At 38.4% G+C, this 106,357-nt stretch overlaps 2 protein-coding genes and 3 non-coding genes across 5 annotated transcripts in view; 2 read left to right on the top strand and 3 right to left on the bottom strand.

Annotated features, from left to right (window-relative positions):
* Positions 1 to 6,277: 6,277 nt before the first annotated feature.
* LOC141433567 (uncharacterized) lies at positions 6,278 to 100,052 on the bottom strand. The gene is made up of 44 exons (XM_074095667.1): positions 99,808 to 100,052; positions 95,245 to 95,354; positions 93,245 to 93,375; positions 66,751 to 66,920; positions 59,878 to 59,963; positions 59,473 to 59,595; positions 58,686 to 58,795; positions 58,285 to 58,382; positions 57,593 to 57,844; positions 55,880 to 56,001; positions 55,259 to 55,381; positions 51,173 to 51,336; positions 50,083 to 50,211; positions 48,614 to 48,770; positions 45,540 to 45,717; positions 45,154 to 45,258; positions 44,025 to 44,179; positions 41,929 to 42,037; positions 41,168 to 41,255; positions 40,173 to 40,292; positions 39,383 to 39,510; positions 38,678 to 38,802; positions 37,878 to 38,022; positions 36,892 to 37,100; positions 35,545 to 35,690; positions 34,369 to 34,478; positions 32,893 to 33,026; positions 30,333 to 30,518; positions 28,990 to 29,138; positions 28,104 to 28,240; positions 27,402 to 27,528; positions 25,818 to 25,966; positions 25,294 to 25,438; positions 24,281 to 24,508; positions 23,299 to 23,564; positions 22,115 to 22,251; positions 21,305 to 21,388; positions 18,766 to 18,956; positions 17,196 to 17,411; positions 15,885 to 16,010; positions 14,355 to 14,443; positions 13,596 to 13,766; positions 12,479 to 12,565; positions 6,278 to 8,044 (listed from the first exon to the last, which is right to left on the bottom strand). Exons 2-44 carry the CDS (start codon positions 95,350 to 95,352, stop codon positions 7,914 to 7,916), a joined length of 6,144 nt encoding a protein of 2,047 aa, XP_073951768.1. The 5' UTR covers positions 95,353 to 95,354; positions 99,808 to 100,052; the 3' UTR covers positions 6,278 to 7,913.
* LOC141433868 (U1 spliceosomal RNA) lies at positions 46,811 to 46,972 on the bottom strand. The gene has a single exon (XR_012451974.1). It is a non-coding gene; the product is annotated as a U1 spliceosomal RNA (small nuclear RNA).
* On the bottom strand, positions 66,251 to 66,413 carry LOC141433869 (U1 spliceosomal RNA). The gene has a single exon (XR_012451975.1). It is a non-coding gene; the product is annotated as a U1 spliceosomal RNA (small nuclear RNA).
* Positions 100,053 to 101,871: 1,819 nt separating the features above from the next.
* Positions 101,872 to 106,357, top strand: part of Pdss2 (Decaprenyl diphosphate synthase subunit 2) — a 30,026-nt gene continuing 25,540 nt past the window's right edge. Inside the window, exons 1-2 of the mRNA XM_074095648.1 lie at positions 101,872 to 102,489; positions 104,733 to 104,864. Of these exons, the coding sequence (XP_073951749.1) occupies positions 102,179 to 102,489; positions 104,733 to 104,864 (443 nt within the window). The 5' untranslated portion in view covers positions 101,872 to 102,178. The remainder of the gene's footprint in view (positions 102,490 to 104,732; positions 104,865 to 106,357) is intronic.
* LOC141433872 (U1 spliceosomal RNA) lies at positions 106,033 to 106,194 on the top strand. Its single transcript, XR_012451978.1, has one exon. It is a non-coding gene; the product is annotated as a U1 spliceosomal RNA (small nuclear RNA).

The following is a 106,357-nucleotide window of genomic DNA, read 5'->3' as shown; positions in this document are numbered from 1 at the left end:
CCGGTGTGAGTGGAGTGGAGAGCCTTTGGGAGGGGGGGGGGGGGGCTTATTGTCCAGCAGTGTACGTCTTTCGGCTGACATGATGATGATGATGGAATGGGTTATTTTATATTGGTTTGTTGGTAAGTACATCTCCTTAATTTTTTCCATTATTTTTTTATTTTCATTTGATCATGCATGACATTAATTTCATTGAAATTCCACCACAAACTTAACAAGGCTTAGCCCGCCAAGGCTTCGTCAACAAACAAATTGTATATCCGCAACATGCTTCGTTATTAGCTTAACCTAACCTAACCTAAACGCAAAGTTATCCCCCGGACCGATGCAATCCAGACCCCAAACGTACCGCAAATACTTGGCGCATTGCCCCGCTGAATCGCTAAAGATATATGCTGCACCAGATAAGAACCGACCGCGGTTGCCTCCCTGTCCCTCCAAACGCCCCCCAGATCCTTAATAAAACGCTTTGCCTCAACACACAAGGCCCAGCAGTCTCGACTGCTATAGGTACAAAAGTCGTAATTGTTCTTGAGCTTTTAATACTTGCCATAACCTAAGCCTCGCTGCACTCTCCGCTGCAGCACCCGCGACCGCGCGCTGCACCGCCAAGATGCAGGCTGCAAAGGTGCTCACACAAGTCGCGTCCCATAAGAAGCCACGTCCCTCACCCAGGGAAACCAGACTCAGTCCATCTGCAGGTCTACTACGAAACTCGAACTCGAAGTTCGTGTCATGCGGTCCCTCTGACACTTATACTATTAAATACGAGAGCGAAAAGGACAGCACGACACGAACTTCGAGTTTCGTAGTAGCCATGCTGCCCTTTTTCCAACAGTGCGGTACAAACCCTGTGGCTCTAATATAACGAAAAATTAACAGAGACCAAAGCACGAAGCACCCTTAATTCCTTAATTTGCTATTTAACTTTTATTATTTATTTATTATTATTATAATCGGATCAGTGTGAAGGAAACAACTTTTTGCAATAAAAATTACAAAAAGAGTTTATTAAAAATTGAAACTAGTGAATAGGTAATACAAAGAAAATTGAAAACAGAACTAGCGTATAGGCTCACCCGATCCGAACTCTTTTTTACTCATTCGCTCGTCTCATTCACCCACATTAGTCGTCAGTCATTCGGTCGCTGATTTCATTAAATCATTCTTACAAAAATCCTCCCTCATTCCCACACACATATTTATATATTACAGCAGCAGTGAACTCGCTGCGCGCTCGCCTCGCTTTCAACTCGCCCGCAAATCGCTAGTGTGTTAAGGCCCTAACTGGCTACCGCTTAATGGTGGCCAGTTATTAATGATTTACCTTACTCTAATTAAACGCATTTTATGATGATTCTGATTGACGTTTTTTACGCGCCAACAAGCACCGCACTGGGCCCGCGTGGGAACTACTGCCCAAGCTTTCTCCTTCTGAGAGGAGGCCTGTGCTCAGCATTGGGACGTATATATGATGATGTTAAAAATAAGGTTGTGTTAAATACTTGTGATGTTTAAATATCATTTAATAATATTGTAAATCTGTTTTAAAAAAAAATATTATATACCTCGTTGAGTTTCTTGCCGGATTCTTCTCAGCAGAGGTTTTTCCGAACCGGTGGTAGATTTTTTTTTTGACATTCATAAGTGCTTGTTATAGCCTAAATTGAATAAAGATATTTTGACTTTGACTTTGACTTTGACTTTGATGACGCGCCGACAAAGTACCGACGTCCGACACGTCTTCCATACTGATAGGTACCGAGCGCACAGAAAGCATTCAAGAGCGGCACCGACAATAGGTAGGTACCTTTCTTTCTAAACTTTAAGGGATGTTTTAACTCATAAAAAATCGATTTAAAACCTTGTGTCTCTGTCAAATTAAAAATTTAGACCCTGCTTATTAATATAGAGTAAAAAAAAAGTAAATAATGTTTTTTTTTTCGACAACGCGATTATCTCGGAAACTAGAACCGACAACAAGGTAAGTTTTCCCAGATAACGCCACATATCACCTTATCAGAATCTCGGAAACGGCTCCCACAATTTAGATGAAATTTGGTAGGTATTGTAGGGGGTTATCGGGGATAAAAATCGATCTAGCTGGTCTTATCTCTGGGAGACCGCTTGTTATCGAGTTTTAGCCCAAGCGAAGCTCGCTCGCCCAGGTACTGAATACTTACTTAAGTATCTCAGCCAATCTCAGGTAAAGTAATCTAAAAATATAATTCGTTTAATTTAAAATGTGATGAAAAACATTGTATGTCGCACGGGTGGTACTAGAATTACGAACATCGACTCATTAAAGCCTCAGTCTTCGCGTTCGGGCTTCTACTAGACTGTTCGTAATTCTTTTATACGCCCTTAAGACACAATGTACTATTCTGTGGCCGCTTCGAATAGGTTTTTTTTTAATTCTCATAATGCGCCACACCATTGAAGCTCGTGTAATTCGTCAAATTCAGTGACATCGACGCCATACAAAACATCTTTCTTGTGGAAATTTATAGAATTTGTGATCCCTGTTTTTGCCATTGTTCTTGCAGTTAACTACGCAGCAGGTTTCGTGAAGCATATTTATTTATTTCTGCTGAATAATGCCCGAATACGTAAATTTCACTAGTAAATAGTGACAGTTGGTCCGCCGAAAAGTTCCTTGTTTGGCCACCGCTGCGATCGATTCGTGGTTCCTCCACCTCCTACTTTGCCCCCAGCAGCGATGATAGCTAGCGCCATCTAGTTTTAGATACTGGAACGAATTAACACGCGTCGACAAAATTTATAAAAGCGTAGTAAGTACTGACGTAGAATTTACGAGTATATTCGAAGAAACTGAACCGTTTACCATGCTGGAACCCTTTCGCTACAAATGTCGTGTTGAGCTTGTGTTTAGCGTTGACATTCCATACATCTATCAAAGAAATCATCGTCAAATAGGTTCTATCGCAGGGGTTCCGCAGATTAAACTAACAATAAAGCTAAAATAGATTTACTTATGTATATGAGTAGGTACCTATTAAAAGTAAGAGTTTTTTATGGGTCCTCGGATCACGGTAAGGAAGCATTATGTCTGACCTTTGAATAAGTTGGGAATGGCTGGCCTTGTGTCTTGACGTATAGCATTTTAAGCACGGATTATGGGTTCTAATCCCGCTTACAGATCGCATTTTTTAATTTATGTGCAAAGTAACATTTGAAACTTATCACGAGCTTTATGATGAAGGACAAACATCGTGAGGAAACCTGTGTATGTTTACAAATGCTACAATCGTGCATGTAAAATTCCATATTCGCACTGGGTCCGTGAAGAACTATAGCCCAAGCCCTCTAATTTAGAGAGAAGGCATGTGCCCAGCTGGGGAATGTGAACAGGCCTGAGATGGTGGGTGAGCCCATTTTTCTAGAATAGGAAAACATTAGCTAAAGAAAACTAGCTTTTTGAAGAATAAAGTAACGCAATCTATTGACGAATAGAAGAAACGCCCAGGAAGATGACTAGAAAGAAAACACGATGATGTGCTGAAATATTTAATTCTCCAATATTACAATTCGATATATAATTCCACTAAGAACAGACATTTAATTATTGTCAATGATATAATTATACGATATAGTAACGTCCATAATTTCAACAGCTACCATTTGAACGCCGCTCGACGGCTCGAGTCATCAGGCCAGAAGGGCCTACTATGAAATTCGAAAATCGAAGTTCGTACCATACTGCCAGATGTGCGGCCACAAGCAGTCGCTTGACGCTCGTTTGCAGCGTCAAATCTGGTCACGTGACATATAGCGATAATGCCGAAAATGTTGAGCTTTATCGCTGGAAAAAAACCTCTTCAATTTCGGAAAAAAACTGTTTTTTTTTTCATTCACTCTAATTTCTTTTATTTTTACCACTGCCACGACTGCCACTAAAGAAGGTTAAGAAATTAGCTTCCAAGACCAATATCATTCCTGCAAGCAGCCATTTTGACGCAGCTGTTCGACGCGGCGACTTGACGCTGCTTTTTTGAGTCGCGGGAAATTCAAAATAGGGCCACGTGACCCGATTTATCGCTGGAAACGAGCGTAGAGCGACTTGCATGTGGCCGCACCTTCACTCATATTAAATAATATAATCATAAGCGGGACGGCAAGTTCGAATTTTGCACTACGTAGTATAGGGCCTTAATTGTTTAATTAACAAAGGGATGCTACGATGGCGACTAGAAATAATAGATACTAGATATCCAAAGAAATTGCAGTAATATTCAAACGTACAGATGTACTGCCTAATGGTATTTAAGGTTGTCGCCCACGTAACCGCTCAGCGCCGCCTCAACTCGAGCCGCCCTGTATTCTTTGTAAGAATTTCCATACTGTAATGCACACATATCGACATCGGAACAGCATCGCCTCGCCTCGGCACAAGCTAGTAATCCGCAAGCGGCGCGAAGGCGATTTGCAGTCATCGAGCTTACGTCGGGACGCCCCGCCGCTTGCCTCTCGCAGTTTCGATTCCATCGCGATGCCGCCAAGCTTTTTAAGCGCGATGTCACCTAGCCGCAGCCGCGCGGATATCTCGGAGGTGCTGAGCAGTTTTCATTACGTGCTTGCGTATGGTTGACGCCTGGTGAGGCGGCGCCAATTCGGTGCCGAGCGGTTAAGTGTGCGACAACCTTTATCGTGCTTGCATCATAACTTTAAGGAATACGGCACTTGACTATTTTTTATTTATTTATATACACATAAATATGTCTGTATCGAAAGAAAAAACCTGCGCGTGACTTACCTAGACGCGTTTTCCAGCGACTGGGCAGACATAAGTACCGACAGGATTACTTGGAAATCCAGCGGCGAGGGCTTTGCCATGCAGTGGGAAATTACAGGCTAATCATGAAAAAATCAAATAATAATGTATAGGATATAGTAATGCTATCTTTTTCGCACTAAATCCACTCCGAGGAAGGATGCAATGAGGGCTAATTGACAGGCGACCATCACTAGATGGCGTTAGTATCGTTGAGTCCGTTTGGCGTTACGGTCTTGCTTGCAATTGGCTGTTTTTAACGCCATCTAGCGATATTTCGCCGGCCAATTAGTCCACGCGAAATAAGAATTACAATATTTCCAAAGGTAAAAATCCCAATTGTTGTGAAAAATCTCGATAGACTTGCGTAGAATATCTGTGCACTCACTCACCGAAGTGGGGTTCTCCTTGCACTACCCGTAATTTATTACATGTTTAAGTTCCTATTACACCGTGTGGTATTTTCTCCAAATATTTAGGTGCACATAATATATTTCAGACAAGATCAGACTTGATTCAAGTTTGCAACATGGAAGCCGCGACCAAAGGATTGGCTAAATCTAGTTTTTTTTTAACATTTATTATTTTTTATTTGATGATATTCGTCGTAGGAAGCCGATTAAGGTTAAGATCCACGTTATTCATTTCAGAATTTTATATTTGGAATCCTTTCAAAAACACAACCCTCCTTAGTCTTGCTTAATAAGTACCCAACTTCTGCGATTAATGATTTCCCTTCACAATGCCCAATAATATGTAATAGATATATTCAATCAACTTATATTATTTAGTATCAAGCGAGATTTAAGAATATCTTGTTAGAAGAAGGCATTTTTGTCGAAGTCAAGATCACGGAGCTGTAGGTATTTATGTGGACGACCCCAGTCGATCTATCTAACGCGACATAAACCAATAAAACGACTGGACAAAGTCGAGTAGGCCTAATGCCCGGTTCACATTATTCCAGTAAAATCGTGCCAGTAGCGATACATTGCGGGGTCACAATCCAGACGAGTTACACAAGATCGATCGAGCACCCCAGTGTCATGCTACTGGAACGAATTTACTGGAATAATGTGAACCCGGCATAAACCAGCTGAGCATATTGCCACGAGTGGCAATCTGAGTAAGTTCGATACAGGCGGCCAACAGAATGCAGATATTTTGGACTGAAATATGCCGATGGCGTTCATAACCCACATTTTACAGCTCTTATTAAATCCTCTTCAATATAGGTCCATTGGTCGATCAATATTTTGGTATAGTACCTAATTATTTGAAACACATCCAAGTTTTTTTTTTAATTGACACAGATTTAGCTAAAGACAGTCCTACATAAAATATACTTATAAGTAAATCGATAACTGCTTTTGATTTGCTACGGCGCCAAAGTTAACGTTCAGATGATCAATTTAAGAGTTTCAGTGCGTGACCATTTTTTGTTTCGAAAGCAACAATAAGGTCTGGGTGAAGAAAGAAAAAAAATTCAAATAATACGTTTAATCGAAATAAATGAAATAAACGATAACGAAAATACGGTAATTAAAGTACCTATTCAAATCACTTCTTGTAGATTACGTTTTATGACACTGGATTAAAAACAATATACATGATCTATAAAAGATTTGAAGCTTATTATCTAAACGGCTAGCATGATATTCTGTTTGTCGCTAAGTACGTCTGTCTCGCTCTAGACTGACTTATTGGAAAGGGCAGTTCCTAGCGACAAAGCCAGTGCACTTTTTTTTCTGCGGTCCTGAATTGTAACTTAAGGTATTTTACTGTATGAATAACCGTCACATCAGTTTTCAAGCCTACTGTCTAAGGGAAAATAATTTAAAATATTTTCTAGAAATTAAAAAAAATAGTAAGGCAAGGCGAGTTCATTGAAATAGTTGTCCATAAATCAAAAACTATAAACAGTAGTTCTATGATTACTTGAAGCAACAATAGATACAGTCTAGTTTTTGATTTATATGTACGAAAAACTCAATCATGGAACGGAATTTACAAAAATGAATTCAAATCCAAGTAACATTTCAATTAAACATTGTCTTACCATTTAGGAACTCTATCAAATAACCAAGTTAAACCTCTGTAATATAATTCTTATAAAAATGTACATCACAGGCAAAGTTACAATTTAATTATAAATACTCAAGCTGCGCCAGTTGTGCGCAAACAAATAATTGTAAAACAAATCACAAAACCAACAACTATGTTAATAATTTCATTGACGAAAACTCTTCTAAATTATAAACGTTGGCACCTCATGCCCAGATTTATCAACGAAAATACACCGTCGTACATGTATAACAATAGAAACGATAATAATATTAAAAACAGTCAGATATAAACAACAAAAAAACATCACGCTTTATGACACTCTGACAGAGATCACAGAGCAAACTATTTAGTTGTCACTAATAGTTAATTTCATTTAAACAATCAAAATACAAACGGAATGTCCTTAAAACAAAGCTTAAATAATGCTAAAATACAATATTCGATTCTTTAAATAATATATTATACAGTGCTGTGATTAAATTTGGCCTCAAATTACTAATGCCTGACAGTAGAAGGCAATTACGTTTCGATGGCATCGTCACTACTGGAAGCGTGTGACTTTCGCTAAGTGAGCAAAGAGCTCTAATATGAATTTCAAAATTTTAATATTTCTACTCTACTACTTCAGTATGGGCATTCAGCAAAAATTGATAATATAGGTATACCGCTTATAGACATGATCAACTCTCATTATTTCTGGATTAGGCTCGCTCCAAGAGTAAGGTTAGCGGTGAACCTATAGAATGCATCAGTGGATCAAGCACGCCAGGTTTTGTCGCAGACATGAAACACCCCTTTACGTTAAGACTCTGATCGCGTGTACGCGCGACGAGCGACGCAGCGGGTAAATTCTCTATTCATTGCGCGGTCGAAACGTTCACTGCACAGCGGTTAGTTAACAACACGCGCAACGTACAAAACCTAGCCGAGCTGTTACTGCCAGCGCAGCGTGTTTATGTCCGCGAAGAACGCTAGTATTTCCTGAACTAACTTCTAAACAACAGTCCTATTCTACTGGTTAGTCTGTCCTAATGTTCTAGTTACGCAGGGGTGTTCAGTAAGAGCCGATGACGCCGCCGGGTCCGGGCAGGGCAGACTTGCCGGATAAGTATACGTCGACAGCCCTGGCGGCCTGTCGGCCTTCGGAGATGGCCCAAACCACCAGCGACTGGCCGCGGCGACAATCTGAGGACGAATGATAGTTATAAAATAAAAATAAAATAAATATCACGGGACAATTCACACCAATTGACCTAGTCCCAAAGTAAGCTTAGCAAAGCTTGTGTTATGGGTACTAAGCAACGGATAAATATAATTATATTGATATAGATACATACTTAAATACATATTAAACACCCAAGACCCGAGAACAAACATTCGTATTTTTTCATACAAATATCTGCCCCGACACGGGAATCGAACCCGGGACCTCAAGCTTCGTAGTCAGGTTCTCTAACCAGTAGGCCATTTGGTCGTCAAAGTTATAACGCTGTTTCAACCACAAATTGCGTATGACTAAAGTTCCTTTTAGTTTATTTTGTACTAATTTTTTCTGTCACTTTTTGCGGGAAACAAGGTACAGCATAATTTAAAGGCGGTTTCAGACTAACCATGAACTTGGCAGCGTATCTAATAAGATACATAATTTAAGATCATCTTTTTTTTTAAAGTTATTTTTGTTAGCTCTTCAAGAATCCAACAAGGCTTGAATTGAGTGAGAATATTTGTCTCCACTTGCCAAGTTCAGGGCTAGCGTTTTTTTTGTGCGTGTGAGGTCGTTTAAGTACACGACATTACAACCAATGAAACAACTAAAGAACCCAACCAACTGTGAAATATCTGACAGAAGGCTAATAATAAATAAATAAATAAAAAATGTGGTCGTTTTTGGCATACCCGCTTACCCGGTAGTGTAGGTCATAAGCAATAAATGCTACTATGAAATACGATATCTAGAATAAATAAAATGTATTGTATTATATTTTAATTATATAATTTTTATATTTCAAAACGTCCGTGTTCCATTTGCGGGCTGAGTGCAAGTTTTTTTTAAAATGTATGAATGCAGTTTCTCTTGTTAGGTACTAAAATCGATGACATGGTTCCTATGAACAGATTTTCGTATGTCTTATAGTTTCAGACTCCCCCATACTAACCGATATCAAAAGGAGCCAACCTGTATACCCGTCCCAAAATAAAACCGTTATCTAAACGCGAAACACGCACACTACTCAGGCACTTACTTAACACGGTTTTACGGGATGACCGTAAAAGTAAAAATTTGGAATTGAAATAAAAAATACAAAAAGATTCCAAAAAACCAATCTTAACTTACTTAACATTTTAAGCGCGCTGCGAGTTCCCATTTTTGCCGCGCGTTACCATCTGTTGCTGCGCGTAACCATCTTTTGCCGTGCGATACCATGTTTTGCCTTGAGTTACCATGTTACGTAGTTTTCCTTTTTTTGAACCACACGTCAAATGCATTTATTTGCAAGGTGTTTTCATTATTATACATATGTACAAAGATCTAGCTCATAATTATTCATACAGCATATTAAAGTACTTACATTTAAGCGATACGGTATGGTTGTAAGTAGTTTTTTATACTTTAAAAAAAACGTGTATATTGCAAAATATCGTCAGTTCTTTTTATTCTAATTTTTATATATTTACATAAACCCAAACAACATTACGTAAGCTATTTGCTTTAACACGTTATATACTTCTTAGGGTTCCTTAACTTCTAAGGAAAAAAAAACCCCTAAATAAATTGGATTCTTTCTTTGCCTGTCAAGACCATTCCTGATAGGTACCTGCCTTCTTAACTCTGTCCTTAGTTTTTCTGTGTTTACTTATTTTATGTCCTAATTTCTTATCCTTTTCTCCCATTACGGCCTTTTTGACAATTTATATTGATATTTTATGTTAGTAGTATATGTATTGTATGTATGTATTTATATAATTATATACATTTGTATTTATTTTATTATTATTGATTTTTTGTTCGTTCTTGTTTTCTGTTTCTGTTTCCGCCAGCTATTTTTATTTGACATAACCATAAGTTCTTGTACCCAAATGGTTGTCTGGAAGAGATCGTTTTTAAGCGATAAGACCGCCTATTGTCTACCCTGAATCTAAGTGTTTTTATTATAAGTTTTTTGTACTGATTTATGGTGTGCAATAAAGAATATTTGTATTGTACCTACGAGAGATATCAAGTTAAAATTATTATTAAATACTCAAATCTTTAATCCCTTGGAGCTGTGAAACCTTACCTAATTCCCGCTGACATACAATTATGAAAACTGGCAAGAAGGTCTGACAACACAACAGGAACAGTTCGGACATCAATGAAAAAAAATGAAATGAAAATGAAAATAATTTATTGCATAAAAAACTTATAAACAAGAGCTACGGCTCTGATCCTGAGCTAGGAGTCCATGTGTTACAGGATCCAGGTAGGAAATAAGACCGGTTAATATATACTACTACTACGCATTACTTCCTGCTACTGCTTATATACTATAACTAACTAGGATCCATACTAAGCTTTTTTTTTTCTTTTTTTTATTCGACTGGATGGCAAACGAGCAAGTGGGTAAGAGATCACCACCACCCATAAACATCTGCAACACCAGGGGTATTGCAGATGCGTTGCCAACCTAGAGGCCTAAGATGGGATACCTCAAGTGCCAGTAATTTCACCGGCTGTCTTACTCTCCACGCCGAAATACGGTTATTATTTATAAGTAGGATCGGGATAAAATCTCGAAATCTCAACCGCTGGGTTTAGTAGAGCCACGAAATTTAGCATTGTATGTTTAAATGCAACTTCAATGACAAGGACAATGTAATTTTTTAGAATATCCATTAGAATTTAGCAAAATTCCGGAATTTCAATTCAACAGCCGGATTTAATGTAATGTAAGCAATAGGCGGGCTAATAGGAGGGGGGGGGGGGCTTATCGTACGAATCTGCAAAAAAGTCTATTTTTTCATTAAAATAATATTAAATATCAATTAACTTAGTTTATGCTCACTTTTACACTTGTACAGTGAGCAGCAGTAGCTAAGTAGTTGTGGTGCTCATAATGATTTCAACACTCTTATTTATTACCTTGGCATTAGAGTCGTGTTCAGATCATTTTGAGCACCGTGACTCTTCATCATCAGCTCATCCACTCCTGCCGCTGACTGTACAGAGCCCTTCTTGGAAAAATCCGACTCTGTCGTTTCAATTTTTCCAACAAGAAAGTGCGAGTCATCGACAGGTGCTAATGATATTTTTAGTCTCAAAGGTGTTAACCTTAACACGCACCGATGTCTCTGACAAGAAACAATGGATACCGTCACTACTCTGAAAAAATCTCGTGTCTCAAATCAATACGTCAACGACATTGAACCATGAAATAATGATCAAAAAAGTAAAAGTTCACTCAGAAAAATTGGCTAGATTTCTAAAAATACTAGATGAAAACCCGGCTTCGCTCGGGTAAAATGTAGACTCATAATAATATGTTTTGCCAGTAAAGACTGTCGTACTTATCGAAAAATCTGACGTATATTCCCAGCCTTAATTATTATCACAAAAACTTTAACGGCTAACCTACGTATCGGTATTGCACCAGTAGATATTTCTCCTAAATCTTATTTGTCCAAATAACTATGATGTCTCTGTCTCATAATCAAAGAAATTAGACCTAAAGGGCCCCATATACGGTACGATTCGTCTGTACGATCGATCTGATGAAAATCGACGAATCGTACCGTGTGTGGGGCCCTTAAAAGGTTAACAGTGGGCGGACGACGGATGCAATTTACGTCAAAATCATGTCGAACCATACACGTAATATGGATATGACTACAATTGGTTACAAAAAAGAAAATAATTGAAAAATAGTTGGATAATTTTATTGTTGTAGTAAATAATCGTATTTTTTTCTATATTACATATTTTCAGTGCATTCCTTTTATAGTTCACTTTCCACTTATGTAGAGGAAAATTACACCTCTTTACATCTACAGATGTAAGTGGTACGTATTTGTAAAGTGATACTTCATTATTAGTAGGAAGATTATCACCATCACTCAAATTTCTGTACATATTTTATACAAAATTATTAATAGAAGTTTAATAAAAGTCTTATCCATCTTATGCTTTCGTCACCATTTTTGATTGCCTTGGCCACTCCGAAATATCAAATGGCCACTGCACTGAGCTGGAGAGAGCTATGCTTGGGGTTTCTCTACGGGATCGAATCAGAAATGAGGAGATACGTAGAAGAACAAGGGTCACCCACATAGCCAAGCGAATTAGCTCGTTGAAGTGGCAATGGGCGGGCCATATAGCACGGAGAGCGGATGGCCGTTGGGGCCGAAAAGTTCTCGAGTGGAGGCCGCGGATCGGCAAGCGCAGCGTAGGACGTCCACCAAAAAGATGGACGGATGACCTGGTTAAAGCTGCGGGTTCACGGTGGATGCAGGCCGCTGCCAACCGAAGCAACTAGAGGTCTGTGGGGGAGGCCTATGTCCAACAGTGGACGTCCTACGGCTGAGATGATGATGATGATGATGACTGCACAGAGCTGCCCTAGGGTTGTAATATTAATCACTTACCTCCCGCGGCGAACACGTTGCTAACAGGCGTCTGATAGATATGCTTCTTGTTTGTTTCCACGTTGCTCCGCGCGTCCAGTGGCAAGTCTGAAGAAAGGCGTTTATAACAAATCACATTACACATTGAAAACTAATTAACCAGACTTCCATCCAACCCATTCCGTCATGCGTTCCCACCATATACCTACACGAAGTCTGGCTGTTGACTGACATACATGGTGTTAACAAATCCTGTACAATGATTTAACCCACGTTAAGGCTACTGATTACTAATACGATAAAAATTTAAAAACACACTTCAGTCTACTCGTGACCATGGCAACTGTAACGTTGCCGAAACGTCGAGGTAAATATTACTTGTGTAATAATAGCGTGATAAGTCCCGTTTGTGGTATTTTGACTAAAATTAAAAATATTTTAATTCGAAAAAAAAAATTGTTTTGAAGTTCAGTCACAAGAAGACTATCTCCATACAAAAAAATATATTTTTATTTTCATTCAGTCATCAAGTTTTTTCGACTGTACACTTTTCTGCCTGCTTTCCAGCAAAAGGAGCGGAAACAGAGTTATCAGAAGAGCTGACCAGAATAACATAGTTTACAATGAACTAAAACAATTTCCTTGCTCACCCGCGACCTTATGATAGTTAAGCTTATGCAAAATATGCGTGTTCATGCCGTTCCTCCACCTCCACACTGTAAGAACACACACAAATCACACAAACCCATCTATCACCTAACAGACACACATCTAACATCTGGTAACATGGTGTACGGTTGTGTTACTCTGAAGATGAGCTCTGGTTGAGTTCGAAACGCGTCAGTGTGGTGTGGTGGCGGTGATAGATGGGTTTGTGTGATTTGTGTGTGTTCTTACAGTGTGGAGGTGGAGGAACTGCATGAACACGCATATTTTGCATAAGCTTAACTATCATAAGGTCGCGGGTGAGCAAGGAAATTCTTTTAGTTCATTGATATGGACCTCCGCAAAGTAACACCTGATTCAATAAACTTCTTATTCAGTGGAAGCACATCGACACATTTCGCCATTGCGAGCTAAACGGAACCTGTACGGAGTCCGCTGCGCTTGCAGTGGCTTGTAGCCATTCCCATCTTACCAAGTTGGTTGGCGACATATCTCTCCGGTCCCAGGAAGCCCATAGCCAGGAGCACCAGCTCAGCCTTGTACACTTTCTCGGTGCCGGGGACCTCCTTCATCTCCCAGCGGCCGCCCGCCGCCCGCGTCCATTCTACCTCGACGGCTAGCACGCCCGACACGTTGCCTTCGCCTGCGGAAATTGTCATTCAGTAAACAACATGATGATGATGATTTTGGATTATTAAAGGATTAAAAAAGGCACTGGTTTTGGGGTGAAACTAAAGTATAATCAAAAGTCACATAACAAAAAATCCATAGACACTGGGCAAATTTTAATTTCATTATCGATTAACTCGATTATAGATGATTTCCCCATGTAGTGATGGCCAGCTTTGTTCAAGCATTTTTGTAAAATATACTCGTAAATAAATTTAATAAATAATTTTGGAGACATGGTAAAATTTTCATGAAGCATATTTAATGCGTACCATTGCACTATGAAATAGTTATAATAATGAATAACAGAATTGGGTTATTTTTAATAAACTGACTTTAACTAATCTTAGCTAAGAACCACCTAGATTAAACTTGTTTTCGATTTAATATTAACTGTATCAAAGTCGGTCCATCCGTTTGGGAGCTATGAAGCCACGGACAGACACATGGCGGTCAAACTGATAACAGCCCTCTTTTGCGTCTTGGCTTAACAAAAACACGCAAACTCACTGACTTTCGCATTTATAACATTATTAGGTTAGGATGTAAAAATAATATTTACCATCGTCTAAGAATTCCTTCGTAAGCGTGGAGAACTTTCTAGGGTCGTTCCCGAACTTGACTTTTACTTCCTCATGGCCGTAGTCCACTCTAAATAAAAAAAAAAACTTTAGTTCATGGGTCAAATGTCAACCGGCAAGCTCGAGAGACGCGTGTCGACTGTTTCTTCGCCATAAGGAAGCCATGCGAGGAATCTGTTTGTAATAAATCAATAGAAACGCTTCATTTGCTCCTCGCTCCGCCGAGCTGTTTCCAATAGAGATGTGCGGAGCGAGGATATTGGTTTATTACAAACACATGTGTGTGGGTACTAGCGAGCCGGTTGTCTTATATAGGTTTGACTGACTATTCTGTTTGTTCATCATCATCATCATTAGAGAGCGGATTTTAAGTAGTGATTACAAGTTTAATATGGATAAGACTAGTACAAGTATTTATTGTTCATATCAACTGTACAAAAAGGTGCGTAATAAATATGATCTATTATGTTTGAGCAGTATAAAACTCCTTTAATTAGAAAAAAATATTTTTCTTTACATATAGTTTGTGTCAAGAATAACGTTTGTTGAATTTAATTATATATAAGATTGCATAAGTAAATAATAAGATAACTGTAAGACCAATAAACAACACGATATCTTATAAATAAACTTATCTATCTATCTAACTAGACATATCCATATTAAACTTGAAATCGCAACTTCAAATCCGCTTTCTAATCATCATATCAGCCGTAGGACGTCCATTGTGGACATAGGCCTCCAGTTGCTTCAGTTGATTATATTTGTTATTACTGTTATTTTTTTAATTTTCACACACACACACACACAACACACAAACATCGCGCCTGTATTCCCAAATGGGGTAGGCAGAGCACACGAAACGTTACCGCTTCGGAGCCACTTTTAGCAATTTTAATTTGAATTTTCTTTTTTTCTTTTAGTAATTTCCAATTTTGACATTAACTGTAAGCACAGCTGTAAGTAAATTTACTGTATCTTATTTCACAAAAAAGGTTGAAGCTGTATAAATAAAAGGGTGAGTGCTGTGCATCGAAAAGTTAAATTCCAAATGTAATTTCGCACAAAAATTCAGAAAGCTCAAAGGTGCGAGCCAGGGTTCGGACCCACGATCCTTGGTTTCAGAGACCATAGGTCTAGTATTACTAATCCCTATATGAAAATTAAATACGGGTATTACCTGAAAAAAAAAAAAAATTAAAGAAGCCGTGGTGGCCTAGTGGTATGACCTATCGCCTCTCAAACAGAGGGTCGTGGGTTCAAACCCCGGCTCGCACCTCTGAGTTTTTTGAAAATTCATGTGCGGAATTACATTTGAAATTTACCACGAGATTTGCGGTGAAGGAAAACATAGTGAGGAAACCTGCACAAACCTGCGAAGCAATTCAATGGTGCGTGTGAAGTTCCCAATCCGCACTGGGCCCGCGTGGGAACTATAGCCCAAGCCCTCTTGTTCTGAGAGGAGGCCTGTGCCCAGCAGTGGGACGTATATAGGCTGGGATGATGATTACCTGAACACCCTAGGCCACTGCGGCCACGGGTTGTCTTGTCCGCGCGTCGGTTTAGGCTCTGGAAGGATCTCGAACGTAGTGATCGACTTGGCGCCTTGCCGGAGCGATGTCGCTATGCAGTCGCATCTGAAAACAACATAAAACTTTATTCTATGAACATTTATTAGGTAGTTTTAACAAATCCTACTCATATCGAAAATACAAACTGAAACATAGATGCACAGAAAAACCAGAAAAAGAGACCAGCGCTGGGAATCGAACCCAGGTCCTCAGCATTCCGTGTTGCGTGCTATACCGCTACACCACCACTGGACAAGAGTACAGACACTAATTTCTCCTATACACCACATATTTCAGCTTGTTTGTATCTTATTCAGTCACTTAAGCAGCGACACTAAAAAAAAAAAAACAATACAAAAAATAATAATTTGGAGTTGAAATAAAAAATACAAAAATATTCCAAAAACCAATCTTAAATCCTACTCATTTTAAAAGAGATCTTCCTCACAATCATTATTAACTTTTTCTAAAATAACAGACAGTATTACAAATGGTTCTTGCTCTTATTTACTTTATTTTACTTTTTAATTTTTTATTTGAGGTGCTTTATAGGAAATGGGGGCGTGCGTCGGGAAAAATCCATTAGGAACGACTGAAAAGGTTGAGCCCAGACTGCCGGAATATGGCCGACTAAAGAAACCCGGCTGTACGTCTTATATCTCTGGAGATTATTACAGGGAGGAAGAGGCTGTAAGGGTTTATTATCTACCTAAAGTCTTGCTTCAGCCATTTGTTAGAAAGCACAGAGAGGAGCATGAATTCTTCCGTTAGGCTCCGCAGGGTCCTTGGGTCCGTTTTTTGTTGATCCCCATTCATTTCATCCTTGGCCTTGACCCTTTGTATTACAATTCTAAGCTTAGGGATTTGACGATCGGGAATTTTGTCAAAGTCGAAGTGATTTATTTGTAAACTATAACTGATTGCAGAGGAGGAAAAGTTTGGCATGCAACATTATGTTTTGCCGATAGGCGTAGAAATCAAAGATGAAATTAAAATTTAAACTAGGATTAAAATAAAATAATATCTACACAAAAAGGAATAATAAAAATATAAAAAAAAAGATTTCAAGTATGTCAACGCTAATAAAAATTAATTATTAAAAAATACTGAAATTGAATAATAGCATTTAGAAATTAAAAATTTAGAGAGCTTTTTCTTAAATGTTTCCTGCAGTGGCGTTTGTGACGTATAATTTACTTAAATCAAATATTCAGGGTATTATTCTCCATCCATCAGTAACCAGTAACTCACCCCGTATCACCACCGCCTATAACCAACACATTCTTATCCTTGGCGCTAAGCTCGGGGTTGTCCTTGACAGGGTGGTGGGGGGCGGTGGGGCCCATCTGCTTCTTCTGCCAGGACTCCAGGAACTCCATCGCGAAGTGGATGCCGCTCAGCTGTCGGCCTTTGAGGGGCAAGTCGCGAGGCCAGGTCGCGCCCATGCAGAGGACCAGGGCGTTATACCTGCAGATGGAATAATAGTATCACGACTGAATCGACACTTATCGACCTAGCTCCAAAGAAAAGCTTCCTGCCGTGCTGTTTGAGCAGCCGTCTCTTTCTCAAGCGATACTTTGAAGGACGGCACGCTAAAACTGCGCGGCTAACCGCATAGTCCTTACGCAGCCTTATATACACTATACTCCAGTCCAGAATTAGGCGAACCAACTTGACCAATTAATAACACACAAATGATGTCCCAGTTACACCAGTGCTGTAATATCGATATAAAAAAAAACTAAATATCGCTGTTAAATTTTTTTTTTAGTACAAAATAATAACAAAAGAAATATTTTATTTGATATATTTGTAAAAAAAATGCTGAGCTTCGGTAAGGATGCCATCCTGCATTTTGTTTTATTGACATTTGATATATCGTCACTACTTTTAAAAAAACTCGTAGCTCAAAATAGATAATTTTTCTGAGTGAACTTTATAGACATTACATCAAGGTTCAATTTTTGCTATGTCTCGTAACATTTTCAGCTGTCAATCTAGTTTGCCTAGTTCTGGACTGGAGTATACATAAGATGTAAATTAGAGATAAAAGAGAGGACAAACGTTCATACAAAATATCTGCCCCAACTGGAGATGGACGGACGAGAGGAGCATTCAGTCACACCTATTGCTATGAAATCGCTTTTGTTCCTGTGTCAGAAACCACCTGATTTACAGACGACCCCTTCAGCCTGGAGCAGCTGGACCCTCCGCTGCACCACCACTTTACTACTCACTCGCTGGCCAGCTCGTTGGCGCTGATGTCCTTCCCCACATCCACGTTGCACTTGAAGGCGACCCCTTCAGCCTGGAGCAGCTGGACCCTCCGCTGCACCACCACTTTACTACTCACTCGCTGGCCAGCTCGTTGGCGCTGATGTCCTTCCCCACATCCACGTTGCACTTGAAGGCGACCCCTTCAGCCTGGAGCAGCTGGACCCTCCGCTGCACCACCTCTTTACTACTCACTCGCTGGCCAGCTCGTTGGCGCTGATGTCCTTCCCCACATCCACATTGCACTTGAAGGCGACCCCTTCAGCCTGGAGCCAGGCTGGGACCCCTCCGCTGCCACCACCACTTTACTACTCACTCGCTGGCCAGCTCGTTGGCGCTGATGTCCTTCCCCACATCCACGTTGCACTTGAAGGCGACCCCTTCAGCCTGGAGCAGCTGGACCCTCCGCTGCACCACCACTTTACTACTCACTCGCTGGCCAGCTCGTTGGCGCTGATGTCCTTCCCCACATCCACGTTGCACTGAAGGCGACCCCTTCAGCCTGGAGCAGCTGGACCCTCCGCTGCACCACCACTTTACTACTCACTCGCTGGCCAGCTCGTTGGCGCTGATGTCCTTCCCCACATCCACGTTGCACTTGAAGGCGACCCCTTCAGCCTGCAGCAGCTGGACCCTCCGCTGCACCACCTCTTTACTCAGCTTCATGGTGGGGATGCCGTACTGCAGCAGGCCGCCGGCGCGGTCGTTGCGCTCGAATACTGTCACCGAGTAACCCGCCTGACAACAACAATAACATTTATAATAAATAAATAAATTATGATAATAAATATCATGGGACACTTGACACCAGTTGACCTAGTCCCAAACTAAGCAAAGCTTGTACTATAGATACTAGGCAACGTATATACAGTGGTGGTCATGTAATTAAGAACGATTTGAAGTTCCAGATTATTTTTAACTAAATCATGTCATGTGTAGTCGTGGTTCCTTCTTAGAAGTAACTAGTTACGTTATGAAACAGCCACATGAATAGAGCAAACGGGATTAAGAATAAATAATAAAATTGCTGACATTTTTTTAACAAATTTTGTTTTTATTCTCTTTAGTAACAAATTAAAATAGTAATGAAGCTGGACAAATAATTAAGAACGATTTATTGAACTGCTCGAAAGTTTTTTTATTTGAAACTTAGATTAACTAAATCACACTAACGTCAAGTTTGTACAAAAAAAAAGGAATTTAATACATATTTACTAAAATTAATAGTTAGTAGCATGTCCACAGCTTTTTATTACTGCCTTACACCGGCGAGGCATTGAATCTTATCAATTTGACATTTCGCAAGAGAGATAGAGTTCCATTCTTCTAAGAATACGTCATACAGTTCTCTTAAATTGCCACACTGTCGATTTGAAACCTTCGCACCAAAGATGCTCTATTGCTCTAAGATCGGGGCTGTTGGCTGGCCAATCTAAGACAGAAACTGATTGCGATGTGAGGAATTCCTAACGGTACGTGCAGTATGCTTTGGATCATTGTCATAGCTGGAATGTCCAAATAACCGGAAGCACGACTTCAGCATATGGTAACATTGTTTCTTCCAGTATGTTTTTTGTATTGAAATTGATCCATGTTTCCTTCTATCAGCCTAACAGGTCCAACACCATGTCCAGAAAAACATCCCCAAATTTTAACATTTCCCCCGCCATGCTTTAAAGTCACTTTTGTGTACTTTGGTCGAATGCTTTATTTGAAGGCCATCTTACATATCGTTGCCATCAGAACATACCCTATTTATTTTGTCTCGTCAGAAAAAAAGAACGTTTTTCCACTGTCTGACTGTCCAGTTTTCATATCTCTTGCAAATGCAAGCCGGGCTTGCCTATGACACCGTTTCAACATAGGCACCTTCCTTGCTATCCTTCCGTGCAACTTTTCTTCTACCAAACGCCTTCGAATAATGCGTGCCGAGATTGCTGAAGGGTTGTTTTCGCCAAAAATTTTTTTTCTAAACTCATTAGACGGTATTAGACCCTTTAAAAGGATTTTGTTTTGCCAAAGGAACGATATTTCGATCATCTCGACGAGATGACTTTCTTTGTCTAGGTACACGCGGAATATTTGAAGTAGTTTGATACGTGGCAAAAATGCTTTATGGCGTGAAACCATAGTTTTGAACATTGCAGATGATCGGCTATGTGTTTATACGACCAATTCTTGTCGCAATGTTTTAGTATTACTTCTCTTGTAGATTTATCACAACTTTTATTTTTCCCCATTGTTTTTATATGAAGCAATCGCCTTTAAGACTTTTACGGCACTAAATGGCGCCAAAATTATTCGAATAATAACCTAAAACCACAAAGCGGCCGTCCGTTCTCTATATAAATTTGAATAAAAAATAAACTATTCAGCGTTCTTAATTATATGACCAGCCAGTAAGTAGTAATACTAGGTTTAGATGTAATGTATAAAGTTTATATATTTATTTTTTAGCCAATTATATGTATAAATGAATTTACCGCTAGTACGGAAAAGTTTTACGATACCGAGAGAAGTACAAAAATATACATGCAGTTAGTAACACTTGTCAGTTTGAAAAAATCTTCTCTATAAAAAATCGTTCTTAATTATATGACCACAACTGTACATACTTAAATGCATATTTAACATCCAAGACCAGAGAACAAACATTCGTATTATTCATACAAATATCTGCGCCGGCCGGGAATCGAACCCGGAACCCCAAGCTTCGTAGTCAAGTTGTGTGTGTGTGTGTGTGCGTGCGTGCGTGCGTGTGTGCGTGCGCATGTGTGTGTGTGTGTGTGTGTGTGTGTGTGCGCAGTGCGTGCGTGCGTGTATGTGTGCGTGCGTGCGTGTATGTGTGCGTGCGTGCGTGAGTGCGCATGTGTGTATGTGTGTATGTGTGTGTGTGTGTGTGTGTGTGTGTGTGTGTGTGTGTGTGTGTGTGTGTGTGTGTGTGTGTGTGTGTGTGTGTGTGTGTGTGTGTGTGTGTGTGTGTGTGTGTGTGTGTGAGACACGTCGGCAGCATTCGGAAGTAGTCGTGTGTTCCGAATGTTCACGATGTGAACAGATTATTCACTACGTCTATACAAGAGCTGTACCTTGTTGAGTTGATGAGCACAGGCTAGGCCGGCCGGGCCCGCACCAACCACCGCAACCGTTTTACCGTTGCGATATTCAGGGATCTAAAAAAAAAAAGTGTTAGAATCTTATGTTTGACGAATTCATAATTGACACTTACAACAAAAAATACAATCGAATTGATAACCTCCTCCTTTTTTTGAAGTCGGTTAAAAATGAGGGTTTTTCGACAGGCAAAATATCGCTAGATGGCGTATTCAATTCAATTCAATTCTTGAAAGTATAGCTCCATCGATACTATCGATGATTCCGCCAATGTCGAGGCTGGAAAAGACACTATCAGTTTAGTCGCTGTTCTGTAGATTCAGTGTGCGGTAGATGGCGTAACTATCGTGAGGTCCGTTTGACATTGACATTTCTGTCACGCTTGTGATTAGATAAATATCTAAACGACCCAATCGCAGGGGGTGACAGAAACTCTTGTCAGTTTGACACCACTTTGTATTATTATTTATTTATTTATTAATGAATATAAGAAAAAATACATATGGGCGAAATATCGGGTCGGTATTATCCGTGCCGGTAAATAGTGTAGGCAAGACTGAAACGTCAAACAGACCTTACGATACTAACGCCTTCTGTCGAAAAATCCTCATTGTATGTAGCACAGTCGTGCGTCGCCTAATCGCATGTCGCACAACGACACTAACGGTCAATGCGACATGCTGCTGCTGGTTAGACTCTAACCAGACGCCTGTCGCATTCCAGTAGTAAACCCGTTAAAAACTAGTAAAAGAATAAATAATTCAGTAGTGTCGCGCACAGCTTACCTCCGGAACAATCCAGCCGTTTTCGAACGCGTTGTCTATGATGGCGCACTCTATGTTCTTTATGGTGACGGGGGGCTCCGAGATGCCGAGCACGCATGCGCCCTCGCACGGCGCCGGGCACACGCGCCCCGTGAACTCTGCAATAGACGGTAACTTAGTGGGGGGCGCTTCATTTACTTATTCTCGCTCAGCACATCTCTAGTGGAAAGAGCTGAGCGGAACGAGGATAGGTAAATGAAGCTTTCCTATTGGTTCCTGAGAAACATATTCTTCGCACACCCCTGGTGGAAATGCAGCCTAATGGTGATCGGTAGCTTTTTACCCGACTGCGAAGAAGGAGGGTTATGTGTTTGACGCGTATGTATGTATGTCTATTCCTATGTCCTCTCGTAACTACTCAACGGCTGAACCGATTTTGATAAATGATACGTCATTCGATTCGTCTTGATGACGCGAGTGACACTGGGTACATGAAATTCTTGAAAAAACAAAATGACGGGCTATTGGCGCCAAATTGTAAGTTTTCAAAAAATGATTTTTCTTCAAATATATCGAGTGGGGTATCAAATGAAAGCTAATAATTAGCCCATTCTAAATATATATGGGTTATAATAGTTATACTATACCATTTCCACAGAACTATTAAAAAAATGTGAAATAAAACAATAAATAAAAAAAAACCCGACTGCCTTAAAAAAAAACTTAAAAGAAGAAAACAAGTCTTCTAGTGGGCTAGAACTTTGTTAAGTAGCTAACTAAAAGTTCAACAGTCGGGACCCATTTATATCATGACTCATGACACTCAAAAATTCTTACCTAATGGGTCCCGACTGTTGAACTTTTAGTTAGCTACTTAACAAAGTTCTAGCCCACTAGAAGACTTGTTTTCTTCTTTTAAGTATTTTTTAAGGCAGTCGGGATTTTTGTTTTTTTAATTTATTGTTTTATTAAGTAGTTTAACTCTACAAATACTGTCGTCGACACGACAGCCTCAGGTTCAATCGGTAATTTGCTTCACCCTCGCGTCGTTTGGGGAGAAACAAAAACTCGTTCGTCCCGAGGGAACAGCGCGGGAAAAAGCTAGTACTGTATATTTCAGCCATTCATCTCAAACGAATTAATTCAAAGGTTCATACACCGACCACCGACTGACAGAAGGGTAACCCCATACAGCAAACACTCACCAGGGAAGTTATTAGTCTGCAACAACTGTTTCAGCGCCTGCTTCCAGTCTCCCCTGAACACCAGCTCGTTCCATTTGGGTATGATATTCCCCAGGGGGCACCCGTGGCCGGATTGACAGAAGGGCACCCCGCACTCCATACAGCGGGCGGCTTGCACGCGCAGCCCGCGGCGCACGTGGTTGAAGTTGTATATCTCGTCCCAGTCGCGGAGGCGCTTCTCTGCCGGACGGTAGATGGACGTCTCGCGGGGGTACTTTATGAAGCCCCTGGAAACGAAGGTCTATAAAACTGATTCTTAGACATTGTAAGACTTGGGGGCTGTTTCCCCAGCCATTGATAAGTTTTATTTGACGGATGAATGTGATGCCGTCTCCGTCTATTCGAACAAAACAAACAGAGACGGCATCACATTTATCGGTCAAATAAGTTTAATCAATGGATAGTGAAACAGGGGGTATAGTGGACACAAACGCCATGGGGAGCCTCAATTTAAGCCTTAAATGTCAATCCTTCGTATGCGGGACATTTAGATGAGAATGCATATTATTTTGACCAGCATTCTAATTGTTGTCTTAAATAATAATTTGACACGTAAAATATAAAAATTGCAGCAGCATTGCTTACAGTTGCATTTTGCATGAATATGAATCCAAATCATATTAGGAATACGAAAGGTTAAAGTTTTATTAGTCTTCTGGGTTAGAGTTCAACAAAAGGAGCCCTAGTAGAAGAACAAAATGAGCCACCATGGAACCTTTTCAAAGGAAAAGTCATTACGATTTTCCTAGTTAATTAGTGCGATGGCACTATGACGTTTACTGGGAAATGGTTCCAAGGTGACTAAATAAATTAAAGTCCTTGACAGTACAAGGCAACTCTAAAATATGTTTTGCGTGTACAAAACTATTTTTGAACTCTCGAACCCATGGGAAAATAACCCCCTATTACCCTCAACTCCCAAGCTCCAGCTTCACGCACTCACCTAGTCTTATCAAGGACCTTCTCTAGGTTCTTCTTATCCAGTTCAAGGTCGCGTACGGCCTCCTCTATGTCGGCGATGCCGTTCTCCTCCCTCCCATTGGCTTCCACTTTAGGTGCCTGCTGTATCGCGAGTTGCTTCAACGCGCGTTGGTACTCATAAGGGAACACTTTAACGAACTGCTTGGCCTCCGCCGGCCAGGTCTCTAGCACCTGCTTGGCTATTAGAGAGCTGTGAACGAAGAATAGATATGTAAGTAATTGCAAAAGTCAAATAGTAACAGCAGATGCATGTGCCGTGCATGCCGTGGGGTATCCGGACAAGAAAAGCTCCTCCCTCCCCGCCTCCCATCCCGTTGGGTGTCGTAGAAGGCGACTAAGGGAAAACCCAGAAGACAGGCAGCAGCGTCTTCTGCGTACACCATCAGCGTAATACTGCGATCCCCAAGCGTGCCAAGCATGGGGATTATGGCAACCTCCCCCCCCCTTCCAAGTCTTCGACAGTGGACGTTTCTGGCTGATAATGATGCTGGAACCACTGTAAGCTGGGTATGTAAGTCATCTCTGCCAATCATCTGTCCCAATGCAGGGCTCAGGCGTCCTCTCAGAATAAGAGAGCTGAGACCGTAGCGCGGGTTGGGAACTTCACACTATCGAATTGCTTCCCGGGTTTGTGTAGGTATCCTCACGTTTTACTTAAAGCTAGACACATACTAAGATCATCATCCCAGCCTATATACGTCCCACTGCTGGGCACAGGCCTCCTCTCAGAACAAGAGGGCTTGGGCCATAGTTCCCACGCGGGTCCAGTGCGGATTGGGAACTTCGCACGCACCATTGAATCGCTTCGCAGGTTTGTGCAGGTTTCCTCACGATGTTTTCCTTCACCGCAAAGCTCGTGGATACTAAGATACATATTAAGCATCCAAATCACGACAAGAAACATTCGTATTGCTCGCACAAATATCTACCCCGAAGGAGTATCAAACCCGGGACCTCAAGTTTCTTCTAACTCACCCAGTATACTCCACAAACTCTTGCAACAGCGTCTTAACGAGCTGCAAGTCGTCTTCCAGCTCCAGAGGCAGCAGCTCCACCATCTCGGGGTTGCATTTGCCGCGCTTGAACGACCCGTCGATGTCGTACACGTAAGCTATGCCACCTGTACATAATTACTTGCATGAATAAACCGTAACAGATTAAAATAGTAGATTGTACAACAAGAGCATAAAACGAGCCATTTTACCCAAGACGTTCATATAGCCACCCGAGCCGGTATGGCGAAGGTGGATAGACCCGTCGAGGGATATTCCCACGGGACAGGGACAAAATCTTGAAATTGAAATTCTGTGTTTAGGGTATTGAAATTTTGGACAGTTGTTCTTAACACAACCTCAATGAAAACCACGATATAAATTTTGGGTATTCCCAAGGGAATTTTGTACGATCCCGGAATTTCAATTGTAACTACCAGATCGAATAGTTAACGCATGCAAAGCCGCGGGTAAACTCTAGTTAAATAATAATGCCGTAGTCCGTACCGCTCATGCCGGCCGCGAAGTTCCGGCCGGTGAGGCCGAGGATGAGCACGGTCCCTCCCGTCATGTACTCGCAGCCGTGGTCGCCCACGCCCTCCGCCACGCCCACGCAGCCCGAGTTGCGCACGCAGAACCGCTCCGACGCTATGCCCCTGTCACAAACACCACATTTATACCCCCTAACACACGACTACAGTCAACCACCTGGGCCACCATGGAATATTTTTTCTCATAAATGGTATGAAATCTTGCCATTACGTCATCAAAAACGTCGTAGAAAGTAACGCATCCTGGAGACTAGCTGCTAGTGTCCAGGAAGTAATCTCGAACTGTCCAGGAAGTAAGTATAAAATTTACTTCCTGGACAGTAACGGGTTCCTTTAAAAATTTGGAACCCATATTGAAACAGCGCGCGGACCGAGCGGCAGTGTTGGGTGTAGTTTAGTTAACTAGCATCATCATCACTAACAATCATCATCATCAAAATCATCATTACTAACCATCATCATCACAAACAATCATCATCATCACCATCAACCATCATCAATCATTACCATCATCATCATCACCATCAATCATCATCACTATTATCATTATCATCATCATCATCATCATCATCATCACATCACAATCACCGTCATTTCATTATCACCATCATCATTTTTGAGAAAAGCTCTATACAAGCCAACCAGTAATCGCCATCCTGGCCTCGTATCATTGATCAAACTTCTACTCGTCCAGGATGGCTTACTTACTGGTCTCAATGTACTTTTATTTGTCTATAGCCATGACGTTAAATGTCATTACAACACGATTCTGTAAAGGCTTAGGAATCAAATTGGTTGACTGTACATAGTAAAAAGCTCGAGACGAAGATTAAAGACAATGAGTCAATGTTCTCAATTCCAGTACTGCCCGTGTGAGTAAAATAATATAAAATTGTTAGAGGTAAGTATTTGAGAATAGTTATTTGTGTCACAAGGGAGCAAAATGGTGTATTTACGGCGAGGGCGTACATTGAATCCAGAATGTAGCGAAGGATTCTACAATAGAATCTTGAGCGTAGCGAGGGATTCTAAAGTAGAATCCTGAGCGTAATGAGGGATTCAAGTGTTAACGCCCAAGATGAAAATAATTTTGCTCCCGAGTCGCTCATACAACTTTTCACACCGAGCATTAAGAAACTTGAAAAAATTAATTCTAAATATTATTAAAGAATAACCAGCATAGAAAATGACGTGGCTTTCCAATTATCAACTTTAAAAAATGGCATTTTCAATAAAACACTTAGAAAAGCCTTGAACAGAAAAGTTGCACTTTGCTCCTTCTCGTCAGGGAAGAAAAGTTACTTTTCTGAAGGAGAGGTGTGAAAAATAATTATTATTATTACATAAATTTAAGATACCGTTGGCGAAGCTCGGGGGTTGCTGCCTCCCGCCACCCCCCGCAGCAAGTAACTGAGCTGCACTTTCCAGCAGTACAAACATTAAACTACGCTCTTAAGAGCAATACGCGAAAAAACCTTTCTTTGCGATGTTAGTGTCGACGCGAACACCTCTTGACTCGGGTTTTCATAGTAATATTTACCTGAAGTAGGCCCGTCCCGACGTAGCTCCGTACAAGCACACGTTCCCGACGATCACGTTGAGATGCGACTCGAAAGGCGAGCTCTTAGGCGGGTAGATTATCACCGTGCCTCCAGACAGCCCCTTGCCTATCAAATAAAAATTGTACAATACGGTATTTGACTATTTTGTATATGTTTTATAAATTACAACTACACAATGCCTGTTATCGAATAGAAAAACAATTTTTAAGCTACCTTTACAAATAACAAAGTTATGAGGGTTTGAAATTCAAGATTAGACAGAGAAAGACATACTGGCATGTGACGTCACACGCCAGTACTGCCATACTTGCTGCATAGAGAAACGCGTTTGAGAAAGAGACAGGTATATAGATTTTTCAAAAAAATGCTATAAATCCAATTTTCAACCGATTTAAATTTTCTCTTCGCTAAACACTATCTGTTTATCTATATTTTCATAATAATATTAAGATATGGCAAAATCAGGAGTTGTCATATACCGTATTGTAATTCATACTAATACTTTTTAACGTTTACTTTTAGCTATGGTACCGCATTTGAGGTTTGTTTCGTCACGCACGCCTTTTTTTTAGGTGGTACCTATCATAACCTTCGCGTGCGGATCCAACTGGCACTTTGTCTTTTTTAAACTTAGTTTTCATAGCCCATAATTCCAACATAGTATTAAATAATGCACTCACCAACATAATCGTTAGCATCGCCCTCTAACGTAACAGTGATGCCTTTGGACAGGAACGCGCAGAAGCTCTGTCCAGCGGAGCCGATCAGCGAGATATTCACACTAGTGTCGTCAGGCAGACCTTGTTCGCCATATTTCCTAAAAAAAAAAATTAGAAAAAAGTCAAATCGATGTTTTTATAAATAAAAATAAAACCGGCCAAGAGCGTGTCCGACACGCCCAAAATAGGGTTCGGTAGCCATTACGAAAAAAATAAGTCATATTTTTCTAAGGATTTCGTATTTTATACGGAATCTTTCAAGTTTAGGTATATTTTACAACTTAGACTGCTATTTACACTTAAACTTTTTTTTTTTTTACTAACAATTTTCAAGCAAACTTAGCCGTTATAGTTTTCCTTGTAAGTTTGATATACTTACTACCATCCTGATTTTTTGCAAATTTTTCCACCGACCGTTTTAGATTTTAGAGGGGGGGGGGACGCTCGATGCAAACAAATCAGTAAATCGAACAATCGTCTTAGCAAACCCCTAATGGTTTTAAAGGACCTATCCAACGATATCCTACACTATAGGTTTGGATGAGAAAAAAAATATCACCCCCACTTTACGTCTATGGGAGGTACCCTAAGAAAAATTTTTATGAATTTTTTATTGTACCATTTTGTCGGCATAGTTTAAAAAGAGTACAGTGGGTTTTTGAATGTCTTAAATACAATGGCAAAACATTATTCATTTCATGCCATTCATCCCAGCCTATATACGTGCCACTGCTGGGCACAGGCCTCCTCTCAGGACAAGAGGGCGGGGGGGGGGGATTCATTTCATTACGTCTGTACTATCAGTACGCGGCTACGGTACACTGTTAACGGTGTAAGGTCCACTCACAGCGCGATGTGGTAAGACAGTGTGGAGGTGAACGTGCGGTCCTCGTTGGTGATCCTCATGGCGATGTCGACGCGTTTGCTGGTGCCGTCCAGCACGCCCGCGCACTGCTCGATCAGCTGGTTGTCCAGACGCTTCTCTAGCTGGAAGTCCTGGTGGAACGAACAGAATAGTACATTGTACTCGTACGACGAGAGCATAAAACGATCCATTTTACCCAAGTCGTTCATGTAGCCAGAACTAAATAATTTAGTTTTGTTGATTTTTTTAATGCATTTAAATTACGAATTATTAAAAAAAAAACTTTTTCACTTCTCATGCTCGTAAAGTTCGTGTTTATCCTGGATCTAGGCGACATAAAATGACTTTTTATGATCTAATGCATAAAGTAAAATTTTCGTCTAAGACCAAGACAATCAGGTGTAAAGAGCCACAAACAAAGAAAGAAGTTGTTTAAAAAAATATATAAAACTAAAAATCAATCAAATCAATCAAAAAAGATAAACAAAACTAAAAATTTGTGATTATAATAGTAATGCGTGAACAATAAAAGGTACATAGTAGATCAACAATTGTTTCCACTGTTGCTATTTCATTTCCTCGCCATCGAAGTGAAAAGCAGTGTAAAACTCTAGCATTAAACCCATTTTCCTCTCAACGTGTCTATCCACCCTCGCCGTACCGGCTCAGGTGGCTATATTAAAGTCTCGGGTAAAATGGCTCGTTTTATGCTCTTGTTGTACACTTGATTGCCTTGCTCTTAGACGAAGATTTTACTTTATGCACTAGAGCGTAAAAAGTCATTTTATGTCCATCATAAATACGGGCATGAGAAGTAAATCATATTTTTTGACAATTTGTATGGCAAGATGCTTATACTGTGAAAATTTGAAGACTGTACCTTCAACTATTTGACTGTAAAACTTATATGACAGACAGGACACGTGAGTGACAGCAATAGGGCTCCGTCTCGATCATTCAGGCAAGGAACCTCAAAAAGGATTAAGTTATAAACAGGAGACATTTAACATCCAATTCCAAAGTTCCTTAAAAAGCAAGTGCAATTATGGTGTGCTTATTTTATTCATTATTTCCAGAAATTGTCTGTAACAGGAGCAATAAATTAAAATAATAGGTCAAATTATCTCTGTATTACTGAATAAATGTCTTCTTTCTTTCCTTCTATTAACCCTATGACCGCCACGGTCGGCAAAACGCGACAGCTGAAAATCGTGCCATAGGCGCTATGTCGGCATTACGTGCCGCATATGGAGCGATTTTCCGAAATTTTTTTTTTGGGCGTCGACCAACCGCGGCGTTCAAAAGGTTAAAATATAAGTACCGACCTGTGTCTTGGATCCTCCACGTATATTAACGCCGGGCCGCATATGCAGCGCATTCTTAAGTATCAGACTGAGGTTGAGCAGGCGCGCCTTCGGATTCTCATTGTTCTCGCGCACTTTGAGCAGGTCAGTGCGCCCGATCAGGTCCTGGAAGTTGCGGACGCCCACATCGGCCATGTGCTGGCGTACCTGGGGGAAGCACTGATGTGAATATCGTATAGGATCGCTCTTACCGAAACATGAATACGCTGACGCTGCGAATTTTGGGATGCGTCAAAATAGCACAAACTTTTCTGATGGCAAGTACAAGTTTAACTTATAAATCTATGATCTATTCGAAATCCCAAAGAGATTAAGAGCTAGCCAATTTATTTACAAATAAACTAACCAAGTAATCAATAATTCATGTGAATGTTACATAATGCGTGATTATGTCCAGTTACATTCACTGCTTTAGCTTCAGACATATTGTAAAAACAAAACATTCTAGTTTTTGCAACAAGACAAACTGAACATCAAAAATGGCGGTAAATGAAAACTTTTCTAACGCATAATATTCATATTATGAGGCAAACGTAGTTTTTCTCATAAATGGTATGAAATGTTGCCATTACGTCATCAAAAACGTCGTAGAAAGTAACTCATCTTGGAGACTAGCTGCTAGTGTCCAGAAAGTAAGTAAGAAATTTACTTCCTGGACAGTAAACGGGTTTCTTTAAAAATTTGGTTTGGTTTAGTTCCTGTAAAAATTTAGGTGTAATTAACTTAACTAGTATGTATTTTGAAATGGGTCTATGCCATCATCACCATCATCGTCACTATTATCATTATCATCATCATCATTTTTGAGAAAAGCACTATACAAGCTTCAACCAGTAATCGCCATCCTGGCCTCGTATCATTCCAGGTGAGGCCATCAAACTTCTACTCGTCCAGGATGGCTTACTTACTGGTCTCTGCAGTAATGTACTATTAACAACCTAGTTTATCTTTATGCTGGTTATTATTAGGGTTTTATGTAACGGAGGCGTTCTTAGCGGAGGCGGATGCGGAGGCGACGAGTTTCACCTCCGCGGATGCAGAGGTAAAAGTGGATATGGAAAGAATAGTAGTTTATGCTTTATTCAACTCAAAAATCTCTATTATTAAAAAAAAACTGCCAAATCTCATTTGTTTTCGGCGTCATCGTGCATGCTAACACTTGACAGATGGGCGTGCCTTCAGTCAATTTTCAACTTTGAGGTCATACAAATAAAAAAGTTTTTACATAATCTGTAAACGTGGGTAGCGGTATACTAAAAATGGCTTTATTTGTATGACGTCAAAGTTGAAAATTGACTGAAGGCACGCCCATCTGTCAAGTGTTAACTCCAAGTAATCGTACTGTACAATGGGTAGCCACTGGATAAACATATAAGTAAACTTATTAAATAACTAAAACTCGAGACAAATATTGGACTTTGGTATCGAACCCAGTCTCATGCTTCGTAGTCATGTTCTCTAACCACTATTTAAAGCCAACCGGCCAATGAGGGTTGACAGGCGAAATATCGCTAGATGGCGTTAGTAACGTGACGTCCGTTTGACGCTACGGTCTTGCTTGCGATGAGGGCTATCGTTTTTTGTCTCACTAGATGGCGCACTGTTGCGTGAGGTTTTTAAGTGTGGCTTTCAGAGTCTGTTATTACGGGCGTTAAAACAAAGTTTAGATTAAAATCATATTTAAAACACCTTAAAACCGTACCATAAAAATATCCAGCAACCACAGTGTTGCTTAGTCCCGTTTTGTTCGGAAGAAAAGGGAGGACAAAGTTTCCGAAAGACAAAACTGTCTCAAAACACAGACATTCATTGCCCCGTAACGCATAATTGCCATAATTAATTTCAGGTTATGCAAAATATTCACAAAAAATTTCTTATTATAAATAAACCCGCGTAGCTCACCCAAAAACTATGAGATTTGACATTTCGGAGACCTCACGCTACACTAGCGCCTCTAGCGGCGAATTCATTCGCGATAGCCCTCATTGGCTCATTTAGTTCAATAACTTAATCTCACGAAACTAACGCCATCTAGCGATATTTCGCCTGTCAAGTAGCCCTCATAGGGAATATTACTGAAATTTTCTCCCGTCAGAGTTAGTGCTGCACAAAACCGGAAACAGTTTTTTGAGTATCTTAAATGCCGTATAATACCTATCGTATTATTTCAATAAAATTTTTGGAAATATGCTCTATCGTAACTATCGATGTAAAATATCATGTTATTTTGTTACTAATAAATATAATTATCATGATTTCTATAAGTACAGTCAAGTTCATACACTTTTGAGCAAAAATTTGATCAAAAATATCTGAACACGACTCTATTGTTATCTATTGTTAAGCGTGTTCAGATATTTTTGATCAAATTTTTGCTCACAAGTCATGAACTCGACTGTACTAATACTCTTTGGTCATGATCTGTCATGGTGACAAAATACAAAGAGAACTGACGTTATCATGGGTTTGCGCTAGCGTCGCCCCCTGCGCAGAGCTTTGCCTAACACGCCCTATTGCTTACCTCTTCAGCGAGCATGAACAAGTAGTTGATGACGTGTTCAGGCTTGCCGGCGAACTTCTTCCTCAGCACCGGGTCCTGAGTAGCGATGCCGACCGGGCACGTGTTGAGGTGACACTTGCGCATCATCGTACAACCTGACACAAACATTACTCATTGAATCAGGCATTACATTACATTACATTACAATACAAATATTCTTTACTAGCCGGTTGCCCGCGATTCCGTCTGCGTAGAATTCGTTTATCTATCCTATGTCCTTTCTCGGGACTGAAACTATCTGTATACTGAATTTCATCTAAATCAGTTCAGCGGTTTAGACGTGACAAACAAACAGACTCACAAACTTTCGCATTTATAATATTAGCGGGATTGAGCACCACAGATCACATACATACACATATTACACATACATATATTTATTTATACTCGTATTTATTCAGATGTTTTGCTCTATTTGTCGATCCTTGTTTTCTGATTGCTCCTCTACCACTCAAAGGTTGACTGGCAGAGATCCCTGCAGGGATAAGTCCGCCTTTGTACTTAACACAACTTTTTTTATGTAACCTTTTTGTTTTTCCTATTTGTACAATAAAGAGTATAAACAAACAAACATATAAAGACAAAATGCAGGGTAGACAATACGCGGTATTATCGCTTAAAAGCGATTTCTTCCAGACAACCATTTAGATATAGAAACGAATACAAATAAGTAATACTAGGTGGCGAAAAGATTTACTTAGCTGAGGTCCATATTAATGAACTGTAAATAATTACTTTGCTCACCCGCGACCTTACGATAGCCACGTCTTTGCTACAATGTATTCACATGCAGTTCCTCCACCTCCACACTACGCTGACGCGTTTCGAACTCAACCAGAGCTCGTCATCAGAGCAACACCATTCACCATTCTACCAGATATTAGACTATGGTTTAAGATATTTATTTTCTCAAAAGATTCACAAGTCACTTATAGAGAAAAACAATATTAATTTAACTTAAGTAAGAGAGGGTACCACACAAACAACAAAAATCTATGAATTAAAGCGGGTAGGCGGTGATGACGAGATTTTAAACTAAACAACTTTTTTGCTACTAGAGGCCAGTTAGCAATCTTTATATCGTTAGTTAATTATCGGTTACCTGTGAGTGGTTTAAACTGCGTTATTATTACATATTATTATTAGGCATGGGCCGAAATTCGTTTTACATTCGGTTTAACCGAATTTCGGTAGCCGAAGTTCAATAAATTTATTTTTACCGAATATTCGGCCGAGGTTCGTATTCGGTTCAAACCACATTCGGCCCATCACTAATTATTATTTATTTATTTTGCTAACGAAGTCATCATCATCATCCCAGCCTATAAACGTCCCACTGCTGGGCACAGGCCTCCTCTCAGAACAAGAGGGCTTGGGCTAACGAAGCTAACGAAGTAAATTATAAAAATTAAGTGATATTTAATTAAGAGCACCTACCGAGGGCGATGAGCGGCGCTGTACTGAATCCGAACTCATCGGCGCCGAGCAAAGCGGCCACCATCACGTCGAAACCTGTCCGGATCTGGCCGTCCGCTTGCACCACCACTCTAGAAAACACGACATTATTTAATAAGCACTGATAAATAATGTACGGGCTGCTATTGCTCATACACCAGGTAGAACTGTTAGCTGCTAACTGTAGAGTCACTTTGTAATAAGAACTCACTGATAATCCCGAATAATAACTTTTATTGATAGTAAAGCGAGCACACATTACATGCATGAATGTTAAACGTGAACTGACGTGTAATGAACCAATTTACGCAATCAAAGTAAAATGCAACAACTGCGCAACTTATTTGTACGTCAATGTAGACCGTACAAATATGATATTTATACTATTTACCGCGTCATAGCATTCATTTTTAGGGTTCCGTACCGAAAGGGTAAAAACGGAAACCCTAAGGCTGACCAGAATTATAAAAAACCTCACCATATTGCGGAAAACCAATAGAACTAATTTATTGCACTGGTAACACTAAATTCAAATGTCATCTGTCTATTGCTGTCAAAGTTTAACGTTGTTTGCGCGTGGCATTTTAAAGTGTTATTTTGTGTCTTTGTGCGTTAAAATGCCGAAGATTATCCATAGCTTTGGTAGAAAAATAATTCACACTGTATAAAAGTATTTGTCATAGAAAAAGTCCGAGGGATTAAAAAATATTCATTTAAATACCATCACCGATACCGTTGTCAATATGACTGATGGGAATCGTATAGTTTGTAAAGAATGTTGCAATATAAAACGTAGAAGTGCTGCCCTCGCGTCAGGTTTTTTACATTCCTGGTCAGCCTTTACTAAGACTTCGCTGTCCGTCCGTCTGTTCGTCTGTCACCACCAATGCGCTTAACATACCATTTCTGATACGTTCCTAACACGGTCACAGTCAAAGTCAAAGTCAAAATATCTTTATTGAATTTAGGCTATAACAAGCACTTATGAATATCAAAAAAATCTACCACCGGTTCGGAAAAACCTCTGTTGAGAAGAATCCGTCAAGAAACTCAACGAGACATATTTTTTTAAACAGATTTACAATATTATTAAATGATATCAAATGGTCATGGCATGATACGGTGTAGTGGGTCTCTACCCTTGGTCTCTGGTGTTACCTGGAGCGCAGGTCGTTGAGCACGAGCACCTGATGCGTCTCGGCCACGCCGAGCTCCCACGGCAGCCCGGCAGCCTTGATGCCGGTCCACGAGCTCGCGCCCGTGCCGCCGTCGTGACCCGATATCACTATGTGCTCCGCTTTGCCCTGGACACAGACAGACATACAGATAAAACAATCCTAATTCCTTTGAACATGATACTACCGCGATAGTCACTCATATTTAATTAAATAAACCCCGATAACCCGGTCTTAAAACGAGTTTAGCTCGACATGTTTCGGGTTAATTCGTAGCCTTTCCTCTAAGAGCAACGCGATTCGGCGGCTGCTGCAACATTCGCACTGCGCGCCACCGCTCTGCTCGCGCGACTACCTGACGAAACCCCGGCGTTGCTCCTAGAGGATGGCATACGACTTAGCCCGAAACATGTCGAGATAAACTCGATTTAAGATGTCCGGGTGGCCAAAACGTTTGTACTATAGGTACATAAGCTAATTGAGAGATCACGATGAATAAGAACTTTTCCGATAAAATATGATGGCATACTATTATATCTACACTACATCTGTAACTTATTGTAATTGTATTTTTAACCGACTTCAAAAAAGGAGGAGGTTATCAATTCGGTTGTCATCGTCATCCCAGCCTATATACGTCCCACTGCTGGGCACAGGACTCCTCTCAGAACAAGAGGGCTTGGGCTATAGTTCCCACGCGGGCCCAGTGCGGATTGGGAACTTCACACGCACCATTGAACTGCTTCGCAGGTTTGTGCAGGTTTCCTCACGATGTTTTCCTTCACCGCAAAGCTCGTGGTAAATTTCAAATGTAATTCCGCACATGAATTTGAAAAAACTCAGAGGTGCGAGCCGGGGTTTGAACCCACGACCCTCTGTTTGAATTCGGTTGTATGTTTTATTTTTTATTTAAATACTTGACGTTCTTAGCATTTTTTTTAATTATTAATCTTATTTATATTACCGACAAAAAAAGCCGTGGTGGCCTGGTGGTTTGACCTATCGCCTCTGAAGCAGAGGGTCGTAGGTTAAAAACCCCGGCTCGCACCTCTGAGTTTTTCGAAATTCATGTGCGGAATTACATTTGAAATTTACCACGAGCTTTGCGGTGAAGGAAAACATCGTGAGGAAACCTGCTCAGACCTGCGGAGCAATTCAATGGTGCGTGAGAATTTCCCAATCCGCACTGGGCCCGCGTGGGAACTATGGCCCAAGTCCTTTTGTTCTGAGAGGAGGCCTGTGCCCAGCAGTGCGACGTATATAGGCTGGGATGATGACGATGATGATATTACCGACGGCTGATCGAAAAATAAATCACAAATCCACTGACCTTAGCGACCCCCGAAGCGACGACCCCGACCCCGACCTCTGACACGAGCTTGACGGAGATGCGCGCGCGCGGGTTGGCGCACTTGAGATCATAGATCAGCTCGGCCAGGTCCTCTATGGAGTAGATGTCGTGATGCGGCGGCGGAGAGATCAGCCCCACGCCCGCCAACGAGCAACGGGTTGCCGCGATTTCTGCTGTCACTTTGTAACCTGGACGAACATAAACAAACTAGACTTTACCCGGGGCCTCGTACGCCATAGATGCGGCAATTATGCCTCATTTATTATACGTCAAGTTAACAAGCTTTCTTGGTTATATTTAACGACTCTAAACGAGAATGGAAAACTTCACTCGATCGAAAAAATAATAATTATTCGTAAAAGTTATTATATTAATCAATAGGGACACATGCATGTTATGCATACAATAATTAAACATGATAATATAAAACTGAAAAATAAAACGTATAATCACACGCTGATTTGACAATTTAAAACGGCCATCTCTTCGTATTTATAATGACATTTAAAAAAAAACCTTCACAATCACCTCCTTCTGTCAAATAATAAAGATATTTAAACAAATAAAAAATGGGTTTGTAAAACTTGACCTTAACAAACATTTAAACATTGCAAATTAAATTAAAGCTGAAGAAAAGTAACAACATTTTTTCTTTTTCTGCAATAGCTTCAGAAATCACACACGCACGCACGCACGCACACATACACACACATACTCACAAACTTTGCGAAATTATAATATTAGTATGACAATAAACAACGGCTAGCTAATATTAAATATAATGACCCGGATAACTCACGTCTTAAATCGAGTTTAGCTCGACATGTTTCGAGCTAATCCGTAGCCCTTCGTCTTCGGAAACATGTCGAGCTAAACTCGATTTAAGACGTGAGTTATCCGGGTCATTATATTTAATATGAGTGAATCTCACGGTAGTTTCATGGCTAGCTAATAGTCAGTATTACCTGGCAACTCCCCGCCCTCGCCCGGCTTAGCGCCCTGCGCCATCTTGATTTGTAGATCATCGGCGTGTGCCAAATACGAGGCCGTGACGCCGAAACGTCCCGAAGCCACTTGCTTGATCGCCGAGCGCTTGTTGAATTCGGGGTCCTGGAACACAATATATTTAGAACTAGTGTTCGTACGTACATACGTACAGTCACCAGCATTAATATCTACCATAGCGGAGCGTGCAAAAATATCTGACAGGTCCTTCCGGCCCTAGAAATAGAGAAGTGTCAGATATTTATGCACGCTTATTGTGTCAGATATTGGTGCTGGTGACTGTACGTAAATCATTAGATCCAGCAGCTGAATTGAAATTTCGGGATTTTAAAAAATTCCCGTGGGAATTCCCGAAAATTAAATCGTGGTTTTCATTGACGTTACATATGAAAAACAATCATGTCAAATTTCACGACTCTAAGCCGAGCGGTTGTTGTTTCGAGATTGTATCCCTATCCCGTGGGAATATCGGAATAAAAAGTAGCCTATGTTTTATTCCGGATGTCCAGTTATCTACATACCAAATCCATCCAGCCGTTTCAGCGTGAAGGAGTAACAAACATACACACACACACACACACACACACACACACACACACACACCACACACACACACACACACACACACACACATACAAACTTTCACATTTATAAATATAAATAAAAAGTAAGATAAGAAGTAAGAAAATATGGCCCTTAGCAGTGCTAGTTATGTAAGATGGTTATGTACGGAGAACTACCCTTGTTCTTGTTTGTTTACCTGGTTCAGGTAGCGATCTGCATTCTCACCACCCTCGCCTGTGTTGGACTTGCCTCCGATGCGGTTCATAGCGATCGCCAGAGTCGTGTGCGCCTCCAACGATATAGATCCGAACGACATCGCGCCTGTTTAACAAAACACAATTGCAGGATCGAGCGTACACGGAATGCTGTAAATTTAAAAATTATAATATCAAAATGCCATAGGAGCTCCGCCAAGCGGGTTTTTAGCGTTTCTGTAATTTTTCCTAAGCTGGACTTTTTAAGTGTCAAAAAGTCATACAAGATGAACCTAGATTGGCAACATTTTATAAAACATGTCCATGTAATTGACAATTAATGGATAAGAAAGTGTAGCTCTTAATACAATAATTGATTGACACTTCGAGTCCCGTCGTTTTTTTTTTTACATAAAACTGACCGTGATCGACCCCTATCTCACCTGGTGTTAAGTGCAGATGAGGCCAAAGGTGTATCTCACTGGTTCAGTAACAGCCTATTCACTAGCCTTGAGAGCTTGAGATTTACAAATACAGACAATGGAAGCGAATTAATAGTTCACATTCAAACCGCTTCGTGCTGATCAATGGAACATTATTACACTATCTACATACGGGTGAAGACGCGCCCCCCGCCTGGAAGTCCGTTGGATCAGACATTGAATGGAAAAACACTATGCATTTTATCTGTAATCTCGTCGCAGTACCTGTGGCGAATCGCTTGACGATCTCCGAAGCGGGCTCCACTTCGGCGATGGGGATGGGCTCGTCCAGCTTCACCAGTTCCAGCTGGCCTCGCAGCGTGCACGCACGGACGGACTCCAGCGTGCTCTCCCTGTAATAACGGGTAAAGAACCTTGCTGTTCCACGAACTGACGAGCATCCAAATCGGTTCATAAATGACAGAGTTCTGAGGTAATAAACATAAAAAACTCTCTTATTTTGAAGTCGGTAAGAAAGATGTAAATGTATTACCCTCTGGTAATTCGAAGCATGTCAGAGTCAAAGTCAAGTCAAAATATCTTTATTCAATTTAGGCTATAACAAGCACTTATGAATGTCAAAAAAAAATCTACCACCGGTTCAGAAAAACCTCTGGTGAGAAGAATCCGGCAAGAAACTCAACGAGGTATATTTTTTTTAAACAGATTTACAATATTATTAAATGATATCTATACCTACATCACAAGTATTTAACACAACTTTATTTTTAACATGTTTTTTTGTTGTCTCGAATAAATACGTCCACGAAATTGAATCTTGAAATAATGCTCATAAAGTCAACTCGGAAAAAATATCGATTATGAGGTACGAGTTTATTTTGAAAGTAGTGACCATATGACGTATTTTTACTAATAATAATAAATAGAAATAATAAAAATATCTGAGAATTACTTTAGATAATTTTTCATAGAATTTGTTTTCACAAGTATCAAACATGAATAATTCTTTGTGAGAGACTGGAGTCTGAAGTGTTTCAGTATGTGTGCGACAAACCTGAATTTGTCGTAAGCCGACGAGCTCTTGTTGCTGACAGCCTCCTGCAAGTTTGCTACCGACATGGGGTCGTTGATGTGCTTTTCGCCGCCCGCTCGCCAGTGGTAGTGCCCGGGGTTTCTGTGGCAACGTAACGTGAACGTGAACGGCGCTCGTCACATAACGTGATGAACGCGACTCAAAAACATAACCCTCCTTCAGACAGTGTCGGGTAAAAAACAAGAACAAAAGGCATATAATTTCAACTGACCATAATTACTAATTACGTCGATGTCGTTGTCAAATTTGAATTAGATAATTCGACTAGCATCCATTTAATTATAGAATTTTATTTTAATATAAATAAGTTTTTGGTAAAAATGCATTTTTAATACAAGCTTCTTTTTGCTGACTGTACTTTTTGTTGATTGTACTTGTATTGACACACAAACTACATTTTCATACCAAATTTCAACTCAATGCCATTAACAGTTGAAGAGTTCCGTCCTGTGGAGACGATCCTGGCCGGACTACCAGGATGTTACTACCAGATTATTGTACTTTCACGCAATTTACACTGGATGTTGGTCGAATTTAACTTGCAAGATTTGATTACAGGCAGACAGACAGACAACGGGACAGGTGAAACTAAATAAAAGCTTGTAAAAGTATGCAATTTCCCAGAATTTGCTTTTTGGTTTTAGTTAGTCTGTCAGATGGAACTTTAAGCTTCCCTGTGTTTTTAGTAGCCTTTGGCTTATCGACGTTAGCGGGAAAATCACATCTATCTCCCTAACATACATAATTATTTCAAAACATAAAACGACGACAGGGTTAGAATACTTGATTCTTTAAAAAAATATGTTAAAGATTTCGTTAACACGTCACACGGATAGCGTTTGCGACCATTTGCGACACTCAGATTCGCCAAGTAATTTGAAAATATCTGGTTTCGAATACGTAAAAATCGGAGCGGAGAGCTGTTTGCCCAACAGTGGGACCAAGATTTAAATTACCTCAGTACGATGGCATCTTTGTTGGCGCCGTACGCTAATTCGTGCCTTTCAAATATCTCCTTTGACATAATCTCGAAGTTAACTCCACCTGCGAGACAATAGCATACAAATTTAAATACAGTGTACAATAAGGGCTAATAATTATTGACAGGGGAAATACCGCTAGATGGCGTTAGTATCGTGTGGTCCGTTTGACGCTACGGTCTTGCTTGCAATTGGCTCATTGGGTGCCCCCACATGCAGTCGCTCGTTTGCAGCGATAAATCTGGTCACGTGACCCCATTTTGAAGGTGACTTTGAATGTTTCGCGACTCAAAAAAGTAGCGTCAAGTCGCCGCGTCGAGCAGCAGCGACAAGATGGCTTCTTACAGGATTGATCTTGGCCTTGGAAGCTGATTTCTTAATTTCATTTAGTATCAGTCGTGGCAGTGATACAAATAAAAGAAATTGGAATGAATGAAAAAAAAAATAACACTGTTTCTGCCGAAATTGAAGAGGTTTTTTTTCCAGCGATAAAGCTCAGGATTTTCAGCTTTGACGTTGGAAAAACGTGACCAGATTTGACGTTGGAAACGAGCGTCAAGCTACTGCAAGTGGCCCCACCTATTTAGTATTTTTACTACAAACTGACCACGATACTAACGACATCTAGCGATATTCCGCCTGTCACTTAGCCCACGTTCGGGGGAATGGTTCGGGTGATCAATCAACAGCATTAAGACTTTGTCTATTGCGGTACTGGTACATAATATGGAGCTTACCGATTCTGGACTGCGTGCCCCTGAAGCACTTGTCGATGACGTCTTCATTCAGACCGACTGCTTCGAAAATCTGCGCGCCTTTGTACGACTGCAGCGTGCTGATGCCCATCTAAAAACCAAACATTATAGATACAATCCACAGACCTTATATGGAGATAGACGAAAAGAGCGCTCCAAACTGTATGAGAATCTAGCGTGTCGAATTTTCCGTACCTACGACGACGTCACGAGCGAGATTTAGTGATGGGAAATCAAGACCGCACGGTACCGATTCAAAGGCGTACCGCCACGACTTGAGCGGCAGCTTTATCAAAGCGCATCGCGCATTTAGGTCCGACAAAACTTTGACCGTGGATCAAACTTTTTACACGCAAGGTAGGTAAACTCTTACCCCCTTATTCATAAAAAGTTAGAGCCTCCTTGAAGGCTCCTTGAAGGCCCACATAAACGTCTGTTAGCGCTAATCAGTCGATCAAGGCTCTGCTAAAGTTAGAGGACCGTAGACCCTCCTTTATCTCTCTGCTAAGTCACAAAATGGCCGCCACAAGTTTGAACAGCTGACTTTGACTAGAGCAAAAAACCATAGGTACCGAAGATATTTATAGTGAAGGCAGGGCTACGCAGATTAAAAAAAAAACAGGAAAATTTATTTTCGGGAATTCGTATTTAAAAATCGTCTAAATTAGCAACAATAAATTAACAATAAATATGAAAAAAAAAATAAGGATGATTAACATAATTATGGCTTTTTGCACAACATAAACATGCGGATCGGAAATGGCGGGAAAACAAACATCTCGCTTTTTATTTTTTTTCCTGGTAATTTGCTGTCACTGCTGTCAATTTTTTTTTTTTAATTATCGATTAGGCCATTTTTTGTCTTTGATTTGTCAAGGTGGCCAACATAACGCGTCTAATCCGTCTATCAGCAGCTCAACAACTAGCAGACTGCTAGCAAGCGTTTATGAATCATACTTCTTGACAACCGTCTAATAAGCTTAATCAGTCTGCTAAGTAACAGACCGATCAAACCTCAATTAAGGATTTTTTATGAATAAGGGGGTTAATGTCTATCTCGATGTAAGGTCTGTGATATAATCTGATATAGTATAATAGGAAGACAGAAAAGAAACGTTGTACCGAAAGAAGCAATAAGGGCCATACTCAGCATATTGCCGACATGCATGACCTTGTATGACCTTTTCCTACAAATACTATAAAGCGAATGCTAAATGCTTCTTCGTGCTAGAATGGCTGGAGGGATTTGGATGAAATTTGGTATGTAGATAGCTATCTACATAAATTAAATCAAAAATAAATAAATTAAAAACCCCCACACATAATCGTCCATTTATTTAATTCCATATTTTTTATAAGTCATTTATTAAATAGAAAATTTACAATGTTATATTATACACATTACCTAATAAACTAAAGATAAATCCTGACTAAATAAAACAAAAAAGTCAAATTAAATAGAATAACAAATGAATCAAACCACAAATAATCAAAAGGAACCAAACAATGTCAAAGAAAATTAAAAAATTAATTACAACTGCAAAAATAAAGTGAGGCATCCTCTTTATAAAAAAATAAAAATTTCAAATAAATAAATATAAATAAATTTCATCCAAATCCCTCCAGCCATTCTAGCGCGTCTAGCTAGACGAGAGAGCTAGAAGGGAATTCCGTACTATTTTATGTACATTTATGTGTATTTATTTTGACGACCAGATGGCCTAGTGGTTAGAGAACCTGACTACGAAGCTTGAGGTCCCGGGTTCGATTCCCGTGTCAGGGCAGATATTTGTATGAAAAATACGAATGTTTGTTCTCGGGAAGTATGTATCTATCTATATAATTATATTTATCCGTTGCTTAGTACCCATAACACAAGCTTTGTTAAGCTTACTTTGGGACTAGGTGAATTGGTGTGAATTGTCCCGTGATATTTATTTATTTATTTATATGTATCCGGAGAATTTCGTAAGTCCCGGAATTACAATTTTAACTTAACTACCAGATCGAATAGTTAACGCGTGCGAAGCCGCGGGTAAACTATAGTAATAATTATAAAATTAGCGGTCTACCCATACCTTAGCCATGACCTTGGCGAGGCCGGTCTCGATGGCGTTCTGATACGCCGTGTAGATGGTATCGTCAGTGATCGAGGGGTCTATGATGTGGTCGTTGCGGAGAGCAAACGCCAGTTCGAATGCCAAGTAGGGACAGATTGCGTCCGCGCCGTACCCTGAGAAAGTAAGAAAGACAACATTTATCATTTTTTTTTCTTCATTCCAAATAATTACACAGTATAACCATAGCACTGTGAACTACAACACAATTTAATATATGGTTTATATAATAACAATCCAATTTATATAAAGTGTAAACAAACCGATTTTATCAAAATTCTTGTATAAACATCAGTGGATTGCATCAATAAGACATTCATCTGTAATTCGTGTCTTTTAACTGGGTCTATATTGGAATCCATAATATCTTATTTTGTCCTAATTCCAAAATCCATAACAACTTTTGTCATAATGATCTTTTGCCATAATGTAAATGCCATATTTTTTTTGTCCTAATATTGAATATACTAATGCTTATTTGCACTAATTTCAAAAAACTTTTGTCATAATGATCTTTTGCCATAATATTTTTTGTCCTAATATTGAGTCGCAATTCTCACCTAACCTACTTTTCTAGCTGCGGTTCGTTTCTGTAGGGGTCGCAGTTCTAACCTACTTTTCAGGCTGCGGTTCGTTTCTGTAGGGGTCACAGTTCTGACCTAACCCTAACTTACTTTTCTGGTACCGGTTCGTCCCTGTTGTGGTCTCAGTTCTAACCGAATCTACTTTTCTGGCTCGCAAGTCGCTGTTTGCCAACAAGTGCTCTGTTATGGCATTTAATATTATCACTCGTAAGTTTTATGTCTTACTATATAAGTACAAAACATATTGGGGATTTAGACTTATTAGGGCATGTGATATTATGGCTTATGATTATTAGGACATACGATCTTTATGGCAAAAGTATGATATGTCAAAAGTGTTATGGCATTTGAGTTTAGGACAAACGATATTATGGATTACGAAGGAGACCCCTTTTAACTAGACGTATAATCACTTTATTCGCCAAAATTAACTTGATTTCAATATTTAATTTTCATTATCTATTCCAGTAGGATCTATCTGGGAATACAAATGAACAAACACTCACCAAGTAACACACACATGTGGTGGACTTCTTTCGCCTCTGCCGTCTCCACGATGAGTCCCACTTTCATACGCATACGCGTCTCAATCAGATGGTGGTGCACCGCGCCTGTAAACAACATACATAAATTATAATAAATTAAATAATTAAATTTTAGTCTCTAATCCTTTCCTATCCTCATGAGCCCTCGCTTACTTTATGAAGGATCAATTATTAACACTAAGAATAACGGCCGGGCCGAACGTACTTCACAAAGTACAAATGGTTCATTAAAAAAAGAATAGCCAAAATAACAAAGCTGGTGAACCACGTCTAGGACGTAAATAAAAAAGTTCTGACGCCTCATAATGCACCATGTACTATTGATTTCATTTAATTTATGTACATACCGAGTGCGAGCAACGAGCTGACCGGCACGCGGTCCGGCCCGGCGCTCCGGTCGGACAGCACTATCAGCTGGTAGCCGGCGGCGGCCGCCGCGTGCGCCTCGCCCGCGATCCCCGTCAGCGCCGGCTCTAGCGCCGTCTCTCCCAGCCGGTAGTCGAACGTGCAGTCTATCACTTTTGTCTGAAAATAACAAGTCCTGTATGATTAAAGGTTACAGCTCATTACAGCCACCCGGCACCTGCCTACCCAGAGGGCCTACTCCGAAAATCGAAGTTCGTATCGTACCGTCCCTCTCACTCTCATATTAAATAGTATAAGCGTCTCAGAGAGACGGAACGACACGAACTTCGATTTTCGTAGTAGCCCTGCTGCTGCGGCGCAATCTATAGCTGTCTACCCTGGAATTGACCCAACGAACGCCCTTCAAAAAGTGCGGTTTAGCCAACTTCAGGCTGCAGAAGCAGGTGGCTTGTTGGAGGATGGAGCGATCAGGTTCTGAAGATTCAAATAGCCGAAGGTACTTAAGTGGAACCAAATCCCTCATAGGCTCCTTTCAAATATCGACTCCGGCCGAAATATCGAGCGGCGATTGCTACTCATATACTACTTATTACATAGTTATTATATAAACTATCGACATCACCGGGTTCAAAAAACACATACCTCGCACATTATTGGTGGAAACGGTGCTTAATGAGGGCTATCGCGAATGAATTGGCCACTAGAGGCGCTAGTGTAGCGTGAGGTCTCCGAAATGTCAAATCTCATAGTTTTTGGGTGAGCTACGCGGGTTTATTTATAATTAGAATAATTTTGTGAATATTTTGCAATATCTGAAATTAATTATGGCAAATATGCGTTCCGGGGCAATGAATGTCTGTGTTTTGAGAAAGTTTTGTCTTTCGGAAACCTTTGTCCTCCCTTTTTTCCGAACAAAACGGGGACTATGCAACACTGTGGCATGCTCGATATTTTTATGGTACGGTTTTAAGGTGTATTAAATATGATTTTAATCTAAACTTTGTTTTCACGCCCGTAATAACAGACTTTGAAAGCCATATTTAAAAACCTCACGCAACAGTGCGCCATCTAGTGAGACAAAAAACGATAGCCCTCATTAAAGGAGTCGGAGGTGGTTCCGTTATTGGAGCACTTCTCGGAATCAAGATGCATTATATATCTCAAACTTACGACCTATTGTCCAACAACTACCCATTCATACAATATTATCAATCAAGACAAGAAGTAACAATAGGCATTTCAAGTTTTAAATGGGGGACGGCGCGTACGCAGTCCCCACTACCAAAAATTACGCGTCCGAGTTATCCACATTAGGGATAATCGCAAGGGTCAACCCAACCGCAGTGCAATGGGAGAGTCTCGCCCTGGGGGAACCGCCTACTTGATCACGGTGTCCCCTACGCCAGGTAAGTATGAATTCTCTACGCCGCGCTGAGCGGGTCATTGTTGCAGGAAAAATCTTAACAGCGCGATGCAGGAGTGGGACCGGCCGGTACAGCGACATCTAGCGGGGAACTAAGTATACTTTTTTCGCACACTACTGATGAAATGTTGTAAATGTGTTAATTGTTATTATTTTATAAATTGTCAGTAGCAAGGAAAGAGTTGGTGTGAAATGCATCAAGTTAAAAATATGAATTATATCTTGCCGTTTTCGGCTACAATGAAAGAGTCTAGGTATTATTTAAACATTCATGGGCTGGGATATTTAGCCCTTGGGTGACTGACGTACAGTCAACGTCATAAATAAGTTTTCACTTTTAGACCTTGTCACTTTAACGTCATGTTTGAAAAGCCATACGAAATTGTGTAACGACTGAATGCGACAAGGTTCATAAATGATCACTTATTTATGACGTTGATTGTACCCGATCTTTGAAAAGAACGTTCTTTTGAAAGCCAAGACAGATACGCAAGATATATTTAGGTGCACAAGCGTTCGCGCAATACACAAGTTCATATTCTCGTCTACTCCCCCTGTGTCCAATGGAACGGAAAACTAAGTATCGGTTACCGTACTTAAACTTCGAGCTGGTGATACGTGTTTTTTAGGGTTCCGTACCCAAAGGGTGTCAACGGGACCCTATTACTGAGACTCCGCTGTCTGTCTGTCTATCTGTCTGTCTGTCCGTCCGTCTGTCACAAGGCTCTATCTCTGAAGACGTAAAAGTTAGACACGTGAAATTTTCACAGATTATGTATTACTGTGGCCGCTATAACAACAGAAACGTTAGGCAACACGGCTTCTGGTTTCGTGTTCGATTTTATTGGGAAGAGGACAACTGACACTCGTCATCTTACATTCTCGGGTGTCGCAGGTGGCGCCATCTAGCAAAATCTACTAGGTTTACAGCCTCCGCTATTGGGTCGGAAGGTTTGGAAACAATACTACAAATGGCGTCACCTGTGATATCTAGGAATAATAGTACATTACTGCAGAGTCAGCGAAATAGTGGATTGCCGCGAAATAGACGATGACGACGAGGCTTGTATAGTGCTTTTCTGAAATAAATCCAAGGAAATAATACCATGTCACTTGATGATGAACTCATATTGGAAACAATAACACCTATTTGAAAAAAAAACACTCTTTTTAGGTATAAACCGTGTAGATTTATTTTCTATTCCCGCCAAAATACTCTTTTTCAGCTATTTTTTTATAAGTTGTTCGGGTTGATGTTTTTGCCACCAAATCTTGTGATGATTTTATTTATAAAATAAAATGAGTATTTATTAATTGGTTATTTTAATAAATTATTAACAATAAATGTCAATCCTTATTTATTATTGAATACCTGATTTATTCTAATTAAATAATATTCACGAACTAGATACGTTTTTTTAATTAGCAGTATGCCATAGATAGTATTAGATAGTCAATGAACTAAATAAAACCCACTGAAACAAAAGACAATCTCTTTGCTGGCCTTGGCCGGTTATGTTGTATCTCTAACTTGAAGTGAGAAAGAATCTTCAGTAAGTGCTATACAATGACGTACTTGGCGTTCTATGATCACGAAGATAAGGACGACATTTCCTTGGTTGTTTGAGTTACCTTCCATCCGCGGTAGGTGCTGTGTTTGAGCGCGTGCAGATCCGGCAGCGACAGTATGGGCTGCGGGAGGAACAGCCGGTGCACGAAGGACGCGCTCGGCGCCAGGATGTTGGCTACGGGCCCGATGGGACACAGCAGGGACATCACTATCTTCTCCCTGGACAAGTGACAGTGAATTAGTTGACAGGAATATCGCTAGATGGCGTTAGTATCGCGAGATCCATTTGACGTTTGGCCCATTTAGTTATAAATAGAACTCGGAAGCCGTGGTGGCCTAGTGGTTTAACCTATCGCCTCTGAAGCAAAGGATCGTGGGTCGCACCTCTGAGTTTTTCGAAATTCATGTGCGGAATTACATTTGAAATTTACCACGAGCCTTACGGTGCATCAAAACATCGTGAGGAAACCTGCACAAACCTGCGAAGCAATTCAATGGTGTGTGTGAAGTTGCCAATCCGCACTGGGCCCGCGTGCGTGTCATTCGAGAGGAGGCCTGTGCCCAGCAGTGGGACGTACATATATTGCAAGGGATGATGATGATGAGAACTCGGAAAGAGTGAGCTGTCTTGAGGGTTTGCATAACATGGACATATCCTGTTATTTAATGGTTGTTGTCTTATGTGTAATTTTAAGGGCCTACGCCAGCTGGCGCGGGTGCACTGCGCGGGCGCACGCCTGCGGGCGGGTGCAGGTACAATCCTATGCTCGCGACGCGCGCAGTTAGCGCTGCTCATACTAGTATCAATAGCTGACCCGCATGCTCGTAATAACGGCTGAACCTATTTTGATAAATCATGTCTAAGAACCATCGCTAGAAAACCTGCTATCAAAAAAAACCGCATGCAAATCGGTCCACCCGTTTAAGAGCTAAGGTGCCACAGACAGACAGACAAACACACAGACACACATAACGGTCAAACTAACACCCCTCTTTTTGCGTCGGGGGTTAAAAAGGCGTTCACCCGCTCCGTGCAAACAGCGTCAGCTAACTAAAACTTCATCATCATCCCAGCCTATATACGTCCCACTGCTGGGCACAGGCCTCCTCTCAGAACAAGAGGGCTTGGGAGATTGAATTGCTTCGCAGGTTTGTGCAGGTTTCCTCACGATGTTTTCCTTCACCGCAAAGCTCGTGGTAAATTTCAAATGTAATTCCGCACATGAATTTGGAAAAACTCAGAGGTGCGAGCCGGGGTTTGAACCCACGACCCTCTGTTTGAGAGGCGATAGGTCAAACCACTAGGCCACCGCGGCTTTTTTAACTAAAACTAAAACTTACGGAAGGACAAGCTCCACTCGCCTCATTAGATGTATTTTAGTGTATGTTTCTCTATATCAAGCGCATTTAGAAATGCATAGAACAACTGAGCAATTTAGAACAATTATAAGAAACTTTCGTATAAATTTGTTTGAGCTGACTTCAAGAGAAGACTTTATACCGTCACATCATTGTTGATAGTATTAGTTACCTGAACGGATCGATGGGCGGGTTAGTGACCTGCGCGAACAGCTGCTTGAAGTAATCATACGGCAGCGGTTGGAACTGCGACAGGCACGCCAGCGGCGCGTCGTTGCCCATAGAGCCGAGGGCTTCCTTCCTGGAAAACAAAAGGGATTCCTGGTTATTTCTCGATTTATCTGTCAAGTTAGACTTGATTGGGATTCATCTTGTAGAATTTGCTTTTCAATACCTACTTCGTTTATGTTAACATCAGAAAAAAGGCTAAGCAATCTTGACGAGTATAATTAAAAAAAAAAAAGGTTTTTATAAAAAAAATATTACTTACGAATCTACAAAAGAATGTAAATGACCATGTTTCCTTTTGCGACATTGCATTTGTTTACTACGAGCTTTATGGTAAAGGAAAACGTTGCGAGGAAACCTGCCCAATCTGCCCAATGAGGGCTATCGCGAATGAATTCGCCACTAGAGGCGCTAGTGTAGCGTGAGGTCTCCGAAATGTCAAATCTCATAGTTTTTGGGTGAGCTACGCGGGTTTATTTATAATTAGAATAATTTTGTGAATATTTTGCAATATCTGAAATTAATTATGGCAAATATGCGTTCCGGGGCAATGAATGTCTGTGTTTTGAGACAGTTTTGTCTTTCGGAAACATTAGTCCTCCCTTTTTTCCGAACAAAACGGGGACTATTCAACACTGTGGCATGCTCGATATTTTTATGGTACGGTTTTAAGGTGTATTAAATATGATTTTAATCTAAACTTTGTTTTCACGCCCGTAATAACAGACTTTGAAAGCCATACTTAAAAACCTCACGCAACAGTGCGCCATCTAGTGAGACAAAAAACGATAGCCCTCATTCAATGGTTACGCGAAGTTCACAATTCGCACTGGGCCCGCGTGTGAACTACTTTCATTCTCTGAGGACGCCTGTGTCTAGCAGTGGGATGTTTATAGGCTGGAATCATGATTATGATATTTCTTTGCTTTATTTTGTTACACTTTGTTAATCTTTTCTAAGATACTTCTTGCACAGTAGATATGATTTCACACACCCTCCAGCCCTAACCCACTATGGACTGCATAGGTACTCACTTGTTCTGCAGCATAGGCAGCAGTAGCATATTGATAGTCTCTATGGTGTAGCCATACAGACTGAGCCTTCTGTCAGCCAGGCCGGTAATAACCCCGTGATCGCCGTTCGAAGTCACGGCGCAGTTCTTAGTGCCCACAGACTTGTGGATGTCTTCTAGGGTTATCTGGAGTGTAAACATAACGCGTCACAATAATACACAAAAACTGCTGACCACATGCGGTCGAAACGTCGAGGTGATTTCAGCAAACATATCACTGACGTCACGTAAAAATTTTTGCCGATCCAGCAGAAACCGAGTTGTTGTGGCGCCACGCCATCGGCATGAAATATTCTCACAGCACAGAATAGTGTTTAATTTTTCTGTGATTCTTCTCATTTATGTCGGAAAATAATGTAAAAAGCTTTATTTCTTCATTACGAACTTGTTTTGCTAAAATTGGATTAAAACTCAATGATATTTTAGGGTATCGTATTAATGTCGCTACGCTGTTTATCACAGAGCTATACTTCGTTTGGATAGGTATTTAACTAAACGTAAACAAAACAACGTCAATTATTTAAACATTTACATTTTTGGTATTGAAATACACTAGTCTAGTTTGTATTACAATGATAGATAAGTAAAATTCTTAAAATCCCTAAAAGTACAAAACCTGGCAGCTGAAGTTTGTTTACATATAGTTAATTACCTAAACGTTTCAAGTATAGGTATACTTCGAGAACCATGATAGACAGTTGAAATTTGTACACAATGTATATGGCCGCTTGTAGACGTCCGTTGTTTTCACCGGACAAGGGACCGTTTTTTTCGCCGGACTTGCGGTATTGTATGGCTTACAATGAGCGTGTGTACATGCACCGGACACTTGTCCGGCGACTTAGCCATACAACACCGCAAGTCCTACAAAAAAAAAACGGTCCGCTGTCCGTTGAAACAACGGACGTCTACAAGCGACCTATGTCTATTTGCGGCTACAACGAGAAAAAAAATAAAGGCCATAAAATAAAAATTGAAGCGCTACAAAATTTGCGACAGTCTTTATTTTGCCGCGAAAATTCCGTTTTCTGATCATAAGGAGCCATCTTGTCCAGGTATATTGTATCACGCTTGGGCTAAAACGGCGTTTCTACCCTCTACCCCGCCCTACCAAAAGCAGGCGCTATCTCAAGTAAAATCACTTATGAGTTATATCCATCTGATGCATTAAAGCTAGGTCAATTCACAAGACCTGGCAAAGTAAAATCATTTAGACATTTTTGTAGGAAAATGACAGATGCATGATATTTTGGAAGCAAAGTAATGTCACTTAGACATTTTTATAGGAAAATGACACGAAAATGTCAGATGCAAGACATTTTCTTACTTGTTTGAAGACTATTCAAATAGATAACACAGAGATAGTTTTATTAACTCATTCAATCATTCGTGCCAGCTCTTATAAATCGACCTACCTACATAATTATACACAATGGTATAAATAACTCTGTCATTCTCATTTTACTGTGCACCTGTCTAATTACCGTACCGCTTTTTTTCATGCGAAAGCGATACGGCACTGAGACTGAGTCAAGAGACAGAGACATCTAGAAAAAGGATGGCTGCCATTTACATTTATCTGTGCACTCAAATCTAAATACCGTGTCACTAGTGCGGGAAAAAGCGGTACAGTAATTAGACATGTGCATAGTAAATTAAGAATGGCTGAACTCAAAAGTGTTTTTTTTTTTTTAGATACAGTCTTTTACCTTAAGGCTGTATATAAAGCAGTCAAGGACTTCAAAGACTTTCATATTTTTAGTCGCGACAAAATATATCAAACGAAAATGCAAATCGGCTACCAAACCAAAAATAAGCGTAAAATTCAATTGCGAACATTTCTAAAACCAACACAAAACAACTAAGCGTTGTACATTCGAGTTCATGAACTAGTGAGCAAAAATTTGATCAAAAATATCTGAACACGCTTCTACGCCGTTAACAACAGAGCCGTGTTCAGATATTATTGATCAAAATTTTTCTTCAAAGTTTACGAAGTCGACTGTAACCATGCGCTTGGGCCAGCGCCAATTTCTGAAAACAACAGCAATTTTCGACAGCAATGCTAAAACCAAACACTCACCATCTGCAATTATATATTTAATAATATAACCCCATCGCCAATTTGCAGCACAGAGAACAAAAAACATTGTTAACTTTTACAATGAACCATGTGCAAGACAGGTTTATTACATGTTGTACCGAGAACACATTGAGTGAATTTTGCCGCGTATAATAATAATAATCGTTTATTGGGTAATGACACATCAGTAATAACATGGTGTTTGAGCCCTCCTAATAGTATTACATACCTGTATCAGTAGGTATGACAAAACTCGGCTTGGTATATACACCGTGTTATTTTTGACTTCTGTTATTATATAAGAACATTCAACGGACCAACGACTCTCCTTAGTACTCGTGGGAGGTAGTGATCATTTCACATCAGATGGCCCGCTGGCTCGTTTGCCTCCCTCTCATAATAAAAAAACAAGGCCAAATGAAGTTAATTTCTCCCAGACACTTGTGGCCTATCTCTTACTGTTTAAAAGATAATCGAGAATAAAGATAATTAATTATGCGCAGTAAAACAGTGTAAATGTTCATAATTTATGATGTTCTTTTAATTTACGTAACTCAAGTGTTTTTAATTCACACATATTTCGCAAAAGGTTAAACAAGTCAGTTTTATGTTATACTCGTACGTGTCACGTCAATGTCACTTGTCAAGTTTGTAATCTTTATAGTTTTACCTTTAACAATGACTATGAACTTATGGGCGAGGGCACCCTCGAACACATGTTCTTCCATTGCCCCAAAATTGTCACCCCCCTATATGACCTCCTCCCTCCTGATATCCCTCGCCCTGTCAATTTAAATTTCCTCCTTGCGATAGCGCACACTCCTCTTATAACTGTATTATGTAAATTTATAAAAATTAACAAACTATTTTTGTAGGTAGTTTAACATAATGTATGTTTGTGTTGTCTTATTCTAGATTCTCATCCGAGTACCGCACGCTGAAGCTACCGTACAACGGCTAACCGATAGTGTCTTTTCCAACCTCGACATTGGCGGAATCATCGATAGTATCGATGGAGCTATACTTTTAAGAATTGAATTGAATTGACTATGAACTTAATTATTATTGTTGTGTATGAAAAAACTAAAAAAAAAAAAAAAACTTTTTTTTTAATTTGGCCATAAAGTTAATTAAGTACCAGGTAGTTTCTATCAATGTACTGAGCCACCTGCCAAAGTTAACAGAAATCAAGAAAAAGACGGTGTATAGACTATACAGTATAGTGAAGCACGCATAAATGCTGAAGAACCCGGGTTCGATTCCTGAACCCAAAAGCACATTTTTTAGTTTTTTTTTTCAATATCTTTTAGTTACGATACATTTTAGTAATAGACACGTGAATAATATGATGCAATTCATGCGTATATAAAAATAGTCAATACAGACACTCCTAGATGCATTGCTAAAAATAAGATTAAAAGAAATGCCACGCGTGCTTAAAACGGGAGGCGCTCATGTGGTTAAAAAACCATAAATGTTTTGTGCGGAGGGGCTACAATAGAGAAATCTCTCTGCAGACTAGTCGCGTCGTGGTTTATTTACTGAAAGGTTAACCATAATCTGTGCAATAATATATTATATCCCCATATTTTGATCAATTAACTTCGTTGTAGACTAAGTTGGGGAAATAAATACACGGTTTTCCGCCATATTGCAACATTGGCGCCAAAGTTTTAAGTCCATGTGCCATTCCTATTCTCAATATTAACCGTGTTGTGGTAAGGATAGAATAAGGATGGTACAGAAATAGAGGAGAACGTGTTTTCATCATTTTCAATTAGTTTACCCGTAAGCTAATTGAGGAAGCAAGATAAATACGAACTTATCCGACAACATACGATGATAAAACATTGTTCACTTTTACTACATCTCAATCCCATTCAGAAAAAAAAAACTTTTTGCTTCAGAGATCCACCCTTACGTCAATCACTTGGTATATAAGATAAATGTATGAGTAGAAGTTACCTGTTCTTGTAGCCACTGCGAATGCGGTCGGCTGCTGGCGATCTTCATTTTCAACTCAACGTCTTGGATTATTTTCTGCTCTACCGTATCCACCAACAACATACGACCGGGTTTCAAGCGGCTCTGGAATAATAATAAAAGTTTTAAAATAATATAATTTTCTTTGCTGACTGTACTTTTTGTTTGCATAACTGTGATTTCTTTTTATTTTTAAATAAGTTTAATGCATAAACATACAAATACCTTAATTGTTTCAAGAAATATTCGTATGTTTTCCTATGTGGAAGTAATTCTACTTTACACTCATAATTTGAACTTGTTATATAGGTGCGCTTCGCTGTTTTTGGAGAAAATCTCGCTAAAACATATAATTGTAAACTTTTAGATAGTGCACGACAAAAGAGGTATTTAGAAAAAGTATAATCGAGTATAATCGATTCTAAACAAACTGCTTTCAGATTTTCAGTTATTTAATTAACAATTAACACCTTGCGGCCTTGTATTTAAATTAAAAAAAGGGAAAAACGAAGAAATTTTAAAGTACAATTTTGATAGTGAAATAAAGAATAAAAAACACAGGGTGTTCATCTTTTAGCCAGAGGAACTTGCGGCAGTACTTACCTTGTGAATAACTTTCTCGGGGTCCACATCGTACACGCCGACTTCGGACGCCATCACCAGGATGTTCTCGCTTGTGACGTAGAAACGCGACGGCCGCAGACCGTTGCGGTCCAAGATGGCGCCTGGAACGATTATAACACGGATTATTGAACTAAGTTACGAAAAGGACGAAAAAATAATGGCTGATGATATTTCATCAGCATCTAGGTATTCCTAGATGTTTTAAATCTATAGGAATAATGTATTTATTACCATAATTAATAAAGAAACGCAACGTGTAAAAATATTATTTATAATTATATTTTAAGACTTATAAGTATTATATAGTATTGCACGCCACTTGTCTTTTACCTACTCACTTCCTTACAATAAATGATTGATTGACTGTCTGGTTTTCGGGATTTTAAAAGAATTAGTTTCCTGTGTTAAAAAAAATACTATTCTATTTGACGACCGGATGGCCAAGTAATTAGAGAACCTGACTACGAAGCTTGAGGTCCCGGGTTCGATTCCCGGCCGGGGCAGATATTTGTATGAATAATACGAATGTTTGTCCTCAGGTCTTGGATGTTCAATATGTATTTAAGTATGTATTTATCTATATAGGTATGTATATCCGTTGCCTGGTATCCATAGTACAAGCTTTGCTTAGTTTTGGGACTAGGTTAATTAGTGTTAAGTGTCCCATGATATTTATTTATTTAGTCGGCCATTTAGATTATAAGAAAATCTTGAACACGTATTTCTTTTGTCGATTAACCCTTTTCCAGGCATAGTGCATATAGCAACCACTTGATTGTCAACGAATATTCGACCTTACTAAATATACAATATGGTACAAAATCGTTTGAATTCGTTAAAAATATTATTCGTTTTTAAAATAATCCCTAATAGGCAAACAACATAAGACTATAATTTATTTTTGGAAAAGGGTTAAACAAAAACACATTGACGACCAGATGGCCTAGTGGTTAGAGAACCTGACTACGAAGCTTGAGGTCCCGGGTTCGATTCCCGTGTCGGGGCAGATATTTGTATGAAAAATATAAGTATTTAAGTATGTATCTATCTATATAATAATTTATCCGTTGCTTAGTACCCATAACACAAGCTTTGCTAAGCTTACTTTGGGACTAGGTCAATTGGTGTGAATTGTCCCGTGCTATTTATTTATTTTATATCAAGATATTTATAACTCTGAGTCTATTATAATAAAGACCAACCGTCTTAAATTTTTTAACTCTATCTAAAAATATTGCTGTCCGTTTCGATGTCGATTTATGTGGATGGTTTTAACTGTATTAAGTCATAAATGAAGGATCTTTTACACTGCATTATTAATATTTACAATTATTGATTATCATTTTAACAGTAATTGTTAAGCAAGTGACTTTTCGACGGACTTTAAAAAACGTCATAATAATTTAGACAAAATCTAAACAACCTTAGACTGTTACCTTAGAACCTTAACACAGTTTTACTGTGCACACAAATCAATCGATCAAATACTTAATTTTACATAAAAATATGGCGTACAAAATACGTCATAAATATTAACATAACAATTAATATTGCATAATTAACTATCTTAATTCTTGATTATCTTTTAAGCTTTTGCCCACTAGCATCTTAAATAAATTAACTTAATTTCAGGTGCTGAATGTTCCCTTAATGTTAACGGAAATCAATAACAACACTGTGTAGTGCACTCACCGATATACCGTCCATCAGTAAAAGACACCAGTGCCGGTCCATCCCAGGGTTCCATGGCACACGAGGCCCATTGGTAATAGTCCCGTTTCTCCTTGGGCATGGTGGGGTCGTTCTGCCACGCCTCTGGGACCATGGTCATGACAGCTTCGGGCAAGGAACGGTTCCCGCAGTGAAGAAGGAACTCTAGAACGCAGTCCGCGGAACCAGAGTCCGAGAGGTTGGGCTCGACGACCGGGTAGAGCTTCTTTAGGTCTGGAAAAGCAGGGATAATATGATTATCAATGAAAAGAAATCCTATACATGCGTAAGTAAGTTTGCGAAGTCTATATTCGATGACGGACACCCTAACGCACGCGCGTACAAATTCTCTTGTCAAGGAAACTAGAACGCAGCCTAAGGTATCGGCATTGAGGCAAGAATAATATTTTGTCTTAAAAATAAACAATTTTACTCGCAAATGTGATGAAAAACATTGTATGTCGCACGGGCGGTACTAGAATAACGAACATCGACTCATTAAAGCCTTCAGTCTTCGACCTCGGGCATCTAATAGACTCTCGTTCGTAATTCCTTATTTACCGCCCTTAAGACTCAATGTACTATAATAGGTACAGACCTTAACACTGACAAGGAAAATCGTCTGTGCTAGTCTTGCAGTCAATGTAACAAAGTTAGTTTAAGTTAGTCCTCACCATCTCCAAAGATGTCGCTCTTCATGACTCCCTCGCGAGCCTTCATGAGGTTCACGTTGCCTCGGAGGGTGTTTATCTCGCCATTGTGGGCTAACACTCTGGAAACGACCAAAAAGCTGAGCTACAGACAAACTGAACAGGAGAAATATTTATACGACCGCTTTAAAAAACTAAATAAGAAAACATCAGGTACCTTTGTCTAGAACTTTGTTAAGTAACTTATAATTCAACAGTCGGGACGGGACCCACTTAAAATCGTGGCCGGCTCAAAAAATCTTAGTAACTATAATGGGCCCTTTACTGTTGAAATTTAGCTTACTTCACAGACAGAGATGTATATAGATCACTACACTTGTTTTTTTTTTAAGGCAGTCGGATGAAAATAAAAATGAGAAGCTAACCTGAGCGGGTGAGCGCGCTCCCAGCTCGGGAAGGTATTGGTGGAGAAGCGAGTGTGCACGAGAGCCAGGTACGTCGTGAACGCAGGGTTCGTCAGGTCCTTGAAGTATTCCTGCGTACAACGTTACAACAGATTGATTCAGGCGTTGCTAAGTGAGACTTTATATCCAGGATAGATAGATAGGCAATCTCTTTCGAACCCAGCCGAGTATGAAAAAAGTTACGAGAATGGACTTTATAATTCACTACAATCCATGTCAAATTCAAATGTAAGAGTTACGACAGTGGACCTTATGTACAATCCATGTCAAATTCATAAGTTATAAACCCGCACGATCGTATCAGCTGGGGTCAAAAGCGCTATACTCTAGAAAAAATAATAAATAATCAAACATTCGTACAATAGAAAATCCTTGATTCCGTTAAAATATGCAGATACTTTAGAATAGAATAGAATATATTTATTTGCAAAGAATAAGTAATTACTGAGTGCCAGGCGGTTTCTAAAACGACAACCGAAGGTTTAATTTTTAACTAGCCTAGCCTGTTTTCGGTTCCAATGTAATGCTGAGCTCAGGCATCTTCTCTCCTGCTTCATTCCACTGTTTTGTTTTTAAATTTCAATAAAATTTTGAATAAATACTACGTGACCAGAGTTCTTATAGTCGTTAAACAATATGGCTTCAGAGTAAATTTTTAACTCCCGAGTTCACTGCTAAACCAAAATTAACGATTAAATTGTTTAACCCGGGACCGTGTCTAAGGGTCTGTAATTATCAAACCACTTACCCATAGCTGATTAGACGTCAACAGTCCCTTGTAGACGACCGTCCTCAGCGACAAGCTGCAAATGTAGAACCTCGCGCCCGGCACGACCAGCTCGTGCGACGCCCTTTTCCGAAGCACGAAGATCTGCGAACACGCACGAACAATTCCGAACACGGCCGAGACACACACGACAAGGGAATATAGGGTGTTGTAAATTTACGTTCGCATGACGCCGGGCAAATGTCCGCGGTCCAGCCGCCCACAGGACACGTTACGGTGATCTGAAAAAAATCCTCCAAGAGTTCCTTGCCTATACCAAAAAGTTTGATACTCGAGTTTGAATTTGGCATCTGCATACCAAGTTCATACTCTTTCCTCTTTCTTTTTTTTTTGACGAGTGGTTTCTTCGCTAGCCGGTTGTCTTACCTGCCTGGACAGTTGGGTTTCGTCTTCGATATCCCCGGTAACAAACACTTGACGCATGTATGGCTCAGAGTTACGGGCCACCTGACCTGAAAGCCAGTCAAAACAGGCCATTACTGACTGCTCCTTGTCTGTAGTTCGTCGGACTATACACGGATAATAATGAGTATTCCCAATAACTTTGATGGTACGATAGATATCGTCCATGTACTATCTCAACCTCGTATCTGGCCATATTGAATTGCTTTAGTTAGAATCATCTTTATGTTAAGTATGTTAGAGTGTTGATTTGTTTGATACAATTCGAGTAGATACGAGGTTGAGAAAGTACATGGACGATATTTTCACTGTTGGGTACTGGTCACTGGGTAGTTAGGTACATAAATGCTTTGCTGTTTCTAATTTTGAGTTTTAATGAATAAATGAACAATGAAAGCATTTATGGGATAAACAACGGCAATGGACTAAGGATATTTTTTATCTAAGAATTACTTCAAACATTAAAATGATTCAAAAGATGTATTTTAATGGATTCCCAATGCTAAGGAGTGATTTAAATACTTATAGAAATGTACCATTCGACTGTTTTTTTTTATTGTTTTATAACTATATATATATCATATCAGGACAAGACAATGTAACATAAAACAGTCGCTCGATACATTTACTATTTACGGTAATAAATTTCAAACAAAATAATTTATAAATGTCAATTTTTCCAACACTGCAATTATTAAATAGGTACCATAGGAAGCCAACTAACTCACAGACATATATAGATGTATAAAAATATCAAGTTAGTTTACCTCATATGGTACCGGACATAACGAAACTTTGGCGTAATACTCTACATTAAAAAAAAAACCGGCAGCCAAAAGACAAAAGAGTTTTATGTTTTTTGTAGCCATAAAATCTTTATAAGATTTAAACGACAAAAATTACATCGTAAATGAAATGGCATGTGACATTCGTTCCCTTTTCATGATCACAAAATCTCAAAACAGACTTGAAACTTGTTAAACCGGCTTTTAGCAGCTGTTTAAACGGCAGAGCAGAGGTATCAATCAACGAACCAACTGAATCGTGAAACCATTATGGAAGGAACCTTATCACAGTAAAGTCATAGTGACATCTCATTGTTTGACAAGAACAATTCATTATGAATCTTACTGTCATAACGTTCCACAGTTGGTCAAGAATCAAATGGTTCGATTCGATAGTACAACTGTGTTATGGAATTGCAAATATTACGGATGTAGTAATGTATACAAGTGGGCCCTGTAACAGGAGCAAAAAATTAAACCACAGCTTCCACTCTTCATCTTGAGCTAATAGTTCTACAACTTTTAAAAATAACTTGTATTATAATTATTATACCTAGTTCAAATTTTAATTGGACAAGCAATGTATTGCCAAATCCTCATTTTATTACGTGACAGGCGATGTCATTTAGGCTATTGGATGCCGTACATTGACAATACCATTTAATTTGTTTGGCATAAACATAATGATGAAATTACTTAATTTTTGAAAGTAAGTTAAGTTTTTTTTTAAAGTTGTAGAACTAAAGTAGTCGAGTAGCAGAACCTGTTTTAATTTTTTGCTCCTGTGACAGGGCCCACCCGGTATAATGGTTTTTCATCGGGAAAAGTCGGATTTCAATAGGAATAGGACGGTACCCGAAATGTCATTCACAATGCCTGTTATCGAATAGAGAACCAATTTTTAAGCTACCTTTTCAAATAGCAAAGTTACGAAGGTTTGACATTCAAGATTAGACAGAGAAAGACATACTTGCATATATGTGACGTCACACGCAAGTAGCGCCATACTTACTGCATAAAGAAAAGCGTTTGAGAAAGAGACAGTTATATAGATTTTTTTTAATCATTATAAATCCAATTTTCAACCGATTTAAGTTTTCTCTTCGCTAAACAGTGTCTGTATATCTATATTTTCAACAATAATATATAAGACAAGGCAAATTCAGGTGTTGTTAAATACCGTATTGCGAGAGCGTGATAAATACGAAATTTCCGATGAATTACGAACAAAACCACGAACTACATCTGTAGGCTGAGGTGTGCAGTAGAGTATTCCCGCCATAGCACCGATGTCCGATGTTAAAACGTAACAAACCAGATGGTCATGCGCATAACCCCGTGAGCCGTAACCTTGTATACGGTACGACCTGCAATGATCGCAAAACAAAAACACCTGTTCTAAAAAAGACGGTATGTTAGGGCAGGGTTGGGGGGAAATAAACTTAATTGAATAGAGATAAACATTAAATGAGTTGTAGTAATAAATGGGGCATATTTTAGGCAAAGCCTGCGCAGGGGGCGACACTAGCGCAAACCTCCATGACAACGTCATGTAGTACCTATAGAAATCATGATATATTTATTAATAACGAAATAACATGATATTTACATCAATAGTAACGATAGAGCTATACTTCCTAAAATTTAATTGAAATAATATGATATAATGGCATTTAAGATACTCATAAAACTGTTTACGGTTTTGTGCTAGTGCTGCACTCTGACGGCAGAAAAATGCAGTAATATTCCCTATTGAAAGGATAAAATCAAATTCTGTTAGCCTAGACGGCTTTTTTACCGAAGAGTGGACGAGCTCGATGCCGTCTCCGTCTATTCTAACAAAACAAACAGAGACGGCATCACGTTTATTAGTCAAATAAATTTAATCAATGGATCTTAGTCTTCGTGTAACGACCAGACTTGCTAGTAACTATACATTTGATTTTATCCTTTCAAAATGAAGCTAATTCAAATAAGGAAAATATTACAATTTCATCATAGTTTTTGGGAGCATTTAAAAACAGAACTAGTCTAAGTTTGTACCTCGCAATAAAATTAAATGAAGTAAAGATTTATCTATCCACATGAGTAAAGAAAAGCTTTTACTTCTACAGCGTGTAATTTTATTCAATCACAAATATAAACCAGACGCTGTTTTTAGTGCCACGAAGCCATATTGAAATAAATTTTAAGTTAAGCTTTAGCTACCAGATCTTAAGTACTTAATTAATTTATAAAATATTTTCTAGCAGCAATGTATATTGCGTACAATAATTTGAAACGAGATAGAGCGAATCTGTAAAAGCTGTCACGTTCAGCAAGTGCAACGTTTCGAATAAAAACAAAATAGTGTTCATGTATCAATAAATTATAAATGTAGTGATACATTGCGTGTTAATTTCTATTTTAAGGAAAGAAATACATTTTTTTAAACTACCTTCACTTCCTACTTCCAAAGTTTGTGGTTATAACAAAAATACACGCGGTATATTTAATGAAAACGCTTCATATGACATTGTCAAATTCCCAAGTACACAGCAGTTGCCAATATTATTATGAATTTATGAAGTAGTACTTTAAATTGAATTGAATACTTCAAAGCTTGGAAGGAAAAGCCTATATTATATTTTTCTTTATTCATATGGCTTAAAATATGTGGCTTACATTAACCATTAGTTAGTTGACCTGTACTGTTTTTCATAAAATGCTCTTAAAAATTATGCTAATTTTTTTAAAGCCGCGTATCCATTAGAGCAGCCTCAGGCCGAGCACCGCGAGCCGAGCTATATTTTGTCGGTTTTTTGGCCGTGCTCAAAGGAGCCTCAGTCTGAGCCGAGCCTTTGGCAGCGTCTCCACTTGCGCGGCCTCGGGGCGAGGCAGCCGCTCGGCCCGAGGCTGCCTCTAGTGGATACGCGGCTTAAGGATTTCGATAATCCATGCATTTTGTAAAATATTCACAATTTTAAAAAATAACAGTTAATCAAGTGTATTCCAACATTGATCAAATAAACGTGGCGACACAGTCCGACAATATGCATGAAACTTGGATATTCCTAACATGCGTTTGGTAACATCTATTCCAAAAGGAATGATTCCAATGAGAACATTCAGAGGGGGCTACTACGATTTGAAAATCGAAGTTCGTATCGTACCGTCCCTCTCACTCTCGTATTAAATAATATAAGCGTCAGCGGGACGGCAAGATACGAAGTTCGAATCTTGCACTTCGTAGTATGGGGCCGAGTTACAATTCTAACGCTTAACAGTCAAGGTTTCTGCGGTAACTATGAGTAAACAAGGTGTTAATTAATCAACTGAAACCTCTGGCACCCTAACGGTGTTTTATTTTATTTGCAAATATTCGTATATTTTGTTAAGTCAGTAATTCTATTTATGTCTAATTCTACACTCCTAATTTGTACTTGTCAGTTTTAGTTTTAGAAGAAAACCAAACTGACAAAAAAAACGGCCAGTATTAAATTGTCTAAACAGTATGCAACCTCGCTAAAACATTTAGGGGCTGTTTCGCCATCCATTGATTAATTTTATTTGGCGGATAAATATGATGCCGTCTCCGTCTATTCGAACGAAACAAACAGAGGCGGCATCACATTTATCCGTCGAATACATTTAATTAATGGTATGCTGAATGCGTAACTTTTAGACTGCGCAAAAAGGCATTTAAAAAACCACACTAGGGCAGAAGTACCGTTTGTGGCCATTTATTGTTTAATTAAATATACGTTTGACATAAATTTATAGTAATAAATCATTATAAACTTTATTCGTTGCAGTATAAACTTTTGAAAACTCACTAAAATTTTAATACTATAACTTTTTATATATGACTGCAAATGTCTCCTGGCCAAAACCGGTACTTCTGCCCTACTTGCTTTAGAATACGTGTAACCGACTCTACTCTCGATTCTGAACAGACTACTTTCAGTTATTTCAATGACACCTTGTAGAGCAACAGCAACAAATTGGCTTTATTTTAATGTATGATAAACAGATGGTCCCAAAGGAAGAACGGCGCCGTTCGCAAAACCGGCAATTTTTGCTGATTTGGGATCATTTTCGTGACATACAACTTTCTTAAATTTTTAATATGATTTTGTTATGCTACGCTACTTTGTCACGAATAAATGATTTCTATTTCTATTTATTTTTAACAGTGCTACCGCGTTATATGTCTAACCTAACCTAATGTATCGCATTGGCGTTTTTATTGTATTTCTTCAGTGGATCTGTCATTGTTGGGTGCTATAGTAGTAGTAAGCAAGTAGTAGATTACATGTACAATGAGTACCTACATAAAAAAATGTTTTACCAACAAATTACTTGAGCCGGTCTCGAGTAAAATAGGTTTAATGAACGAGATATTCACTCTGCTTTTACACTTCGATTTTTAGAAAATTAAACAGCAACGTTGGATTTTATTCATTTATCACCATTGTTTATTTCTTTAACAACTTATTACTACTGCCTATTTTTTATTAACCCCCGACGCAAAAAGAGGGGTATTATTAGTTTGACCGCTCTGTGTGTCTGTGTGTGTGTCTGTCTGCGGCACCGTAGCTCTTAAACGGGTGGACCGATTTGAATGCGTTTTTTTTTATTTGATAGCAGGTTTTCTAGCGATGGTTCTTAGACATGTTTTATCAAAATCGGTTCAGCCGTTTCTAAGATATTGAACTTTGAAGTGAAAAAGTCGGGGGTTTTCCAACTTTTTATTGGTTAGGTTAGTTCATTCAGTAAAATAAAAACACAAATAAAAAATAGAAAAAACATAAAATTAAAAACTGTTCTTTAGTTGTTGTATTTGTGGTTGGTATCCAGATTGCCTTGGTCTTAAACGATGATTTTATAGAGCATAAAAGGCCATTTTATGCGGCCAACGTTCGGCACAAATACGAACTTTATGAGCATTAGAAGTAAAAATGTTTTAATGAAGCTGTTCATGTAAAGGTATTACTACTACAGCGCCCGACAACGTGGAAGTGAGTTGTTAAACGTTAGACCTATCATAAACTTTTTTTTTTTATCAAAAAGACTCTTTGTTGTCTTTGACAAGATTGTCCTATATCAACGTTTTAGCGGTTTAACTACATTTAAAAACTTATTCATAGAGAGTTACTTGTATATGATAGAAAATTGTTAAGTATGTGAGGTCCCGCAAATACTTTTTTTTTTAATTGTTTGTATTAATACGGCCAGACTTCGTCATTCTGCTCAGTATTGGCTAATGATGGTGGGTGACGATTGGCTGAAGCGATTCCAGAATGATGACTTGAATGGAATACGAATATGAACAACAAAAAATCTTTTTGAAGATACAAAAATAAGAACGTTGAAGTTAACTTTAAACAATGAGTAATTAACGGTAACAGTTTTAATGAAGACCTCTGAAATATTTTGTGCAGTCAACCAAGAAAACGCTAGTTAATAATCATATCAAATCGCACGCTTTTAAAAATTACTGAAAAAAGTCTCCTACTCGTTTAGTAGCACTAAATTCCATAAATGCTTTACACATATGTCACAGTTATATCGAGGGGACGGCGCGTACGCAGTCCCCACTACCAAAAATTACGCGTCCGAGTTATCCACATTAGGGATAATCGCAAGGGTCAACCCAACCGCAGTGCAATGGGAGAGTCTCGCCCTGGGGGAACCGCCTACTTGATCACGGTGTCCCCTACGCCAGGTAAGTATGAATTCTCTACGCCGCGCTGAGCGGGTCATTGTTGCAGGAAAAATCTTAACAGCGCGATGCAGGAGTGGGACCGGCCGGTACAGCGACATCTAGCGAGAAGCGACGAAACTAAACACTATGTTATCTAACTCAACGTCACACGTACCTACTACAATAAAAGCGTTGTAAACAGTTTCAATGTCTAGTACATTCAATATGTTGTCGGCAGATGGTAAAAAACTTGATTGACCGTAATTAAGAAATTTCTTGTTTAACACACAATACATGAATTTAAAATGATCATGAAATATGTCCTCTTTAACAGTGACTTGTCATTCTCATTAGCAGTATACTAACCGATGGTAGAGTTGTTGGTGGGCACAGTTCTCCAGCAGATCACTCGCAGGCCGAGGCTCTCTGCGAGCGTGGAGAACTTCTTCTCAATTTCCTGGTGGTGAAGCTTGTCGAGGAAGAATATGCCGGTGGCATACTTTCCGAACGGCGGCAAGTCTAGTTGGTGGGTATCTCTGTAACGATGGAGATTTAAAGGTTAATTACTTTTTTCCCGCGACCTAATCTGAGAAGAATTCGTTTATCGCTATTCCGCGAGGACCAAACAATTTTCCGAGATACAAAAATACCCTATGTCGTTCCCAGGATGTCTAATTACCTCCATACCAGACATCATCTAAATCGGTTCACTATAAGCGTAAACAGTTACTTTCGTTTTTAGGGTTCCGGAGCCAAAATGGCAAAAACGGAACCCTTATAGTTTCGCCATGTCTGTCTGTCTGTCCGTCCGTCCGCGGCTTTGCTCACGGACTATCAATGCTAGAAAGCTGTAGTTTTGCACGGATATATATGTAAACTATGCCGACAAAATGGTACAAAAAAAAACTAAAAAAAAAAAATTTTTTTTAGGTTACCTTACCTCCCATAGACGTAAAGTGGGGGTGATTTTTTTTTTCATCCAACCCTATAGTGTGGGGTATCGTTGAATAGGTCTTTAAAAGCATTAGGGGTTTTCTAAGACACTTTTCGATTCAGCGATTTGTTTGCGAAATATTCAAGTGGACATTTTCATTAAAATCGAGCGTCCCCCCTCTAAAATCTAAACCGGTGGGTGGAAAAATTTGAAAAAATTCAGGATGGTAGTAAGTATATCAAACTTTCAAGGAAAACTATAACGGTTAAGTTTGCTTGAGAATTATTAGTAGTTTAAGAGTAAATAGCAGCCTAAGGTATAAAATATACCTAAAGTATGGAAGATTCTGTATAAAATACGATATCCTTAGAAAAATATTACTTAATTTTTTCGTAATGGTTACGGAACCCTATTTCGGGCATGTCTGGCAGTATGAAGTAAGAACTCAGCTGCCAGTGTGGTGAAATTGATTTTCAAAGCAACAGCGGTTTATTTAAACACTAGCCTTTACGGAGGCCATACGAGAACCTTCTGAACCCATCGGCCATCTGTCCTGCGAACAAAGTCCCCGCCCACTGCCACTTCAGTTTCGCGATTCTTCGGGCTTTGTCGGTCACCTTAGTTCTACTGCGGATATCATCATTTCTGACTCTATCCCGCAGAGTAACCCCGAGCATAGCCTTCTCCATAGCCCTCTGAGTGACTGAGCTTCCTCATGAGACCCAACTAAATACCAGAGAGATCCGAAATTGTCAAGTTGTGTTTTTTTATGTTTATATTTTTATGATTGTGTTTTTGTTGATTGATTTGATTGATTTTTGTACTTTCGTATTTGACATCTTATCTTATTTGCATAATATAATACCATTCTAATACAAATTTTAGGTCAATCTGACATTGTTTCCCAAACATACCTACCTATTGTTCATTAGTGGTTCTATCTTACGTAGAAAAAGGAAGAACCTTCTTATTAATTACTTCAGTAAGCCCTGGAAGTACATCAGAGAGATTAACGCAGATTACACGTCCTGTCAATTGCTGATTAATGGCTAAACCATATAACCTGTACGTAGCTATTAAACAGGTGCCGTTCCAATCTGACCTCGGCCTATATCTTTGCGCAAACATGAATCCGCTTACATAATTAAAGCTCAGCATCTGACGCTTCAGTTACATGCTGTAATCGGACGAGCAGCACTGTAAAGGTCAGACGGCGAAGCCGAACCGCGCAGGCGCGAACCATGACGTCACACGCCACGTCTATTGACCAAACAAACCCTGCTGGGACTTTACATCCAGCTACATCGAGCCGACACTGTGTCAAGAATTCTTCAGAAAATTTGCTGCGGCCACTGACTTTGTCGTCCTTGTTGGAAACGAATTCCTTCTGGGGTGTCTAGACGTTAAATTATGGTTGAGTGTCACGCTCAGGAGGTGTGCTCGGAATAATCAGAACGTTTGGGTAACAGTGCCTTATTTCTTTTGGAAGGAACCAATATTGAATAGATATGATTTAGATTACGGCTCATAAATAAGTACGAGTATGAACAAAATTGCTCATCTCTGTTGATATTGTGTGACGCAGTGAGAAAGATACCACGAAATATAATACTAATTCGTAAAGTACTATGTACTATCTTTTATGTACATTCTAAACGTACCTACATTGCAATGTTCAGCACCGTTTGAGCAATATATCTAGTTAGTGTGTTCATAAGGAAACTGTAATGCTGTTAGTCAATTATTTTTGTTCAATTTGTTTTTAAACTTACTCATGTCCTAATCCACACCATACCATTATATTCCCTATGCTTATTTCTAACTAACCACTTCAACCCATCCATGTACGAACTTATTCTGATACTTATTTACATAATAAGTATAAAGATAATCTAATTGTAAGCGGTTCTGAAATTAATAAATTGTGCTATGTTTACCAGTTTCGTGTCATGTCATGTTAGCATCCACCCAATGCACACAGACGTGCTTTCGCGTAACATTACGAACTTCACATCACATATAACCTTTTATATCTCCAACGTCTGAAACATCTGAACTAATAAAACGTATTTTACGCTACATAGGTAGTTTACCTATATAAAAAAAAACAAACACTATTTAGAACGTGATATCATGAAAATCAATATGGAACATGATAAATTTAACTTAGACGCGGCTGTCTCATTAGCTTTTACTGTGACGATTTCCATTATGATACTATTTTTTTCTACAAAAGAGACTGACTCATGCCACATTAATATCTCTAAAATGTTACACGATTATAAACCAGTGATAAAACATCGATGTTTGTAGCAGATGGAATTTTTGCTTTATAACATTAAAATTGTGCTAGTAATTTATCAAGATCTTTATGTATCTACTATTGAAGAATATCAATTGGCTTGAAATTTGATTACAGTAATAAAGCTTGTCCCAGAAAACAATGACGCTTATAACGTTAAAGGAAATGCTACAAATATAGTATTTTTTTTAATATGTAGTATTATTTTTGGGTATGTTTATAATATTTATATTTTAAGATAAATTTACCCATTTCTTTTTAATTTTCTTTTAACACCTGCCATTAGGTTTCGTACATCAGCATCGGTTATCAATTTCGAACCTTCATTCCACTTGCCTTGGAAGTTAACAACCGAGGTGGCATTATTATTATGTTTCAAGAGCTTCTCCAGCAGACGAGCCCAATATTTTTCAATGGGACGTAACTCAGGGCAGTTTAGAGGATTTTGGTGTTTTTGAGCAAATTATACAATTATTTGAATTATACACATCACGCCTGTATTCCCAAATGGGGTAGGCAGAGCACACGAAACGTTACCGCTTCGGAGCCACTTTTAGCAATTTTAGGTTTTAAGTTTGACAAAAACGGTAAAATACTGACAGGTTGCTAGCCTTTCGCCTAAGGTATACCTTAACCTATATCCTCAGTCGCCTCTTACGACATTCACGGAAGAAATGGAGAGGTGTAATTCTAACCCGACACCACACGGGTCATTTGAATTATACGACACAACAAGTCAGTCCAAACCACGTCTGGTTTATTAGGCCGCTTTATGAATGGTAGCAATCGTTTCATAAGACATTCGGTTAGATATATAACGCCGTATGTAGTTCCTTTAGCAAAATATGGTATGCCCCGTTTGCCATATGAACAAACCTCACGAGGACTTTCTTTGCAAATTTATCTGCTTTTGTCACCTTAAACTCTTCACTGAAGGTCTTTCTATATGTCCCTGAATAATAGTGATGTCCAGGCAATGATTTGAAGTCGAGTTTGCAGTATGTCTCGTCATACATAACTACACAGTATTTTTTTTTCACCAATCCTGAGCAAAATTTTCTAGATCTGGATTTCGCCTCATTTTGTCGTTTCGCATTTCTATTAGGCACTTTAGACTATTGAAAGGTCTTTATAGATTTATTTATCTTTACTCGTTGTACTGTGGATTTCGAGGATTGAACTTTTTAGCCAAGTCCCTTACGGAAAGGATAAGCTATAGTTCGCTATAGTTTTGTTAGCAAACCAGGTCTTACGACCACTTCCAGGTTGCTGTCGAATATCGCCTGTTTCGCTCAACCGTTCTACCACCCTTTATACGGTTCACAATGACGTTTTTAGCTCCAATGCCACATTTTCGCAGAAGCTCCACGATATTTAACGTATTTGTACCTACAGGAAAAAACATACTTAGTAATTAAAATGAAGTTGTAAATCAATACGAGAAGTAAAAATATTTCGCAATCAAAAATAGATCAAGAACATGCTAGAAAGAAACTTAGAACAAAGTAGAACATGATACAGATAACAATAAACGGGAAAAAGCTACAAGGAAATGACGATTTCGGTGAAAAGCTGTAACAAATTGAAGAACCATTTCTGGCTAAAAATAACAGGAAAAATATGTTACAAAAAGTGTCGCATTTTCTTTAAACACGCTATATTTCACTAGAAAAGGATAGAAATTAGCCATTTCGGCCAATCTTCGTTTTACATAATATAAGACTAGCTCACTAAACCATCGAAATTACGAGAAAACCCTTTCTAAATCCCCTATAATCCTCAAAGAATATGTCTGCCAATCTTCAATCGCCAATCGACAAATGCTGATTTAAATCCTTTTTTGGAATCACCTCAACAATAAATTCACTATACCTTTGTTTCTTAGACAGGCTTTTTAAATACTGTAAGTAATATTGTTGTGATTTGTGATGTTTTCAAAATAAATAAATCATTCATTCATTCAATTCTCTAGCTCTAGTGGTTTAGTTCGAATGTGGGTTGTCTTTACGTCGTCAGCCTGTAACGTTACTCTTTACGTATGGATATAGAATAGAAGACAAACGTAAGTAAGTGGCAAATAATTCCTGGCCGATTCCAGGTACTCCAAAAGCTTATTTAATATCGCTAGCAATATGAAGTGCCGTCAAGTGCAATAAAGCCCTTCCGTTCTCAGTTATCTCTATGCACCATTTCGTCACTACTTTAAAAAAAACTCGTATCTGAAAATGTATAATTATTCTGAGTGCACTTTATGACCATTAAGTCAAGGTTCAATTTTGCTGATGTATTTATTTGAGATACGAGATTTTTTCAAAGTAGTAGGTAACGCAGTCGTAGTCGTAGTCATGCGCCCCCCACATCCGATGATTCTACGAACAGTTTACTGATAATAAATTGATGATTTATCAATGTTAGGAAGTTTTGCTTAGTTGTTGTTATGTCTACGTTTGCGTTAAGCTAGAAAGTACTTTTAATATTCATCAATTTTGGAAAGTCAATTAAAACTTTAGAGGTAAAGGAGTCGCTTGGTTTGCTTTAACATTTTAATAGTTTCGGGCTGAAAACTGCCATTGAAGTACGTTCTAGATATCAATTCTTTAAAAAATAAATTAAACAAGGTTAGGAATGCTTAGTTGCAGTCTATGTTGTAAGAAACCAAAAAGGTGTGATTTACGGAGATTATACTGGCATGGTCAGTGTCAACGGCAAGAAACCTGACTCAGTGCAATGCCTGTGATCGAAAGGATCACATCAGGATAGTAACGACTCCGCGGAAGAGTTCCTTAGAGAATCACACAGCAGGAAGCAGCCAAAGTTACAATACAATACACTCTATACTCTTCTCAATATACTCTTTATTGCACATCAACACAGTAGGTAAGCAGTACAGAAAAGACAGGTATATACATAGAGATTTTCTAAGGTAAGCAATAGGCGGCCTTTTCGTTTCAGAGCGATCTCTTCCAGGCAACCCTTACAATGGAGAGAAGTAAGGAATACATTTTAGCAGGTGCTGCAATTTACAGTAGATTAGAGCAATATGAAGAATACAAAAAACTAACATACAATACACATACACAACAAATCTAAACAGATAAATAGGTAGATGGGTATCAGCATAACAACATATAAATAAGCTAACTATAACATTCATACGCAAGATGACAGATAATGCTCTCTAAGCATAGACTTAAAGACAGGCAAGGTCTTTGCGCGCCTCAAGTCCATCGGTAGGGAGTTCCACAACCGAATGGCCTGGACAGTGTAAGAATAAACATAGAATTTAGAGTTTGAAAGAGGGACAGTTGACAGTAAGGAGAAAGTTCTGAGAGCAACGAACAGAAGTAACATAGCTAAATCGCTCTTTGAGGTAGCAAGGAGTTGCAGGGTTAAAGAGAATGCCGTAGAGAAGATGGAGAGTATGAGAGTTTCGGCGAAAGCGGATTGGGAGCCAATTGAGCTGTGATCGGAAATAAGAAACATGATCATGTGTATTTACGTAGGCCAAATATAAACCGAATGCACAGATTTTGCACTTCTAAAAGATCGGGATAACAAATGTCAGCATAATCGAAAATAGGGTGCAGTAAAGTCTGTGCAAGCGCAGCAAACACCATCCTGCTAATCTCACACACATACGGAGACCATGACATGAAAGTTGAACCTGAGTTGTGAAAATCTTTGGAAGAAGAAGTTTTTTCTTTAGGGCTTAATCATATAGATATGTGATCCATAACAACCGTTAGCCCCGAACTCGCTCTACTATCGAATATTAGATATCGACGCAGCTGGTGCCTTCTTTGTACCTATCACTTACCTACATCGCTGATGGTAAAAAAATTAAGCCATATCGTACTTTAGTTGCCAGAATAATCTCAAGCTTTTTACTGGTAGTTGCTCTGAATTCAGGCCCACATATTTAATAAAGTGACACAGGAACTAAACTAATAAGTCGACAGATTACGGGTATTTGAAGAGATTAGAACATTATCTTAAAATTGGAGCATCTGATATCAGACCTTCGAGATAATGACGGTCAACTTTCAGATACCTCGTAAGCTTAGAGAAGTTTTAATTAAAACGGGGCTCGACAGCTGGAGTTTAGGAATGTTGTTAGTTAAAGATAATATTATTTGCTTGTAAACCATACTTAATCAGTGCTCGAGTTAAATAGCGCGAATTAGTAGACTAAGGGGCTGTTTCACCATCCATTGATTAGCGTTAACTGGCGGTTAGGTGTGATGCCGTCTCTATTTGTTTTGTTCGAATAGACGGAGACGGCATCACATTTAACCGTCGGTTAACGCTAATCAATGGATGGTGAAACAGCCCCTAATAATGGATATTTAAACTGCATTCAGGAGCCAGATGCTTTCAAAAACAACATCCAAATTGTGTAACATGATCCGTTCAGTGAAAAACTGACCGACAGTCATTGCTAAAAACACAAGTGCAGTGATGTACACGCATCAGTTCTAAGAGCTGCTAGTGTATTATTTCAACAATAATAATAATAAATAAAAGCTATATATTTTAAACACATTCTAAGAATGATGCGAAGTTAATTTTTTACGTCATTAACTTTCACATCTACATATAATAAAAAAAATAGCTAATTATCTATGTTACCGTGTGCGATTAGTTCCTAATGTCGCGATACGTCAACTGCACTCTGCGGACGACGCGAGTGCACTGCCTGCCAAACGTCACATTCACACGAGTTCCCCATGCCGGCCGTGCAACCCCGCCTTACAACCCCTAATCACCCGTATCGTATCGTACTCCGCCCCCGCGGACCTGCAGCGCTACTACGAAATTCGAAGTTCGTGCCGTTCGGTCCCTCTGATACTTATACTATTTAATACGAGAGCGAGAGGGACGGTACGACAATAACTTCGATTTTCGAACTTCGCCCTCTGTTACCGCGCAGACGATACACCAGTATCGGTTATACATATTATAGTGACACTATTTTAAAACCACAAAATGTAACGCGAGTAAATTGCATCTATTACTCGTAATCTTTTGGTAAGTTCAATTGACCACAAAAATGTGGTTTGCTGTGTAAAATATATTCTTGAATTCCAATTCTATAGCTGTGATTTTCCTTATCGGTATTTCTAAAGCATAAATATGAAAAACATAGTTGTAATGTAACCTACGTTATAACGATAAACTACAAGTCCGTTCATGTTTCCACGCTGTGCATGGAGAATATAAGAAGTTAGATCATTTAACTGCCCTGACTGTGTTATGGACACATAACAGTTTTAAAACATGTTTCCAAATTTTTTGCTATTTGCATTCTGCAAAATATTTATGAGTAGAATTCGTGAACGATTCCTTTCCTGCGGGATAAAAGTATCTTCCTACACTATGCTGTGGTTGAAATAAGATAAGTAGGTAAGAAAAAAGGAGGAAGACATTAATTCATTTTTACAATAGACACTCAAAGTAGGTGCATATTGGTGTGGTATTTTTTATAAAGTAAGGACTAGTAATAATTTTATAATATCACAAAAATGTTCAGTTACAAGACCGAGACCGGACGAGGTGATACATCAAAGAAAATTGGAGTAAAGGCTTGTTGAAGGGTGGTATCCGTACAAGTTTCAGAAAATATGTCTTCATCTAAACTATTATACGAATTAACTTAAAGAAGTCTAAACCAATTTAAGAAAAACACGGATTAAAGCTATATTATCAACGAGTAACATAGGCTATACTGTATCAAGGTCATGAGTAAACATCCCACAGGATGCACACACAATCAGAAGACATAGCATAGCTAGTATTCAATAAGATTAAAAACATTAGGTACGCCTCAATCGATTGAAGCATAACATTAAAGAAACAGATTCATAGTAAAATTTATCTAGAACTTTGAACTGAACGGTTAATTCATGCGTCTCGTCATGCCATTATCGCAGAACAGTTCTAGCGCTAACTAAATTTATCAAACCTTGCATCAGCAACTGTGAACTCTACAGCAGACAAAATCTCTGCAAACACGAATACATTTAGGACCGGTCCGAACTGTTCAAAGAAAATTAAACCGGTAAGAGTCGCACTAGTGTCAAACACTGTCACATCACATGCGTGAGCACATGGCGGTCAGGCCATCGACGCCGGCGCCGCTAAAACGGACGGAATGCAACGAGCGGACTGGCCCGATGCCAAGAGATGGGGTAGGTATTTACAAACGCGGCAACTTAGGTTTAGCTTAGTTGGTGTTTTATCTAAAAGGGGAACTAATTAGCTACAGAAAATTCTGTACACATTGGCGCCTTCCTATCATTATTAGTTATTTATATTCTCCAGATTCTTTAACATTACATGCTGCTCTCTGGCAAGATCGACAGTGATTATTATATTATGCAATATAAAAGCGAAATTAGGAAATTTTTGTACCAGCCGTGCATATCCTGTGTATAATCCTATTGTCTGCCATGCTTTTTGTGTTGTCGTTAAACCTGCTGCTGTACTGCTTTGTGGTGTGCTGGTGTGCGATAAAAAAGTATATTTGTATTGTATTGATATTTTGAAAACGACCACACTGGCTATAATGGTAGAGTTCAAAACGTTAGACACCTATACACTTGCACACGTATTTAAAAATAGTATGAAAATTTTCCGTTGTGCCACGTTTTTCAGTCAGTTGTTTAATAAAACTTAACGTGTATTAACCACCACCCAAAAGCGGTAATAAAACAATAAAAAAAAACCGCAGGAACATTTTAATGAATACCCTGACATGAATCTGAGATGTCGTTAACTTTGAAGGTAAACATAAACCAGAAAAGTGGCAGTCCTGCAAAGATCTTCGTCAATTAAAGCACGAAACTTATCAATAGACTATTTTTCACTTGTTAAGCCGAGTTTAGACTTGCAAGAAAAACCGTGCAAGTACATTGCGTCGCTCGATTGACCACTAGGTACTAGCTTTACCAATACTATTGGCTTTACGGCACCGCAATGTAATGCAACTTGCATTGCAACTCGGCTTTACACGCGGTACGTTTGACAGAAGGACTAATGCGTTTATACCTGCTGAGCTGGCAACGTTGCATTTTTGTTAGTATTTCTCGATTATTACATAAAAATTGAATGAAAATTAAAAATGTTTTCTGATAGAACACTTCTTAATATATAAGTTAATGTGACTACTCTAATAATTATTCGTGGTAGACTTTTATATTCCTTAAAAACGAATTAATGTTTCTGACCGGTTTTTAAAGAAAATAAAAGTCTATAACGAATAATTATTGGAGTAGACACATTAAATTATATATTAAGAAGTGTTCTATCAGTCAACATTATTAATTTTCATTCAATTTTTATGGAATAATCGAGAAAAACTAACAAAGATGCAACGTTGCCAGCTCAGCAGGTATAAACGCTCTTTAATTGGTAATGACGTTTTCTGCACACGTTATTTGCTATAATTTTGCACTCATCTCAATGGGAGCTTTGTAGCAAATGCGTCATAATATTATATAAATCAAGGTTAATTGATGAGCCCCGACATGATGGGAACATGACGGTTTGTATAAATAAAACAATGATTGTCAAAGACCTATAACTCAAGGTTAAAAAACAGCCAAAGGTGGTTTTCTTTACGATAAGATTCGAGATGGAACCAGTTTTTGGCCGGGAAATGAGGTCTAATGTCATTTTGGTCTGTAAAAAAAATATGATGAAAGGATTATTTTGCAACCTAGATCAAATAGTTATTTTTTTTAAACGGAAATAATAATAAAAAACCGGCCACGCCCGAAATAGGGTTCCGCAGCCATTACGAAAAAATTAAGTAATATTTTTCTAAGGATTTATTCCAAGTTTAGGTATATTTTATACCTTAGGCTGCTATTTACTCTTAAACTAATAATAATTCTCAAGGAAACTTAACCGTTATAGTTTTCCTTGTAAGTTTGATATAAGTGCTTACTACCATCCTGAATTTTTTCAAATTTTTGACCCACCTTATTTGGTTTAGATTTTAGAGGGCTGGGAGGGGAGACGCCCGATTTTAACGAAAATTTGCACTTTCAAGTTGAATATTTTGCAAACAGAGCACTGAATCGAAAAATCGTCTCAGCAACCCCCTAATATCCAACGATACCCCACACTACAAGGTTGGATGAGAAAAAAAATCACCCCCACTTTACGTCTATGGGAGGTACTTTAAAAAAAAAAAATTTTTTTATTGTACCATTTTGTCGGCATAGTTTACATATATATTCCCTGAGCAAAGCCGCGGACGGACGGACAGACAGACAGACAGACAGACAGACATGACGAAACTATAAGGGTTCCGTTTTAAAAATAGCCAAAGGTGGTTTTCTATATGATAAGAAACCAGTTTTTGGCCGGGAAATGAGGTCTAATGCCATTTTGGTCTGTAAAAAATATGATGGAAGGATTATTTTGCAAGCTAGATAAAATAGTTATTTTTTTTAAACGGAAATAATAATAAAAAAGTAAACAGTGACGGACAAAATAACGAAAATTTAGAGTATTATTACATTAATTGATACAAAGAACGTCCTCATACTTACAGTAGGATGCCACTGGCGGTCGATTGACCTAAATAGTCAAATACAATCAATATAACAAGGTATTATTGAAGATGATATGTTGAATGAATGAGGACTTATTACAAAGAGCGTATTGTTCATCGATGAAAAAATTATACTAGCAGTTAAATCAGTAGTTGGCCAAAGTAATAAACTAAGTCACCTAAGTCAGTCTTAAAACTAGTCAGTACATTAAAGAACATGATCGATCACTGAAACCTGTGAGAAAAGCATAAAATAAAAACAGTGCTTCTTTTATTACTTCATTGAAGTTTAATTAGCCGACAGCATCCTTACAAGCTCGCTGGAAATTCAATTAATTATAATCTTCACAATCTGTTACAAGTGAAAGAAAACGGACAAGGGAAATTGGTTGGCTAAGATAATTAAGCTCGTTTTATGAGTGCAAAAATAACTGTCTACGTTTTGGATGGAAGCCTTCCTGAATACGAGAAATCAAAGCGAAGTTACTATAAGCTTCTAGAATTACTTTCTTTCGGTTCACAACACAACTCATTATCTGATCTATAATGACTTACTATAAATACTATAATGAAATCACTAGTTTTAGCCAGACTACAGTATGCTCAGAGATGTTGAACCGACAGCCGAGGATCTGCCTTTATAAGATGCACTATCACTAATATACTAACACATAGACATAATTAGCTTAATATGGTCAGAAATTATACATTGAGTACTACATACTACGAGTACGAACATGAAATGCGTTAGCTTAAAATTTATCGATTCGATGAAAGTACTTCATCGGCCAACCGATATAAATAGCTTAGGGTGCAGTGATTTACAATTGGCATTGGCAATGAATGTCAATGGCAATGTCATACACGGCTGGTACGATACTGTCGTGCAGACAAACCATAAGTCCTCGTGAATAGAACACGCTCACTTTATTACTCGTAAACGAACTTGTTAAAGAATAAAACACATGCCGTGATAGTAAATATGTAGACGGAGCTATTTCGGGACACAATGTCAAATCGCGTGAATATTCACACGGCAACATTGTTATGACATGATTTAATTTTAATCACATTTTTATCAAAGTTCAATGACTTCACGCACAACGCGTAAAATTGCGAAATATTCCGATCGTAATGATCTCATTGACGATAAACTGACGATTGACTGGAGGAATGATGCAGTGTTGATGATTGATTACGAAATGATAAAAGACTATTACATACTAAAAATATAACTATGTCGCCATACAATGTAAACATCTAGTATTCGATGATAAAACACGCCATAAGAAAATTTACAAACACTGACTTTGATGTGACCTCATGTGACGTAAATAAGGATACATTAGATTAGATATTAATCCAATCCGCTACCTACTTAATTTCATTAAACCTAACTGCCAAGAAACTACACTACAAACGTTCAGAGGCAGAAGCCAAAGCTCAAAGAGCAAGAAAGCAGTCAAGAACACTTTCCTGAAAACTGAATGCAGTTAAAAAAAGCTCTAAATGCAAATGCACGTGGTCCCGCGCAATCTTTATTTACAAACGGAATGATAAAAGCACGCCAGACGCTCGTGATAGATAAGAAAGACGCCATAGGGGATAACGACAGCATGACATTCGTTATCATCAGGGCTGCAATAAAAAATATACAAAAGCAATAATTAACTTAAGCCTATTTGAAGTTATCATTGATTACTGTATTGGATCATGATTGATCAGGGCTGCTCCTTACGTCGCATCTATGCGATATTAAAGTTTCCTTTGGGATTGTGATTTTGATCTAGCAAAACCTCCGGAATAAGATTGGTCATTGCCTAAATATTAGTAAACAAAGCACCACCAAATAATTCCCAGTAAAGACTGAATAAATCCTAATGACAGAATCGATTACAATCAAGCTTGTCCTTGAGTTTACTGTCTCGTTCGTTTACTTCGTATGTGTAGAATACAGCACTTTCCTATCATCTGCATAACTAGCAAAACTTGCTTCCTCAGTATTCGTATCTACAAAACAAAGCTTTCAACCCTTATCTTTTCTTAGGAACCTGTTTATTCTAATGTATGCAGCGGCAGATAACAGAGCATGGGGCGACGTAATCAAGATCGTTTTGGACCGACCCTGAAGGTCTCGTCATATGTAGGTCAAGACGTACCGCACACTCCAATGATGACTTATTAAAGACTATAAATTTTGTCTTTGTTTCAACTTCCGTATTATTTTGACCTTAAAAACTTACAAGAAGTTGCTTAATGCATTAGATACTTTAAAAGCTATACTTCGGTTTTGTTGTGACACTAAATAGTTTCACTAATTTAATTATTCTAATCATACATTACATGACAAAAAAGGAAACAACTTTGCTAGTGAAATAAATTACAATATTGCACACTGGTGTCGTCATACAATACAATACAATACAAAGACTCTTTATTGTACACCAGACATAGTAAGCGATACAGAAAACAAATTATTAAAATTACAAGGTGAGCAATAGGCGGCCTTATCGCTTAAGAGCGATCTCTTCCAGGCAACCTTTCAGGCAAATATTCTTTATTTAACACCGCAAATCAGTACATTATGTTCACAACAAGACAAAAGTTTCAAACAAACATTTAGATACACAAATACGCGGCAAGTAATGGCGGAAACGAATATACAAGAGAAAACGAAAACAATAATACCTAGTCATAGTCGCTATATAAATTATTATAATTATTTTTGTCGTAGAGCTTACATCAGTAGTTGTTGACAAATGATCAATTTCAGTTTTTATTTAAAGATACTTACCTAATCTTCGCCAGGTTATTTTGGAAAGGCAAAAGAAGGAAGGAAAATTTTCTTGGCAATATTTGTTTTGATTCTCATATGATATTTTACTAGGACATCAACAACTTATGCGTAACGTGAGAAAATTGAAATAAGCATCATTCATATTCGCCACAGCAGTCTAAACAATTTACGTGGGTTAGAAAAACAATTAGTTCACTTGCCAACGGCGCTTGGCTCACGCCGTATGAGTGTATGAATGAATAAAGCAAATCTGTGCTCTTTATGATTGGTCGCGACACCTGTAATGACGGCACACTGCCGTTGCCATCTTTCTACAGAAGATGTAAGACATATTTGTCTATTTAATGCCAGACGAGTGATTGGTATACCAGTTTTTTTTGTAGACTATGCAGATGGTTAGAAATCAAAGTTTCTCGTATAGGACACAGTAATTTCGATTTAAGTGAATGAAATGCCTGCAAATCTCAATTGATGATTAGATGGAACAGAAAGAAAGATAGTTAACTAAATTCAACGACAGTCTGCCTGTAGACAACTTAGTTTTAATCTTCAGGTCCATGGAATTAGCATACTCTATTCTTTGAGAACTTTCGCTTTCTAGCTTGACCTTAGGACTCAAACTAAATAAATCCAAACTGTATTTAGTAAAAACGCCGCAAAAAGCTGTTTTAAATCTCTTTTTTGAGTCTACCAGCGCTATCGGATGCCATCATTAATATTGCCAACAAGAATGCGCCGCAAGCAATTTAGTAGAAAGTATTTTTGTCTATAAACAAATTTCAATTTCTTGTCACTTAATCACAAATCGAACATGAAATACTCGATTATAAAAGTAAAGAATGTATTCCGACAGTTCAAAATAATACAGCATAATTTCATGACCTTCAGAGACATTATGATCAACTGTATAATCGTAACACTATTTCAATTAGGTAGACTGTACTAAACGAGATTCCAAATCGTTATCTTATCATTTCAATCTAGCGAATTAACTGGATTATGCCTTGGTGTGCAAATGTTATCAGAGCATAAAATGATCTCGCTACCACGATCACACGGCGAGCTGATGATTATCATCAATTACCTACTCACCGAAGAATTATTTTTATAGTCGATGATTTAAGATGCTTAATGCATTGGTGTCATTGATAATTCCACTTTTCAACTTAGTAACAAACCCGTATCAATATCCAGGCGGCTTAGAGAAACTCATTTTATAAGTAACAAGAACATTACCCTTATGACTGTCATGTAATTAGCTCGCTCGTTTTACTAACAAGTAACAACGTGTTAGTAAAGGTACTTTGCTTTATTTATATCTTACTACTAATAAGACCTGCACAATATTTTTGGATAGGAGAATATCAAATTCACATTAGATTTAACTCTTCTTGGATCGATTTGTAACATATTTTCTGTAGAAATATCTAAATTGAGAACGACCTGAATGCAAATAACTAATATTTAAAAGTGTAACGTAACGAGATTGATTGAATTGACCGCCTAAACCACAGATCTAGAGACTTTAAATTAGGCAGTCGTATTCCTCCAGCACGGACTAAATACGTACATAAAAAATAAAAATAAAATCTCTAACAAGATTAATTAGAGTTTTTTTTTGAAATTCCGACGTGATATAGAGCTAGTTAATTTTCTATTCTTGCACGGGAGGGAATCCGTGGGATAACGCTAGTTAGTTAATACAAAGTAACTTTTAAAGTTTAAGGAGATGTTGCGTGGAGGTGAAATCAAAGATTTTGTTCACTTAATTAAATAGTTGTATAATTAATTAGTTAATTAATAGTTGTATTGTTCATACAAGAGTTTTACATTATTTCACACGAGTATCACTAACTTAAGGCTGGGGCGTGTACGTCTCCAGTAAGATCCGTGAGTGACTGGTTACTACAAAGCGGGCCCCGCGGCCCGAAGTACTAGCTGCTGAGTCAACTCATATTCCAGTTTCCAGTGCAAACGTACTGGGACATGAGCTGACTCTGAGTAGGACTACGAAGTGTGTCCCTACAAAAAGGTACACAATACTTAAGTCATCGACAGCAATCCCTCGCCACAAACAAATTAAAATGTCTCACAAAAACACCATCTGTGCACCGAAACCCTGTTGGGTCACATTCACAGTGCATTTAGCATTCGGCCTTGAGGTCCACATAAATTCACGCTTAGGCTTAAAATGTAAAGGCATACAGATAAAGGTGCCTCACATGAACAGCGCACGTGCTAGCGGTGTGGTGATACTGTATCAAATCAACGTTGGTAACCTAATCCTCTATATCCATGTCAAAGTCCCTTTGGTTTTCTTCGAACAGTTGTTGATTTTCTTGATTCTTTGTCTTCTGTGTCCCCGTGAGATCCTCTCAATTCATTGTTATTATTTTGATTTATTTTATTTTTGACGATTCCCCGATTCAATCCCCGGTGGGAACAGATACTTGTAAGAATAATATGACTTTTTGTTCTCCAGTTTTGGACGTGTAATATGCTTGTCTCTATATATGCATGTTTATCTATAGTACAAGCTTCGCCTAGTTCGGAACTAATTCAACTTACGTCAATTGTCCCATGATAATTACTTACTTATTAACTCTTGTTAAGCTATTTTAATTAACATTCATTTTTCTTCATATGTCACTTTGATATCACCCTTTGCCGCACAAATAAAACGTATTTTTTCTTGTATCGGGTTGTACCTTGTCATTATTAGATTAGCTTCATCTACAAATTTGATCCGTTTCCCTCGATCAAAAGGACCTCATGGTCATGTCCTCATGTAATTCTATCTATTAGTTCTTTATTTTGATTTGATTTGGAGAATATGCAACAATTTCCATAAAATATTTGCACAACAGCTTTTCAGAGACAAGTGAAAAGCAAACAATAACAGCACTCCAAACAGACAATCAAGTCATTAAATAGCTCGTCGAGATTAAAGAAAATAACTACTTAGTAAATATTTCCTGTATTAATACCAGCAATGATGTTTCAAACATCACAAAAGTCCATTATTTCTTTAAAAAAATATATTAATTAAATGTAATCTGTTTATTTCAATAAATGACAAATAAATAACTTCCACTTAGATTCTAATCTTTTTTTTTCTTAATCTTGTTCGTATTCTTCAATAGTAAATCCAGAGACCTTTTATAAGTTTTTTTAGGCCCATGCATCACACAGTCATTCATTAGTCATTACTTATTTCGTTCAAAGTAATCTAAATCCGTTTTCCTCGTTTGATGTTTCACGTTCCTTGCACAGGACGAACAATGTTATTGCTTTCATTTCATTACCATTTCTGCCAATTATCATTTCTACTTAATCGTTCATGTTGAACAATACCATCATCAACAATGGTACGAGGCAGCGACACAAAAGTAGCACTCGTACCAACTTAACAATTGATTCTTTCATTATGTTACAAACATTTTTAAACAGATAGAAAAAAATGTGGCTTACGCTCATAAGAACTATGAAATTAGTAGACAGAAAATCTCTTCCTCCAGAAAGCCTCCGGTATCAATCAGCATCGTGGAGTGAATTTGTCGCCTGACGCATCTGCTGATATTTCATGGCCACATCAAATAGAAGATATTCGCTTTTATTAGAGCTAGGTACCAAACTATCAAGTTAACCAATAATCGCCATTTAAATACGAATATTAAAATTAACGTAAGTATAAAAAACACACACAAATTGCTTCTGTATCGGCCGAAACTAAAACAGAAACCGAAATTCGGTTTCAGCTACAACTGCAAATACTAGTGTTAATGGAACACTGCTTGTAATATGAATACCAAGTTTTACCTATATGATAGAGACAGAATACATGTTTCCACCTTAGAATACTGAATAAACTTCTAAACTTCATTTTTTACTCTCAAAGAGGTATTATCATATCTGTCAATTAAAACAATTTCAATTTAAATTTTAATGCCCATTTACTCATCTTTTCCGCTTTGTTGTAACGAGTAGTCCGAGGAGGGTATCTTGCTTGCCTTTTTCGCTTTGGCCTTGAAGTGTTGGAGAAATACATAAACATCAATAACAATTTTGAACATGAAACTACCTACCGTGAAACTCACTCATTTTAAATGATATTGTAACGGATAACTCACCTCACCACTTAAATCGAGTTTAGTTCGACATGTTTCGGGATAATTCGTAGCCCTTCTTCATAGGAGCACGCGACTCGGCGGCTGCCGCAGCACGCGCACTACGCGCCACCGCTCTGCTCGCGCGCAGCTACGAATTAGCCCAAAACATGTCGAGCTAAACTCGATTTAAGACGTGAGTTATCCGTTACAATATAATTTAATAACAATACCAATAAATAAGTCTGAAGTGAGAAACTTCGATAGCGCGGTGTAGAACATGAATAACCTCATCTGCGCTAACTACTTAGTACTCATGCACCATAGCATTTCATCTATTCAATGGCTAGGTGACGCTACAGTTGTTACATTAAAAACAATAGAATATTACACAGGTGCTGCATAAAGTATGTCTGCCGGAACACCAGAAATTTCAGTAGTGATCGCGTGTAATAGAACATTATTCAATTGTAAAGAAGCGTGACCGAACGGAATTACCTATTAGTATACTAAAGGCAAATGAGACTGAGACTACAATACAATTATACAATTAGTACCGGCCAGAGCAACCGGCATGTAGTACAATGTAGGAGCATATGAAGTAAAGGATGGCTCTTAAACGGTTAACAAATACCCTTTAATAACATAAAGAGCTTACTGGCTGAAAACAGGTCTATGCTAGCTAAATCGTGACAACCGAAAATAATGGAGAATATACGCGAGTCATAAATATATTAGACTGTGGGCTAGATACACTTGCGTTGTATTCTGATACCTTTGAAGCCTGAATTAATGTCAATTTTTGAAAAGGAAAAATCCCAAATGTAGTGACGTTTTAATCTCGAAAAGTACTACTGGAGATGATAGCAACGCTTCTTGAACCTTGGCATTTGATATAGCCTATAGCGTTTAAAATTACACTAATAACTGCGCAGTAAGCGATCGATATCGAGGCATAAATCTTAGAATAAATAATGAACCAGATGGCGTATTACAAATATTACTATACAATCTCCGCGTACAGTGTGTTCAGAAACTATCTAACTATGTTCTACTTTATTAACTATCTTCCTTCGGACTTCGGTACTTTGCTTGGAGAGACATCACTCTATTGTAGCCTCTTCTCACACTAAGTTGAATCGAGTCGTTCTCACAGTCCTTGCAAATGTAAACTAGTTAGTTATTTTATCCCGTGTTTTCTGGTGGGTAGTCTAAGCGTTCTAAAAAGTCACTTGAGTCCTCTACGCGAGTGAGTATCTGAGCAATTGAATCATTATTTATCTGCCAGGATTTTTGACTAACCCATATAGGAAAGTTCATCATCATAGGAAAGGTCTTCTGCCGACAACATTATATGTATATGTAACACATCGAAAGACATGCACTTGTTGAAAATAGACAGATAACTATCCACAAGATAAACTACGCGATACCCGCTGATAAGAAAAAAAGATTGCGATAGATAGATATGCTTATTACTTTATAATAAACAGATAAGGTGGTCGTCAAGTGAGAGACGGAAAACAACAGATCAGTCAGGGCCTGCATTTATAGTTCAATGGATATACCATGCCAAACATGTAAAACCTATAAACTCTCACCGTGCGATCTATCCTGCAGAAAAGCACTCGACGACATCGTTGGTACGGATACTCCAATATCACACCATAATAAATAGAATGAATCACGAAGACTGGGTATTTTTCGTCAACATAAAATCGGTTCTTAATTAAGAATACTTGTCGAGAGAAGTTGATCATCGGAAACTGACCCTTGGGGAAGGTCGATATCCAATGGTGTACGTTTTCCGGTTGATATTGCGTTGACGATACTAATGAGAATTACAACGGTTTACAGCTAAGCCGCTAAGTATAGAAGAACGTCTCGCTCATTCTTATTTTCATCTTAATCCTATTGGAGCAAGGGAATTCCTGAGACACTACTAGCATTAAATTTCCTTTGGACAAATCATACGTTACAAGAATACGCAAGTATTCAGGTTTTTATCGTTTGACAATGAAACCCTAACCAATACAACGGAAAAATCCTCTCCGAATTGATAACCGCGAAATTGGAATGTGTAATGAATTGTTTAGATACAATTGAGTTCCACAATGATCTGAAAGAGGTGGTTTGGTTGATGGTTTGAAAGACCGGTGTAACACTTCAACTATACTTGGCCTTGATAGGTACCTTATTTAACTAAATGTAAACAAACTTCAGCTGCCAGATTAGGTACATTCAAGAATTTTATACATTTTACTTATCTATCATTGTAATACATACTAGACGAGTGTATTTCAATACAGAAATGTAAATGTTAAGACAGTTTAATGGGCGAATTTCAATTTACATTTAGTTAAATACCTATCCAAACCAAGTATAAAAGGTGAGTAGTAGTTTTATTTTACAGGCAACAAACAGTGAGACGAGTATTTTTAAAATAACCTACAAGTGTCCCGGCTTTAGCTGATAATCTACAGATTTTAGGAGCACTACACTAATAGAATTACCAAAAGCAAATAATAATAACGTCAATACAACCAACCGATTTGCAATGGATATCACGATCTGTGTTAAGCTTTTTCTATCTTATAATGAAATCCGCTTCTAGCCAGTTACCACTCATAATAATAGAACTAACAGCACAACCTTGGTAGTTGATAATCAATGGTAAATAAGCAACGAGATGTCATAACTTATCATAATGAACACCTAATGGATTCGTGCATTCGCCCAGATTCGCCCCAAATACACACTACACGACCAAATCGAAGACAAATCCCTTAAAGGAGTAAGCTTGCCAGGAAGCCACCACGAAGAAAATTCTGTCATTGCAGAGATGACAATAGTTCAAAAATTCTAAGGCATTAAATGTGTGTGAAAAGCGTAAGAGTTAAATGTTGAGGTAATATTACAGATTTGACCTAATTCACAAGAAATTGTTTTCAATTAGATCCGGAAGAATCTTTGCCGTTTGGCGAATCTTTAAGTCATAATCATAACACAAGTGAAAAGATTACAGACTGAAGTACCTAGGCTAAAGAAAAAAAAAAGGCCATATGCGAGTTACAGCCATATGAGATTTACAGATAGGGTCAATTGAAATTTTTTAATACATTCACAAATGCGAACAGACAATTGTGCAAGAAAAGAAGAAAGAAGTTTGAAAAGAAGCATGCAATAGAAAAAATAGAGAAGTAGACAGTCCAAACGTTAGCTGTAGCTGGTAATGGGAAGTGAGTGGTGCACGATCAATTGCAAATTGCAACCGAACAAATAAACCAATTTGAAACGCTTCCGTCTATCATCAGCTCTAGAACTTCTAGATCAACATGGTCCATAACCATTAGTTTAGCGAATCTAATAATAGGTCAACGCTTGAAGGATAATGCATTTTTAGGCGAGACATGCATGATCACAGACCGCGATAGCTTATCGCGATTTGCGAGTTTTCTGCGTGACTTTAAATTTTTCTGTTTAAATTTACATATGTTTGCGTATAACAATAACAAATTCTCTCTTCCGGAAAGGTTTTTGAATAATCTTAGAAATATAAAAAAACATTAATAAAACTTCTAACTCCTGCTTCAAACTCGAAATACTAAAATGTATTTTCAATTTGTATAAGACTCCATCATCACATTGAAATATAAGAGCGCAAATAAAAATGCTCTATGCAGGATGCTAGTGTAATAAATTAGGCAAGCACAGAACAGCACATTTAATTTTGACCCTAGCCGTAATTGATAAGAGAGGCACTTATACGAGTACTTTTTCATGACCAATAAATACATTTTATAATTCTAATAAAAGCATTAGATATTAGGAGGACAATAAGATACCCTGGAATGCTCATTCCATAATATCTGAGAGTCATTATTCCATTTCTTCAAAGGAGCGTGGGTTGAGAATCCTTAAGACGCGATCGTCGATTGTTTGCCAATTGATACCTACTTCGGTGGAGCGCCAAATGCCGATGGGATAAAGGAAAATGGAGTGTATTGGAATGACATAGAGTATCAGAGGAATGTCGAGTGAGTCTCGCTTTGCTGTTTGTTTCTGGGTGCTAATGGCCTGAATGGGAAAGTTTCTATGGGAACAACTCTATGTATTTTACATGTTATTTCGGTTATTACGTTGTCACTTGTCATCTTTAACAACAGTGTAAGAAACTTATCCATACCTACGCATCACTGTCACTTGTGTAGCATATTCATATTTGTTGTTGTCAAGTTACTAAAGAATTTTGATTCACCTTCGTGTTAAACTAGTCTTTACCCGCGGCTTTGCACGCGTGAACCAAGGTCTGGAAGATGAATTTATATTCTGGAATTTCACTATTTTTGGTGCCCAAAAACACACCGTGGCCCTCATTTTCATTACATAAAGAACACCCGTGTCTCATGTCAGTTTAAAAAGCGTTCTTGAATATTTAACAGTTCAAAACACCGGTTTTGTTGATTTTTCTTCAAGTTTATCAAAACTTTTCATGCAAAACATACATCTAAGAATAGATAATGACATTTAAAAGAAATGTATGTATGTATGTAAACTCTTTATTGCACATAAAAATGAGAGGAGAACATTATAAAAGAAATATGTAACGGTTGCTTCTACATAATCTAAATAATCTTCTCTTCTGTCAATATCATCTCGTGGGAGAGTCTTGAATATTGAACTTTCCGTGTGAACATCGCGCCACCATTGATACAATGTCCATACAAAAGCAATGATTCGACCTTCACAATACACGCGACGTCACATCTAGGGAGGCATACGAACAAACAACATGCTCACGAGCATGGTAATTTTATTAGCATATGCATACAAAATGCATACCTACTGTTTGAGGAGAACTGTACTGTACTAGATTCGATTAGATACAGTTTGTTTGCGTCAACTTAATTTAAACTTAAATTTATAAAACCGCTCTTTTAGCGTAGCTAAAAGGATAGAAAAAGGTCCTGGCATGCAAAGTCATTAACGTCCAGTCCAGACCAGACTAAATTCTTGGAACAGAAAAACGGATATTTTACACAGATCTTCCCTGTACAATAGAGGCAAAGAACAAGGACTATAGTTTCAAAATTCTGATTTCTGCAAGGGGGCTAAACCGCGAATGCGAACTAGTACAATATTGGCAAACAATAATGATGACGTAAAAATCACAACAACAATAATCGACACGAAGCCCGGAGTTGACAAACAAATATCTTCAATCAAAACTAGTGCACGAGAGAGCAGAGAGCCTAGCTATAATATAAATCAAGTGCCTCTTACTGCGCAGTACAGATGCTATAGGTATAATACAACAGACAGGATAGTAAGGATACATTTATTTGTGTGCGCTTGACCCACATTTGGGCCCTACCCCACCGATTTGAAGCCATTTTAGATAGCGATGAAGCAACAAGACCCCACGGTCTGAACGAATCGAAAGTGAAATGGTTACTGGGCACCTATTATTGGTTATTGGGAGCTGACAATTTCAGCATTAAAATGTAAACAGTTTTTATTTTATCTGACTGCAGCGAAGTATTTGACCTGTATGTGAACGGCATGGACAAATTTGAGAAATAAGCTGTCATTGGAATCCATCTTTGCAGTGCCAATTTTATAGGCTACATTTTATCTGTAGTCGGGGTTTAATTTAAAACGTATTAACATTTAATAAGAACTTAAACCCCGCGCTGAAACGTAAATTAATGGACTAATAAACAGTTAAATGCACGGAATAGAAGAAAAAACTGTTCTTTGGTTAGATGTGACAAGCCTCTTGATACGGCAGAAACGTGAAGACAAGTGAACACAATCGTTACTAAAAACGTTTCTGTTTTCCACCGTTAATGAACGTGTAATCTTGTGACTGATGTAAGCGCACTAAGACATTTAAAGTGTCCAGAAAGTCCAGATAGACACTAGACTGGACTAGAATTACTTGCACTTACTTGAGTAGGCTTACTTGTACAAGCAAGATAGCGTATTTTTGGCTTGACGACCTTTTTTGCTCGTGTGTCAACTAAGTTCGCGCACTTGACCGAACAACACGCGAAAAAACAACTCGTCGAGTCATAAATTAGTAGGTACGCGTACTTGTTCAAACGTATTTAGGACTTAATAGTATCCTTTACTTAATAGAATTAGAATTTGGAGTTGAAATAAAAAATACAAAAAGACTCCAAAAACCAATCTTAATTAATATCCATCAAACAGTAGGTATCCATCAAACTCCTGCCCTTCAAATTGACCAAACCTCGTTCCATAGCTCCAGTTACAGCATCGATTTTTTAGAAAATCTTGGCGCTTGGCCAAGTGTAAGGTTACGTCCGATTGTTGCCTAACTGGCGGGCTGCCAAGTGGCACGACAGTCGTTATTTTGTGGAACATGTATTAAAACCGATGGACTTTATGTTAGTTACACGAACTTTAGTATGGTATTTTGGTGCACCGACGGAACTTTAATTTGCGTGGGTGGATATGCGCAGAATATCGCTGTATCTTGCTGGCAACTACAATCGACTTCGCCATCTTATATCGTTTGCCTGTTAACACTAATCAATGGATGGTGAAACAGCCCCTAAGCATTCAGTACAAACTGCCGCCTATCGCCACGCAAACAAGTCGCACTCAGGAGTCGATGCCAGGAGCGCATTGAGCTGTGTCACGGGGCAGTGGCGAGTTCCTCCTGCACGACACGGCCAACAGATCGCGTCGTCGCGGTCTGAGGGCTATCCTCGGGATATCCGGGACATGCAGTCGCACAAGACGTTCTACAAGTTTGGGACAGTCCGATTCACCACGCAAAGCTTGACATGCTGTGATCAGAAGCTGATAATTCCGTCTGACCTCCAAGGAGTTGTACCCAAGGACACCAAGAAGATACTTAGTAGCGACTATATATGACAGGCTAAGTAGTCGGTGCTAGTGCTAGTATCGTGAGGTGACATGACAACTTTGACATTTGCATTAAGATTGTTTTTTTGGAATCTTTTTGTATTTTTTATTTCAATTCCAAATTTTTGTTAATTTTACGGTCATCCCGTAAAACCCATATCGAAAATACAAACTGAAATATAGATGCACAGAAAAACCAGAAAAATAAGACCAGCGCTGGGAATTGAACCTGGGTTCGGCATTCCGTGCCGCGTGCTATACCGCTACACCACCACTGGACAGCGGACAGCGGTGGTGTAGCGGTATAGCACGCGGCACGGAATGACGAGGACCTGGGTTCGATTCCCAGCGCTGGTCTTATATATTTCTCTGGTTTTTCTGTGCATCTATAATTCAGTTTCTATTTTCGATTTGACATTTGCGTCACGTTTGACATTTGACTTTGTATTTCGCCTCTCAAGAAACCCTTAATGCGACAGTGTACGCAGTAGACAGACCAAAGATAAGCGTACTGATACTGACATTTCCGGGGAGGTGTTTGGAACACAACTTGACACTCCTTGTTTACCTAATTATAATTAGAACTGTAATAAGTAATTTTTGCTATTGTTAAAATATACATTACTTTGGTCTTTAAGTTTCATTACTTTTTTATAACATTACATGCCGTTGACGTACAGAAAAGAATTCAAGGAATTGTTATCACATAACATAATATCAGGCAGGAAAATTTGCGTGGATTTTTTCGCACAAGGTTGACGGTATTCCTAATAATTCTAATAGTTATAGGTCGAATTAGCTTTAAGAAGATTCTAATTTAAATATGTAATGAGACACTCAAACTCAACTGCCTAAAGATTCATCTCGACTCCGAGAGGGTAGAACCCGTAGAACCTAAAGACTTCATCTAAACTAATGGAATAATTAGGGGATAATTCACACTAATTTGACACTAATTAACCTAGTCCCAAAGTAAGCAAAGCTTGTATTGGGGACTATCTTGTGTTGTATTACGGGCTTGTGTTGTTTGGAAAATTTCAAAAATCTCATTGTTCGATGTAGTCTGATCACCTAGTGGGACGCCTTGCAACGCTTCGTCTTCCGGCTGGTGGTTGTCACTCGAGGACATTTTTCCTCCTATTATCTGATCTTCGAGCGATGTGGCCCGCAAATTGCCACTTTAACTTGTATATCCTGCGAGCTATGTCGGTGAGTTTAGCAGTCACCTTTCGCATTCATAATTCTAGCAGGTTTAGGTACATACCTCAGCTGAGCGCAGTAGTAATGGTGCGGGATGGCGGTAAGCACTCCCGCGCCGTCGCCGGTGTCATTGTCGCACGCGCATGCGCCGCGGTGCTCCATGCGCTTTGCCAGCACCTCAGCATCTCGGACGATCTGCGACATACGGGCAGGGTTACCAAGGAGACAAATGTAAGGGACAAGAGTCGAGAAACATCTGTCACTTTACAAAGCTAACCCTGTTTCGTCACAATATTCTGCAATGTCATTCTGAAAATTGTGAATGTTTTTTTTTCGCCAGCACCTCGTCATCTCGGACGATCCGAGACAAATGGGCAGGGTTACAAAGGGGACAAATGAACAAGAGTCGAGGAACAGTATTTGATATATCATATATCCTATATATTATTATCAAAATATAGATTATACAGCCAATGTTCAGCAAAGAAAAAAAATCGGTTGGAAATTTAATTTACGGATTTTTTGAAAAATCTATATATCTATTTTTTCCAAAATGCTTTTCTGTGCAGTATGTATGGATGGCGTCGCATATAAATGTTTCCTTCTCTGTTTTGAATTTTAATTCTTATAACTATTTATATAGGTATGTAAAGGTAGCTTAAAATTGTTCTTCAGTTCAATAACAGTTTAGAAAGTCATAGCCAGAAAAAGTAAAATAATAGGTCCCCTAGCCTCCTATCAGGTACGAATTGGTTAATTATGTAGATCCTTGCGAGCCAACTTACAGCTTATGAGCCTTCAACAACATACGTTTAATTACACACAGTAACCAGCAAAAAACATGGCCTCATAAACCCTATCTTATTTGTAATGAGTATTACAAATAAGATACATTTATTAAGCAACGCGTGCCAAAACAGAGGATAATAAAAGCCTGTGTATTCAGTTTTAAGGCATGTCTAGACATTTTAAATGTACCATTTATATGGTGCGCTGCCAACTGCAAACTTTACCAAAGACAAGAAAATTTTACAAACCCCAAATGTGTCCTGGCATATATTAGTAACTACGAGTGTTTGTTATATTTTCGCATGTTATATTTTCAGTAAACTAAACCCGATATTGCCCATAAACTTTACGGCAACCAAATGGCCATTACACCACTTCACCTTTACAACTACCGCTCAGATTTTATCGCACACTCGCAGACTCCCCTTCTCCCTGGGGACTTTGGGTTGGGGCTATCTTTTTCAATGCGCCAGAAAGACACGGCAAGTCTCTTTCAAATGGTATCTTGTTTAATATCTTCCATTTAACGGACGACGAATTAAAAAGTACGTTAATGCAGAGAAGCAATGGAATAAAAGGCATAACATGTACCTTATTCGCACAAGAAATTGTCGAGATAAAGGAGAATACCTAAATATGATTTAGTCATAGCACATGTACAGTCGCGATCTCGACGAAACTGAATCGCGTGCCAATACAAATTTTGATTTTTCTATATGATTTTGTCGATTGACGGAAGAGCTTCCACGTTTCCGTAATATTGATTAAATACCTTAGGCTGCTATTTAAGAGTAAAACTACTAATAATTCTCAAGCAAACTTAGCCATTATAGTTTTCCTTGAAAGTTTGATATACTTACTACCATGCTGAATTTTTTAAATTTTTTCCACCCACCGGTTTAGATTTTAGAGGGGGGGGCGCTTGATTTTAATGAAAATTTGCACTTTCAAGTTGAATATTTCGCAAAAAATCAATAAATCGAAAATCGTCTTAGCAAACCCCTAATGAATTTAAATGACCTATCCAACGATACCCCACACTAATACGGTTGGATGAGAAAAAAAAAACACCCACACTTTGTTTATGGAGGTACCCAAAAAATTTTATTTTTAAAAAAAAGTTTTAGCCGTGAAATTACAGCTTTCTAGCATTGATAGTCCCTGAGCAAAGCCGCGGACGGACGGACAGACATGGCGAAACTATAAGGGTTCCGTTTTTGCCATTTTGGCCCCGGAACCCTAAAAAAGGTTAAATATATAATAAAAAAAACTCACTTTATGAGTACGTTTTCCGTCGATAGCAACCACAAATCCGACTCCGCAGGCTTCGTGCTCGTTCTGTGGGTCGTACAAGCCTTGCTTGGGCGGCCCTTCCCACTCCATACCTGGAACAAAGTGTCTGTTGTAGTGGCGTGGAGTGATTACGCAATCCAGAGACAGTGTAGGACGTCCACCAACGAGATGGGCAGATGACCTAGAGCCGTGGTTGGACGTACCACGAGATGGGGGGTCTAGTATGATGTCCTATGTGGTGGGAACCCTGGGATATGAGAGAAGCGTAAGGTTTAGCACCTCACAATATACAATCTTTGTTACTTGTTATACTGACATCACATAAAAAAAACCGGCAATGTGCGAGTCGGACTTGCGCACAAAGGGTTGCGTACCATTATCTATACAACATTAGACATTAGCAAAAAAAAACACGTTTGTTGTATGGGAGCCGTCCTTAAATTTATACTTTATTTTAATTTAATTATTTATGTTTAAAGTGAATATTTCAAGTGTCTTACCGTTATTGTTATTAAAAAAAAAAAAAAAAATTTGTTGTATGGGAGCCCCCCTTAAATATATGTTTTATTCTGTTTTTAGTATTTGTTGTTATAGCGGCAACAGAAATACATAATCTGTGAACATTTCAACTGTCTAGCAGAGAGCGTTCAAGTATTACGTAACGTAATTTGGGGGGAGGGGGTCTTCTAGAACGTTACGATGCGTTACAGGGGTTTTTTCAAACAACGCGTTACGTGTTACGTCACAGTTTTTTTGTAACAAGCAAAGTACATACTATAATGTACTCAAAAGTGGGAAATTCGCATCATCAGTTGTTGTTATTGGCCTATGAATGCTCTCATGCTGAGTTGCCGGTGTGACTGTGCCAAAAAATCAAAGCATTAAACTTATTCGGAAAACCGCTATAGAAAAGCTAAAAAAATGAAATAGAAATGGTTGTTTCGGTGTTACGTAACGAGAGACAGAAAAATGTACGACACAAATCAAAATCTCAAAAATATCAGAGATGATAAGTATGGCAAAGCTTATGTACACTAACAGAACGGTGTTATAGCCAAAGTCATGCCCAACTCACACTAATGATCAAATAAATTTATTGTTACGATGCCTTATGGGAAAATAAAAATCTGTACACACAGAACGGTGTTATAGCTAAAGTCATGCCCAACTCACACTTCACTCAATCTCCAGGATGCAAACGAAAATATTTATTCCACGCTACTGGACCCTACACTTAGGAAGCATGCTTATGGCTATAGGTCCTTACCAAATGACGTAAATCAACTGTAAGGATAGAAAATTTGTGATTACTGGCACTTGAGGTATCCCATCTTAGGCCTCTAGGTTGGCAACGCATCTGCAATACCCCTGGTGTTGCAGATGTTTATGGGCGGTGGTGATCTCTTACCATCAGGAGACCCACTTGCTCATTTGCCATCCAGTCGAATAAAAAAAAAAATTGTGGAAATTTAAAAAAAAAAACCGAAAAGTCCTCTCCTTAAGAACTTAGGTGAAAGTTATTTTTAACTAAAGATTTCATAATAGTAAGTTTTACATTGACCTACAAATAAACAATTATGCTTATCAGAAGTTCAATGGTAATAAAAGATAAATATTGCACAACTCAATACATAACAAGTGGCAATGGGAGTAAAATATCTGCCTATCCGCCTCCTATTTGTGGAAAACTATGCAAAAGCCTTACAATTGGAATTGAAACCTATCATTATTAAACTTAAGTAACCTGCTATGGCCTAGGTGATTCTGTCCCGCCAGCGAGGGGACTAAAGTAGTAGTACAGTTTAAAATGTTGTGTCACATTATACTAACATGCTTATTTATATTATTAGATGGCCAATTTATAGAAGGGGCTTAAAACTACCACAAAAATGCATGTTTGGCAACTTTTAATCTTATTAACTGACGGCTTAAAGATAATGTAACTATAGCAACTAGTGACAAGAAAAAGTTGATCAGCCCATATATATAGGACTTATTTTAATGTGACATTGAACTCTCTCGTAAATGACATTAAGTCTCATTAAGATTGGTGTTTTTGGAATCTTTTTGTATTTTTTATTTCAATTCCAAATTTTTTGTTACTTTTACACTTTAACTTGTATATCCTGCGAGCTATGTCGGTGAGTTTAGCAGTCACCTTTCGCATTCATAATTCTAGCAGGTTTAGGTACCCTCAGCTGAGTGCAGTAGTAATGGTGCATGGCGGTAAGCACTCCAGCCCATATATATAGACTTATTTTAATGTGACATTGAACTGGGTCTCATTAAGATTGGTAATCTTTTTGTATTTTTTATTTCCCAAACTTTTTGCTTTTATGGTCACAGGGTTGGTCTTCTTTGTCCATGGTTTCTGCGCTGGTCTTATCTGGTTTTCTGTGCATCTATATTTATACTTGGGCCGCAGGAGAGTAGCCTTACTATCAGCCTACCACCTTAATCACTATCAAACTTAATTAAGCCTTAAGTAATTGTTTACAGTAAAAGAAACTTGCTAGCCTTTAGAGCCTGTTGGATGTGTGTCTTACTATTTTTAGGGTTCCATACCCAAAGGGAACGGAAACCCTATTACTAAGACTACGCTGTCTGTCCGTCGGTCTGTCACCAGGCTGTATCTCGTGAACCATGATAGTTAGACAGTTGAAATTTTCACAGATTATGTATAACTGTGGCCGCTATAGCAACAAATACTAAAAACAGAATAAAATACATATATTTGAGGGGGGCTCCCATACAACAAACATGTATTTTTTTGCTGGTTTTTGTTAATGTGTAATTATTGTTGTATAGATGGTATGCACCGACTCACACTTGGGCGGTTTTTTTATATATTTATACTTTCAGTAATTTACGAACTGAGGCAAAAGTGGATTTGGGTGCCCTTTACTTATATAGCACCCCTGCAATTTAGTAATAAATAAGGCTGAGTATTCACAACATGGAATTGATTTTCCCATAAGAATGAGTGCCACAGTTTTCGTATCTATCCAATATATATCCAAGGATGGATTTAGACCTGACCTGAAGGACTGTGGTGCAATTTTAAAATCACACCAGATAAAATAATATTTCCAGATTTTCCAGCTTTCCACCAGCTGCAGCAACTATAATGAATTCAAAATATAAATGTGGTAGCAAAAATTAAAGAAATTTGTAACCAAATACAGCTTTATATAATTTTCTATTTTCAAAATTTGGCTCCTGATCCATCAGTGTCTAGTTTTGATTGATTAATGCTAGAGATAAGAACTGCATCTTACATAAATTTACCACACAGGGAACTAAATTATGTAACTCACTATCTTAAGCTAGGGGATTCATTATCACTATGTAAAAGACTGATTTTACCATGCTGAAGCAAAATAAATGATTTCATTTTCATTAACTACCGAAATTCTGGAAAAGGCTTAACAAAAAAAAACAGTTGAAAAATAAAGGAGTTACAAGTGAATAAAATTTGCATTCCATCTCTTTTTAGAATAAGAAAATTTAGAACAGACATACCTACTAGGGCATGCTCCCAGTACTGAGTTTGTATTGCGAGAACCGGGAATTCCCGGTTCCGGTACTGTATTCGTATGGAAATCCAGTACCGAGAGCAAGCCCTAAGACATACATTCTATGGCTGTCATGTTCCATGATGTAATGCATTATAATGTCTCAGATCTGTCTAAACAAAATTTTCGTATTTTTAAAGATATTTAAAAAATTCTTCCATACCTTGGTTTGTTGAACAGTAAAGACATATTTGACAAAATACAAAATCCTTTAATTTTCCCTAATATTTTTACAAATTACCTATTAAAAAAATATATATATTGTAAGACAACAACCAAAACTAGTAAAATAATTAGATTTGTTAGCTACTATGTTGATATTATGCAGATTATATGTTCAGCAGTGATCTCTTTGTTCATTTGATTAGAATAGGTTTTTTTTTTTAAATGTAAAATAGAGTACCAAATACCAAGCGTAATAAATAAAATATTGCTAATCAAAATACATGTATGAATATTAGGTACTATGATCTGAAACCGTGTAAGCTATCAAGTTTTATTTCTTTTGTTAATGATGTGTGTAATTAATTGCAGATTGCTCCTGATAAAATATTTTTTTAAGTAGGTACCTACTTCAGTAATTAATTTTTCCATTTAGTGAAATAATCAAATCCTATTTGAATATGAAGTACCTACCTACATAATACATAATCAATAATATGCTACATGTTTTCAAGAAAGGTTTTTTGCGTAAACATTCTATAATTGTTCATATTGTTTTTCCTTGACGAATCCTCTTATTGGATGCAACTGTAAATTGCAACGCGAAATGAGAAGCGCTCGCTCTACCAATACAAGCCCCGTTGATACTGCGTCATCAGTAAAATGCAAGATACCGGCAGATTGTGCTCAAAGTAAACAAGATGCCTGATTATAATTGCACTTCAGTCCACACGTAAGCACTACACGTGGCTATTCGCAGAACACTGAACACTATTCTTTATCCCGCAAAACTAAAATAAAACCTCACCTCAAAATAAGTTCGATAACTTGAGCAACTGTGTCCGGTGATAACACTGCCTACCGTTCACTGTTTCACAGACAAGTGCTAACAAATCACATAAGAAAGATTTTAATTTAATATTTTTAACTGGAGCACTGAAAACCGGCGATGGGTAGTGACCTTTCTATTGTCGACTACACGGGCCGGTAGAGCGCGATGGACTGAAATCGAATCGAAATAAAGCAGCACGAAACGAACTGCACGACGAAAATACTTCAAGTGTCAGTGCCAGTGTCACTTGTCATTGTCAAACAGACAGACCAAACCGAACCCTATTGGTTGATTGATTTGACAGCAGACGCTTTGGTATTGCTAGTAAGTTTATAAAAACTACTATCTTTGTTTAAAAAAAAAAATACTACGTTGTTGGAATACTTACTTTTAAACAACATCCAAAACAAAACGCAGTTATTTTTGATTACTTTTTTATTTTTTCATCTCAGAAGATTAGACAGCAATATAATACAAAAATAATTTTAACGATAAATCAAACCAGTCAGTTTGAAAGGTTAGTCCTCCAATCTTCTATAGTAGTAACATTATCAAGTGGCAACATTATATTTAATTTCATTCATTCATTCCGTAAGTTGGCATTCCTATCATTCGTCACTACTTCCGTGGCAAATAAGGAAGTGAGTACACTGAAACTAAATGAACTGTTTAAGTAATCCATAGTTTTTTAGGGTTTCTTATTCTTACTTCAGTTGTTGGCAAAAACAGAACTCTAGGATCAATTCGTTGCCCATACTCCATCTATTCCTCTGTCAAGATTCTTTTGAGAAACGCAAGGTGGTCACTGATATTAATATAATATACCTATTCTGGTCTGTTATTCTTGGGAGCAGTGAAAAAAATCAAACTTCGAAATCAACACAATGAGGGCTATCGTTTTTTGTCTCACTAGATGGCGCACTGTAGCGTGAGGTTTTTAAGTATGGCTTTCAAAGTCTGTTATTACGGGCGTGAAAACAAAGTTTAGATTTTATTAAACACCTAAAACTGTAAAAAAATATCGAGCATGCCACAGTGTTGCATAGTCCCCGTTTTGTTCGGAAAAAAGGGAAGACAAAGGTTTCCGAAAGACAAAACTGTCTCAAAACACAGACATTCATTGCCCCGGAACGCATATTTGCTATAATTAATTTCAGATATTGCAAAATATTCACAAATTTATTCTAATTATAAATAAACACGCGTAGCTACTAAAAAGTAAATTTGACATTTCGAGACCTCAGCTACACTAGCGCCTCTTCGAATTCATTAGCCCTATTAAAACATAGGTACTCATTAAATAAAGTAGCCACTGCAGGGTAGTGTTTTTGAAATTATGATTGTTAAACGCCTACCATTGAAAGTGTAACATAACAGGCGCTCCAGGCCATGGCCCCTTGGCCCTAGGATAAATATTCTAGTCTTCACCTTATATAATCCTATCAGTTTACAATTGTTTTACAACCAGTCGAATGAGAAGCGTGACTGTCTATGGTGAAATGTCGAAATTTATATGAATGTAGTGTTAGTTCCAATTTTCCCCGTAGCTACTTTAATTTAGGTCTGTGTCCGTCCACCCACCCACCACTAATGAAGACTATCGCGAATGAATTCGCTGCTAGAGGCGCTAGTGTAGCGTGAGGTCTCCGAAATGTCAAATCTCATAGTTTTAAGGTGAGCTACGCGGGTTTATTTAGAATTAGAATAATTTTGTGAATATTTTGCAATATCTGTAATTAATTATGGCAAATATGCGTTCCGGGGCAATGAATGTCTGTGTTTTGAGACAGTTTTGTCTTTCGGAAACCTTCGTCCTCCCTTTTTTCCGAACAAAACGGGGACTATGCATGCAACACTGTGGCATGCTCGATATTTATATGGTACAGTTTTAAGGTGTATTAAATATGATTTTAATCTAAACTTTGTTTCCACCATACTTAAAAACCTCACGCAACAGTGCGCCATCTAGTGAGACAAAAAACGATAGCCCTCATTCCATTCACCATTCATTCTGTACTAGTTGGTTCTGCAAGTTCCGTCCGGTCGGGTCGGCGGTCAATTCAATTCATTCAGTCAGTCAGTTTATTATTTTCGCGCGAAAGTAACGGACGAACTTGGTCCGCGTCGTCGCTCGCAACGTAATCGTAATTTTTTATTTACGAAACTCATTCTCGTTTATGCAATAATTAGTTGCACGAACTCTAGAATCCTGCGAAAACCCGTGTGTTACTGTTTCCCAGCGTTGTGCAGTTACTGTTTACAGCTGTTTTATTGTACATAAATAATTTTTGTACGTTACAAAATTCAAATTTTTGCACTAAATCGTTACAGTGAAGTAATAGCCAATATGAGTTTGAGTCGTTTGCGAAATGTCGTTAGGGCCGATTTGGTGAAAGTTTGTGCGTCAAATGCAGTGTCGAAACTACATGGACCTTGTTCTAGAAGGGAGCTGTGCACATCTGACATTCAGCGTGCTTCTATTGCCCAACATACATCGAAGCCAGATTGGAATCGTGCCGTGAGCGAAGCTGAGAAAATTGTAGGATACCCAACCTCTTTTTTGAGTTTGCGATGGGTGCTGAGCGACGAGATCGCGAACGTTGCTCTACATTTGCGAAAACTGGTCGGGAGCAATCATCCTTTATTGAAAACTGCCAAGTAAGTCATATTTCACGGGTAGTTAGTAAATGGGCCGAACATGGGTTTCACCGAATACGAATATTCGGCCGAATGTTCGGTAAAACTTATACCGAACCGAATATTCGGCCAAATTTATATTCGACATAATTGTTTTCTAAGTAGAAACTAGAAATACTTTGAGTTAGAAATATGATTCATTTTTAATTTTTTAAATGTTGTTATTTAATCAATTTAATTTAAATCTTGATTAAAACAAAAAACTTGCTTAATTTCGCAAAATAAAGTCCTGGGCCCAGTTTCTCGAAGCATATTAGTGTAATAATATTAGAAGTGTTTTGTCTCATTTTCTCATACAATTTATGAGACAAAACACTAATACTATTATGACTAATATACTTTAAGAAACAGGGCCCTGATCGATTATATTACCAACCATATTATAAAGATCTTACTTATATTTTGATTTTTAATTATATATTACATAAACATAAAAAGGGTATATTAGGTACAATAAAATTAAATAAGCTAAAACTATAATAAATCTAAAAATGGACCCTGCGGCATGGTACCAAAGATGCTGGCAGCATTTTGATTTTAATTAATAACCACGGCTCTTTGACGGCCAGATAGCCTAGTAGTTATAGAACCTGACTACGGAGCTTGAGGTCCCGGGTTCGATTCCCGTGTCGGGGCAGATATTTGTATGAAAAATACAAATGTTTGTTCTCGGGTCTTGGGTGTTTAATATGTATTTAAATATGTATCTATATCTATATAATTATATTTATCCGTTGATTAGTACCTACCCATAACACAAGCCTTGCTAAGCTTACTTTGGGACTAGGTCAATTGGTGTGAATTGTCCCGTGATATTTATTTCTTTTTTATCTGCTGATTGAATATAAAGCTACAGTGTCAACAAAAACATAAAACCTCACTGTACCTCATTGTAACACTCAATTACAGTAAAAAAAATTGAGTACCACTTTGCCGAACATTCGGTGATGTAGCCGAATATTCGGCCGAATACGAATATTCGGTAAATATGCCGAATACCGAATATAAAACGAATATTCGGCCTATCCCTAATTTTGAGTACCTACCACTGCCGAACATTCGGAGATTTAGCCATCGATTTAGAATGATTTAGCCGAATATTCGGCCGAATACGAATATTCGATAAATCTGCCGAATATGCCGAATACCGAATATAAAACGAATATTCGGCCCATCCCTAGTTAGTAGGTAGATACCTATTTCATGCCGACTTATTTATTTATTGACCTTTGTATGTACACGCGTATTTCGGTCGCAGAAAAGTGGTAAGAAGTGATAAGTGTAATATATGTGTAGGTACACTTAAAAATCAAAATAACGTGAATTTCTGAATTTGTTCGTTTTTTTCCTAGTATTTTTTTCATAAATTCGGTAAATTTAAACCTAAATATTTTCGTAACAGCCTCTTATTTTTTAAAGTTTGAGCGGCTCTCGTGCTGATTCGGAATAATTATTTTTTAATTGCAACACGCAATTCTAGTTGCTTATTATTATTTGAATGAGATTTATAGCTACAAATCTGTTTTAAATTACACTACTTTAGTTTTTAGAAAATTGTTTCTGTTTACATATTAATGCACATTAATTATACCTATAATTTGATATAGCTTTAGGATAGTCCCGATTGTATATTTACGGCTGCGGCTACTATAATTTTACGAAATTCTTATAAATTTGTTACTTTATTAATTTCCGGAACCCGAACCGGTAACGGTTCACGCGCGATCGAATTTTTCTATTAATTTATTTAGTTTACGTTTTACTTTGAAAGTTTATTAAAAGTATTTTGTATCTTCTAAAAAAAATAGAATTTGACAAAAAAGACCAAAGCTCGGTCGCTCAAGTACTTCATTACTACATCGAGTTTGAGCTCACATCTTAGTGTTTCGGAAATTATATTCTAGCTTTTGCCCGCGCTCCGCCCGGTGGTATCGGTTATCGCGCGCGTTCTCGGGAACTGTGCATTTCGGGATATAAAGTAGCTATGTCACTCGGGCCCATAACTTATCTCTATGCAAAAATCACTTCCATCCGTCGCTCCGTTACGGCGTGAAAGACGGACAATTAAATACTTTCGCATTTATAATATTAGTATGGATTTACCTATCATGATCATTACGGCGACGAAATTGTAAGAAAACCTAATTTTAGTGCATCACTTCCATTGAGGATATCCTCATCTCAACCCTTCCCTTGTCTAACAGGAACCTTATCTACAATGGCAAGAACAACATGCAAGCTTGGGGGCTCATTGTGCTCCTGGTGTCCAAGGCAGCTGGCCACAGCCCTGAGATCCCTGACATGGAACAGGACAAGGCTGCAGGGGTACTCCACAGGTATGTGTACAGTCAAAGAAACTGAATCATGTACCAGGGTGGAACCTTTTCATAAACAATTTTGCTATGATTTCTTAGGAAAATGTATGGGATGTCAACGTGACATTAGTAGCAAAAAGATTCCATTACTTATGTGATTCAGTTGCCTTGGATGTAGTTTACATGAAAGATATTGCCTACGAATAAATATTCGTAGGATAATATTTATTCGTAGGATATTGCCAAGTATTTTACTGCCACAGTTTTTTTCCAAAATCAACATTACCTCCTGAGTTGTAAATTCTAATGCTAACAATATGTATTTACTAGTATTAACTAATACATATTTATTTTTAGTAATAGAATTTATATCTTTTGAAAAGGTAATACAAAGTAAAGTTTACAAAAAAATTAATTCAACTTTATCTGTGAGACATTAAGATTTGATTTTTGATGTCAAATTTTGTAGTATGGTTAAGTTCTTAGACTTTGGTATGGTGGGTCTCAGGAGGATTTAGATATTTTTGAACTCCATTTAATTATTTAAATATGATTGTATTAGGAATTAGTCTCCTGATATATATTTTTTAGTTTTAACGTAGAATTATTTCTTGATCACCTACTTTATTAATTCATTGTCATTAAATAGGCCATTGAAGAATTTATTAGATCATGATGATCTGCCCTCATCAAGGAATTAGGGCTTGCTGTAGGGTCTTCCATATGTTACAGCCAAATGCTGTATCTTGACAGTCCCTCTAGTCAGTACATTTGTTAGACCACTGTAATTTTTTTAAAGTAGGTATAAAAGACTGATTAAGTTAAATTTATTGCTTGGCTAAATTTATTTTTCCACTAGCTTAACATAAAAGCTTTCTTCAACATCATTAAGTTTTTGTAACAACACAAACAAAAAAACATTGTACAGTGAAATCGCGAAAGGAAGTGTGTGCGTAACAATTCGTGATTAGCAATCCTTACGTGTCACGACGACGTCACAGACTTGTGCACACGAGAAAAGGTAATAATATGTATTGTTTATACTTAGTAGTACGAAAAAAAATAGTAGAAGCAAACTCGCAATTCTATTTCCCGCTAGATGTCGCTGTACCGGCCGGTCCCACTCCTGCATCGCGCTGTTAAGATTTTTCCTGCAGCAATGACCCGCTCAGCGCGGCGCAAAGAAATCATACTTACCTGGCGTAGGGGACACCGTGATCAAGTAGGCGGTTCCCCCAGGGCGAGACTCTCCCATTGCACTGCGGTTGGGTTGACCCTTGCGATTATCCCTAATGTGGATAACTCGGACGCGTAATTTTTGGTAGTGGGGACTGCGTACGCGCCGTCCCCCCATAATGATGATGAATTAGCACGAGTTGCATTTAGGCCAATCGGTGCAGCGGGGCTAAACTTCGAACTTTTGATCGGATTCAATTTACGCCAGGCGGGCCATAGTGATTCTGATTGGTAGACTGGGCTGCGATTGAGTATGCTCTAACTCTTGGGGCTCTACC

This window comes from Choristoneura fumiferana, chromosome 12 (genome assembly GCF_025370935.1).
Source record: "Choristoneura fumiferana chromosome 12, NRCan_CFum_1, whole genome shotgun sequence".
Classification (NCBI taxonomy): domain Eukaryota; kingdom Metazoa; phylum Arthropoda; class Insecta; order Lepidoptera; family Tortricidae; genus Choristoneura; species Choristoneura fumiferana.
This window is presented reverse-complemented; position numbering and strand designations above follow the sequence as displayed.

What these genes read in the sequence shown, in the direction of transcription:
- LOC141433567 (XM_074095667.1), bottom strand. Translation starts at nt 95,352, where the DNA reads ATGGAGTGGGAAGGGCCGCCCAAGCAAGGCTTGTACGACCCACAGAAC. An exon ending in CCGAGAAAGTTATTCACAAG is followed by an intron (nt 55,382 to 55,879) that starts GTAAGTACTGCC and finishes TTATTATTCCAG; the next exon opens with AGCCGCTTGAAACCCGGTCG. An exon ending in GTGGAGGATCCAAGACACAG is followed by an intron (nt 29,139 to 30,332) that starts GTCGGTACTTAT and finishes TCGTTCCACCAG; the next exon opens with GACTTCCAGCTAGAGAAGCG.